Genomic DNA, 141,036 nt, shown 5'->3' on the forward strand with positions numbered 1-141,036 from the left:
ATTATTACAAACAAGGATGCTGTCTCATGTAAACATCAAAGAACATAAATCAGGCATGACAATAAACCAATAGAGAATACCAAACAGAGAGGGGAACCAGGGCGTTGTGTCCCACTGGCAGGTTTCACACATCGTTCAAGAGGCAGAAAGTCATCTAGCCGAGTCCCCTGTCGGGCCGCTGGTGTGGCGCACACAAAGCCCTTGGGCCGGTCCTCCACAGACACAGTGTCCGTGTCCTTCAGGAAGACGACAGTCTCTTTCAAGGCGCAGTCGCACTGATAAGGGTTCCTCCCTGCAAGGAGAACCTGAAGCCGCCTGAAACCGACTCCTGGCTCAGTCTCAGTCAACAAGACGGTCAGCCGGTTACCATCCACCCTGTGGTGGGCTGTGGAACGCCTCCAGAGCATTATAACTGAGATCCAGTACTTCCAGTGATGTAGGGAAGGCCGAGCCGACCTTGGTGATAAATTGAGCGTCCCGAGGGCGCTCACCCCCTGGAGGCAGAGGGGATAGTGGAGCGTGGAGAAATGGTTCCCGCTGACATCGAGTTCGGTGAGGGCAGGGCTGAGACTCGGCAGCGTGCACAGTGCCTGCAGGGAGGTGAGGTGGTTGTCTCTCAGACTAAGAGACTTCAGGTCCTGCAATGAAATAGATGGAGAGGAACAGTGCGAGATGTTCTGCAGGCTGGTGTCAGAGAGGTGGTCCTCTGACAGATCCAGATGAGCCAGGTTCCCTACCATTCCAGCCCAGCGGCACTCAATCTCCGCCAGGCCAGAACGGGCGATAGCAAGAGTTTTCAGGGGCCCAAACAACCAGTGGTGGAGAGCCTGGATGGAGGGCTGGAGGAGAGAGGAGTCTGCTGTTACATCCTGAAGTTGAAGGACTTTGATCTTAGAGGCTCCAGCTGGAGAGAGGAGAGGGCCGAACACCGGACGCTGCAAAGACTGCACACCTTCTAGAGTTGATGAAGCGATGCTAACCTCATTTATGTTAGACAGTGGCAGAAGTAGGATCAGTGCAGAGATGAATGGAAAGGATATAGTGACGTTGTTGAAGATTAGTTTATGTATCTTGGGAAACTGTAAAGCAGCACCTGTAACCTCCATGAAGCCATCCAGCCTGCCGTCCCTCAGCTCCAGTTCCAGAGCCTGGAAACAAGTCACCAGATGTTTTGGGGTGTGGATGACCACAGCGCTGCATACACAATGGGTCCCATCCTCGCCAATGCTACAAAAGTGAAGATATGTCCCAAAAGCAGGAGTAGACCCACTGTCTTATTCGCCGTCATGGTAGAGGACAGTCAGGAACACCTGATAATGCGTAGATCCAGAGATAAGAGAATGTTAGATATATATTAGGCTGATTACATAAAACCAGCTCACATTTAGGCAATGGTGAAAGAAGAGGTCTGGCATTTTTGCAAATTTGTAGAAACATATTGCTCCCTATATTTCCCTGAAGTATAATGAACAAAGAATTGAGAACTTGACTTTGTTTCTATGAATTTTGAATATTGTTTCCAGTGTATTCCAAATTCCACAATTCCCAAATTGTGTTTAAATCCACTCCATACATCTACTATTCAACATTGCTCTATATTCTTAAAATGCAAAAAAAAAAAAGCTAAATTATCCCATCTGAGAACTGCTGGGTTCATTAAAGTTCCATGATCTCCAAAGTCTAGACTTTTATCAGTACCAAAAAGACATGGTTTTAACATTTTCATTTCAATGTCAAAAAAATCATCAATGATGTGAGATTCAGATTCTTCAAATCAGGCACTTACCCTCAAGTCATTTTAGCTGTAGAAGACTGGCTGCTGCTAGTGCCAATGTCCCGTTAACAAGTGGAGGTGATGACAAGCTTCACTGACTTTATTTTCACCTTACGTCTGTTTTTCTGCTGTTGGTTAGTGTTCACTTCTCTTTCCCCCTCACATCTCCACAAAAGTCAAAACATGGACAAACATCACCCTCTAAAACCCCCGGCCTCCAGGGATTTGAGTTAACGCTGGCAGCCACACATCCTCCAGCTGGAGACACTCTCACACCAGCAGCTCCTCAGGCTGGGCCAAGGACAGTGGAAATACCACTGAAGGAGTCAGCCGGGGAGAAAGCAACACGGTTTTCCGTTGGACTCTGCCTATAATTTGATTGCTATTTTAGTTTTTAAAGATGTCACCTCATTTGAAGTTTTGGGTTGAGTGCCAGCTTGGTAGTTTTGCATCTCTTGTGTCTTGTGTCTCTCCTTAAAGACAATCTTAGAACAAGGATTAACTTTGGGAAACTGGGACAGATAAAGGTCTAACAGTGGGTTGTCATGAAATCATATCTGCCTGAGAATGCCTCGTTAAAATTATACTTCAGAATTGCTGTATTCTCCCAGACACAGACACAAAAGGCAGAATGTATTTATTAAAGTGATATTTATTAAAGTGATAGCTTCTACCTTCTATAGATTATTGTGCTGCTGGACATATAGTGAAAGAATGAATTAATCAGTGTAATGTTTTATTCTGTAAATTCATTACAATTCAATGTCACCAACCAACTTTAAACTAGAAAAAACAAAAAGAAAAGTGAAACCTCCCAATTAGGAATAAGTGAGCAATGTCACCATATCTAATCAGATGTAGGTTTATTTAGATTTCAGTGTTAGCTTTTACAACGAATTGATCTTGTTTAACATTCTCCAATTGTATGTCTATTTCAAGTCACAGGTATAACAATATAGTCTTTGTCAGGGAAACAGCATACTTTACTCATCCTTCTCGACCAACACCTCTACGCAGAAATCACTTCGTCACACAGTCACACTCTTAAAGTATGCTTCAGAGACACGATTACACAGGTTTCACACTCATAATATCAGAATATCTAGACAGAGATTTTAAATGTCAATGAGAACACCCCCAAAATAAGTCTATTAATGAAGAAAAATGTAATAAAAATAGCAACATGTAACAGGCCTCTTAATATGATTTCATAAGGCTATGCGTAAAATGAGAATAGCAAAAATGTTACATTTGACAGATTACATGATAGAATGATTGATGAATCACAAACAGCATTACTGCGTGGAGGACTGCATGAAGACATCCTGCTCTTAAAATGTATAGCTGACTTCTGATGCGTCTGGAAAGATCAGCTGATGAAGAGAGACACTGCTTTGGTTCAGTTCTCTTTCTTGTCTGGAAAAAGAAAACGCAAAGAATCAATGATGTGTATCCACCAACAAATACAAGCTCTGTTGATCTTTAAAAGCTGATCTGAGACGCTCACCCTCCTCGGTGCTGAAAGACTTCAGCTGCATCATCCTGGGTGCGGCCATCATGCGGCGAGGGGCTAAGAAAGAAAACGGACAGAAAATGAGGAAAAGCCGTCAACTGTTCTCGGCACACGCAAAGACACAGGTGCAGTTTTCATTCGGCGGGAGCGTGTCCTCTACCTCTCTGGCATTCGGGCCTGCCGCGGATTTGAGTGCCCTCGATGGGGTTGCCGTTCTCGTCCACGCACCAGCAGTAGCCGGTGCTGTGCCAGCACTGCATGGGCTTGTAGCGGCCCTGCTCATCACACTGCGGCGTGTAGTAACCGGGCCTCACGCCTGCAGGAGCCGCCTCCGTCTGGCACTTGGTCAGGATGACAGTGGCTGATGAGGGATGGAGAGAGCAGAGGACGTTAGGACATTAAAGGCCCGTTTCGACGATGTTAATTACCGCTAAGCGTAGCGCAGGACTAACATGATTTTTTTCTACTGAGATAAGAAGGAACTGAAGAACTGAGGTAGAAGGATCGAAAGAAGGAACTGAAACTAGTCTGACTCTATGTTTGTGAATATGGCAGGAGATGTGGTGAGGTGAAGAGAAAGGCTAAACTGTGACCTAAAAATCCAAATGATATTCTCCTGTGGCTACTGCCAAGCTCCATACTCCATACTCTCTCCTTAGCTCTTATTTTATTTCTTTTCCAGCACTTCTCTCTTACATGAATATTGTCACGGTACTGTGGCCGTGACCCTGGCACTCCTTCCTGTAGGCTGCTGGAAATCTGATGGTAATCTAGGGAAATTAATCTTATTCTACTGTTGCACTCATTGTAAATTGCTCTGGATAAGAATGTCAGCTAACAAATGACTAAAATGTTAATGTAATGCTGGGGGGAAAGGTAGATTGGCTGCAGTAACCTGTCTCAGGTGTGGGGGGTGCAGGCGGCTTCTCCTGGGCCATCTGGAAGATCAGCCAGTGACGCATCCAGGACTCAAAGCCCTGAGGAATACACAGTATTTAGATACAGAAGCTATACAACTGACAAGATGGTTTCTGTGTGCGTGTGTGTGTGTGTGTCTTCACCTTCCACTCACTGTCCTCCATCTGTTTCTGCAGGCTCTGCAGGTTGGCCAGGAAGGTCTCGTTGAACTGGGGCAGCTGGGAATTCTGGGCAAAACATAACCGTAGCTTAATGACGACAACTCACATCCACAGAGCTGATAGTGATGCTTATGGATGGCAATGTGGTGAGACACAGGATACTGAGTGCAACATACCTGCAGGAGGTCCTTCACCAGTTTCTCCACATTCACAATAGCAGTGTCCTGCAGCTTCTGGTGGGACGGGAGAGAGGAGTCAAACATTCCGAATAATAAACACTGATCGGTATTCAGTGTTTTCTCATGTTTGTTTTCATTCACATTTTAATGAATTCTCACGTCCGAGGAGGTGTCATATATTATGAATAATCCAAGACGACATTTCGAGTCTCTTTTTTTTTTTTTAATGTGAGCTTGTTGTTGAGCTTGCACCTAGACACAGTTTAATGCCAGCTGTCATGGAGGCAGAAGGAGACCTACTGTCAGAGGCTGCTTCTTGGCCGTCTTTGGGTCTTCATCGGAGGTGAAGTCCATCAGCAGGGGCAGGCTGTTCATGGGCATGTGCATCTGCATTGGAGCCGCTGCAGGGGACAAGGGGAAACTGATGAACCAGTCTGGGGATTTTACACCAGAGTACAAGATGGTGGTAGCTGCTCTAAGAACGGCAACCCTGTTTATTATCATAAACTGAAACTCAAACTAAGATGAAAACTAAGTGTTAAAAAACATTGTTGCAAGCTGAAATAAAATAAAAACTTTGTGGAAAAAAAACTTAAAATAGAAGTAAAATGATCTTCTCTACTTGTAAAACAAAGATAACTGTTTTTACTGAACACTAATTGAAAAATTCATGTTAATAAATTTGGAAAATAATTCATGATTTATTGTTTAGTACCAAAAACACTAAAACTAGAACTGAAACTGAGAAAAAACCCCACCTAAAACTACTGAACCCACACTAAAAACTATCTAAACTGAAATTGAAATAAAAGCTGAGGACTACAGAAATATAAAAACTAAATAAAAATATAAAAAATATATATATATAAAAATCCAAAACTATAACACTGCCGGCAACATATCATTAAACCAAGCTCACGACAAGATGTTTTCATACCAACTCACCAGCCACATCTTAAATAGCCCTGATGAATAGACTGCTAGATATTATATTAAACTAAATCTAAATGAGACTGTTTCAATGCTTATGATGATTAGAATATAAACGTAGCGCACAGCTGATTTCTTATACTTTTCTTTCCTTCTCATTTTTCCCCTCTGTAGTCTGTACAGTGTTACACCTTCTGGTGCTTTCTCTTTTCACATCCTTCCTCAAAGCGAACTCTCACTTCCCTCTCCGCCTCCCAAGTCCTACAGCCTCCTCTTCCTCCTGTCTGATGAAGATCACTATTGGCAGACGACGCATTTCTGAAGATGCACGCCTTCTCACACCTCTATATAAAGTCAGATAAACTAGACTATCATTCCCACCGGCACTGCCCAGCCTCCCAAAAGACCATTTGATCATTATGAGTTTATTTCCTCCCCCCCCTCACCCTGGGCTCTGCGGGTCAGCTGCTTGCGCATGTTCTCCGAGTTCCTCTGCAGCGAGTGGATCTCCTGCTTCTGGTTGAAGACCAGGTAGGCGGTGAAGACCTGGCTGGCCAGCAGCAGACAGGCCAGGGTCGTCAGCCCCGCCACCTTGAACGCACGGCTGTTGGAGGCCCTAGTCGGACGAAATATGCATGTGACTTGAAGAGGATGAAACAGTGGGGGAGAGGGGGGCAACCATGAGGCACAAGCAAGTTCACAGAAAGTCTTAGTGGGAAGTAGTGTACTAACTTTTACAGTATCTAGGTTTGGGGGAGTCCCTGTTTGTGGCATTTCCAAAGCATGTGTGGGTGTTTTGATTTGCCTTTTGGACAGTCCAGAACACAAAGAAATGCCCCTTATGTAAACCTAGAACTATGGGATTATCCAAAATATGCATTTAAAAAAAAAGCAAAACAATACTGCAACTCTGTGTTTAAGTAGGTCGAAAATAATCCAAAATATCCCAAATAACTTAATTAAACCCTAATATGTAAATACAGCCCAATGTTTTTGTCTGCTGCCCATTATGAGCCAATAGCATGAGAGCATCACGAGTTACTAGGCAGACGCCTTCTGCTAATGCAAGGGGAAGTGTCAGGATTTCTGAGTACTAGTTATTAAACATGTATAAACATCTTTTAAACGGTATAAATTATTTAAATAAGTATAAAAAGGCGCAATGCAATAACGACATTCAGTTATTAATGAACTGTTCCGCCTCATACAAACTTTACTCTCTATGTTGTCTATAGGTGCTATCTAAATGAGTCATAGGTTTAAAAAAAAAAAGGAAAAAAAAGTTTCACCTGTAGTGTTGCATGTCAGTTACCTTAAATAAACAGTTTTAAGGAGACTTTTTTTTTTTTTTTTTAACATTTACAGTTCTATATTTAAATTAAATTTCAGAATTTTGTTAAGCCATATATGCAATGGGCCGTGATTTACTAGCAAAGATTAAACGAAGGAATGACTGTTGCATTTAGTCTCATGTGTGGCAGCAGGCTGCTCGAGTCTCACCCTCGGGGTCTTCCAGGGAGAACCAGGGCCTCCTCACTGCCCGCCAGGCTGCCCGTGGCCAGAGGAGCATCTTCTGGAGAGCGGTCCATTACTCTTGCAAGTTCCTCTCACCTTCTTCAACACAGATAACTGGACAGTGTCCGCACCGAGAAGCCGATAAATAGCCTGTAAATAAGGAAGGACTGTGGACACAGACAGGTTCCTGGGAAATATGAAGTGAAAGGTGCTGAGCAGTGGAAAGCCCCAGATTTTAAGGTGCTGTGGGCTGGGTCACTTTCTAGCAGCTCTGCGCTGCTATTGGTCAACCGGCGCCAGCATCACTTGTTGATAGAGGCAGACAACTGTGAAATGATAAAATGAGATTTATGCATCTTCAAATGTCTTTAAACTGCTTGGAAATGTAAGCCTTAATAATGAAAATAAGAAATACTTTTACTACTTTTTGTAATACATTTAGTACTACTACTGCTGCTACTGATAAAATGCACTTTTCTCACAGTTACTCCAAGTTACATAGTGCTGTAAAATAAAAGGCTGTTATAACTATGAGAAAACATGCTGCTGCTCCTTCAAATCTCAGTTCATAATGGGATTCAGAAACATTTAGAAATTATATTGGACTGGGCAAAAATGAACTACTAGAGTGGAGAAGGAGCTTAAACTCTAAACTTTAATTTAACATGTAGTCCAGAATACAAAGGATGATTAAAAAAATAACAATCCTTTGAGACAAGATCTTTCTTAAGGCTGCCTGCTGCTCAGCTTTACTAGAACTGCAGAGAATTCCTTTCCTCTGCTGTGAATGTTGGGTATTTTCCCCACAAGGAAGTGAGGATTCCAAAACCAGAAAAACAGGAGCGACAACTAGATGTTCCTTTAGTTCAAAGTTAGGTGCAACGCGACAAGCATCAATAAATTGCCAAAAGAAACTAGGCAATATTCTATTTACTGGCTTATATGCTGCATAAGGGTTTGTAAGAGGTTCAGGCTGTATTATATTTCATATCGAACGAGTACTGCATTACAAAATGAAACCAAAAGACAAATTAAAACTCTCATCCAGCCTTCAGCCAATTTCTAGCCAGATGGCAGAAAGCAGCCACCTATTTGAGTTCTCAGCCCTTTAGAAATCCCCTCTGTGTGCTTTTGGACTAAAACTGGCTTACCTGCATCTCCCTTTGAAGTGAGTGTGACCCTGAATAACAAAATAGACTCTGGGTGACTGAGAAAAGAAAGCCAAAAAAAAAAGATCCAACTACTGAAAAATACAGTGGTGTTTTATTTGCAAATTAAAAAGCACCGACAATATTAGTTACACTGTAAAAATTATTGACAACAATTACAAATCTTTATCATACAGTCCAGGAGATTAGTACCATCGTTGCTGTTATGTGTTATCACTTAATACTTTATATGGAGAGATCCAGTACCTCTGTACAATAGTTGGCAGTGAGAGGATGTGAGAGGGAACAATCTTATCGACATACCTCCATACAATGAAATAATCCGAACGGCAACAACGCACTCCCCCCCCCTCCCCCTTCGCACAGCACGGACACTTCACACTGTGAGAAGGGGCTGATGGAGAGTGTAAACCCAAACACATTCATAATAATTTAGGTCTACCAAGGGTTGCGTATTATGTACATTACAAAGTCAGGAAACAAAAGGACCAACATGTGCATCGTTATTACGTCAGAACATTGTACAAAACTATTGCAATAAGAGCAGCTTTTGTTATCTATGCTTGACATCTAGTTGCAGTGGTAATACCTTGACCGGCAACCAAACGCCCGTATGGTCTACAAGTCATACTGTTGGTCTGCCTGGCATCTTTACACGTTTTTCCCAGAGACAACATTTTTTCCCCCCAAAACTTAAAAGATCATCTGCTAAATGAAATGAAACAGAGGACAAAATCTACAGGTTTGACATAAAAACCCAATGTTGATACTGCGGTACTAGATGGATGATCTTGCTCTGTACACTCTACTTGAACCTCTTGAACCAGAGTGCTTATTTAACATAGCTAGCTTATGGTCATCTTCACAGATTGTAGTAGGATGCATTTCGTGAGTGTGCTTTCCGATAACCGGTATGCTGTGAACTGGTGTTCACTCGCGTGCCTTAAATAATTGTGCTTTCGACATTTATCCGACCGTTCCTGCTTTAGCCAGTTCCATGGTCCTGGAAATGACTAAAGGGAAGAATAAAACAACAGTTTAACAAACCAGCCTACTGTACATCTGGCCTCTATGACGAAACTGAAACTAACATGTTTTGTTTTGTGGTACATTCTACAATAATGCGTTACCAACAGCATCATAGAAAAAGTTAAAACAAATAAAATCTGAGTAAAAAAAAAAAAAAAACTATCTTTAAAAAAAAAAGAAAAAAAAAAAAGAAAAGAACCCTCAAATGTCCATGTAATAATATTTTGATGAAGATTCTGTCCTGGCACTTGTAAATGCGATAACTAGATTCTACCAAGGCCTATCAAATAAGGCTACAACATGTAGCCTGAGTCAATACTCCAGATGTCCCATTCTGCTCCCACACAAATCCTTTAATTACCAAAGGCATCTGCAACTAATGCCTTTCTGTCAATCAAGCTCTCATCTATCTCCATACATTTTACACTGCCTGTTCTAATGTGCTCCATACAACACAACTCATGGCTGGAGACACAGATGGTTGTGTGTTCAAGTGTATTCCGCTCCTTTCCTCGGAGCTGGCACTGTGACGACCGGTCAAGGTTCAGACTTCTTTCCTTCCTTAGATTTCAAGCTGAAGCTTTGAGTTCATGTGAGGAAGAGGCGGCCTGATTAAGGAGAGCAGGGATATGATTACTGAACACTTAACCTCCGCCCTGTGTGTCACTGTGCCTTCCCCTCTGCTTGAAAACACGGTGGAGGCCGTCATGTGGCTTCCACGTTTCTGTTTATTCCTTTGTGAGGATGGAGGCATCTCGAAGGACAAGGGAGAGCGGGGAGTGCACTTAGAAGCTGAAAGCAACTATGCTCCCTTCCCCCACCAGTTATTATGCTCTCTTCTCCCTTACCACCCACTTGTGCCCCATCCATCTTGTGAAGATCACAACAAGTTTTGAGTTCTGGGTGGGCAACCCATGTTCAAATCTCCATTTTGATAGATTTCAGTCTCTTTCAAAACCGCTTGGGATCTTCGACTTCTTGGGCTGCTCCCGTCATACACGGCCAAATTCCCCCGGGGGGGGGGGGGGCTGAGCTGTGGTTCAGTCTGTGGAGCTGTGGTCTCCCGCTGGGTGCTGCTACCTGGTGTGGACCAACTCCTCTCGGAGCCAGCTGGGCAGCGGCTGGCCCATCCTGTACAGCAGCTTGGACAGCTCAATGTTGTGATCCCGATAGTACTCCCTGAGGAACGTCTGGGACTGATGGAGGGAGAGAAGAGGTACGATGAAATCACATTTGAAAACCTTGCAAAAATAAAGAAAATGCTACAACGCATAGGTGAATTAGTAACAGATGGTACAGTGTATATGTTAAAGTGATAAGCTTACGACTCTTCGTACCTCAGGGTCCATGTCAGGGTATCTGCGCCCTTTACTCTTCCCCAAACACTTGGTCTTCCCGCCCTCCAGCAGCTGACACCAGAAGCCTTTCTTAGGGTCGAACCTGTACATAAGAGTAAGATTATAGAACTCAGTATTCAAATTTACTGTTCCCACTTAACGCCTCCCTACAGCTACCCCACAAACAATTCTAAATTTGTCAAGCAAGCAAACAAATGACTGCTTTATATGACAAAGTAGGAGCAGCACTTGATTCCTGCTATAGATGCATAATACACAGCTTTCACATCTCTGCCTCGTTTTACCTGCTACACACCTGAAAAAACTCAATTTATTTGGAATTGTCTGGTGCAGAACATCAAACATCTCTTTTTAAGATCGACTGTTTTCAGAGAAGCTTAGAAATTTGAGGCTGTTGGATGAGTAACCAGAGCAAACTGTGTACTGATGCATCCTGAGAAATCTGAAGTTATATATTAATGTGCAAATTAATCTGTAAACTTGGCAGCTGAAAGGGGGGATTATGTTGTGATGATGTGAGGTGAAAGCGGACACTCACGCCAGGATCTTGTGGTAGTTGACAGCGTTGGCCAGGCCCAGGAATTTCTGGATTTTATCCATGACTGAGGCTGGCTCAGTCTTCAGCATCTGGCCGTCCAAGACCAGCAACTGGGGAAGAGGCACAGACAGGCTCGTATATCAGAACAGGACGGTGCTGTCGTGTCGTCCCGTATGTGCTCATAAACTGAAAATACACCCGCACACACGCACCCACGGTACCTGGCTGGAGTGGTAGTGGTTGAGCCAGCGCTCCAGGTGGATGGCGTACCAGCCCGGCACCAGACAGCGGTTCTGCAGGACCCGTAGTTTGACCGGAGAGTCGTGGCCTGCTGTGATGACATCATGGAAGGAGTATTTCAACGCCACCGGGTCATCATGGGCTCTTTGGTGCTGTGGGCAGACAGAGAGGTGCAGCGTGAGACTGGTTTATCTGTGCATTTACTGTATGTATCATTACACCTCTGCATTGTATACAATATCTATCTATAGTGAAGAAGAATCTAAAATAAGCTAATTATAGTACAATGACTTTGCAAAGGTTTCCAGACAAAGATAAACAGAACAGTGAAGAATAGTGTAAGATCTTAGACTTTGATATTTAACATACACTATGATTATGAGTTATTTATTGATTGAGGGTTGCTTGACAGACCTGGTACCAAGAGTACGCTCTGTCAGCTGGGTTGATCAGGATGGTGATGATCTTGGCTTTGGGCAGGAGAGCTGCGGCCCTCTGAGCAGCCACCTCAGAGTCAAAGTAGTTGGCACTCTTCTCAAAGTAGTAGTCTGAACTGGTGTTGGAGGGCAGGGGGAAGTAGTCCATGTACCTGGCAGAGAACAAATACAAAACACATACAAAGTGTTATAAGCAGTTGAAGCTGATGTGGTCCAGTTGCAATAAATTCCCTGTAAGCCGGGTGTTTCTTACCAGTCGATGCCTCTGTGGTAGTTGTGCCCATTGAAGAACTGGATCTCTTCAAAGGTCTCCTTGCTGGGGTAGTTACTGGTCAGGTCGGGGTGCATGCCAAGAAACAGGTAGAGTGCTGTCGTCCCTGGGAGATCAGACATTGGTGTAGATAAGAGGGAGAGGGCAAAGAGAGAGAAAGAAGCAAGAGGTATAAAAGAGTGCATATCATTAGTAAATACTGTAAGGTTTTACACAGATGCAAAAGCATTAACAAAACCCAGCTGACTCTAGTATCAAGCCAAATCCCTCCTGGTCAGGTTCATTGGTCAACTGATGGCTATCTGATTGTTCATCTCATATTCCTGTTGTTCTGATCAGTAATCAAAACATGAAATTCATACCAGTTAGAACATGACACTTCTGCTTCCCACCAAGCTAGAAGCGTCTGATTTAATTTACAACTATGTCCTGTAGAGGGTGTTGAAGTACTGCGTCTCACCCGTCTTCTGAGGCCCGATGACAAGCAGCTTGGGGAAGCGGTCACATGTTTTCTCTTTGGACCAGATGTCCTTGTGCCTTTTGTCCTCACAAGGATCCTGTAGCCGCAAAAAGACAAACAATCATTTGCTTTATTTCTGCATTCCTAAAAAAAAATAAATAAATAGATAAAAGCTAAACCAAACAGGTTTGAATCTGGGGCTGGAAATACTGCATGAAATTGCTAACAATCGCAATGCTATTACGTAGAAGAGTCAAATTTAAAAAGGGCAAGAGGAAGCAGGTTAACCGTTGTTTTCACTCCCATGTTCTACAGTTAACAAAGGGGATGCATTTAATAAATGATGTTAATAAGGGTAATGACGTCCCCTCTTCATCTACCCTCAAACCGCCAATTACCAGTCAAACACACGCTGTCCAAGTTTGTGCATAAGGACTGCTAAGGATTCAAGCAATGGCTAGGCTAATATATCATATTTCAAGGTATACTGATATGACATTATGCAAGAGTATGTTTCTTATAATACCATTATTAATGATATTTTATTTCATTGCTATTATTATCAAGCGTCTATGATGGAAATTAGATGTGAATAGGCTATACCATTTTGAATGAGGGCTGCATGATTAAAATGTTGCTAGAAAAAAAAACATCAATATGATGTCTAACAATGCCAAATCTGGCTATACTGCTAAAAGTAATAAAAAAAACCTGATATGATATTTTGACCATATGACCCTAACTCAAGTATCTCCTTCCACTCACCTGCCAGAGGGGATCTCTCTCGGAGGGGAAGAGGCTGAAGTATTTCTGGGCCAGCTGGATAGGAGGCAGGGTCTGCAGCTTCAGGTTGGTCCATGTCTGGACGAACTTCACCAGACTCTTAAAGGTGTACAGCCCCAGGCGATCATTCCCATAGTTGGACAAGTGGGTCATGAAGATGCTAATCTGTGGATGGGGAGGTAGAGGGAGAGTAGGAAAGAAAAAGATAGGTAAAATGAATGTGGTTTGAATTTCAATTTACGCCGGCGCTTAAGTAAGTTTGTAAGTATACAAGACGTAGGCTGTGCTGCGTTCATGCGTTTGACTCACAGGGTTTAGAAGAACAGTGAGGAACAGTTCTCCTCCATTGATGAGCTTGTCCAACTCGTTAGGACTCACTGGGTAGTCTTTGTAGAAGATAGTGTGTGTGAACAGACCACATGTCTGCCTGGGCAGCACCTGCAATACAAACACATAAAAGTTACCAAACCAAAAACACAAAAGGCAGGCACTCAAACAAACGCACACACGTCAGAGCTCCGCTGAGTGCAGAGCTGTCAATACTCCAGGCGATTGCCCCAGACATTGTTTGCTTTCAATAACATTCATATTATGCAGCTCATCTAGCCAAAGCAAACCTCTTATCCACTCTGAGTCTATATGGAAATTCATGGAAATGCGTTTACAGTTTGGAGTGTCTGGGGAACTGAATATCAATCATCAGTAAGCAGTGGAGACTGTCCATTCAGAGTGCTCTATCTCAAGGACGAGAATAGAGCGCTGAGACCACATAGCCCGAGTGAATGCCGACACTACAAAGGAACCGGACTGAGGCCGCACTGTTTCCCATCAGCACTGAAGGTCATTTTTTTCAATTCTTTGAACTTCTTGACTGTAATCTATTCAGCTTTAATTTTGCCCTGGTATGCTGAAGCTTTATATTTACTAGTACCGGCAAGCGGCGTCAAGCAGAATAAGGCAGTTTTGGGGTGTTGACATTTCAGTGATTGGTTGTGTGCAAACATTTGCTGTGCCGCTTCCAGAGGTGTCAGTCACCGTCGTGGTGCTGAAGCCGACTGAAAGAGGCGTCTAACGGCAAGAACAGTTGACTTGACTACGTTATCATCTCCCACTCTGTAGAAGAAACCCAACTGGCCGATAGGATTAATGAGACGATTGCCTTCCTCGACGCCGGTGTTGCCGCGGCGATATAAATACAACCGAGACGCTGTTCAACATCTCAGGGGAAAAGACATGAGAGGAGAAGAGGCGGAGGGAACGTGATGGGCAGAGGCAGCGTGGTGAGAAAACGCTGGGCATTAAGAGAGGACGTGGAGAGATTAAACACAAAAGAACGGCAGGGAAGTGGAGATGGAGAGATGGTAAATGAACGATGACTAGCGCAGCTGCAGATAGAAGAGAACACTCACAGAGATTCATAGCTGGAGAATAAACAAACTACAAAGGGCAACGGACACTGAAAAGCCGAGTGGAGGGAAAGAGATGGGACCAGAGGCAAAGAGATAATGAGGCCTTATGTGTGCGGGTTAGTGTGTGTGATCTTACGCTGATGCCGCTGTGGATGAAGCCTCGTCGGAAGCGGGCGGGCTTCAGGTGGGGGTATTCCTCTGTGCTGGTCACCTTGATGCCCCACACCTTCTTCCACGCGTCGTACAGCTGCATGTGGACAGGGTAGACCCCCGAGTGGTGGGGCGCCACCGCGTAGCCCATGTTAGTGGGGATGCCATGCTCCTGGAGGGTGGGAAGAGTGAGAGGGAGGGGTTGGGAGACGGGAAGATTCATCAAGACATCAAATCCACAAAAATAAGCATTAACACCATGCCTATGACCGCCTGCTATTTGAACAAGGAAGGGGGAATAAGTTGCAATACTAGCATTAGATCACAATGCAAGCCCAAAGCTGAGATCTGCCCTTTGCCCCTGTGACTCACCATGGCAAATTTCTTGTTGAGCAGCATCTGCTCAGCCAGCACGGACTGGTTGTGGAATAGATGGGGCTGCATGTGGCTCCACATGTGAGGGAACCACCAGAACTCCTTCACGTAGGACAGCAGCAGGTCATCTCCCAGGTCCTCCTCATCAGAGCCTGGACGCAAGAGATGGAGAGAGAGAGGTTGGAGGAAGGACGAGGGAAGTAAACAGAAACATCGGGGGTGATTGGTAGGAGGAGGAGGGGGTAAAGAAAGGATGGGGACCAACCGAGGAGGGGAGGCAGAGAGAGTTTCAGCAGTGGCAAAGGTGGAATGGGGTCAGTGAAGGGAGTGGGAAGAAATGAGGAGTGGCAGAAAAACGGTCAGCGGAAGAAGAAAGGTCAAATACGAGAGTGAGGCATGAGGGAAAAGAGCAGTGGAAGAAATGAGATTGAGGCACGAGGGAGAAGAAGAGGAACAGACCAGGAGAGGAGTTTGTTCACATTCTCTCCAGAGGCCACAACATCTTACCAGCATGAAAGAATTTCCCTGAGAAGCCCAGGTTGAAGGTGAAGTTGGGCACATGGGTTCGCAGCTCCCTCTGGGTCTCCAGCAGGGCCTGCAACATCGGGGTGGAGGGAAGGGCAACGAGTCAATACATGATGCACTCATATTGGTGTATTAACATCTCAGTACACATATACACACACACGACACACAGAGAATTTTATTCGGCAAGTTTCTTTTAGTACACATCCAGCATCCACCCCCAGTTGCCTCACTCCTCTCCTTCATTCTGTTTGATATTTTCCTCTCCTCTGATTTGGGTGTTTGTTTCATTTGATCTCCACACTGGATGAGAATCCAAGCGCACACACACACACACACACACACACACACTCTCTCTCTCTCTCTCTCTCTCACTCTCTCAGATTTCTCCGTCTCTTGTCAGGGTGTGATTCATTCCTAATGTGCTGCCAGTGAGAAAGCCTTGATGCCTCTTCCCCAAGTTTTTCTCCACCCCGCCCGCCTGCACATGTGAGGGGGTCTGTTCCACTCTGAGGGGACGCCAGCAAGGAGCTCTCCGATATTCTTTGTGTGTCTCTGGGCCCCTGAAATATTCATGGCTGTGGAGCTTCTGTGACAGTGTGAGCGCTGGGGCCTGTCAGCTTTGAGCGGCCTACTGGGACGAACACATTCAGAAGCGGAATTGGAGGGAGAGGAAGGGGTTTCTATGTGACTAGCAGAGGACAGCGCAGCAGTGTGTGTGTGGGGGGCAACTTCTGGATTCCTGCACAGGAATGCATTTTGAAGCCTAGCAGTGGTTGAGGAATACACAGGAGGGCTTGGTTTCTATTCGAATAAATAATTTTCTTTCACATACACACACACACACACGCACACACACACACACACAAGTATGCAGATCCAGGCTTGGATACAAACTGACCTTTACGTCCGGCACCTTCATGCGGGTGCCCTCTTTGCCCACGAAGATGTCATCTATATCCACCAGGACGTGGCGCTCCAGGGACAACGAGAGCCTCTTCCCCGTCAGAAAGGCCACGGCGTCCACAAACACCAGCTTGTGCAGCCAGAAGACCAGGTTGTTGCCAAACAGGACCCTCTGGATGCCGTCATGGAGCCCCAGGTCCTGCACCACCGACGGGAGCAGGGCGGCGTTCTGCCCCATCGACGCCACGCTCTCGGCGGACTGCGTCTTGGCCAGCAGCACGGGCTCGTACGTGGAGTGGTTGGACTGGAAGACGGTCCAGTCGTCCCCGGGGAGCGGGCCTGGCAAGGGCTGCCCCGAGCGAGTGATGAAAAGGAGGGGGGACTTGGGGTTGACAGAGCAGTCCTTCAGACCCAAGTTGGAGTGGAGGAAGAGGGGGAAGCCTTTCAGCTGCGCACTTAGCAGGCTGTTCTCATTGGCCTGATTGACAGAGAGAGAGAGACAGAGGGAGAAAATAAAAATCACAAGGTAGATTCATTGAACATCGGACTGATGAAGACAGAAGTGTATTGGATATAATTCCCCAATTTCTCCGATCATGTGTGAAATAAGGAATGTCAGGCCTACTCAAACGTGAAGGCATGAGGCAGCTTCTACCTGCTATGCTCAATCTACTATGCTTCGGAGTTTTCAGTCAAAATGAATAACCTCCCGCTGTGTCCTCTACGGAGATTCAAAGACTGAGGATTCAGTGATTATTCATATCTGAATTTCCCCTCCCAAAATTGTCGCTCTCCAATTCTCTCACATCTCTACTGCCACGGATACACAAGTCCTCCCTTCCCTTGCACTTCTGCGGAAGCCTTCCTCAATATTTCACCACCACGGCTGTGTGGGTGTATGAGAAAAAACAGCATTATTAAGTTCTCACACTCGCGCTCTGTGGTGTCCGCACGATGGCTTCTGATTTAAAATCTTTGTCCACTGTGATTTGCAAACACATTGGTGCAGATAGCAGACGACTGCTGTGTGTCCGTGTCATTGAGATGCACTCCCTCTCTCCTCTCCCTCGTCCCCCGAAAGACAGTAAATCCCACCCGGTCGTCCTAACCTTCACCTACACCGCTGCTACACACCTCCATGCCTCCACATCTCTTTCTATATTCTTTCCGTGGCTCGGAGATGGTGATTAAAACCATAAGACCTGAAAACTGGCCTTCGGCAAACAGGCTCAGCTAGGGATTACTGGGAGAGAGGGAGAGAAAGAGAGAGAGAGAGAGAGAGGGAAAGAGTCTGAGGAAGAGCTAATACCAAAGAAAAAGAGAAAGAGAAAAGGAGAGACTGGGGCAAAAAGGGGAAGAGGCCAGATTGCAAAAGAAAGAAAAATAAGAGAGAGAGAGACAGAACATGAGGGAAAGAGTGCAGTGGGACCGAGTGATATTGAACCAGGCAGGTCTTTCCAACCCTGTGAATCCTATCTCCTTAGAGACGATGGAGCCAGATGGACAGGGCAGAAGGTGTGAGTGAGAGGAATGAGAGGAGGGGGGATGGAGGGAGGGAGGGAGGGAGGGAGAGTGTTGTGTTGTCCTAACCTTGAAGAAGCCGATGATGCCTACTCCGTATTCCACACAATATTTGTCCAGCAGCTCTCGGTTCCACGCGTCCAAATTGACGTACTTCAGAATGTTCTCGTAAATCACCAGCGTGAAACGTCCTCTCTCTTTGTCCGTTAATGTGGGCATGTCCCCTTTGCCGGGAGAGATCTCAGTCCGGTACCGGAACCGACCGGATTCCAAGATGGCCACGATCTCCTGGCCCAGCTGAGAATACTGGCTCTCCACGAACACCAGAACCACGGGGTCTGTCCTGGCCCCTCCCGGATCCACCCCGGGCCCGCCCGACACGCTCCGCAAAGGGAGCAGCCGGGACGGAGTCACCCGGGGGTCATCGGAGTCGGCGGACGCGCCCTCGGCCCCGGAGATGCCCCCTCCCGAGGGCTCCAGCTCCCGCTTGGCGCCATAGAGGAAGTAGGCGGAGACGAAGACGCTGACGGCGCAGAAGAGGAAGAGCAGGAGGAGGGAGGTCTGCAGGGGGAGGAGACGGACCAGCCGACGGACGCGTGTCACGCATCCCAGCATCGTCTCACGCCGCACCGCCCCACCGGCCCAGCAACACGCCCTGGGAACAGTCTCTCTTGGTTTTGGGTAGAAAAAGGCGAGCAGGAGTAATTCACAACAAAGTCAGTCTTGTTATTGAGCTAAACGCACAGCGGGTCAAGGTAGCAGCAGCAGCAGCAGCTACTGGAGAAAGAAATGAGACGGTCTCACGTTGGCTCTCCCTCATATTGTAGCACTGCTTATGTCACCATGGCAGAGAAGTAGGGGGCCTTGGACCACTGGTACACACTTAATGCCTCAGAGGGAGGGGTGGCGGGCCAAGTCACTGGTGGAGAAAGGTGTTGGACGACCCCATCACCTGGCCATCATGTGAACCTGCCAACCACGTCCCAGCTAGGTTCTGCTCCACTCTCTTGATTGGAGGATGATCTCTAGGGGAAAGTGAGGTCACACAGGTCATCTCAGCAGCACCATTCCCCCCGGACAGAATCTGCTGACCTGGAAAGACAGTAGGAAAAACAAAAAAACACATGAAAAATGAATGAATAAAATGTAAACAAAGAGAGAAAAACAGTATCCACTCCTATAGAACAAGCCACAATGACACATGTTTTTATTGTGTGGGGTTTAGTGGTGTGTGGGAGATGTGTGTGTATTACTGGTGCCAACACTTCAAAAGTTCATTCGAAAGTAGTCCTTGCATTCACCTACACACACTGTCAGAGCTGCCAATTCCTCCCCACACACACACACACACACACACACACACACCTAACCCCCATGTACACAAACACACACACTCACGCAGCCGCCACGCAATCAATAGGCAGAATGTGAGTGACAACAAAGCCCCGAGGCGAGCCAATTCCCCGATTCAGTCCAGTAGGACGGCACGACTGCATGTAAAGTGAAGCCATCACCCGCGGGGACACTCGCCTTCTATTTCCCTCAAATCCTCAGAGTATCAAGACCAAAATTGAGTACAGGAGAAAGAAGAAAAACAAGCTGACAGAGAGGAAGTGATCCAAGAGCAGAGGAGTGGATGATGGCAACAGACAGACCCGGCAACAATAGGATCCTTACACTGGGACCTATCACACTGAATGCACATTTCCATACGTCCGGCAGACGCAAACCAATTGTAGTATAGCAAACCCTTAGTCAATCTCCAATTGGCTCTTAGCAGACCTTCTGACAAAGACACCACAGTTGGCAAAGGTGCTGAATATCTGATTACATCAAGTGGGAAAAGTACAAGACGTGGTATGAGAATGGTGCGAGCTAGTCACTCAGAAAAACATCATTTCTCCATTTAGAGCCTTGGCAGAGAAATCAGGCAGAGCAGCACTACCTTTGCATGGAAATGCTCTGTCCATTATGAGGGAGAGCAGTTGAGGTGCAGGTTTATAAAACCCTAGATACCACATTAGAGAAGAGTCACAGCCCTCTTAACCCAAAGACATTCAATAATGACCGCTAGATCCATCAAGACTCATCAAATACACATAAAATGGATTTGATAATGCTGAAGGGTTTATTAGTAAGACCATAAAACAAGGTTTAATTAAAGTGGTGAATAAAAGAGTTAAAAAATACAACAGTGACCACACTAAGCTTGATATTGTGCATCCCATGGGCGGCTATCAGCCATCTGACACATATTACATTTAATGAGTTATTGATTTTTGACAGCCAAGGCCTGATAGGAGAAAAGCCTCACATCATTCCATGCATTATTTCTAACAGTATTCCATAGAGAAAATCCTCATATCATTTAATATATCATTTGATATACGCACAGCATTACATGGTGGAAAAACCCTGGTCGTATAGTTTCCTTTTAACGTAATCAAGGTCAACATTCTAGTGGAGCAGCTCTCTCTCTAGCCTTCCAGCTCGGGTTAAAAACGATGCCCAAATCTTCCTGTGAGCGCAGCAGAAGAAATCACACTTCTGTTTCTCTGAGCCGCGTCCAAGTTTCCTCTTCACAGGGAGGCAGATTCTAATGTAAAGAGCGGGCGTGAAAAAGCAGTGGGCGTTCAGAGAATGTATCGCAGCGGAACAGACAAAAACCCACAGCCCTGGCCGCTTGAAGATCCCCCATACCTTGTTTGTTCACTTCTGAAGGAGCCAGGGTCCGTGCCACGGCATATCAAAGCGCGATTAGCCACAGGAAGAGACAACGCAATGTGCTGCTGATGAGAGTGAAACGGAGCAGAGGGGAGGGGATGACTTTCTCAGAGAGGCAACTTTTAACACGACACAGAAGCCTCTCAGGCGTCGGGTTTGTGTCGCTGCTTCGGGGGAATGACCCGAGGGACCTGCAGCGATGAGGTTTCTCAACGCCAAATCCTCTCTCAAAGAAGAAAAGTTATTTCAAAGTAATTTTCTGTTGATGATTAATCAGAATAAAGACCTGTGTTATCTTCAGCCAAGGTCTGCGGGGAGACAAAGGCTCTGCCATGGCTCTAATGACACTGATGACAGGGCTTGGGAGCAGATTAAACGGTGAGGCAACACAAACAGAGTTGGGGCACGCGCAATCTCAGGTCTTGCCCAACTCTCAGCAGCGATGACCGCCCCCCAATGTTGACCTTCAGACTGTGTTACAAAGAGCTACAATCAAGCTACAATCAAAGGAGGGAGCAGAGAGGGAAAAGTAAAGGGAAAGGGGGAGAAAAGGAGCGATACACAAAAGTGCAGCCCACAAAGAAGAGCTCAAGGCCTTGAGTTTGAGGCTACAGTAGTGAGATCAGGCAAGCCAGATAGAGAGTACATTACATTAGACTATAATGGAGATGAGAGTATGTACTACAGAATTGTATTAGCGCTGAATAGAACAATGGCTAATGGATCTCAAATCTCTGCACGCTGTTCTCGCCAAACATGCCCTCTACTTCCCCCCCCCCCCCCCCCCGTGCATACCTTCGAGGAAGCCAAGATACAACTGCCAAAGCCCCCTTCCCCCTTTCTCCAAAATAATAAAATAAATGCAAAAGTGCGGAGCAGGAAGAAGAAAGGGGACATGAATATTTCATGTTTAGAGGAAGCTGATGGGAGGTATAGCCAGCAGACATATCAGTAAGGTAAAGAGCAGCCAAAAGGTGCACACCAGAGTCTTGCAGTCTGCCAAAGAGAGTCAGTGTCTTTACTCATGCATAAGGGAGAGGCAGATGGAGACTAATGCGTATTTGATAGCCAACCTTTTCATTCTCAGTGATGGAAAGAGCTCAGACTGAATATGAGCTCTGTAATTGCACACGTGGACTGGAAAGCCTTCCTAAACGGAGGACAAACGAGAAGAAGAAAAGAAGCAGCAAAGGGAGAAAAGAGTATGAGCGGGAAAGGGAGAAGAAAGAAGAGGAAAGAACAAGATCAAGTACCAAAGCATGTGAGTAAAATAGGAAGAAAAAAAAAAGACACAGATTGGTGGGAGAAATGAGCAAGAAAATCACCCCTAAGGCGACAATCAATCTCAAGTCTTTGAAAACATCAATTAACATATTTCCCTCATTATTTAATAGCAGCTGAATGATGGTGACAGAATGAAGTGGCGGTATAAACAATGGCAGGTGACGGCGGAGAGGACAGAGTAATGTTTTTCCTCAGGGTGGGTGGTCACTCAAACCTGCTCCCTCTACATCATGGGAAGCAGGCCAGAACCACACGGCTAGATTAATGAGCGAAGATGAGGAAGGGAGAGGGAGAGAGAGAGAGAGAGAGAGAGAGAGAGAGCGGGAGAGCGCGCGCGCGCGAGAGAGAGAGAGAGAAGCCTGGACCTCAGCTGTAAAAACTCTCTGGATAAACAACGCTAAGGTTGGCCATATGCAGCCTCACACGTCCTGTCCCCTCTTTTCTCTCACTGCCTCCCTCCCTCCCTCCATCCCTCTCGCCGTCTCCCTCCGACAAAGCTGTTGGATTTCTCTCTGTGTTTAAAGTGTGAATAAGACTAAGTGTTCCAGGGATTTGTGAGGGGAGTCACTACATTAACACTAACAACCAGGGCCGGACTAGCCAGAGGTGATCCCTTCTGCAAATAAACTTTTAAGGAGGTGGGCCTCCCAACCCTGCAGGACCCAACAGAGCCCCTTCTCCCCAGCTACCCCTCTCCCCCGATCCATCCCCTCGGCGCTGACTGACAGACATAAATGATGACCCTCTGTGTTCAATCTCCAAGTGCCTTGGCAACCACACATTCTCCATGGAAACGCCAATGTTACGTTGTGTTCAGAGGCCACTGCCTGGAAACTGTGGAGTAGGAAGGGTATGGAGGGTGGCGGTCAATAGGACAGGCCTCAAAAGGCTACTGTTGTCGTTACTGTTAGCCCTTTGTCTTACAGTGCATTGATGTGCATGTACCAAAGTGACTGGATCACAGGAGAGAGTGTCTGACCCGAGACGCTCATTAGAAGATCCACAAACCAAACTCTCTCAATACAAACCGCATCCGTTCTGCTTGTATTTATTCCTGACAACAACAGTTATTGTGCCTAATTTGTGTCAACTTGCAGGCCTCAACGAGAGTGGACAAAATGATTTTGGTGTGTCCGTCTGAATTGTCCAGGGCAGGGGTCAAGGTGAGATGGGTCAGGTCACGGCCAATGTAATCCCTAATCTGTAATCCTGTTAATCTCAACACTGCAAACAGTACCAAATGTGCTTATGCCAGCTCTGTGACTATGCGGGGTGCCTTGAAGGGATTAACGAGACGAGAGACAATAGAGATGAGGATGAAGGCCAAACGTTATGTTGGAGAAAAGGTGAAAATATTACAAACGTGTCATTACTCCTAGTTTGTTTGGAGATGGATTCTTAACCCACTGATGTGTTACTCCCTTGGATTCCTTCACCTAAATACAGAACAAACTCTGCAGTTTGAGAGCTGTTGTGACCACTGAAGACTACACAACCATTGTGTTATAATTCCCTATCATGCAATGAGCAGCGAGGAGCAAAGCTAAAGCAAATTTCTCCATTTGCATTCATCCTCCTACCCCTTTTTTTTCTTGCTGGAGATTAAACTTCAAAAGAAATATGAAAATTCCAGCTTTTTGAAGCACATCTAAAGAGGAACAAACAAGCGCATGAGAGGAGCAAGGACTCGCCTTCTTAGACAGGTTACGTTTAAAAGCCACAGACGCAGGTTTTTCCTTAAGCCTGCCTTGGCATTCATCAATATAGAATCAATCAATCTGAAATTCAAATTCCATTTCATGCATCCATTGTGGCTGGTACGATTAAAGGCTTAGGCCGTGAAATAGCGCGGAACGCGGCGCCGCTTCCTCTCTCCAGCTTCCTCCTCTCACCCTACAGCCAATCTGAATGCACAGGCAGGCAGCTTCATTTTAGCCGCACCGCAAACATTTACGCCGACACTTCCTCTCTCTCAGTCTCATCAATTCATTTCATGCCTCTGTGTGAAGGACAGACGACTCGGGGAGGAAATGTAGTTTTGCCTTCTAATTCTCCAGAAAGTGACTTTCAGACCATTTCCCCCCGCCAAACCATGCGGCTGAATTATCACATCATTTTTCAGCACCTCAATTTACTGTCCCCAAGACTGAGGCAATTTCACAGAGGAAAAATGCCTTCCCTCAATTCGCCCATGCCCCTCCAATTACATCTCAGGGCCGCACTTGAAGACCCTGATCCCCGCGCTGTCGTAATTGAAATGATTGCAATGTTATTCGTTGACGCGGTAATGGGACAGAGAGACAAAGACTCATCTTCAAGTCCAGAGAAGAGAGTGCAATCTTTTCCTAAGAGCAATTATGAACAGAATGGGAAGACAGCAATGTGTTCAATGAAAATTACTGAGAGAGAATTGGTCCATTTCTGTACCTGCATATTCAGTGCTAGATAGAGCTAGATTCCACCCTCAGACTTCCATTAGAAGGATCATGTCAGATCCCATCAACACAGATATCATCCTCCATGAGGATAAACTGAACAGGCACAGGCATAATGGCATGATTACACATTCATATTATGTGGGGGCGATTAGGACCAAGATGGATAAAAACACGGAGGATAGAGGATAAAATATACATGGCTCTCGCCGCCTTTCTTTCTCTCAGATAGGCTCCCACACCTCCAGTCTTCTTCAGATCTGGGATCTCCAGCAGGAACTGTGGGGACAGCGGGATCTGAGAGCGGCAGAAGTGTGAAATGGATTACCTCACAGTAGGAGAAGCAGCGCGGATGAGCCGCGCGCGCCATGGGAAAACCGCGGCAGGATGGAGGCGAGGTACGGAGAGTCATTAGGGAACGGTGGAGCCGAGATGTGAAATGGAGACTTTCCTCAGTGGGATTACCCCCCTGGGCAGCAGAGAGGAGAGAGAGGAACCAGCACCTTCATCAATGGCCTGCATCACCAACGCACGGCACTTAAAAGCACCACACACACACACACACACACACACACACTGTCGCACATATACACACCACACATCTCCTTCTGGTGATAACCACCAGCAGCTTGCTACTACAGTATGTCTATTTATAGACACTTAGTGCTCCATTTACAGACATGGGGACACAGGTTCTGTGCAATAAAGGACCAGTAGATGAGTAAATGGAATAGATTATTTGTATACTACCGAGCTACATTAGCAGTAGGGGGAGTCAAGGGCTGAACTGGCCGGAGTGGCACAGAGAAAAGATAAATGGTGGATTACGGAAAATACTGGAGCACATGTGTTGCTAAAGCTGCAGCCCCATTAGAAGGGACAGCCAAGCCATTATCACTCACAAATGACAACAGATCCAGCGCGGAGCGAAGGTGTCATGTCTAGATTAATTGCAATCTGATGAATCTGATTACATGGCAGATAGATTAATCAGATACACAACAATCAGAGAATGGACTGATTAAGCCAATGAGAAGGGGAAATAAATGACCCCTCTTTGGAGGCTTTCCATATGGTTCTCTCTCTGTTTAATCTTTGAGTGACAGCACAGACTATTAGCCAGCAGCCACAGGAGGGCGGGTCCTATGGTGTGTGCTGTGAAAAATACATAATATTCTTTTTTTGCGGATGGTTCGACGTCATGCATATGGATGCCCTGCAGTGCTGGAATAACGCCATTGACATGTTTATGTGTGGAAATTAAAGGAAGGACCTCGGGCAATGAATAACACCCCTCCCGCACTTCCACCATCACACACACACACACACACACACACGCCCCCACTGCCGAAATTACGTACATGCAGACACACTTCCGAGAAAGGGTAGTTGACTCTATTGGATTTCTGAGGGAAGAAATAGGCTTGTAGTCCCTCGGACAGCCAATGGAAGGCAAAGGGAGGTGGTGGCAGAGGGGGGGGGGGGGGGCGGCGGAGGGATGGTGGTCATTTATCATTTTTGTCAGTCCTGGTAGAAAAGGGGGATAAGGGGGGGCTTTCATATAAATTGAGTGTAGGTGGAATCAATGTGGTGCTGTTGGTGAGGGCAGGGAGGGGAGAGAGACCCAGATCAATGCTGGTGGGAGTGACTGTTTGTTCCCATTGTTTATCTACTGTCATCTCAGGACGCCACTGAAGGACAAGGGAGCATGGCGGGCAGCACAATGTCTCCACTGGGACAGAGCATTCGTAATGGGTCTCTCCTTATACAGACAATAGGCATCACTCAGAAGTGAAAGTCATACCGCATTATGGGTAAGAGTCATATGTGTGTGTGTGTGGGGGGTGGGGGGTGGAAGGGGCAACCGGAGATAACAGTCGTTTTCAGTTGTGGTTTCACGCTGCAGGGTCGGCCGATCAAATGAACTGCCTGTTCAACTGAGAAAACTTATCTGGAGCTCCACAGAACCTCTGACCAAAGCACGGCAGTTTTATTACGGCCTTTATGCCTGCAGCAGAACAGCAATAACAGATTTGCTGACCTGAACTGAACCAAAGATACTATCAAAAACGACAACAATGTTCTTGATGACCTCAAATGAATAAAAAAAATGGCTGTAATAATCATAATGAAATCCCCAGGCAAGCTGTAACACGGGCTGCGGCACTCACATAAACAATATGGCTGTCCAATCTACTCAATCAATCTGGGACAGGCGGAGGGAGAACAGCAGACCAGATGATGTATCTCAGACTGCAATAGGCAGAAGTACAATACCTGCTCATGAAATGATGATGAGCTGGATTTAAGAGGCCGCCCAGTGAAGTTCAGGTACCAGAGTATTATCACCCCCTCGGGAGCCTCGCCTCTCCCCTCCTCTTTCCCTTTCTCCCTCTCTCTTCCATCTCCCCTTCTTTCATGTCCAGATAAGAAACGGCCCGCACTGATCCGACTGTGATTCGCGCAGCAGAAATGCGTTCCCATGGGAATATCACGGCAAGGCAGAATAGCTGACACAAGAGGAGATGAGATTCTGTTGTGCTGCCCATATTTTTGCCTGCGAGATCAAACAGATAGGATTTTTCCTCCTGCATGAAAACGCATTCAAAATCATCAGCCTGCTTTCAAAGCATAATCAACAACAACAGATAAATGGATGGATGGAAGTGGTAATTTGTCTAGAGGGCCGTATATGTTTTGCATAAACAAACAGAGCACACTTGACACGCGCCCTCATCATGTTAATTTTATTCACTAAACTCCTGAAAATCCCAACTGTGTGAAAAATACTCCATCCTCGTGATTGGCCTATTACAATGACACTAATTACACTCCCAAATCTAGCTCTAGTCATGAATCCTATTATAGATCCTACGGTTTTTGAAGTCCCAGTCCCAGTGCCTTCCCTCCCGTACACCTAGCCTCGGTCGCGGTCTAAAAATCAGCCGGCCTAATTTCTCTCCACCACAACACACAGCCCCGCTCCCAGGCTGCTCTGCGCTCCCCGCTTTTCCGATGTGGCGGGCCAACTGCATTGCGATCTGTGCTCCCATGTGCTACAGCGTCCTCCTCTGTCTCGCGGCCGGCCTCGGCTCCAACTCCATCCCCGGCCAAAGCCTTGTTCCTTGATCTCCCCAGCCCCCAGGATTGCCAACCCCCGCCCCCCCCCCTCTCCCCTCCAGTCTCCCCGTGTTCCCCGACTCAAACACAGCTCCGCCACGGCTCACCGTTATCCCTTCCTCGGCTCTAGTGTAAACCCTGCCACCGTCCCGGACTCTTCCAATCGCAAAACCCTCTGGCTCCGGCGCTCTGCCTGTTCCCCGGCCAACTTCCTTTCCCTTCCCCTCCGCTCATCCTGGACCAGCAGGTGAGGCATGCGTGGGTGTCACGGAGTTGACAGGTCTATCTGGGCTCTGTCTACTACGCTGGCTCTCCCCATTTCCCCCCTTCACTGCTCTCGCTACAGCTGCTGTGTATCCTACCGTGACACCACACACACACACACACACACACACACACACACAGGGAGATTGGTTTACAGAAGGGGGCTGCTGGAGCCAGGGCACAGGGACAAGCCTCCACAGTGATGCATGCATGGTGTAACTGGAACACAACATTTTTGAAATTTGAACAACTTTTAAAATTATTTTTTCAGAGAGAGAGAGAGAGAGAGAGAGGCAGAGAGAGAGAGAGAGAGAGAGAGAGAGAGAGAGAGAGAGAGAGAGAGAGAGAGAGAGAGAGAGAGAGAGAGAGAGAGAGAGAGAGAGAGAGAGATGTGCATGTGTTTTTATGTGGGAAGGCAGCTATGCTTTTTCCCTGTCAGTTCAAGGAAAGCCTGTCACAGTTATGGATTAAATGCCACTGTGCAGCACCGTATACACACACACACACAGCTTGACAGTTTAATGGTGCGTATATGTGTCTGCGTGTACATGTGTGTCCATGTGTGCACGTTTATGTGTGACTGAGCGTACGCGCGTGGATGGTAGGCTATGGGTAGAAAACCCCAATGCAAAAAGCAGACTGTCAGGCAGTGTGCTAGCCATGTAAAATGTAGAATGTGTCTTCCTGCTACCCATCCATAACGTGCCAGCAGCTGCCAAAGTCAGCGCGGTTCAGGCACACACCGTCACCATAAACCCTATGTAACACATTTCTCATTTGATACGCCTCTCAGCCATTTTCTCTCTTGGGCATGCACACATGAATGTACACACTCACACACACACACACACACACACACACAGCCGCCACTCCATTCACGCACACGACACACAGATACACACTCCCACACACAGATTGGCGCCGTGTTTTTCCTCCCGCTGGCTGGAACAGGTGTGGTGACGGAAGGGGGTGGGGGTGGGGGGGGGCGGTTAGGAAGTAGAAAGCTGATCTAGCAATGAAGGCCCGCTCCCTCACCCTGGCCAATACAATCCCCCAACCCCCCCTCACCCAGCCATCTCCGTCTCCTGAAGGGGAAACTTCCAATCAGTCCACAAGATCAATACACCCTAGCCTCAGGATATGAGGCTCTAAAGCTAACTAGTAGCACTTAAGGAGAGAGGAGTCTGTATTGATTACAAAGGGTTAATGAGACCCGGTGTGCTGGCTACGCTTTTGTGAGATTGGAAGCGTGTGACTCAACCGGCTAATTGATACAAATTGATAACACACATGTACGGCTTGGCCGACTTTCACGATTTAATATGATAACTAATTCTACAGTCCGTGGCAACACAAATATATACACAAATGAAAAAAAAGTAGGCTGGATGCAGAAATGATAATAGCTCCTGGGCCATCAGAGGAAAGTGTGCTGCGCCGTGCCACAATAAATCAGTGCAGAGTGAACTAGATGACCAGAAAGAAAACAAACTGGTAAATCTTTTATCTGCACCGCAAGTGAAAAATACTGGGGTGTAGTAGGGGAAGGTTCAGAATGCCATGACACATCTTTGCTCCGAAATCAATTATTCAGCATCGCCTTTTCCAAGCTTTCAATAATACATCAACACTAGGATAACAAAGGCTAGGGACGCACATTGGGTTCCTGCTTACAAAGGCCATAACAATGAAACCGGATGGGGGAACTTTAGCCTTTAGGTAGAAGTTGGAGGAAGAAGGAAGCGGAGAGGCCTCCAGGCTAGTTTCCCCTGCTGTCGAGCTGTCATTTATGATGTGTCCGCTTCACTCGCCGTGTGATCAGAGATCAAAGGGTTAACTGAAACTCTGGCCTATGGCCCTGTGGTTACATTATTCAACAGCTTGTTACAACAGCCCCGCTCCCTGATCTCACATACAGGGAGACTCCGGGGAGGGGGACACCAGGGAGGAACAGCCGGATTAAAGAGAAAGGGATGAGAGAGAGAGAAAGAAAGATAGAAGGGAAGGAGGGGTGAACCTGAGGGACGTGAGAGTAAGGTGAGGCGTGGAGAAAAAAAAAAAAGAAAAAAAAGAGGGACTGAATGGGATGAAAAGGGGCATTGAGAAAAGGGAGGGATGAGAAAGTGGTGAAAGACGGTGAGAGAGAGCACAGGTGGAAGGGATGAAGGAGACAGACAGAAGAGGAGAGCTGTCCAAATAACACATGCCTGTTGCTAGGGGAAACTGGTCAGAATCAGGGAGTGCGGACGTTTAACCTCTGACCAGCCCATCTAATGTGTTAGTTCAGGGGAAAAACCACCTTCTACATTTTGTCTGAGGGAAACGGAGGTTTGCAAGGGAGACCTTGGCAGAGTCTACAAAGTCGTTTTATTCACAGTACGGTGGAGGAAAACGCCAGAGTCCATTTACTAATATCTAAAATGTGTTTTGAGAAAGAGGTGAGGGAAGGTGTTTTGCGAGCGGTCTCACAAAAACCTTTCTAAGTCTTGACCTTACCTTCTCTAGGCTAGATGGCTGCATACTGTCTGGTAAAGTCTTCAAACAGGTAACACAACAGTGTTCATCGAGTCTCTGAATAGCTTTTTTTCCCCCTTACTGCCTCTGGAATAGCACACACAAACCGAAAAAAACAAAAACAAAACAACATCCATCAGATGAGAGCTGAACTGACAGAGACCATGTTTTGGGAGCGCCCTGTTTATAGTCCTAGACTCGCGCCGCTGCTCAGTGAGCTGGCTCCTTTGTTCATTAATTGATTGGCCTCCCCTGCCGGGCCTCAGTAACTAGGTTACACAGATCCATGAAAAGAAGAGGACTCGCCCCCCCCGGCGAAAAGCGGAGGATAGATAGACGACTCCGGGGCAGGAATCCGGGTGTTAATATAACTAATGGAGTGAGGACGACAGTAACTTTATTGAAATCACCCTCATCTAATTAGAGCGAGCAGCTGATGAGAGTAAAGAGGGATAGGAAGGAAGGTTGGATGCCATTATGCAAGGGTGATGTCACCGTTGTATCAACTGGATGGGTGAGGCTGTGGAGAGGTGAAGTGATGGCTGTGTGTGTGTGTGTGAATGAGACAGAGACATGGAGAGAGAGACAGAGAGAGAGAGAGAGAGACAGAAAGAGAGAGACAGAGACAGCTTGATGTTCATTATCTAACTGTCACAGACAAAGCTCTCTCACAGTCACACTGACAGGGAAACTTGCGCCGTATTGTCACTTTGCTCAATGTCACCTCTTCCCCTTCCCTCTACAAGGGAAGAGAGAGGCTTCGCTAATAAAATGGCACCGGGGTAGGGGGAAGTGCAGGGGAGGTGTTGTGAGATCATCATGACATCATGCCCAGGGCAATGAGAAATCCACTCTGATTATAGCGCTACGCCTTTCGCTGATTACATTCAGTAGTGGTACCATGCCACTTGATGAGACCAAGAGGATGTAACCTCTCTGACACCAGAAAATGGTAGGAAGCTAGAAACATGATGTACTGACTTCATTGAGACGTGAGGGCAATAAAGGCAACTGCTTTACTTATTACCAGAAGTTTAACCTTTCCATCTTTACTCTCTGCACCAGGGTCAGACATTAACGGGGGCTCAGGGGGGGGAAAAATGCACTTTAACGTTTATAAAATGCTTGTGAAATAAAAAATGAGGGGTCAAAAAAATTCCCCCGATGATTGCGAGTACTCATTTTTGCATTTCACCCTGTTCATTTTATTTTGTTGAGTCGTCATACATTCGTGCATGAATGCGACTACTGTCCCCCGTGAGCAATTTGTGGGTGCCTATGACCGGGCGCTTCTTTCCAGTGCGTGTGGGCGAAAAAACATTGTTTTGATCAGTTTTTCATCAGAAAACAAGCAAGAACGCAGCCTGAAGTAGTTGAAAATGTTGGCACCAAAACAGCCAGCAGTAGAAGAAAACGCTGATCCCACAAAATCTACTGTAGCAACAAAAAAACATAAAACAACCAATATTGTAAAAAAAAAAACCGTAACAATCGAGGGGTAGAAGATGGACTGTTTGGGGACAGAGAGTTGGGGAAAGTGGCACCATCCTCTTCTATAAGGCCTGCCATGAATGCGAAAGAAGCTAAAACAAATAATAGTGGCACTGATTGAGTGCTTATTTGCCCATATTCAATGATTAATTCATAGTTACATAAAATTGTCCCCGAAAATGACAAAAATGCCCCTAAAAATCAGGATTAACAGGGCAAATAAGGCCTTTTGAAAGAAAAAAAAAAGTGAATTTCTTCCCCTGCTCTGCACCCCCCTGGTTACAGAGAGACAGAGACATGCTGTGCCTTCTCCTGCTTGACTAGCTGTGTCTGCCCAGAGCAGAACAGCTGAACCAACGGAGGGTCTGCATCTGCCCCGCATACCACAGAGGACACAAGTTTCCACCATATACCCCTAAGGTGACAGGACCTAGCTCTCCCCCCCCTAACCGAGACGGACGCGGGGAGACGGGGCGGTGGGCAATGTGGCGACAATTGACACCGGCAGCCTGCAGGATGTGGGGATTGTGTGAGCTAATAGCTGTCAATACAGGGAATGAGCGGTGTGTGCGTGTGTCATTGACAATAGGTCAGAATTCAAAACAAAATCAAACGAGGCCTCAGGCGGTTTTTAAAAAAGCCTATCGGGGTATGACTCGGCAGATTTTTTCGCTGGCATAGTACTTCCCAACCCAAGTGGGGTGTGACAGCTCAAAAAGTAATCTTAATATATTATAATTTGATCTCCACACCTCCGAGCACCGGAGTCATAAAACATTATGAGCTGCAGCGAGGCTTGAGGCCCGGCCCGGCGCTGCGCAGCAGTTGACCACTCCTCCCAACAGATGACTTCCAGGTCACACAAGGACAGCGTGGCGGAGCCGAGGGTTAATGTTACTGTCAGCGGCGGCCGGAGGGGGAGAGACGAGGACCCAGAAATGAAGAGAAAGAGAGAAGGATAGGAGGAGAGAAAGAAAAAGAAGAGAGAGAGATCCAAGGCATTTCACTTGTACTCCACAGGACTCCAAATTACCTACTCTGCAAATTGCAAGGCAAGAGCAGTCCACCTCCTCCTGACAGCCCTCTAATGGTGTTGTCTTTGAAACCTTTATCACTAATTCATTACCTCTGATTTTCCAGCAGTAAGGGTTGAAGCTTTGTCTTCTGTCTAATTGAGAGCCGGTGGCTTCGGGCCCTAATCAATCAAACTTACTAACAGCTTTGGTCGGGAGAGGATGAAGTCAAAAACAGCATTATTATAGCAATAGGCCATTTACTGTGTGTGCACCTTTCAAATTGATTTGACTCCAAACTCTCTAAGATAGTGATTTTGTGAGGTGGGTAAAATGTCAGGCTGCAATGAATGTTGAGATTTCCCCAAGTTGTCCATCGTTAGAAAATGTCTGCTGCCGTTAACCTGCACAACATTCAAAGAATACATATCCTCAAAAGCCCTCTTTGCATCTCACTTCACCCTCACCGCTCTCCTCACATATGGAGGCGCACACAAGTCTAATTAGCAGAGCCATATCCCTTGATGACTCCGCTATTTCCTGTCACACTGGGAAGATTAACCACCACAACACTAATATCAGCCTCCCCATCAACACAATTAGGTGAAGAGTGAAATGTGTGGCGTGTCGTCACATCTCCTCGGCTTCATTAGGGCACACAGGAGACGACTCGACGACAGACAGGCCGTCGCGGCTGCAGTTCGGGGAGGCACAGAGCAGGTGTTCTCAGCGACAAGGCTGTTGCCATGGGATGTGGTAAGAACTGGTGTCCTAGATACTACAATATGGCCAGGTTTATTGTTAGAGATAGAGGTTATAAAAAGAGCTCAAAGGCCATTTCAAATTAATGATAGCCTATTGTAGTCTTCACTGCCTGCGTATCTGTTAATGAGCCCAAGCTGTGAGTGTCAGGGTGCTCATTTACTCACAGCTCCTCCTGGGCTTAAAACAGGGTTGACACTCGGGGTGGGACGATATGCTTATTCTCACAATACGATTCGATACGCGATATGGGGTTCACAAATCAATACAACCACGATACAATGTAATAAATAAAAGTTCAATGGCAACAAATTATGCAGAATTATGTTTATTTCTGCGCCACAGATCTTTCTAGCGATGGCATTGGCTTGCTAGAATGTAAACAATTTAAAAATGTCATTACAAAGAGCAAATTTGGATGGAGAGTTTGTGAAATTGTTATAGGCAAGCCGTCTCATTTGTGATTACTACAGCAGAATAAAATGGAGCTAATATCACAATTAATTTTTTCGCCCCACGATACGTATCGTCAGATTTTTGTATCACGATATATTGAATTTTGATATATCATATAGAACATAACATAAAGCAAAGTGGCCAAATTATGAAGGAAAATACCATAATCCCTTTTTTAGCAATGAAATCTGAGTTCAATTTGGATGATAAGTCTTTTCTCTCCTACTTACAGTTAAAATCTGTTATTACAAAAATCATTTCAAGGGGTATGCAATTAGGCTGCCATGAACACCTGGATAGCAGCCTAAAAGAGCTTACTTAGGGGAGGGGAATAGTATCTGGAATATACTGTATAAACTTCTACTCTTATCCTCTCCCAATTGCAACATACAGACACAGAAACGATGAGAGCAAAACTTAGGTATTTCACTTACACCAACAGAGGGGGTAGAATTTGGAAACAATCAATATCACTGTCCAAATGTGTAAGATTTAGAGTAATTCAAATGAAAATATTGCATAGAACATACATTAGCCCCTCTAGACTTAAAAAATGGATCAAACCCGTTCAGATTTATGTTGGCATGGTTGTGGGGAGGTAGGCACCCTCATGCATATATTATGGCATTGTCCAGCTGTTAAGGGCCTTTGGGATGCAGTAAGAAATATTCTTTCAACTATCTTGAACACAGATATAACTCTATGTCCGGCTACATGCTTGTTGGGTACTCAGCCCAGTGGCATTCATTGTAAATCTGTGCAAAAAATTATAGCACTGGCTGCCCTTACAACGAAACGCACAATTCTTATGAATTGGAAATTCAGGAAATGGAAAAGGAAATTGTTTTAATATGAATAAGTGGTTGGAGGATTTTCTGAACCTTTTAAGCATGGAAAAGGCGGCATCCTCTCTCCTATCTTTGGATCGGGGAGAGAATGGCTTATGGAACATAAGATCATTTCTGGACTCACAACATTTTGCACTTCTCCCTTTGTAACCCAACATGACTTTTGTGGTTGCTTTTTGTCCTGCTTTTGCAATAATGTAATGGGCGGGGGAATGGAAGAAAGTGGAAGGAAAAAAGAAGGGGAAAAAAAGGGAAAGAAGGGGAAACCTATATTCATGGGGTGGAGTAATATAGGTTCTGCTTTTTGGATCATGTGCATGCAGGTGTGACTATGTGCATACTATGTGTGCGGATAGTTACACTTGCATTAGAAGTAGAAGTTTTGCACTGTAAACCCCCCCCCCCGTCCCCCCCTCAGTTTAATGTATTGTCTTGTCTCTAGTTGATAATGTAGTGTCATGTTGTCTTTATTGTGTCTGTTTTGTTGTGCAGAAATAAATAAAAAATTTAAATATGAATTTTGATATATCGTCCCATCCCAAGTTGACACTGGGCATTCCCGGTGCTAAGAACATAAGCCACTTTACATTTTACACCCCCTGAATCTTTTGGAGAGGCTACTGAGGGGTTTCCATTTACTACTTTTTTTAAGGCTTGAATGCTGCTAGTTGTGTGGGTTTCATCTGAACATGGAGGGCTGAACAAAACGAATTGCACACAGCAACCTTTAAGAGCCACCTGAACCCATTCAAAAGCCTCATGACAGGATATGACACGATTGAAAGTTCAGTCAGAGGCCTTATGCATGTAATAACCTAGATAGCACACAAATTATTTAGCATGACCTTTTTTGGGTATTTGAATATTTCACATTAGGATTAGATCGATATTGGCCTTTCAATAAAAAGTTATCGGCCAGTCAATGTTGCCCACCACTGATACGATGGAGGTGAGGACATGATTTTACCCAACCAGCTTTAGTGGTGACAGTCTGTAAAACCTTCGGGGAAGCCTGCCTCACCCTGCCTTACGGAGCTGCCAACCCACCGAAAAAGATTTTCATTAGTTTGGGTTTCAGTGGACAGTTTTAAGGTGAATATCAACTCCAGGAATGCCAAGTCGGTTGCAGCTTGTGTCCTTGAGGAGAAAGTTCTTCCTGAGTTGTCTTGCGGAGAACGATCTTCTCAAGGAAGTGAGCACAGAGAAGCGTCCCTACAGTCTGAGATGGACTGTGTGCTTGACGTCCTCCGTGCAATCAATTAAGACACACAGCTGTCCATTTTCCCATCTGTTTCAAAATGCTCTGTACTGTAGACTACAGCGCTGCCTGGACGTGATGCGTTGTTCTCACAATGAATCTTAGGGTTTCCCCATTCGTTCTCGTCGGCCAAGTCATTCAGTACATCCTTGGCTGGCAAGTAAACTCCTGGGACCTTTAGCCATCCTTGAAATTCTTTTGTTTTGGAATCATGCTTTGGCTATTAGATATTATGTCCTACGTGCTATAGAACAACACACAAGAACACAAACTGAGAAAGACCCATAGTGTCCCCTGATCTAAATGCTGTTTCAGAGGCTTTTCCAACCTGCCAAGAAAAACATTTGGGGATAAACACTGAATCCTTTTAATTTTCTGGAATTTGTTGGCATCAAAATGACGTACACCTAATACTGCCGCAAAAAAACAACTGCTATCAGGAGCTTCAATCCAACAAGAGGTGCTTAGGTGCCTAATGTCCCACCACAGTCACCATGATATATTCAACATAACCAGTTATGCTAATGTGACCATTAATTAGGCTAATGAATGTGTTAATTTGAAAATATTTCTATGTCAACATACTTGTCTTCACATAACATATGGATGGTATGAGTATGTACTCTCTCTATGCACTAAGGGGTTACAGTAGTTTCAGTTGTTCCTCATTAACATACAAATTTATGCATCGAGGTGCGCCAAAATCTAATCAGATCATCTACTCTATAGGAGGAACCTGTGGTGTGAAACTGTGGTGCGGTGTAGTTTCGATCATGTACTGTTCTTGAGTTGTGTTCACAAGAATGTGTCTACACAGACACAGACAGACAGACAGAGAGACAGACAGACGCCACCAGATGCGGGACATAAAAATATCGGTATCGGCCTTCAAGACTCCATATTCGTCTATCCTTATTTCACATTTTCATGTTGGCCTTCAGACCGCCTAAAGGTTTATAGGCAGGGAAAACTGTATTCACTGCATGAAGAAAATACACACGGACAGGAAGACAGAGATATCCTTATGATCGGAAATGCTGTCAACTGACATTAGAACACAGAGCGCATATTTACAGTTTTGTGGAAACATCTGTGGGCTCATAGAGGACTGTCAGGCAGGGAAGGTAAACAACGTGCTTACTACCCTCTCACACCCCCATGCTAACCAAGCCTGTCAATCACATGAATCAGGCTGGTGGCTGGGATTCAGAATGGGATGAAAGAAGGCTGTGCAACGGATGGCACAACAGCCCAGAAGGCAGCTGCACCACATGAGCACAAAATATGGCTCTTTATGGCAAAAGATAGAGAGGAGAGAGTCTACGTCTTAAAAAGAAAAACAAACAAATAAAAATGCTTGGCTAATTGAGATGATTTTCTAAAAGAGCTGCAGTGGATCATTTGGTGATAGTTTGAGCAGCCAGTTCAAAAATATGCAACAGAACAAAAAGATGACGGAAAAAAAATCTGCCTCTGAACTGAGGCATACAGAACAGAGCCGAGAAGAAAGGCGCAAAGGGGAAAACAAGGGAGCTAGAACAGAAGAAATCTAACAAAAGACAACAGAACATAGTCAGAACAGAGTGGAGCTGAGCACAACACACCAGAACAGGCTGTAATTGTGTTGTGCGGGACTGACCCCAGCGCATCCCAGCAGGCATTGCATGATGAATGGGCCTGGCGATGACTACAACCCACATCCCTCCTCCTCCTTCTCACATGCTCTTTTCTCTCCCTCTCTTCTCCGCCACCACTATTAGCCCTCCCTCTGTCCCTCCCTTCTCTCCCCTCCGTTGCCACTCTCCCTCCTTTCCCCAAACCGCACTCTATTCAGCTGCTGCCATCCCACAAGATTAATTTGCATTCAGTGCACTTAGGCCTCGTATTGTGCTCTGACACAATGACATATTACAGTGCACAGCACACCTATTAAACATATAGTCTAGCTAGAGGGACGATGCTTTTTTTGCAAGATGGTTATGATAGAATACAAATGTGAAGAGCGAGACACGCTCAACAAGGGGAGGCATTAGGGTACAACTTGATCGGTAAGAGTGCAGAAAGGCTCTGACACATGAGTCACAGAAGAGTCATTATAGGAACAGTTAGATAACCTCGATTAATGATTCACTAGACCCAAACTAATAAACTGGGTCAGATTGTGGTAGCAGCAGTAGCAAGAGCAGAGAGACCTTCAGATTAGGCGGTGGGAGTATAGGAGCAGCGGCAGTAAGAGAGAGAGAGGGAGAGGTGGTGGGGAGAGAGCAAGAAAACCAGGGAGAACAGGACAAAATGAAAGAGCGAGAAAAAAGTGAGAGAGGTGTTGGTGTTGTTCCAGTATAGACCCTGAGGAAAGAGACAGTAATGCATGAGAAATGGGCTCTTTCCTCCAGCCTTCCTTACTCCCATTCTCCTTCTCCTGTTCCATCGTGTCCACGTCCAAGGGGAGCAAAGAGGGAGACCAAATTTAATTTGCCACACCGTCTCTTGCCATCACCCCCAGCGCCTGGGGGCAAATGAAATGGATTCTGGAATTTAAAAAGATGACTTAAATAAAGAAATAAAACAGGGCACACGGGAGAGGGTGTCGGAGACAATAGCACAGAGGGTGGCAGAGAAATGAGAGCAGGGTTTGTGGGGCTCGGGGGGGTGAGAGAGAGACGGAGAGGAAGATGGGAGAGCTTTATGTAGGCCAGATATCAACTGTATGGTTATAATATACCAGGTCTGAACCCTGGCCATCTGGAGAGGCCACAGGGTTAGACAAACAATCAGAGATCAGCGTGGCGATAGCGGCTACTGCTGACGGTACGACATCCCAACATGGAGGTGCCTGGGAGGTTAATGACCCATTACCTCACCCTGCTGCACTCCCTAGGGAGGTACCGTTCTTAGCATGGGGCCGTGGGGTGTGTATGTGTGTGTGCGTGTCTTTCTCAGAGCCCAAAGCACACCTTGGGGCTGTTACTCAACACCGGAGTGACATCACCACGGAGACGAAGCCGGTGTGGGGGAGACGGGTGGGAGACTTGGAGACGAGGGCGTGGAGGATGGAGACTGTGGAGAGTCTGTGGACTACATGGGAGTCACATTACTCCCCTCCAGCTCTTCTCTTCCTGTCACATAAGCACTTTGAGGACTCAACAGCAAAGCCGGAGCCTTGACAACTTCAAACGGCTGCTTTGCTGGGGGAGATCAGAGACAAAGAGGGGATGGAGGGGAAAATAAAGAAAGCGAGAGGAATGAATCTAAAAAAGCACCAGGCTTGCTCGATGTGTAGCTCTGACATTGTGTTGCGGGATGTCTTGAATTTCATTATCAGAATCTTGCCTCAAGTTCCTCCACACTGCTCAGTCCCACAGTAGAAGAAAAAAAAACCACGGGCCTCCACCCGGTCCATTGAGAGCCAATGAGCTCTGGTCCAGCTGCAGGAGAGACTTGGGGGCCATTAAGAAGAGAAAACAAACATAGACCTCTGGCCAGGCACACACAGCCCAGCCCAGACACCTGTGTCCCATTCACCAAACATATCCGGCCACTTAACACTTCATTGAGGGGGTAGGGTGTTGTTTGTGTTTGCAGGCTTGCACACCCCACTATGTTTCCTTTAGTTTAGCCCCTACACCCAAGCAGCCTCGGAGCCCCTCTCTAAAGAGCAAATGCTCGCGGCTCTAGCCCAACCCGCCGGGTGCAGCCAGCCGTGGCACCACCTGACCGTCACAACTGACCCCATTCTAAGCTGAACCCCCTGAATAAAAGTCCCTAAAACCTCTCAAAACAAAGCTCATTCATCCTGCTGTCATCTGCCGTCTCCAGCCTTCCTCCCGTCTAGGTGCCCCAGCTGCGTCTGCCCTGACCTCCGGGTTGCCAACACCTGTCCTGCACAGACAGGGACAAGCACACACACACACACACACCTCTCTACTACACAGGATGGTTGAGAGACACAGACAGCAGGCTGGGCAGACGTGGCACTGCCTCGGATCAGTGGAGGGGCACACTTGGAGCTGCCAGCAGCAAAGCTCGGGTCGGCACCATTACAATTCTTTCCACCTCAGCAATTCAAAATGGAGAAGAGGTATGCATGGGCCGTGGTCAATTTGCTATGGTAGATTCTCAATGCCTCGATGCAATTTACTGAATTGAAATGGAGTTGACCCCCAACCCTGGCAATGTGTTCATAGTTTCCACCCAAAGATTAAGTTAGATAGCGGGGCTGAGCTGTTTAGATACAGCGGGGGCCGTTTGCATGCCGCAATGCCTTGTTTGCAGCGAGGCCAAATGCACTCACAGATGGGAGCCGACTGGACACCAGATGACTTGCTACGGTGTGGTGGGGCGGCCTGCTTTGGGGCTGAGAGACAGGGGAGAGAGGGGAAAGAGAAGAGAACAGGGCCATCGGGCACCAGATGCCCTGTTCCAGTTTACTCGGTCCTGCTGTCCTGGTGGGACGCCACGACGCTCCGGCCTGGCCTGGCCTCGAACATCAGGAGGGTGAACAGAGAGATTCTGCCACAGATGCTCCTGTTTTTGTGTTATGCTGTGGCCCTGGGTAACAACTCTCTCTATCATCATAGACTAAAACAGGAAAGCTGAAACCTCCAAGTGACCTTGCGTAGGTGTATATTCCTCAGTTAGCTCAACAGATCTATGACAGGGCTGTAAACACATACTCTAGTTGGTAAACACTGAACACTGTCTTCCTGACTGCATCAGGGCACAGCTGCGATCTGTTTAACCTTCAGGAAGAACAGCAATGAATGGAAAGTCAGACAAAAAAGCTCAGCTACAATTATTTCTGCTACAATGGAGATTTTTAGAGGTGCTTCTTATCTTTGACTATCTATTAATATTGGTCAATGCTGATACGATATTAATAGTCTACAGTATGCCTGTTTTAAAATCTTTTACACAAATATATTGTTGTGCATACCTTAGGAAGATGTTTCTAGGCCAGATATGCCGTTTCCACATGAAAATGACTGAATTGCATTTTTGTTAACAATCATTGTTTTCTCACATTTCAAAATACATCATTTTGAATAAAACACTAAAATAAAACTGAAATCCTCAACACCGCCCCCGAATAAATACTTACACTGATATGTGCAAAACTGTAAACCGCTATTCTGCACTCTGCATGTTTTTCCCCAAGCGAAGCAGCAGATTCAATTTATAGGAAAATTTTAATTTACGGTTTGACTCTTGGTGAACAACATGCTCATATTTTCATTTTGACAAACTATGCATCTGGAACTGGGGTATCTGAATTGTCCAATAACATCAAGTCTGATCACCTCATTTCTCAGTACATGGCTTCTGACACCCTACTTACTACAACATGGAAGGAGGATATGCACGTTCCATGACAGGGAAAACACGGTAAACCGAGGCTTCTCGAGAGCCAGTTACTTGTAGGTGTGCATGACTGTGGGCTGCACATGGAGGCCAGTCCTAGGTGAGAGTATGTGTGTGGTATCAGTGTTGCAGCCAGGGCCAGCCAAGGCTACCAGACAACTGAGTAAACAGACAGCCCCCCTCTCCACCTGTCTGCCCTCCATGCTCACATCGGGGAGAGCTTTCAGCGCCGGTAGTCCTTACGATACGAGGCTAACACCTACCGACCCCAAATCCACTCGTGTGATTCATAACAGTTACACAAATTGACACATAACATTCACACATACACGGTCATCAACCTTCACCGTGGGTTTCCTGTTTGGATAAATAGAGGGTAATAGTACGAAGTCCTGACCCCGGTACAGTATAGTGTGTCAGGATTGTAGGTTCCCAAATGCCTTGTACATCTCAATGCAACACAAAGGCAGAGCAGCACACACACACACACATCTCAGAGTCAGAAAGTGAAGCCTCCCGAATGGCTAAATGGATGAAGGAGAAAAAAAAAAAAATCTAATCATATCTGGTGACTGATAGCACTTATGATGAGGACAGGGTTAGAATATCCAGCAGTGGAGTGGTGCGTTCCCATTACTGCATCTCCCCTTCTCTGAAAATGGCTTCATTAACAGGCCAGCACCGAGAGCTCCCATGCCGAGCGTATGAACGCGCCGTGCCCCGAGGGTCCACCGGAATGGCTGAGGTGAAGTCCATTAACACCCGGCAGCTTGTTTTTTGACCACTAAATAAAACAGGGTATTTCTCTACATCCACAGTATAAACAGCCCTCAGCTGAGGAGCTAAGGAGCACAAAATGGGGTTTAAACACACAAAAAAAAAAAAGATTAAGCCCATAAACTATACTGTTCATACTGTACAGATGCATCATTTCAGGTCATGATCTAGACCCATGTGAATTCACAACACTCCTTATGAAAAGCAATTTCACACGGTTCTCGGAAACACATGGGCTTAGAAGACAGCGGCGTGCCATAACATGCCTAGAAAGTAGGGAAGCAGGCTCTGATGACGTTTTGGTGATTCATCAAAGAGTCATCCGAGTGGCAATTTATATTCAACGTTAACTGCCACTATGGGCCTAAAATAGAGCATAACAGAAGTATAATATACCCAGGACAATTGAAGCTTACTCGACTGTTGCTCTCATTATAAGTTGTTCTGGATTAGAGTGTCAGATAAATGCCTAAAATGTAAATGTTGGTGTCTAAACAGAGAGGGGGGGTAAGCAGGAGAGCTATAAAAGCCAGGCGGTCTCTTGCTGTGGATAAAACCATATCTCATATAACCTGTACTGCTCATCTGGCATACTTCCCAATCCCTCAGGCAACCAGAGCTGGCTACCTCTGAGCCTATGACATTGCTCTCACTTTCCCAGCACTTATGCTCCAATCATGTGTCATCTGATGAAACGCTACACCCTAGTCACCATTATTCGTCTGGATACAGGAGCCTCTGGAATGTATCGGATTCCTGCCTCAGGGGGTAAGCACCTTGGAAACATAGTCCTACCTCCACCGCCGCGCCTCTCCCTCCCCCTCCCGCTTTTCCTCCCTGCTCTCTCCGGCTAACTTTCCGTTGAGCAAAATTCCACGAGAGGCCTACTTGAATCACATCGCTTGATCGCCCCTGTGACATGTGCTCGCATTTTTGATGTCCGTCTGACAATAGAAGGACATGCAAGGGACGGTTTAGAGTTTCGAGGCTGTTCTCCGACTTCACGCAGCCTCTTTCATGCCAACACCGAACAAGGTTGAAAAAGTACTCCGGCACAACTTCGCCCGCTGACAAGGTGCGTGGATCGGGCAGGTAACACTGGGAAAGAGGAAATTCCAGCAACACTTGCAGTACCGAGCACAAAGATGTATTATATTGGCTTTACTAATAAATCTTTGTTCTCAGTACTGCAACACCAAACAAGGTCCAAGCCCGAGGGAAAACACCACAATGAACCATCCCCTTTCCCCTTTCCGCTGATGAGGGGACACACTATCTAGCCGTGCTTGAGCATAAGCACTGGAGCACAACCCGAAATTCAAATTACAACCACTGTGGTGCTCTAAAAGATAATTTACTTGTCCATTTTGTCCTCTCCAGTGCAACAATGGTACAACTCCTCTCAGCTCATCTCCCTTCTCCAGAGAGCAACAGTTATGCCGAGCAGTGTCCAGGCCCACAGTATTGAGTGTCTCTGAGTCACTGGCCTGCGTAATTCAGTCTAGGGAATTATGACAGTGGAAAATCATTTCCCTGGGCTGGGGATAGGAGGCCATGGCTAATCGTTCAGTAATCTGATCTGCCTGCATACTGTAGCATTCAGCCGCGCCGCTAGCTCAGCCAGCCAGTCACACATGTGGACACCCCCAGTGACTGCCAACTATCTGATGGAGGCTAGCACTATTCAAAACAACTCTCCAGGTTTTCCCGAGGATTACAGATGCTATCGGATCATTTGCTAATACTCAGTTGTGCTGTGCTGTTTGAAAATGTATTTACTCTGCTCCCACTCTCGCAGTCCAATATCACTCACGATATCACGGCCTAAGCCAAAAATGCTACAGCTACATTCCAGGCAGAACGAGGCACTTACAACAGAAACGACTTCCTCTCAAATACCGACTTTACAGGCTAAAATAGTACAATCTGCCTCTTGCATTCTGGCATATTAAACCGAAAGCTAGGCTTAATGAAGAACATTTGAGTTTGTTTGTCCAATAGCGGGCTATTTTGGACACAGTTTCCATTATAGATTCCAGTATCTAGTGTAGCCAGTGGTGTTGTAGTAGTGTATGAATAAGAACCATAGGGAGCAGTATTGTCGCACAAAGCCGTGCTTATACCCAGCAGAGAGGGTTGGGGGGCTGGTGTTTTGGAAAGATGCCTGGCTTCAGCCCCACTCTAAAGAGAGGTCTGCCCCCCACACACTGAGTGTGGCTCCAAGGGGCACTGACATGGAAAAATACAAGAGCTGGCATGTTGTTGGGCACTGCAGTTCCCATCAGCCTACAGTTACCTTGCATAACATTACATGCGAAGGGATACCTACTGCTGCACGATCAGATTCTCATCAAAATGCCTTGTAATGTATGTAGGGATGGTGTAATGGTAGCAATAAAAAAACAAAACAACTCAAGTTATAATGACTGACAGCAAACAACAATACCTTACTGTTCGCCATACAGACCTAAATCTAAAATGATGAATCGTCTGTGATCATGTCTCCTACTGATAAACGGCCAAACACTGATCGGTGACACAAGCTGTCATACACTGTCAGGCCTATATTATCAACCTCAAAGTATATGTCGCGGCAATGTAACCTAGTCACGGCATTCCAGAGGCATATCTAAGTGAAGAGATGCTGATATATGATCAAATGGCGGCGGCGGCAGTGGCAGCCTTCATCAACTCAAAGCACTAGATCACAGCATGTTTGGCAGCCAGTGGGAGCAGTCAGATGGAGGGTTAGAACAACCAGACAAACAGTTGGCACAGACAAATACAACGCAAGGGAAGATTCAACTCTCCACAAATTTGATAGAGAAAAACAACAGCAATCACACTCTTCTTTATATCTAATCTGCAAATGGAATAAGCCCTGCTTTTTTTCCCCAAATGCACAGGACAACATGTGATGAACAACACATGGCTTGGGGACAACAAAAATGTGAAGCAATGGTCAAATAACTTTCTCATGATACATAAACAAGGAGCACAGCGCTCTTTAGTTACAAGAATGTTTTCTGCAGCTGAGGCTAAAATGCAGGGAAAGTCCTTACCACTTTGCCAAACACGATCTGAGTGTGAGTCATTCTCTTTTACTAATCTCTTACTCACGTATGTGCACGCATGCACGCGCACACACCCCGAGGCAATAGATTTCGGGCAGGTCTGGACTGCCCCTTTTCCTACCGAGGGGAGTCAAATGTTTATAGTATTTAATAGATGCAGCTATCTTGGTGGAGAAGGACATTTGCTCCATATTACACCACAAACAGCAACAGACAGACTGATACAGTGAAGACATGGACCACATTAAAAAGGCACTGCATCATTGGTGCATTATGCAACAGCCACCAAGACACGCATGAACAACAAATTAAAACAATTAAAGCTGAATGCATGCATTGTGATGTCTTTTGAAGTCTGTGCACCCAAACTGCCCTACTTTCTCAAAACCTAATTTGGGGAATGGTACGTCACAGTCAGCGTTACAAATCTTTTTCAACAATGGAGTTTTTATGGTTGAGAGCAGCTGGTTTTAAAATATTACTGAGGAGGACTATTATACAATTTGTACTTTGTAATAACTAGTCTACAGCTGATTTCTACAGGTAGACACATAATGGCTTGATGTGTCACTATCAAAACACAGTCAGTGCCCGTCTATTGTGCTAATAATTAACCCAAGTTCCCCCAAATCATTTGGACTCATTGAGTACAACAATCGTTGAATTCCCCTAGTGATCATTTTCCACCACTGTCATGTGAGACGTTATTAGATTAGGCTACAGACAGTCGTATTGGCCTTTAATGATAGTTTGCACACAGAATCTCTCGGCCTTTTCCTGTCCTTCATTGTAAGGGACAGATAACTTCACGAATGGTAACTTCGACCATAACGGTTGTTGGTAAATTGCTACAATGTTGCCAAATTGTTAAAGCTAACTTGGCACGAGCATTCGATGAAGCCCTATACATCGCAGCTGTTACAAAGTTACAAAAACAAGTTACTTGGCTCTCGCTCGTACTGGGCTGCATTACGGGATTTGGCTAGATAAAGGAATTCCGACATTAAATCACAGACCAGCACGGACGGACACAACGTTATCCAGAGCCACAACTTCGACAGGAGCCGCTTCAACAATAGCCTTGCCTGCTGCCACGGGCGAGCAGAAAGCTGCACGGAGACTCAACTATATCCCGGGGCTTGTGTTTCCAGCCAGGGGAGAGTCAGGCCGAAAACTGGCCGCATTCTCCGTCTGCGCCAGACAGCGTTCACTAGCCCGGCCTGGGAGACCGAGCGGTGCTCTCGGTCGTCTAGATAGCAACGTGCGCTAAACACCACGATGTTACTTGCATCGATGCACTCACCTTTTCCGAGTCTAGGTGAAATTGGGACAACGGAGGCCGGCTGAAATGAAAGCGGGATTCAAGCACGCTGGGCGCATGTCGTCGTCTTGCTTTTCCATCGGCCCCGATGTGGAAGCGGCACAGCGGACTCGTCTGGGAGAAATCTGAGAATGCCCCTCTCTTTCTGCAGCTCTGTGCTCCGGCAGTAGCCCATAACTGTCGATAGGAGGCACCAGCGCAGCGTTTTTTGTCTCTGATAATATGCGCATAAATTAATGCTAAAACAACAACTCAAAAATCACTCGAACATTCCTATGATATTCCTATAGGGATTTATCTGTATATGTGCTCTTCAATAGGCCTACTGAGTTTAGAACTGGTCTTCAGTATTTTGTGGTATTTTTAATCTCCTATACAACTATACAATTACAATAATATTTCTATAAGGACTTAGTTTTGCTGTGATATTTGTAAACCATTGCTCTGAAATGTATTACAGGATTACTGTAGTTCTTTTGTAATTAGGGACAAGAGCTCAGGTACAGATAATAGACATGATTATCTACTAAGACAAGATTTGGTGTTTATTTGTGTAATAAGCTTTGCATCAGGAGAGATGAGTAGGCTACCAAACAATAGTGGGCCTTCAAGTTCAAATTACATTCCCTAATGAAGAATCACTTAAATATTCTTATAATATTTCTATAGGGACTTTGGTAGCCTACTTAATAGTGAGTTATAGTTTTTATCGCCTATATTATCACTATAATCCTATAATATTTCTCTAGGGACATATAGTTTTGCTCTGATATTTGTATAGCAGGCCTATTCATCTACTATACAATTATTACTATAATACTATACTTTTACTCCAGTTTTTTTCGTTAGGGTTTGGGGAGGCATAAAATAGAATGTTTCCAATATTTATGGTGCTAATCATTGCTGTAAAGAATGAAAGACAAACACCATCAACCTGGAACCACAAAGAATCTGATAGCATATATTCCAAAAACATTGAGTGGGCAGCAACTTCTGGACTTTACCAATCACAGTTTCAGGGTGGAATGGGTTGAATGCTACAAAGAAATATGAATAAAACACTTACATGATAATAAATACATGCTGAGTTTTTAAGAGGCATCACTGTCCCACTGTCTCTCACAGTCCATCACTAGGAACAGATGTCACCAACTCACCACTGTTAGAATAAAAAACTTCCGAAATAGGCTCAAAAATGTGGAGCAGCTGTCAGGAGAGGGGAAGTGCACCTACACCTCCTCTGACCTTGTGACACATGAGGTTGGTGATTTTGATTATGGAAGGGCTAAACCCAAGACAAAGCCGCCCTTCAAAACAGCTTTGGCTGTCTCATCCAGATCACATGACAGGGGAGACAGGGTCACACGACTCATTAAAGACAGAGGAGTCAACGCCCAGAGAGTTTACTTTGGTGTCCCACTGAACACAAAGCAGACAGACAGTCTGTGTGTCCTGTGTGGGGGGATAAGGGGTGGAGGCCTATAGAGTCTTCAACTAACCTTTCTCTTCTCATTGCACTATAGCCACAGCAGCAAAATGATCAATAAGCAATGTCACCTGATGAGCACAGTCCAAAATATAATTACCTTGAAGTAATCTTAATTAGACTCTTGACTCAATCGTAGTCCCCTCCAGAATGACAACACAAACATATTTAGGTCTTCCTGTTTGACCTCCTCAATGGCAGGTACACTATAATAAAAATGACAGCTCTTTAGGTTTGTATCTAACCCCTATTGACTCATACAGTCTCTTCCCAGACCTTAAATAAACATTAGGGGCTTACACCTCCATTAGTGCTGATTCGTAATCTCAAACATCCGTCACCCCACTAATTGGAGTTTTTCACAACAAAGACATCCTGACCTGAACGGGAACAGGTGGATAGCTAAACTCTAAATGGACTAGGCCCACAGAATTGGCTTACATGAGCTCTCTCTCTCTCTCACACACACACGCACACACATCTCTCTCTCTCTCTCTCTCTCACACACACACACACACAAATCTCTCTCTCTCCCTCCCTCTCACACACACAAACACACACACGCACACGCAGACAGGACAAACACCATTTATTTTCTCCCTTTCCCTCTATTTGCTCTGATGCTTCTTTCTTTTCCAAGGTATATTACACAAACATAGCCAGGCAAAGCAATAAATAACACTATGCTGCAGTTGATACAGTCACTTCATAATACAGCATAGGCTATTTGTCAGCCAGTACGTTATTTTACCTGTAATTTTCATAATTAGGCCAAGTGTTTTACAAAATTGATAATTTCTTGAAATAGGGCGACACCCCAAGGTGAAACGTGGCTGGTTCGCGCGTTGCATTGTGGGTTGACAACTCTTGGTTGACGCTGTTGTTTGGCCCGCACTCTGCAAAATGGCGACGTCCCTAGGAGCTAACACCTACAATAGACAGAACTGGGAAGACGCGGTACGTTTTAATGAACATCAAAGTTATTACATATGGCAGTGAGGGACGACTAAAACCTGGCGATTTTCAATTACACGCCACAAAATCGATATTGTTAGAAAATATGGTTCAGCAAGCAACTGATCGATTTGCTTTGTACCTAGCTAACGTGACGTTAGCTAGCGGAAGCGTGGTTGCTACCTTTACAATGTCTATGTAAATTACCGTTAACTAGCTATAAACAGTAACTTATCTAACATTCAAGCTTCTTTTGGTCTCAATGGAACTGGGGAAGAATATATTTGCTTAGGTTTCCAACAAACTATCCTAGCTAACCCAACCATTTATTGTTTGACCTAAGCTAACGTTAGCACTAGCTAACTAACGTTATTTAAACTAGATTAACATTAATTAACAGCTTGTGATTTGTGAAAGCTGCCAGTTACTCACATCATTGTCTTGCGACAAGTTGGTAGTATTAGCTTGTACGACGTTTACTATCGAAAAATTCATATAAAAGGTAACTAAGTTTTGGTTAGCATGCATAGCAAATGAATAAGCCCGCTTGCCAGATAGGTCACACCTTAAATATAGCTTTTAATTTCTTCTGTTGAAGTGCCTGCGGGTCATTCTCTGCGTTGTAAACAGCTCCCAGCTCTGCACACAGTCAATTGTTTATTACCTCAGCTGTGGTTGCTGCAAACACTTCAAAGCTCAGGGGACTGACAAACTAGGCTAATCCAATGATGCATAATTTTAGCTAAAGTTAAGGCATCTGGTATGTTTGCCATGTGGTTTTTATTCTCCATAAAATACCTGAGCAGCACTTTGGAGGGCTATGGCTCCACTAGTCTACCATAAAAGGCCATGAATCAAGTTATTCTCTTGAGCCATGAGACAAGAGGGTCTTTGGTCAATGTTGGTTTTATAGAGACACTTGAGTGTAAACTTTGCAACCCTAGACAGGCTATGCAGTCTAAGTTTGTGCCGTAAGAGCTGCTTATATTTAGTTTGCTGTGATGGTGATGAGGTAGGTGGAATGGAAGAAGGCAAGGTCTCTTTCAGCAACTAACACTTGGACTGAAACTGCATCTTCCAACAGATGGCAAAGTTGGAGCTAGTAAGCCTCATAACACTCCCTGTATTCACACTTGTAATTTGGCCAGGGTGCCAACAATAAAATGTGAAACAGAGAATGTAGGCTAGGAGCATGGCTTCAGAGAAGTCACAGCACAGGATGAGGAATTGATATGGTGTTTGTTTTTTTAACAAAATTAGCCTTTTCCCTTTCCTCTCAGGACTTCCCAATTCTGTGTCAGACATGTTTGGGAGAAAACCCTTACATCCGTATGGTGAGTGAGCATTAACTTCACTTAAATTCATATCTAAATTCAACACAAATTATCCTTTTGGTAAGACACAAGTGGATGTGTGGGTTTAAATTTGTTCATGCTTTCTGTCACAGACCAAGGAGAAGTACGGGAAAGAATGCAAGGTATGTTTTGCTCTAATACTTAATGCACCACATATCATAACTTAGCTTGAACACACTAAGGCATGTTACAGAAGTAAGGATATTGATCTGTAATTCTGTGGTTCTTGTCTCATTAGATCTGTGCCCGACCCTTCACCGTGTTCCGCTGGTGTCCAGGGACACGCATGCGTTTCAAGAAGACAGAAGTCTGTCAGACCTGCAGTAAGATGAAGAATGTCTGTCAGACATGCCTGCTTGACCTGGAGTATGGTGAGTCTTTCTGACCGTTGCATCACTCTCTCTTCTCCATCTGTCTCTACATGTTTTCTGGCCTACTGTAACAGATAGATTAGTTGAACCCCTTGTCACCCTTGTGTTTGACAGGTTTGCCTATCCAGGTCCGAGACACCGGACTGGCTATCAAAGATGATGTTCCGAAGTCAGATGTAAACAAAGAGTACTACACACAGAACATGGAGAGAGAGGTATGTTTGCAGGTTCTGTTAACACATAACTGCTGCTTTTTTTTGTTTTTCATACAACCACAACAGAGAAGACTAATTGATATTCCTAGCTCTCATCGATCCCTCATGCCAACTTGCACCCCTGTGTCCTCAGATAGCCAATTCTGATGGGACACGGCCGGTGGGCCTGCTGGGTAAGGCCCCTAGCTCTAGTGACATGTTGCTGAAACTGGCCCGAACCACGCCATACTACAAGAGGAACCGGCCACACATCTGCTCCTTCTGGGTGAAGGGAGAGTGTAAGAGAGGCGAGGAGTGCCCCTACAGGTGAGTGGCACGTCACATAAGAGCCGACAGTTGCAGTGTCTCAGGGGTCAAACTTGGTGGTGCTGTGGTGCCAGTAATGTACATACAGTTTGTACCTAGTGGCTGTTGGATATTGATCTTTTTTGTTTTCATTTGTCTGTCTTTTACATTTCCCTCCCCAGTAACCACTACCATAGACAGAACTAAAACCTGTTCGATTTTACAGTAAATTCCCCTGATGTGTTACAATTTTTATATTGTGAATATAATTTTCTCATTCTGGTTCTCTTTTTCACACAGGCACGAGAAGCCCACAGATCCAGATGACCCCCTAGCTGACCAGAACATAAAGGACCGTTACTACGGTATCAACGACCCAGTAGCTGACAAGCTGCTGAAGCGGGCCTCAACCATGCCCCGTCTGGACCCACCAGATGACAAGTCCATCACCACCCTCTACATAGGGGGTCTGGGCGATACCGTCACAGATGCAGATCTCAAGTAGGGATTTCTATTTTATCATGAGGAGTTCTTTTACAACTTGCTTTGGCCATTTAGATTAGCTTTTACTCTATTTTGTAACAATCATAGTTTTTCATTCTCATAAAAGGAATATTGTTCAAGGTGTTGGGACTTGGATTCTAAAGTTTTGGGGCCCTTGGTATGTATCTGTATTGTTGCAGGAATCATTTCTACCAGTTTGGAGAGATTCGCACCATTACCATAGTGCAGAGGCAGCAGTGTGCCTTCATCCAGTTTGCCACACGACCGGCAGCAGAAATGGCTGCTGAGAAGTCCTTCAACAAGCTCATCATCAACGGACGGAGGCTCACCGTCAAGTGGGGCAGGTGAGTGACTGATCTAGACGGTTAAGGCCGAGCATCAGGGTGTCGGCTTCCGATGTGAGTTTTGAAAGCCTTTTACTCCCTGCTGTATCCTCAGTGCCATGTGTCTAATTTATTGATGTCATTAATTTGTGACTCTAATATGCTGTATCTGTCTAGGTCTCAGGCAGCCAGAGGGAAGGAGGCCATCAAGGATGGGGTCAGTGAGATGGGCACCAGACTTGACCCTGTGCCTGGACTGCCTGGAGGTGAGTCTGCCAACCCAGGTGGAGTTAGGACTGTGTGTATGTTGGAGTTAGCCATGTGACATTTAATCTCTTGTTGAAGTAGTACTTGATGTCGACATGCTATCTTTCTCTGTCAATATCATTATATTGACTATCATTAAATTTTGGGACTGACAGTGCTATGGAGAACCAAAGATGGACAGATTTTAACCCCATTGGTAGAATGTTTCAAAAGCTTTTTTTTAAAGAGAAATAGCCAATTGATTGACCATTGTAAGATTGGAAAGAAATTAAATTAGAATAATTCTTGGAATTTTTACCTTGTACACCTTAATACATAAAGTCTAACTCTGTTTCCATTTGTGCTATAGCTCTACCTCCACCACCAGCTCTAGATGAAGAGGCTCCTACAAACTACTTCAACCTGGACCCTAGTACTTCTCCTGCTGTCATGAACATTGCTCTGCCCCCACCCCCTGGCATCAACCCACCCCCTCCAGGTAGAATCTTAACCTTGGTTTCATAGATGCAGCTTTCTTATGAAATGTTTGAATTACTGACTGATTAAATGTAATTTCTGTTGACATTTCTGTTGACGTACAGTTTTAATGCTGGAAAGTACATTGTGGAATCTAAAAATCATGATATGCTATTATGCAGTTGTGCAGCCCTACTGTGAAAAAGTAATGTTTATCATGTAGTTAGGCGTATATGTAATTTAAACAGTGAGAATAAGAAGCAACTAGATGCTACAATAATCTCTCCCTGTTCTTCTGCTCCTTCAGGCTTTGGCCCTCCGATGTTCCACCCCATGGGTCCCATGGCCCCTCCTATGCCTCCTCCCATGAGCATGAGACCTCCTGGTCACATCCACTACCCCTCCCAGGACCCACAGCGCATGGGTGCCCACGCTGCACACGGCTCACGCCACGGCGATTAGCAGCTAGAGTGAAATTATACTGTGATTAGGCGTCATTCCTGTGCTTTGCTTCCCCATGTCAAACCTAGTGAGGAGGTTTCACTTAAGTTACTGTGGGTGGGACTGAAATCTACAGATTACTTCTGGTAGAAATACACTGCATAGAAAAGACAGCTATCTTTGACAAGATCATGTCTGATTTGTTATGCTACATGCAGTGCTCTGAATGGACTGAACAAGCACCAGCTGTGTGTCTGGAAAGGCCACTACCAGGATCTTACAAGACGACTTCCTAACTACTCAGTTCACTCACTCAAGTACTAGAACAGCTTCTTGGCAGTGGAACTTAAAATGGTAAACAACTTAAATATCAAACATTAGCATACTGCCCAGTGTGACCAGGTATTTACCTTGGATCCCTATGGTTTTAAAGGGATCCTGTGGTTGGTGCCATTGTATATTCTGTATGGCAGTGTATACTCAAGATAAAACTTGTACTTGTCACATCATGCAAAGAATCCAATGGAGATGATCTCTGAGGAGCATTTTTTTAGACATGTTAATTTTCAGTTACATTGACTTTTTTTAATTTGATATAATCTTAATATTCCACAACATGATGACTTAGTTTATTGTAAGGTTTTCTTTAAATGTTGTATTAATTTGTGTCATTAAAACAATGCCATCTTGTCATTCATCATCTCTGAGTGCATATTATTCATAAATATTCATGTTTACTATTGTGTAAGAACACAGTCTAGTTAGGGAGAGCCACAGTGTGAGGATGGCTAAGACAGATGAAGGGAGAAAAAAGGGGGGGTGTTGCGGCAGTGAGAGAGTGATGATAAGGCAGCGGGAGAAGGAGGGATAAGACTGATCATCTGTCCTAAGAAGCGGCCTGGGGTGGCCTTGTCCCGGACACAGCATTGGTAATTAACTGTTGATTGATTCAGATGTCCTCAGTTGGGCTCCGCTGGGTTTCCAGTAGCAAACCATTATATCGTGGACAAGTCTTTTTTTTCCCTACAGCGCCTGTTGACTAACAGAGGCAGCGTCTTTGGAGGAGGGGAGGAGCAAGCATAGGTCAGTGCCTCAGTCTTTAGCCTGTGGCCTTCCAAAGATCACAGGAGGTTGAGGGTCATAGGTCAGCTGTAGGCCTTCTTCACAGTTCATTAGATTCAGGGCAGTAGCCAACACCCCATCCCTTGGGTGCTCTGTTGAAGTTGGGCCGTCGAGACATGCGGTCCAGGTTGATGCTGGGCAGATTCTGGGGTTCCACTGCCTCAAAGCTGATCACCTGGGTCACCCTCTTGCTGGCCATGGGACCCCCAAATGGCATGGCAGATCTGAGAGAGAAAGAGAAGAGACCTTATTTTTACTCAGTTTTACTTAGATCTGACTGTTGGGGTATAGCTGAAGTGGGGAGGGATATGCCTTGTGTTTAAAGTTGCTTGTGGAACATTACCCTGCGTATCATATATCTCACACTCCCTCCTAAAAAGGGGGAAGCTTTTAGATGATACACGATATCCAATGCAATGCAAAGTCTAGTAATCACTCTAACTTATCTCACGCTCCTGTTAATAGCAGAAACCCACCGGGGATTCAGGATGACTCAAACTGGGTGTGGGCTAAGAGGTTAGAGCGCGTGGTGAGCGCAACCTCGTCTATTTGGCATGTGTGGTCTGGTCTGCCTGACCATCAGTTGAGCTCAGACTTAATTAAGGCTTCATAATTTCATAATGATAATCTTCAGCGGGTAAATTGATCCATCCATGGGGGGTACAGTTACTGACTAGCTGGTACAGACAGAGTGATTGACAGTGACCTAATTAAGTTATGTCCGAGTCTCTCTTTCACAGACACACACGCTCTCTCTGTTTCTCCGCCTGCCCAAGTTTAACCTTTGTTCTGCACAGCGCCTCATTGGTATGATGCAATCCCTTGTGTGCCATGGGAAAAGTGATTCCCCTTCGTGCGCAATCTGTCTTGTGGGGGCTGAAAGGCACGCAGACCCCCAGTAGATCATCTTTCTAGAGCTGGGGTTAAAATAGCCATCGTACAGCCATAGTCCAAGGAGGTGCAAGCCAGAGACGGGATTAATTTTCAAACGCCGTGGAAACATGGATTGGAGCCGAGGGAACTTAATTTAAGAGATGATTGTGATAGATGACATGGTTTGGTCATCTGAGGGTCTATTTGAAGATGGATGGTCTCACAGCCTGTGCTTATAAGTGATCAGGCTGTGATAACTGGTGGAGAGATCAGTTCTCTTTAACCATCGATGGACCGTTGGCATCTGTAGACTGTTATATTCCCTAGGCTTCTTGTGGTAGTTTCTGTGATCCTGCAGCCTCATCTGAACTATTTGGATGAACTGAGTAGTGAAGGAAGAAGCAGATCCGCAAAGGCAGATTTGAAGACCGGGTTTTACCTGTTGAAGCACCTGTAGTTGGCAGGCTGTAGTCTTTCTGGGGGCTGGGGCAGCTGGGCGCTGAGGGAGGTGAAGAGCTCTTCATTGTCTGCCAGAGCTTCCCTCCAGGGGGAACAGTAGGATTTGGGGATCACTGTTGCATTGAACCTCTCATGAGGAATCTGCTTCAGAGGGCCAGAATACCCTGGCAGAAAAAAAGTCACGTTTTAAATTCAATTTAAGGATTACATGGTCTTCTACGGGTTGAGAAAATTTCACAACCCTTGGGTTTTTGAAACCCTTTAAAAACCCCATTGGATAACCTCAAAAATGTTATACCATCAAGCTAAAAACAAGGCAATGCCTTTCATAACCAAGCCTAACAAAGCACACACAGGACTAATATGCAAATACTTGTTTTCATGTCACTCTTGGAAGCAATAGCAGCTACAGTAATTAGATCTCAGTGTGAATCCAATATAATAAACATAGCTTAGCTCACTGTCAATCAGACTCAACATAGTCTACTGTCAGGACAGGCAGGTAACAGCATTCAACAAAGGTAGATAATTGCTTTCTACATACTTCCAGACAAGTTACACAATTTTAGAAAATCCTCCTGGGACTGCTAATCATAAAGTCAGTTTATTTGACAGTACATGAGGTCAATACCAGCAGATGAAAATGAGATGCAATGCCCAAGCATTGCTCAAGCATTGGCCTTGTCCAGGCATTGGCATTGCCCAAGCAGTGGTTTTGCGGTGAACTATTGCGGTGCTTTGTGGCAGCCTGTGACAATCCTTCCCTCACTGAATTATCATTTACCTGGAGCGAGGACGTCGGGACTGCCCTTCTTTGCTACAGTCTTCTGTAGGTTGATGACCAGGCTATGCTTACCCGGGAAAGAGAAAGCCTGATTCTCCTTTCCTCTCTGTGGCTGTGGGATGGTCTGAGGGGGAGGGATGGCCTCTGGATGCACCTGGGGAAGGGACAGAGTTAGACTCTGAATTTGCTCGGCAATAAGCACAACAGTTTATTAACAGCTCTTCTTGTGGGTTTCATTGTGTGGTAATGGATAGTGCTGTCTGGTGACACTTGGTCAGTGTTTATCTGTGGTTCGTTCATCAAGGTGGGAAGTATTTGCAACTCTGCGATGCAACAACACATTTTGCAGATACAATTACTAAGATGTTCCACTTTCTACTGCTTGTTGTACTCCAAAGAAACAGCACAGCAGAATTTTTTTTTATTATTATTGTTATTAAACCTTTATTTAGACAGGTAATCTCATTGAGACACGGGGTCTCATTCACAAGAGAGACCTGGAAAATGAGAAGTGACACTCCAGATTTCATTGGGCCATCAATCACAGCCCTCTCATAAATCCAGCACCCTAACAAGCCGTTAATATGCATTGCCTACATATCAGGGAGACAGATTAATGATTTTCAGGGTGTAGGCTGCAGCTAGTTCAGTGGATGTGCAGAGTCGGTATGTGCTGTGTGTGCTTGCCTGTCTGTCTGTTCCTTACGTTGTTGTTGTTGTAAGTGCTGTTGGCGGCGTTCTCCAGGGTGAACCTCTCCACCCTCCTCTGCCTCTCCTGGAACATGCGAGAGCCCCGGTTAGATGGAAGGTTAAGCTCCTCCATCATCACGTCCTTTGGAACGCTGATCTTCTTCCCCAGGTTGAAACCCTCTGGCACATAAATGGAGGTACCTTGATAAGCCATTACACTGAACATCCCTTCTCAAAATGGTAATGTCAAAGTAGAGAAATCTATTTGCCTCTGAGTTTACATGACTACTACACTGATATGGACTGACAGTTTGTTGATGGAGTTAAGATTCTCTTGCTGTGTGGCCTCAGGTGACTCTATGCACTATGCACAGAGAGAATGATATATCGTGACATTCAGTTATAGATAGAAAGACAATGACAGCAACAAGCTTCAAATGTTTGGAAACATATGGAAGCTAACAGACTATTAAAGACCTGTTTTGGCAGCGTATCACATCTCTCTAATCTGTTTTTATGTATTCAGAGATGATCAAGATTTCTTGTTACTGTCAACTGGGGACAACTGATATAATAAAACCCACCCTTAAGCATCATCACTTAGCTGGAATCCGCACAGCCTTGAGTCAGGGTCTCTGTGTCTCTGCTTGTGTTGTGGCCTGAAATAGCCTCGGAGATGATGTAGAGAGGTGTGTAATGTTTGTTGTGGTCCAGGGTTGCATGGGTAACTGGCCGTATAAATAGGATCTTTGGATGAAAGAGCTCATGTAAGAACGGATGGTCTTCTTTCTCGCAGATGATAAGGGTTAGGAGAAGTCCGGGCATATGCCGGCCTTTAGGAGCTGCCTTTGATGGGCCTGTGTAAAATTCACTGGTGGGGGTCACATTTTGCTGAGTTAAGGGGACCTTGTTTCAAAGCCTAGCTGGCAGACAGCAGTGGAAAACAAACAGAGCAACTGGGGTTGTCCCTAGTGGAATGTTTGGAGAAATTCAACAACATTGGCACTCTGGGGATTTGGGTGTACTACACTCCCATGTGTCCTCAGGCAGCGGTCTAGCACACTTTGATGTTTGGCTCAATTACATCTGACAGCCCCGGCTGGGATGACAAGCTATGCCAGTTTGAATATCAGTGTAAATACACACACATGGGGGGACCAAGTCGTTGACGTAATATCGTATATTAGTTTACTTCCAAACATTTTGTACCCCGTTCTGTGCCCCTAATGTGGGACCAAAAAAATCAATGCAGTTTATCCGATCCAAATGGAGTCGACTTACCTCCCCTGACCTCCTTGCACAGAGCCTTAGCTTGCAGCATCCTCTGCTTGGCCAGGTCATCCACCCCTGACTGCATCATCATCATCATCTTCCTCTGATGGACACAGTTGTTTTTTATATTAATTATTATGGAGATTAGTTAAAATTAGATTAGATTATTGTACAACACTACTGCCACCTAATACAGGATTTATTTCAGCAAATCAGTTTCAGGTTTACACATGTTTTAACAAAGAATATGACCTATCGACGGAAATAAGCTGTACAAAAAAAAACTTCTGTCAACTACTGTCAGCTTCCCAATGCATTTTAAACTTTTATATTTAGCTATCACATACTGCCAATCCTGGTATTAAGAGCTCTGTCATTTTCACTGAGTGTGACAAAATGACACCAGTCCAACCCTGTGTTTTGGCTCTATGGGACAAATCAAACCTTTTGTTTATATTTTGATTAAGTCTCTCACATTAAAATGCTTTGTTGGCATCATTTTCATTCATAACTAGAAAACCAAAAGTGCCACGCCACAGCAAAACCAGAATTAACTATTAAACCTAATAACTATCCATATAAGGCCCACTGCCTTCCACTCCAACACAGTCTAATTTTACCATAGCAAGTACCACAGATTGCACCTAAATAGCCCATGCTTCCCCACACCTCGCTCCTTACCTGTCTCCCCTGGCTGTCTAGATGACGGGTGGCGGAGCTGGTATGAAGGGCTGTGTGGTTTATCCTGTACTGGAGCTGAGATGCTTCCCTGGTGTGACTCTGACGCTCCTCAGCAGAGAGGGAACAGTCTGTATAATACTCATCCCAGGATGCCTTGGGTGCTTACCTCACTGGATTATTTTAGCAGGGGTAAGAGGGTGAGGATGGACGGAGGGAGTGTCTGGGGGGGTATAAAATGGGATTAAGGGGGAAGGGGCAAGTATAAAGATTTACATCCCTGCCCTCCAGGGTCCGTGATAATAAAAATCTGATCCCTGCTCTGTATGTGTGTGTGTGTGTGTGCGTGTGTGTGTGTGTGTGTGTGTGTGTGTGCGCATAATAACAGCTGCTGACTCTGTCCAGACAGTGACACCGAGCCCTCAGAGAGGCCAAACATCCAGCCTCTGCACTGCACTCACTCACACACACACTAACACACATCTATATAGACATACACATGCACACACAGTGGCAGGGTTCCCGCTTGTGTTTCTCACTTACAGACAGTGGCTGTCAAAGTGATGAGGTCACTGCGATCAAGAGGTCCTGGTTCCGCTTCCAGTCGAGGGTCAAAGGTCAAAGTCCATGGCAGATTGCTATGCCATTTTTGACTGTGTGAGATCTGCCTTGATACCCATTCTGTTAGACTGCTGCGTGTTACTTTCAGCTATTCAGTAGTCCAGAAACACTGTACTGAATAACAATGCATTCCTAAGTTTTGTCATTGTGTTGTCAGTCATCAGCCTCCTCACCAACCGCTGAGAAACTTCAGATGTGAATTCTACATAAACCCACAACTGGTTGTGTTACACCAGGGGTGATTGCCCTTTACTTTCGTATTGGTTGCCCTTTTTGAACCGAAGTTAGACTTGATCCAGAATTTTTTTTTTCCACAAATTGATTCATTGAGCTCAGCAGGAGCCTAGAGGAAAAAGACATTTTCTTTATCCCTGTTGAGATTGGATATCGATTTCTCAACTGCACTGCTCCAAAACACCACACTCTGCTGGTGGGAAGCCTCCCGGCCTCCGGCAGAAAATATGGAGCCGTCCTGACTCACAGAAAAGCATCTGCAGAGACACAATGGAAGTTCAATAGTTGCTGCACAGTACGTATATATTTAAGTGTGCTTGGGTTTAGAAAAAAGAAAGTGAAGTGCAAGTGAAAGTCTATTGCATTATGAACAGAAGCCAGAGTAAGTTAGTCGTTTCTTTTTAATAGAGTCGACTCCCTTCTAGCTCTTGTGTGGCTCTATAAGAATATACAGCACATTCTAACACTGAGAACCGGCAGTGAATATTAATAGAACTGCAATGGATCTGTGTAGCGTCCAATTAATCTTTCCAAACCCATAGCTTTGAACAATTCAGTATAAACAAAGGAGTTATAATGACCAGTATCTATCTGCTATGTGAAAACTACAACTTGGTGACTTTAACATCCATTGCCTTGAACCAGACAATAAAGCCCCTGGCTGGAGTCATCTGTGTTTGAGAGGTGGCCTCCGCAGTGTGTTCATGTCACATGGAGAGAGGTGCAGGACCACCAGGCAGTGACAGCTGACAGTGGGACAATAGAGGCCCGTTCAGACTCAAGGGTTTGTGGAATGAGTGCACCTTTAAAACTGATTGCCCTGTCAGCCTGCAGATGAAGCCTTGTTTGGCTGGCTAGTTAGAGGGAACAACACTCCACAGGTAGCGTACAGGGCAGGGGGAAAGTAAAAGCAACACTACGCTATGCAGAACATTATTGTAGCTTCACGCGGAGAGCTAAATGAAAATCAGCTTGCAGCACTGACATCATTCTGAACGCTTCTGGTTTCTGTGGTTTATCTACTTGCAGCTACCTTTGGGAGGACTTGTTGGAAGTGAATCAGTTGGGGGAATTGTCTCGACAGTGCTCAGTCTGAGCCTCCAACCAGAGAGACATTATGTACGGGCTGCTGTGTGAGAGCCTTCACGACTTCATCAAGGAGTCCTACGGAGATGACGTGTGGAAGCTAGTCAGAGAGAGAGCCGATGTCAGACTGCACTCTTTTGTCACCCATCAGGTATAGTGTCACTGCTCCTGTAGTAAACAGGGGGCATATTTTCACTATACACCAATATGTGTCTTACTGCAATGTTAGTATACACTTTGAGAATATGTATGCATGGAATAGTAAAAACATAATTTGTGAGGGTCTATGGGTGTGTATGCATGGAGGGAGGGGAGGGTTGGGCATGTCAACCTGTCTGTCAGCCTATTTATCTGTCAGTCTGCCTGCTTGTGTCTGAAGCTCCATGGTTCCAAAGGGGAAAATGTGTGTGTGCATATGCGTGTGTGTGTGTGTGTGTGTGTGTGTGTGCAGGTGTACAGTGAGAGTGTGATTCCCCGCATTGCAAAGGCAGCCAGTGGAGTGACAGGTACGCCCTACAATGAGCTGATGAACTCCTGGGGTGTCTATTTCCTGGGCTTCGTGGGGAAGTATGGCTATGACAGGATCCTCAAGGTGAGAAAAGCACCCAGACTCCAAACTGTCAAAACTGCACTGTGGTAGATATGTGAGAAAATTATTAAATACACAGTGACCTCGGTGTCCTCCGTGCTGCGAGTTTGCTAGTAAAATGTGATTTCTTTTTACATGTAATTGCATTTGCTTTTCCTATTGTTGTTTGTTGACATTTGCAAACACAATCCATTGATCCGGTCTAAAGCGATTACTGTGAGCGTTATTGTTCTGAATAGTGGGCTTTGCTCTTTACGTCTCTGTGCTCCTCAGACAAAGACTGCTGAAATATTTAACTCAAGTAGAAGTGCTGCGGTTACATTTTATTATAGTCAGTCTAGAAAATAAGAGCAACTCACAAAAAAGTACACATGCACTTAGTAACCTTCAAGCAAAAACATCATTATGATTTTATGCATCTTCCAAAATTGGCCCTCTAAAAATCAATGGACTACCTGTTTGGAATGGTCCATGCAAACATTGTAGTGTTGTACATTATCAACATTACAATGTCTTTCTAGCTCATAAAACTATAGTATCTGTTATGGAAGATAATGTCAAGAACAACTGTTTTACTGCACTTAATACTAACTTTAAAGAATATTAAAGTAGCACTATTTTAAAGAGCTACTCAAGCAAAGTAACTAGAGTCATAACCTGTTATGTTCCACCTCTGCCTCCAGGTGTTGGGTCGTCATGTGCGTGACTTTGTCAACGGGCTAGACAACCTGCATGAGTACCTTCGCTTCAGCTACCCCAAGGTCCAGCCCCCAACCTTCTTCTGCCAGGAGGAGTCGGCCACTGGAGTCACCCTCCACTACAGGTCTGGAAGAGGGGAGGGTGGAGGGAGGGGGGGGGGGCTGCTTATAATATCAGACTAACAGAAAAGTAGAAGAATAGCTGCGGCATTTATCACCTTGGAGACGTTACTAGATGTGCTCCTCTGTGCCCTGCAGGAGTAAACGTAAGGGATACCTGCACTATGCCATGGGTCAGCTGAGGCAGATGGGGAAGCAGTTCTACGACACAGACATCCATGTAGAGGTGCTGTCTGAGCAGCTGGTGGGAGACTACTCCCATGTCACCATGCGGTACGGTGGCAGCGACACACACACACACACACACACACACACACACACACACACACACACACACCTACACACACACACACACACACACACACACACAGGCATGATGAGATTTCATATTAATAAAATAAAATGAGAGGAAAATGTTGTTTCCTCTCACTTGCCATGACAATTTAATTGCCTCCAGAAGATAATAACATGCTTTTAAATTTTATCTACACAGGCTGAACTTTGACAACTCAGCCTACCGCTACATCATGAAGGAGGATGAGGAAGAGCAGGAGATCCTGCCCATCACCTCAGACTTCTTCTTTGAGGTCTTCCCCTTCAACGTTGTCTTCAGACAGGTAATGGTTGTGCATGACATTCCCAAACTCACCAAAGGCAGTTAATGAATAAAGTCTTTTTTTTTTTTTTTTTTTACAGAGTGATTCTTTGTTTGATTCTCTAGGACATGGTGGTGCACAACGTAGGTTCAGGCCTGGCTACAGTCTTCCCTGACCTGGATGGGAAGAAGATCAATGATGCCTTCCTATTGGCTCGCCCCCTAGTGGAGTTCACCTGGAACATGGTGAGACTTTTCCTTTAAATGTCTCTATTCCGTATATAGGAATAATATTACTGGATATTACCAGCCTTCCTGAAACTACATCTCATTCTACATAAAGAACAATGATATCTTAATAGACCAGCAGCACCGATGGGTGCTGAGAATAGCCCCAGCTCATGTTCTAGTGCATACAGTGTGTGACCGTGTGAATCCGTACGCAGATTATCTCCCACCCCAACAACCTGTTTGAGATCATGTCCAAGGAGCCTGTGAAGAGAGAGAGGAACCTCCACAACCGAGTCCAGAGTAAGAGTGGGAGCCATTTAAACACTCACAGGGGTGTGTGTCTGGTGGACCAGGAGTCACTGGGTTGGGTCAAATCCATTTTACTCCAGTCAGTTCCAAAACACACATCCAATTTCAGTTTCATTAAAAAGAAAAAAAAAAAAAAAAGGTTCCTCAACTTGTATGAAAAATTGAGCATCAACATCTAACTTTGAGAATATTAGCTGAATTTGAAAAATTTCGTTTTGGATTTCTTGTAGTTATTCGACTTGAATCGACTGATTTCTCGACTCAACTTGAATTGACTGAACTGAATGGAAGTGATCCCAGCCCTGGTAGTCATGGGGGGGATTAATATGAATGTTAGTGGTTCTGATATTTGACCCTCTTTACCACAGATTCTGACTACGAGAATGCCAACCGCTCTGCTGACGTAGATGTGGAACTCATGGCTTTCCAGTCCATCATTGGAGACGATTACAAAGGTAATTGAAAAACACATAGACCTATACCAAGACCTGAGTACAGAGACACTGAACTAGTCAGACTAACACTGACAACATGAAAACTACTAAAGATACATTAAAAACTACTAAAGAAACTCATTTATGTAATCTGTTGAACTACTAAACACATTAAGATGACATTGGAAACACAGGGGAAATAATCATCTACTGTACAATGTTAAAATCCTACCTATTTTAGGTACAATAACAGTAGATATAGATAGATTGATATAGATAGGTAGATATAAATGCTTTATATGTTTTTTCTTGGTATTTGATGGCTGCGCCCCTCTTTCAGATGGTAATAGTGCTAATGCTATGGAGAGCTGGGGCGATGGCAGCCGCTGTCTGAAACTAAAGGGACAGATGAGATACATGCCGGAGTGGGAGTCCATCATCTTCCTGGGAACCCCTGTGTAAGGCCCACACACACACACATGAACACACACATTTTATTAAAACCGAATACTGCAGTTTAAAAGTAAAACATTCTGAAAAGCAGCCAGAGCTAAACTGAAATACAAGGCTGGAAATAGAAGTCTGGGCAGTGAATCAAATCAGGGGCCCATTCTAACGGCACTTACCATGCATGAAATGAGCTGCTAATTAGCTTGTAATCAGACAGTGCAGCTCTTGTAAGCCTAATGGGAGCCTATTTGCAACTGAGAGTGTTTTCCGCAGAGTACATTACAAAAACATCTCCCTCCTCTTCCAAAACATTTTGTTTCGCAAATAAATGCCCTTATGTCTGTATTGACGCAACTGCTGAAATGTTAAATGTTGTATCTCACTACTTGCATCGTTCATATACTGTGGTAAAATCAAAGAATAGTTTATTCCTTAATTACTGTCTTCTGTCTTTTCATGTGTCTGTCTTGTCAAAGTTTGAATGCTTTCTCTCTCCTCTGTCTCTGTGTGTGTGTGTGTGTGTGCAGGATGGAGAGTCTGAGTGCCATGTTTAAGACAGGCTTGTACATCAATGACCTGAGTATGCACGACTCCAGCAGAGACCTGGTGCTGGCAGGCACGCAGCAGTCAGAGGAGCTGAAGAGAGCTCTCATACAGGTACGCATGTGTGCAGCTGCATGTCATCTGCATGTAGATCAGCTCGCTTGTCACTCTGCATTACGCAAAGTTCCCCCAGAAGCACATAACACCTACAGCTTGTGGACTTTAGGTGAAGGAAATTCTAGACACACAAACCACCTCTTCTTCTATCTATTATTGTGAGTGCAGGAGCAGAAGAAGTCCAGTAAGCTGGAGGAGAGCATGAAGATGTTGGACTATGAGATGAAGAAGACTGATGACCTTCTGTACAGGATGATTCCCAAGCCGGTGGCCAAGAGGCTGCGCAAAGGAGAGCCTGCTGTGAATACCTGCGAGGTCAGGACTGGAGACTGGAGTATGAGAGAGTGTGTGTGGCCCTTTATGTCACTGTACAAGAATCAAAAGTAGAGCAACAACCCGTGCACCGTCTATCTCGGGCAAAAAGGCCTCAATGAATCCTTCTGTGTGCTGAAATAGATGCAAAATCCATCTCTTAATGAGACACACTGTAGGCGCCAAAAACAAACAAAAAACTCATTTGCTGCTTTTTAACTCACATTTGTGTACCCAAGCATTTTTTTTTGCATCTATCTCAGCATTATAGCTTTTTTGCCCAATTTGGATGTTGTGCAGGTTGCTCTACTTTTGATTCTTGCATGTTGAATTCCTCAACCCCCGCACCCAAGGAAACCCTCTGAATTCTTACTACTACTATAGGTGCAGTATCAAAGTCTTTTTGCTCCTGCCCTATATGACGGAGTCTAGTGATAGTGACATCCTGATGGTGAATAACAGTATAGACACTACAGTGCAAACCTGTCTCCCTTCATCATCTCTCTTATCACTTGTCTCCCTGCCCCCCCTATCCAGGTCTTCCCCGATGTGACCATTCTCTTCAGCGACGTGGTGGGATTCACCCGCATTTGCAGCCACATCACTCCCATGCAGGTGGTGTCCATGCTCAACACCATGTACACTCTCTTTGACACGCTCAGCGAGAAGCACCGCGTCTTCAAGGTTTGTGTGGACGCTGTTCCCTCTGCGTAAAATCCATTTTCCATAAGTGCTGCAGAGTTAAGTGCTGCGGTCCCTGTCCCTTTCCAGGTTGAGACCATTGGAGATGCCTACATGGTGGTGGCCGGGGCTCCGGAGAAGACCAAGTACCACGCCCATAACATCTGTGACATGGCGCTGGACATGGTCCGCTCCATAGACCACCTCAAAGACCCCTCCAACGGCAACAACATACAGATTCGTGTTGGTGAGTAGGGAGCATGTAGGCCTGTGTTATATACATGATGTGGGTGTTTGACTGAACGGACCGACCTTTGGCCTGGCTGCAGGGATCCACTCTGGGATGGTGGTCGCAGGTGTGGTGGGTCATAAGATGCCGCGGTACGGTCTCCACGGTGACACGGTCCACACTGCATCTGCCATGGAGAGCAACGGCAAGGTACGGAGAGAGAGAATGATGACAACTAAGAGTGAGAAAGAAAACAGGACCGACGAGCGAAGGAGAAGCTAAATCAACATGACTGAAGTGATTGAAGTGATGCATCAGTTTTCTGACTGTGATTTTGCTGTGATCGATCACTCTCTGTCCCAATCAGGAGATGCACATCCAGCTCAGCAGCGCCACCTATGAGCACCTGAAAGGAAGTCACTTTATTTTCGAAAGGAGGGGCACCATCACCATCAAGGTCAGGGGTCAACAAATAGCTGTCACATCATTAGCACAGTTGCTATAGCAACGACTGATTAATCATCATTTGCGGGTCTGGAACAGATGTTAGCGGCACACCATGCATGACCTACCTGAGACCCAATGCTACGGCTGTAATTGATGGTGTTATTTTCAGTTAGAGTAACATTTGTGTTTGCCAATTGAAACATTCTTTCAGCAATCAGATGTTATTTGTTCTCCCCAGATAAAAATTGGAATAACAAAAAAATAACACAGAGAAAGCCAACTTTTTGATATAAACATTTCTGAATCTTTAAAAGACTGCAACCGTGTTTTGGCTCTGGGGAGCCAGCACACTTAGTATTCAGGGCTGGTAATTGCATTTTGTCGGTTGATTTGCCAGTCTACATTATGAATGGGTCTGACTTTGAGTCTGTAGATTCAATGATAGTGCCCGCGTCTCCTAAAGGTCTCTGAGGCAGCTGATTACAGGTGCTAATCTTAAGAGAGCAGGAGTGACTCACCTTTTCATCAAGGGGTTTTTGATTGTCGAAGCCCTGCCAGCTGCCATTTTACTCTCCTCCATACTAGAAATTGTGCCTGTGAGCATGTGTTCGGGTATATGCGAGTGTGCATATGTGAATGTGTTATGTATATTTATCAGGGCTATCATATTTCAAAATCCCTCTTTTGATTTTCTCTGTGCATTCCACTCTCCTTTTTTCTCACTGCAATTCTCCACCTCCGTCTGTTAGGGGAATGTGGAGATTGAGACGTACTGGCTGAAGGGGAAGAGGGACAAGGATGGGAATGCTCAGGCAGCGTGTCCCCAGTTTGAGACCCAGACCATCAGCAAGACCATCAGCAAGGCCACCATCTTGGTCCCCGAGACCACAGGGGATGAGGAGGGACTGGTAAGGCTGCAGCCAAGACCTCTTTGGGTACTTCAAAACTGCTTCAAACACCATCAACCTGTGCAATGTCAAGTATTAGTGAAGTAGTGAACAGGTATCAGGTGATGCCAATCAATCATGTGATTAATGAGATAATCCCTGAGAAGAAACTCAACCATTAAAATAATCATTTTAGTGCATATATGTGCTTTCCTGGCTCCCCCACATTCTCCATCTCTACCCATCATCCTCTCTGATTTCCCTCACGCTGCCTCTGTCCTGCCCCCAGGCTTTCCCACTGGTAGCAGGGGGGGACGAGGACGACGTCAAGTCTATTCGCTCCCATCGTATCAAGATGGAGATCTCAGGCCATTCTCTGGAGGAGTCGATGGAGGAGTGCCGGGTGGAGGAGATGTCTGTTCACAAGGTGAGAGGGAGGGAGCCTCTGCAGAGATGTAAGGTTGACAAAACTAGTGGCAAAATTGGCTGATTATGCTCCCTTAAAGTTCAAACACCTCATCTAATTACACAGATTTAATTACACCCCCCATTTCTTGTCTTCATCCCATCACTATCCCTTTTCTAGTTCCCTCTTTGCTTCCCTTCCTGTGTTATTTTTAGCCGCCAGTGTTGTGCGCCTGCCATTTTTTATTAATGTGGATGCTTCATTAAAAAACACGACAAGTAAAATGAGCTGCTCCTTCCCCAGTCCCACTACAAGGATGCTCTGCAGGACAGCCTGCAGGACCCCCACCTGGAGCTGGACTCTCCGGAGTTTGACGGCAGGGACTCCATCATGGAGTCGCCCGACGGCTCCAGTGACTCCCACTGTTCTGAGAAGAGCGCCATGTGCTCCTTGTCATGAACCATTAGACGGTAGTGACGCCCAACCCAGACACTATCTGACGCTACAGCCAAATGATTCATATCACTGTTTCTAAAGCTCTTCTCCTATAACTCACTCAAAGCACTGAACGCTTGGCCAAATACTAGGAACTTTTGTTGTTATTGTGCCTTTTGGTTATCTCAGCATGACTTTTGATGCTAGAGGTGATCAGGCTGTAATGCCATGATAATGCCTAATCATGCGTTATTTGTGACTGGACTAGCCTGACATGCTTGAAGGTTCACTTAAGTCTGAGAGTCTAAAAATCAACACCATCCAATGACTATATAAATCCACACCCAACAGAGTTAATGTAGCACTTTTTATGCCATATCAGCTCTGAGTGAACAAACAGCTTTCCAATCAACTCAAAATAATTGTCACTGAAAAGTCAACAGCAGAAAATGTGCTGTATTAACCCAATCTTGTACCAACTGTGTGATACCTTTTAGTACCAAAAAGTGTCCACTGCCATGCGGTTTAGCTGGACACAAGCTCACCACCTCCATTACTAAAGCGTCTCAAAACAACGGCCTCTCTAGATTGTAATTACCTGCACTGTTTATTCCGCTGCACCTTGTAGATTTGAAATCTTGCTTTGCCTTGTGGGGAAATCACTGTAAATCCCTCCTCTCTCCCTCTTCCTCTCAAATCCTCTCCCTCTCCCACCTCTCTCCCTCTCCCACCTCTCTCCCTCTCCCACCTCTCTCCCTCTTCCTGCGTGGCTGACTCCATTGTTCTACATCAGTCTTGTCAAATACCCAGCCACTGCACAATGTAAGCGCTTGTCAGCTCAGTGAGGAAATAAAGCAAGATGACAGCTGAGCCAGAGTGGACCAGTTTGTTATTGTTTCTCTTGTCACTCAGGAAAGCGTTGACATTTACAGACACATATACATTTACACATATTTCTTTCATGGACCACATTTGTATCATTATTTGACCATGGATAAGGATTTGCATGTTTTAATTGGGTGTGTCTGTGTGCATGTGGCATGCATACATGTGTGTCTGTGTGTTTGGAACTTTCTTAACTAAACTCAAATAAACTCATCAACAAACCTTTTAAACAAACCTTTTATTTCCATGTATTTTAGTTTCAAAATACATGGAAAATGTATTTCTGTTGATTGTCTACTGTTCTAAAATGATGTCCCTGCTAATCCATTAATGCATTAATGCTAATGCATTAATCAATCTGAGAATAAAACAAATGTCTCAAATCTCATGTTTTGGTTTTAGGAGACTGGGATTACCCTTTGCATTTGGCTACAGCTGCACAGATCTAAATTTTATCCATAGTCCAGTGCACCAATGATGGTGTATTCATAACACAGATACAGTGACAGGACACCTTACAGTCAAATATCAGTTATTCTGGTCCAATGTCCCAGTCAGACCACGTTCCCCACTGACTGGCCATCAGAAGAACTGCACCTAAAGGTGGCATCCTCGCGTTCCAGGCTGCACCCATGGGCCATGCGTGAGTCTTTTGGGGACGGATCGATGGAGCAACGGAAACAGAAGGCGTAGAAGAAGGCCACGAGCAGCAGGAAGCAGACCACGCAGAAGATGATGACGATCAGCACCGTGTGCACTTGCATATGCTCCTCTTCCCATGGGAGGAGGGTGGTGGTGGTCAGGAGGCCCGAGGTCGCCCTAGGGGTGACACTGGGGTCGGGAGTCACTGCGGGTGACTGTGGGTTCATGGAGGCCAGGGAGGGGACGTCCGGCATGACGGCAGGATTTATGCCCTCTTCCAGTGACTTGTTGGGTTCTTTGTCAGCTCAGTTGCAGCCTTAAGGGAGGAAGACATCATTTGTAATTTGGAACAGTTAATTAATTAATTAAGTGAATTAATAGGATATTAGAGTAATATTAACATATATAATATTATTAATTCAAGTGGAGTTAAAAGCAAGATATTAAGATATACAAATCAGCCTGCTGATAACAACAGGTGAAAAACGACAGTGTCAAACATAGTGACTTGTACCATGCTGTTATTATAACAATGATAATCATAATATTATAATAAGTTATTATAATAAGCCGGTGGGCAGTGCTAAGCCTCGGTTACGAAGAAGTCCTGCCATTGTTCAGTTTGCTACATCACCTCCATCTCTTTAAACGCAGCAGCAGCTTAACTTCCCTCCGAGCAGACGACCAAACACAGACATTTTCTTTGTTCTTACCAGCAATGTCTTTGTGCAAAGGTGTCCAGCCTCTTTGTGCCGGACTCAGGGTTTCTTTTGATGAGCAGAGCAGAGCAGAGGGAAATAAAAGAAGTAGAGGACAAGAGAGGGAGGGCTGGACTAAAGGAGAGAGGTGGCTGGAGGACCAAGAATAACAGGCAGGGTTGCCATGGTAACCCTTACTGAGGGGCCACGAGCATGAGAGTGACATCATTTCACACAGGAGGGAAGGAAAACCTTTGAGGCTCACACACCAGCAAATAATCAGCAACACCTTGAGATTTGGTATTTTCCCATTTGGAGATTTGAATGAGTTTATAATACAAGCACTGCTGATGCTATCTGTGCTTCCATGTAGCCCATATGAGAGAGAGTGGGGATGATTTGCTGATTATAGCAGGACGTGCTTCTGAAGCTAAAGGGGACTGTGCAGGAATGAAAAAAATATGTGCCGGATCAATCCCGAGCTTCGGAAAAGCAAACAGAGCAGCTGAAATCAGTGTGTGTCAAATCACTCATTGGTAAAGAGAAGAGCCTCCTTGTCAGCGATGAGATTAAGGCTGTCAGGCTCTCTAACACTGCCACCTGTTGGTAAAACAAGGAGCAGTTAACACCACTTTGGAAAATGTAAACTCGTCTCGCTCATGTCTGGACTCCTTCAAACAGCTATAATGATCCTTGGGTACAGTTTGTAATTGGGCTCACACCCCCTGCTGTGCTCCCTCAACAGGAGCTAGAGCCTGGGTAAAGGAAAATGTTTTAGGATTCTCTCCATATTTTAGTTGCTATGGAAATTATTCAGTTTTTCCACAGATATTTCAATTCAATCGCTATAGTAACACTTTGCATGCAAACCAGAAAGCTGTTTTGTTTTTTTTTACCCCCCAACCACTTATAAACAGCAGATGACAACAAAACACAAAAGTATTCATTAGCAGAATTTCATGTAGAGGAGGACACAGACAATAGCCTGCCAGTGGCTGTGATTTTAGAGTGCTTTCAGATGGTTAATTACAGCTCCAGACAATATAAACAAAAGATCCATTAAATCCAACTGCAGCTGAGCAGAGCCAAAATGGCTGAGTGGAGGGACTACATCAAGGTCGCTCTCAGGGACAACTATGTGGAGGATGCAGCCATTGTTCTCTGTAACAACAGGGCTGTCCAGGCCCGCGAGCCTGGGGACGGGGCGTGGAGGGGAGGGGGGGGGGGGGGGATTGTTTCTGGCAGCTATCGCCCCAGGAGAGCTGGAACATTTAGTGGGTGAGGAGGACCGAGGAAGTCTCCTGAAAAAGAGAATCATGGCTGGACATTCACTTTGTGGAGAATGAATGCTGCCCAGACCAACAAGGTGCTGGTATCTCTGCTGGGAGAACAAGGCGGGGCAGTACACTACCAGTCAAAAGTTTGGACACACCTGATTGAATGTGCTATGTTTTTCATTCTCTTAAAGCCATTTTGATCTAAAGGCTTATGCTTAAATGCTTGAAATTTGTTTCTTGGACAAATATAAATAGTGAAGTTGATGCCTATGTATGAATTTCTTTCCTTTGTCTTTCCATCAAGGCAAAGGGCAGCTACTTTAAAGAATCTAAAATATAAGATAGTTTTGATTTGTTTAACACTTTTTTGGTCACTGCATAATTCCATTTGTGTTATTTCATAGTTTTGATGCCTTTACTATTATTCTAAAATGTGGAAAATAGTAAAAATAAAGAAAAATTCCTGTGTCCAAACTTGACTGGCAGTGGTTGACAAAGGGATCCTGACGAGCTCCATCAAAGGTACATATTGTTGCAAGAGAGAGACATTGCATTTATATCATTCCCAGTATTCACACATGAAGTAAACATTTGGAGAAAAAGTCTCCCACCACAAATTAGTCAGCCTCTCGGCATGTAATTTCCTGCTCCGTTTATTCTGCTGTGCCTTGTAGATTTGATATCTTGTTCAGCCCTGTGAGCGCATCATTGTAAATTCCCCCCTCTGCCGCTCCTTCTTCCTTTCAATTAGTCTCTCACTCTCCCACTGTACAATGTAAGCACTTGTCAGTTCAGTGTGAAAATAAAGCAAGATGACAGCAGAGCAGGAGCGGATCAGTTTGTTATTGTTTCTCTTGTCACTCAGCAAAGCGTTGACATTTACAGTCACATTTACATGTACGCACGTTTGTTTTTTGCATATTTTTTCATTGGCCATTTTTGTTTTACCATTATTAGACCATTAATATGCATGTATTTATCATCTCTGTGTGTGTGTGTGTGTGTGTGTGTGTGTGTGTGTGTGTGTGTGTTTGGAGCTTTCTTAACTAACACAAACCACCCAGGCTTTCCCTCAACCTCCAGCAGAATTTGGTCACTGAAACTATTGATGGTTTCATCAGGTTTGAAAACAAGAAGGCAACATAGCAGAAATGGCTAATGATTTTAATGTCAAAAATCTCAAAACACATAAAACACAACACACACATACTTTACACTCGCACTGGACTGGTGTCTATATCACTGCCTAACCCCAACAGCTCCACATGGCTACACACTCAGCTCGGTTCTCTCGTTGTGTGAGATAAGAAAGAAAGCAAACAGATTCTCCAGAAGATGAGCTTTGGGACAAGGAGAAAAAATTACATCCATTTTGATCAATAAGTGCCTCGTTCACTTACGGTAGCTACAGAATTTCATTAATTTGGCTATATTTGCAAATGTCCATAAAAATAAAACAAACTGCGAAAACAAAGATCAACAACAACAGATCATTGGAGTCTGCGAGGGGAGTGGGATCTTCTTTCATTGAAGCTTCATAGTTGTTTTGACGAGGTGAAACGTTTCCTCAATTCCTCACAGAAACATTAAAAAGCATCGCAAGGAAAATGACGGTCACACAGATTCTCTGTTTCACTCCGGTCGATGTCGTCACGGATGCTGGTTCATTTCTTCTTATTTACAATGTTGTTGCAAATCCAGTTCATGCCGTCCTGTTGGGCAGGTGAAAATAAAACTGTCAAAATCAGATAGATCAGGCATTTTGGAGATGGGAAATAGTTCAAAACATCAAACAGAACAAGTCAAAGCAATAAAAACATAAGATTGATGTTAAGTACCATACAGCTTAGTTACTATATTGCTGTTGAGAGGCTGGGTGCATTTCTAATACAGTGAATTGGTGTTGTATCTGAGGAGATATGAATGAATGTAATTTGGGACCGGGTCGGACCTGAACTCCCTCCCCGGACACAGCGGAGCACGCCTGGATCTGCCACTCGCGGTCGCGGTACGTATGCAGGTTCAGTCCCTCAGCTATCTCACTGGCCGGTGATGCTGTGGCCAGATCCTGCTTATTGGCAAAGATGAGCACCGGAACACCCTTAAGGTTCTCCTCATCAATCAGCTCGGACAGCTCCTGCACATGCACGCACACACACACACACACACACACACATACACACACATACACAGACACACACAATTTGGTTTAGTTATTCATTTTCAGTTTTCTAAAGGGGAAAAAAAGCAATCTGAACATGACATTCACATATTAATTCTGTTAAGGGTGAATTTTCACTTTAAGGTAGTGTAATTGTGATTATTGTCAGCGCCCATTTGCATGCAGGGATTCAAACTGTACATCAATCTTACCAGTCCCGTCTCCTCAAACCGCTTCTTGTCTGCACTGTCTATAACATAGATCTGAAAGAGCAAACACATAAGAATGGAATCATACTCTTATTTATTGATTTATTATTTATTGAAATAGGGGGAATTCACTGAAGGAAGTGTTTTGTTCCATCAACATGCATCAGTATTTACTGTATTGTGTGTGTGTGTGTGTGTACATTTCTAAAGGTGTCAGTGACTCTTGGGCTTAAGATTCAGCTGCTGATACACAGCAGTGGAACTCAGTGGGAATTAAAAATAGAAATTCAGTTTGCACATTTGTTGAAAATTCCACAACACTGATGTTTCAATAACAAGTGCCTTCATCAAGATACAATTCATCTGCACATGAAATGATGTGGTGTCCTGATGCATGACCTTGTATTGCACTGTATCAAATGAGTGAGTGTGTTATCTTGTCAGCTCATGTTTGTGTGGTATATGCTGTGATAATTTGTTATGTGTTTGGCTGTGCTTTTATGTTATGTGTTTTCATTGCTTATCTCAAGTGTTTTATTGTCTATTTTCAATGAGAACCCTCTCTGCGAACCATATTTCCCTCAGGAGACAATTAAATTTGAATTGAATTGAAAGGGATACACGTTTTCTCACTCACCAATAGGTCTGTGTTTTCCAGGTACTTTTTCCAGAAGGGCCTGATCTTCCTCTGTCCTCCGATGTCCCATACATTTAGTTTCATGCCGTGAGAGGCCACGCTCTTTATGTTAAAGCCCTAAGTTAGATACAAAGCTGGGGTTACTGCATATCAGTGCTGTTATCACACCTTTTCAAGAAAACAATGCCAAAATTAGATCTTGACTTTGAACAAAATGTGGGCCACAGAAACACCGAGATGTGCTGTGATGGTTAAATACAGCTCAATGTTTGACAACTCTATATTCTGCCCTGCTTTTCTGTCAGCAGGATGTACTTTAGGTGTTTATAAGGAACAGGACTATCCTGGTCAATTGGTCAATGTGTTAAGCCTCAACCTTTTTTCATAACGCAGCCCTTTCTGGTTCAGCCGGGTGAGGTTGTGTAACAACATTATCCTGGAGGCCAGCTGAGGAGCAAATCTGAGGATAAGGCTGGAAGGATCAACCGCGGTGTATGTGTTTATGTGTCAAGTCTGATTTAGCTTTGCTGTGACTATTGCCTTCTTTCACTGCGCTGCATCCTCTCTCCCTGGCGTCTGATGAGCCGTCACACTTGCCCAGGACCTGGCAGTATGTCTGCTGTATGTCAAGGGTATTAGATAATCATATTAGAGGTTAGATAATCTCATCGGAAGGAGGATGATAAAAAAGCGGCCTCACCGCACCGTTAGGGTCTTCTCTGAGAAAATGTGTTGTGAGAGCGTGCGAGTCTGAGCTATGGTTTATCTCCTCCTAATAAAAGGTTATTCAACATTTAACAGGATGATCTAACATCCTCACATCAGTATCTTTCTTACTGCTGAGACTTAAAGCAGGTGTTCTGCAGGGGCAATCATTTCATTTGACTACACGCCAGGAAAGGAAAGGTCATCTGAATCTCATTTCTTTGAACAGGAGCGTGCAAAGTCCACCTGGTCTCACAAGCTTAGATAAAATCCCTCTGCCTTTTATAATGACTGTCTTATGGCACAGTATATAGCAAATACGCATACAATGTAGCATTTGAAGAGTTTCACTCCAATAACAGAAATCCACAATTTGAAAATGTGGCACCTATTCTAACAAAATGATTGATAGCAGAAAATTAAAGCAAATTGTGTCAGTCTTTAAAGGACAGGTGGTAACTTGAGTTGTTAATTGACAGTAACACCTCCAGACTGCATCCTGTATATTTTAGAGATACTTCATATGAACATCAGGTAATGATACAAGAGCATTTTGGAATAGAACTCCAATAGAACTTCATGGTGGGATAAATTAAGTAAAATGAAGGACACAAAAGAGACATGCATGCTTTAGACATTACTTTCCTCGAGGTTATGGTGTGTAGTTTTGCGTGTGTGTGTGTGTGTGTGTGAGAGAGGGAGAGGTTGGGTGTGTTGTACCTGCGTAGGTGTGATGGTGTTGACGTCCTCGGAGGCGAGGCTCTTCAGCAGGGTGGTTTTGCCGGCGTTGTCCAGGCCCAGGAGCACTATCCTCAGCTCCTGCTCCGTGGATCCCTTCAGTTTCTGAATGACTGAGAGTAAGCCCTGCATGGGGGGGGGGGGGGGGACGACAACTTGATACAGTGCCATCCAGACCATAAACCCACATTCCCAGCATGCTTCCTCATCTGTGGTTGGCTAATATACAGGATGCCTACCCTTTCTTTTATGTATAGAAAAGCTAATTTAATATGCTGGCAGTGGTGCCATTAGAAACATGAGTGGTCAAAGGTAAGAAATTACAGTTTTATAGTATTTCTGTTTAGAGTTTTGGCAATACAATAAAAAAGCATGTAGGTTGTTACAAAAAGACTATAATGGTGATCAGCATCAAATCAAACTACGGGCTCAGCTTATTTTGATGTCATGTTCTTGGAAAACCAGAGACAATATATTATTTCGCAATAAATAACAAGCCCCTATTTTCCTTTTCATGTTACTATGGCATGTTACTATGTTATAACCTGGCAGATCCAAAATCAGACAGTGTACAAACAAACTCTCCAGCCATTGAAAACGTTATTGAGAATCACACTGACCTCCTTCTGATTTGAGGTCAACTTTGTCACTGTTAAGAACACACACTTTTGCGCCATCTTGCTCCACCCACCCATCACCCTCCAGCCCTCCTTCCTCTCTCCAACACCCCCCCCTCCCGCCTTCTATCTGTAACAACTAATCTGTTGCTTCATTTAGAAAAGCACTACAGTTTATTAGAACCCCATTCATATAATGGCGTGCTGATTAATGTGATTAGTGTGAAGCAAGGTTGCACAAACGCACACAGTACAAGTCAGACACGCTGATGACAAAAGGACCACCGCTACTTAACATATACAAATATTAGATTCTAGGTAACAGATGCTACGCTGTTTGTCTGATTACAGCTTCCCTTTAGATGTATAGGTGCACATATAGTAAAAATGTCATTGCTTTGTTCAACACAAGCCAAGGAATTTAGATAATCCAACCATCACAGCTGAGAGGTGCCTCTAGATACAGCAACATCGTTAAACACTTGATGGTATACAGGTTTGGCGTAATAGCAACCTATGAGCAACTCTCTGGATCAAACAAATAGGTTCACATTTGGTTCCATAAGGCCTCTACTCCTGATCAGGTCACCTACCTTTTGAGCTTCTCCCATGGTGGCGTGTGTCCTGTGGCTTGGCTGGAGGGGCTGCAGCTACATTCTCCAGTGAAGCTCGCAGGTACGTTATCCGGTTATCCAGGGGACAGAGAGGTACCAGGGGTGCCTGCTTCTCTTCCTCTTCCTCTCCAATAAACTTGTAGGTGGGTAAGTGTGTATGTGTGTATGGGATAGTAATGTCTACCTGGGCGTCAATTGCCGCTCACCACCGTGGAGTTAGCAAGTAGGAAGAGGGGGAGGGTGGATGGGCCCGGGATTAGGAGGCCAGAATTAGCCCTGGTCATCCATGCAAAGGCCACCCCACCCCACCCCCCCCGCCCCTCCCCCTGCCCATCCCTCCAACTCCACTTTGCAGTGGAGCTTTACCTGGATTATCCCTTAGCCACCTGCTATGGAGGAAACCAAAGAAACAGCCCTTCCTGACACAGTCACACACACAAATCATGAGGGGAAAAAAAAACACAGTTCAGACATTTTAACATATGGTGGAGGGGCATGGATGCTGTTACTGCAGAAAAACAGAGACATTCAGGGCCACCCTATGTATAGAGAACATCTTAACGCATAAACTTCAAAGGATTATATCACATTGTTGAAGCAGGGAACTCATTTCTGTGTTCATAAGTCAACTCTCAAATCCCACATCCCTCCCTCTGTCGGCTGGAGGGGAGTGGATGGCATATCATCCCATATATCCGTTACATGCTAGCTACTGTAAAGCTGCTCTGTGGGAGTGGTGCGTGTCTGTGTGTTCCTGTGAGCGGAGCATTCAGCGGGATTAGTTTTAGCATGCCTGTGCTACGCCTGGATTAAAACATTTCTAGGCTCTTTTCCTCAACTGGACAGGCTTTCTGGGCAGTGGGTGTGGCTAACGTGGTTGCTAAGTTACACAATGGAACCACCCTGGTCTGGAAATGGCCTCTTATAAAACCACACACACACTTTACCTCAAATACATAGTTAAAACAGTTTTTATTTCTATATCAAATACACTAATTGGCATTATACTAGCCAACAGCAATTGTATACTAGCATTTATTACTATTCATATATATATTCATATAGAAGAGTTGTTAGTTAGCATCGCTGGGTCTCATCTGATGTGGATCCCTCTGCTGTTGCTGTGCCCTCTGCTCCTTCCTCCTCTGATGTTCAGCTGCAGAGAGAGAGAGAGAGAGAGAGAGAGAGAGCAAAATGTCACACTTGATGATGTACATAAAGGTCCAATCCGTAATTCAAATATCACCACAGCACACTCGGTGCTGTTAATGTATGCATTCATTGAAAAATGTATTGCTTTCTTTAAAAGGGATACTGTAAGCCTACAGTATATCTTATGTTGCTATTACAACAGTAAAGAAGTATGTAAGGAAAAAAAACCTGCAGCGAGGGAAAGTGCATTATGTGAATTTTCTGTGGATGTGGCCGTTGATAAGAGTTATTCAGCCCAAACTGAGCTCTCACCATTCTCTTTTTTCAGCTTGCACTTCATGGCCACAGCCAGGACCAGGACCAGCACCACAGCTGAAACACCACAGATCACCAGCACCACCACGATGCTGTCTGAATGACAGAACAGACACACAGACGGAGACAGACAGACAGTTGCAGAGGCAGAGAGACAGACAGACAGACAGACATGCACCAGAGACACAGATTGCTATTGAGGGTTATTGAGGTATTGTAGCATTTTATTATTAATAGCTAGAACGTCATGAAATCTTTCTGCTCATTCATTCTAATTCAGAAACTGTAAAATGCACTTTCCTCATGCCTGTAGCTTCTAATAAGATTAAAAGCCAATCTAAATGACAAAGACAACAGGTATCTGAAACTCTATAGAATAAGCAGAGAAATGTCTGGCTACCGTTTACAGTGACCTCGTGTGGCGAAGACGTGCAATTGCCACACGGGCTCCTGACACTGCAGCGATAGTGGCCCGCGTGATGTGTTAACACTTTGAGCGTCAGCTTGCTGGTATTCTGGCCTTCCAGGGTCTCCCCGTCCTTCTGCCACTCAAACTCCACAACCAATGGGAGCAGGTTATGGAAACATTCTATGGTGACGACATCGCCCTCCTGCAAGCTTTCTGAAGTGCTGCCGTTGAGAGACACCTGCAACTCTGATGGGTCGAGCAAATGTTTTAGGGATGGACGGATACTCCAACAGCATCAAGAAATCACATAAGTGTGTCGCTTCATGTAGTTAATTGCACTGCCATTGATATTCATACAGTTGCAGCTTTCCTGTTTTGCACTTTTCTGGAATATCTGCACATATTAATACAGTATAGTTAATGTGGAGAGGAAGGAATACAATCATAGTCAGCATTTAAGTAGGATATACATAAATCATTCATTTTGAGGGGAGAATTCAGAGGAAACTGGGTACTGACCATTGATGCACTTAGAATTATTCTTTGAGCAGAGCTGACAAAAATCTGTGGGGAGACAGAGAGACGGGAAGAAGAATACTCAGAGCTGTTTTCTTGTGTATCGTACCAAGCAATACACTAAGTGGCAGAGAATGTTCTGGCACATTAGCTGGGTACATTGTATTGAGTGATGAAGTCTATATATAGCCTTATAGAGAATAAACAGTGAGGGGTACCGGCTGATCTGTCCCCTGCCAGAGTTTCTCCTGTGACGTTACACCTCAGACACTCGGCAAAAACACAGGCAGAGCAAACCCCAGCTACCATGAAAGAGGAGAGAGTGAGTGGCAGACGTGTGGAGATGAACAAGCATAAATATTCAGAGAAAGAGAAAACAGGTCCGTAAAATTCAAAGGAGTGGTTGCTTACTTATGAGGAGATTACCAAGCAAAGGATATAGGAACATCTCCCTCACAGCCATACTCTGTTAGACCAAAGGCTCATATCATTATGTTATATTCAGAATTCCTCAGACAAGAAGTGCCATACAGAAGTATATCCACATCTTCTTGACACATAAGTGACAAGGTGCCGAAGCATTGTAGACACAGAATAAGACAAAACATTCTTTACTAGTCGATAAACATAAAAATCCCTTTAAGAAACTGCAACATAGATAATTTAAACAGATGATGAGTAGCAATTTTGATGACACTGACACATTATAATACTGTGGTTGTCATTATACTGAGAATTATAGTGAGAAATCCTATTTTAATGGTTAATTTCTTACCTGCTGTGGTGGCAGAGTGTCCTCGCACACTGAGGTCAGTGGATGACGAGCGAGTGCGGCTCTCTGCTTTGCCTAACCTACAGAATGGTCTTTGTGCTGGAGAAGGCACACTGAAACTGATCATAAACACTGATATCAATGCAAATTCATTCATTCCTGGAACTCCGTGCAAACAATGTGGCTGTTTGTATGTTTTCAAGGGTTTGTGATGGTGATGGTGATGATGATGATGATGATGATGATGATGATGATGATGGTGATGATTATACTGGCTGCTGTTCATGTTGGTGTTGATGATGATGATGATGATGATGATATTCAGATTGAAATGATGGGAGGGTTACACTGGTTACACAGTCACATGCATGACAGGGGGAGAACAAGAGAGGGAGAGAGAGAGAGAGAGAGAGAGAGTGTGTGTGTGTGTGTTATGGAGACAGCCTGCTATCAACAAAACAAACTTGTGTACCCATGCAAACTATCCACTGGCTTCCCACACACCATCCAATATCAAACATACTAAGAACATTGCTGAGGATTTTAGCCACATTGGCAATGAATCTATGTTTACAGCTTACAGAGGTATAGGCTATTTACCCTTTAAGACTTAGAGTGCAGGCCCTTTACTAGTTTATTTGCAAAATGGCCAGTAGAGAGTGCTGCTGGTTATTCAAATATAATTCTCTCTTTACCTTCTTCAACTCAATATGCTTTATTGGCATGAAAGTTAAATGAACAGTATCTACATACAGCCGAATAAAAATACAAAGACATATCTAGTGGATAACAATCAACATCTGTTCCACTTGCATGACTGTCACGTGTACCTTGTTAATTGAGAATCTGGATTGCAGTGTATTCAGCTGTGCTCTCTCTCTCTGTAAGAACTAGTACTAGGCTACTAACACTTTATTTCAGAGACATGTAGGCTAGGCCTTATTTTTCAACAACCCAGGTTAAAATGTAATTTCAGGGTTGTTGTTTTTTGCCATTTTGACATGCAGCAGGCAAGTGGCCTATGGTATTTGTGTAGAGGTTTTGATAGCCACTGTGCAAAATGCAATTTGTTCAATCACCAGCAAAAGTAAACAAGCTGACACGCAACGAATTTGTATAGATATGACAACGGTTCACAGTTCAGTTGTGTTTGAAAGCCAAATATAAAGTAAACGCCATATTGAGACTCGACAGCCATGACAACAGTGCGCGAGACAAATCAAGCCATTAAGATTCACCTGGTCCAAATGGTCGTCAGCTTCTGCGCATGTCAGGACTGAGTGATTTCAACTGACTGCAATCATGAAAGATCAAAGACCAGTGTTAATTTAGTCGAACCTCTTTTGCCTCTAGCAAAGCGCATTCCCCACGGTGTGTTTTGTCAAGTGTCTTGTCTTGACTCGCAGAGCATCCGACCGCTCAGCTCAGCTCAGTCCAGTTTCCCTGAAGATGGTAGCCTTACTCAGCGGACTTCATCACACTTTCTACCGTTTGGCCAAAGTTGCAGCACAAAAGCACTACAGAAAATATGACAAACGGTGCGCCAGTAACACTGGTATCATGACTGACGATAAGGTATGACTAGCATTTCATGCACAAACTTATTTGGAGCGTCTGTGTCCTTAGCCGTGTTGGAGATGCTACTTTGAAAGTAGGCTATAGTTTTAGCTACAGGTTACCAGTCGCTTTCAGTAGACACTGGAAGAGGTTGAACTTCACCAAGAGAAATATAGCCTACTTTCTTAGAAAAAGTAGTTCAAACTACTGTGTAAAGAAAAAGTGGCCAAGAGACTGCAGTCTGGACCTAAACGCAACCAAACAACTAAATCTGGGTTATACACAAAAAAGTGGAAGGGATGTTAACTTTATGTTGTAGGCCTATGTACTTTAAAGTAAAGAAACACAAGAGTCTTTGTAACATCTGATATGTCATAACATGACATGACACAAAACATGACACAAAAAAAGGATGAAAAATGCAGTATACTTATTTTCTTTTACAGCCAGAAATGGTTTGGTAGCTGTAGTATTTAACTGCAAAATGTCCAAAAAGTAATAAGCTACAATCCAAATCTGAATTTAGTTGAACTACTTAAAAACTAGGAATGCAACTACTCCCACACTGGTTCTTCAGTGGCTTGTATTAGCAGGCCTGAATTGATGCCTGATTGCCTGCAGTAGGTTAATTTCCAATACCTGTGAAAATATTAGATTTTTTAATGATTAGTGGAACACAACTGTGTTTGTTTACCCCTAATGAAAAAATGACTCATATCCTCTTTCCATTGGAGCGTGTCTGTGGTATTCAATAGTGACCTTATGGTGACCTTTTCGCACATTGTGGTATTTTATTTTAATAACGGAAACACCTAACAATATATGAATGTCAAGTACCAAACTAGAAGGCACTCAGAGAGCACAGACCTCTGCCAACACTGAATTCTCCAACTTACTGTTACAACCAAAGACATGATTCTTACCACTTAGATTGGTTGCTTGACCCTGCAAACATACCCTTAGGATTTGGAATCAAGTCTCTTATCTCCATTAAATTCATAGTTATGGCTAAAAATAGATAATCGTCTAATGGAGGAAAACTTAGGTCCGGATCCCCACCATAATCTAACAACCCAACAGTAAACATATCTTCCCCCACGAATGATAAAGTCTCTGTCTGGGGCCAATCCGTAAAACAAACATGTCACCTTCACCTTGTTTGAGCTGTGACTGGACCAGTCTGTACTTCTGAATGCTGGCATGCAGCGGAAGAGATGCATCATTTCCCCAAGTTTTGTCCAAATTGGATCAGTGGTGTCTGAGATATTGCGCGTGACACATGGATGAGTGAACAAATGATGTTGTCATCTTGGAATATATGAACATCATGAGGGAACAGTGGATTTTACTACTCTTATGTAAAACTTTTTAAATAAAAGGAACTTCACAATGCTGAAGAAAGAGGTGCAGACTCTTAAACGTACTCAAGTAAAACACAGCATTACTTTGACAGTACAGTAGCTGCAGAAGTGGAATCTAGTTACACTGTGGCTTTGCTGGTATTACAGTTGCAGCGCTTTATAACAGCTGTTAGTTGCATCAAGTTAACACGTTGCACTACAGCAGTACAGTGATGTTAGATCAAAAGCACCAAGTAAGTGTGTGTGTCTTGTCTGTGTGCCCACATCAGAGGGTTTCTCAAGAGGCACTCTGAGAACAGTTTGATCGTGGTAACCATACTTCCTCTTTTGTGGCTCGTTGCCATGGCGAGACTTCCCTTCCAGGCAGGAAGTGACAGGAAGTCCCAAGTGATGAGGTCCTGAGTGTGTGTGTGTGTGTGTGTGTGTGTGAGTGAGAGAGTGTGCATCAGCTTTGGGTGGAGCACTCACAACACTGTGACCCCCTGACTGAGTGCACATCGCGAAGGACTCCAGCTTTTAGTCTGGTGCGTGAGCCACCATGGCGAAGAACTCTAATTCTCTAGGGATTTCTGTTGGCCACATGGTGAGTTGGCAGCAACCTTATTAGGCTTGGCTTGATTCTGCAGTTGTCTTTTGGATCCAACAAGTTGTTCAGGGATGTATGTAAAGCACTGTAACGATGCTACTGCTGGTGAATATATGTGTAATGGCAGGTTTCACTAGCCGTTACATAATGGGATTCCTAGACTGTGCATTTTCTTTTCTATGAAGGACGATAAGGTGGAGAGTTGTGGCTGTTGAATGTCTCTAAGTTGTGTGTCCTTGTAATGATTTACTAAGCAGTGATTTCTTTTGAAACATTGGAATTGTTTTTTGGCGTACATCCTGATACTAATATGGCCACAGTTGACATCCAGGTCGATAACTTTTGTGCCCTTCTCTCTCTCTCTATCTCTCTCTCTGTCTCTTGGGAGTGCATTATAGCACTTTCTTGCACTGGGTTGTATTTTCTGTCTCCACTCCTCCAGATGAAATCCTCGGCACTGCCAGAACTAATCAGGCTGTGCGGCTACAGTTGGTCGCTACTGAAACAGACTGGCCCTGCTTGAGTCAGAAGCGGAAACTGAGCCATGCCTGTTTGCCAATCTGTTGTGTGTAGGCTGAGCTGGCCTCGGTCTACTGTCTGTGAGACCGTAACGTTTCCTATATTGGTTTGGTTCTGCTGAAGGTGTGAATGCCGATCTAAAGATGTACTTCGTAGATGCTGAAAGGCCCCCGGTTGTTTCTGTGGTTTTTAAAAAAGCAAATAGGCTTAGCCACCCGCTTTTCTGTGCTGCATTAGACTCTTTGCTGCCATTTGTTTGCTTCCATATCTTGTCTGTACTTCTTAAAAGGATTTTCAGAAAATCTTAACACATGCTCCCCTTGGATATTGGTCTCTGTTGCAGTGTGAAGGCAAGATGGGCGAGCAACTTCTAAATAAGGGATAGATGAATCATTTGCGTTTTTGCCATAGACACTAGAAAGCCATGGACAAAGTGACTGTAGTGTCACCCACTGACTTTCTACTGGCCTGACTGGAGCCCAGGAGGTGGGTTACTAGGTGCTGACACATTGTGTTTTAGGAGTCAGAGTTTGCACAGGGTGGAGAGGTGGAGTTAAGGGTGAAGCCAGCCCATATTACCTTATATGGTCATGAAGCCCATGTGCAGCCCAGAGCCGTTGTCTTTGCCAAGAACAGAATTATGCTGACATGTGTCTTCCTTATGGCACAATTGTTTAATAAATCACCATAAGGAGGGACATTAGAGGAAATTAAATCAGCTGTTGTAACTGTTGACTGCATGTTTCTACATAGAAGATGGGCTTTGGTCCCACTGACTGAGTTGTTCTGCAGCCAGCCAGTAGAGGGTAATAGAGGGACCGTCTCTCCCAGGACTTCTGCATTGGCCTCTAAAGCCAAGGCCAGGTTTAGCCCCTTGGTTTTAGCCTGGATTTTTATTGTCACATCAGAGGATGCTGGGAAAAGGGTCCCGCCTGCACACCATACGTACAGGTCTGCCCGTATGCCTCAGCAGCAGCTGGTTCTTGGGAGACCTTGACTGTGAGTCACTTTTGACTCACAGTCAAGGTCTAAGAGGCCTAAGAGACCCGTGGAGGACAAGTTGTTTTTCTCTTCTTATCAATCAATCTCCGGTTTCATCTTTTGTTCAAGAGTGTGGTTATTATATTTCTCTCCCCCCCCCAAGCTTTAAAAGGCTCCTTTGGCCTTGAAAAAGATTACAGTGTATTTCACTGTCACTGAAAACACAGTTTAGAGCCTTGGACATGATAAACCCAGCTTGTGTGCACACAATCTGCAAAGTTTAGTGACAGTCTTCATTTGTCTCTGAGGAAGCTCCTGAAATGGAACAGAAAGGAGTTTGACAAGATGTGAATTAGGTTTTGTGTGAGCTGTGAAAAGTGAATGAGAGCGTCGTCATCAGTGGCACAACCACTTCCTGTGAAAGCCTCGCCTGATTGCACCACCGTTACACAGAGAGGTGGCGGAAAAAAACAAAAACACGCAGCTGGTCTTCACATTTCACTTCCTAAATGTGTGCCTGTGTGCTTTTGAATGCATGTATGTAGCTTCCATAACTGGGGTGGCAACACATTACTTATTACTTACTTATTCTAAAGGTTTTACTGTAATTTTTGATGTTGTGGAACAGCTCCGTATTTTCATTAAGTTAGGAGCTAAGTTTTAGTTCTCTGGTTCCTCGCTTTGGAAGAGAGTTATTGATCACAAATATTGATTGTACTTTCCTAGACAATAGTAATGATGTGAATTCCATTTCACCTTTGTATGAATATGATTTTTCTGATAATCCTAACCCTAACAACAGAAGATAGATTTGAAGTTGGTCTTAAATTTGGGGTTGCATTTCTCTTAAAACTATGAATTATGTATGGCTTTTACCAATACAGATACTATTGCCATAGGTTACTAGACTATGACAACCCCGGTGATGTGTATTCCATCTTATTAGCTGTCTTTCCAAGTTTTAGTTTGTTTTAGTATTGTTGTAAAATACCTTCTCTCTCTCTCTGCAGAGCCAGGCAGTGTCAGATGGAGGTAAGCGTGAAGAGCCCGTGTTCTGCTGCCAATCCTGTACACCTCATATTTCTAAGCACTGAACATGTCTGTACATGACAGAACAAAGCATCAGATTCAGTTTCCTTCTTGGTCATACTTACTTTGTGCGCTGCTAAATGTGTGTGTTTCAGAGTTGAACATGACCGCGCGGGGCTGCGGAGGCAGCAGCTCCAGCCTGCCAGGGACTCAGGGCGGAGCGGCCGGCCAGGCGAACAGCGTGCTGAGCTGGGCCGTCTCCTTTGAAAAGCTGCTGGAGGATCCCGCCGGAGTCTGCTTCTTCACGGTGAGGCGTACACGCACACGCACACGCACACGCACGCACACACACACACACACACACACACACACACACACGCATACACACAGAGTACAACTTGGCCTGCGTCATGTTGTCGTCATTATACACCAACTTCATAGATAGTTCAAGTGTTGATTTTTATCAAAGTTTACTCATTTCCTCTCACTATAGGTGCGTCAAACCTCTTCATGAAGTGTGTGTGCTGTTTGTCTTTCTCCACAGGCCTTTTTGAGGTCTGAGGTCAGTGCAGAGAACATTTTATTCTGGCAGGCGTGTGAAAAGTTCCGGAAGATTCCAGCCACCCATTTAGCAGAGGTATGCCGGCATTCCTCCCCTCTCTATTTAGTGTATCTGACAGGGGTGTGACGGATATCTGTCATTGTGCTGTTGGCTGTGCATTTCTTGACATAAGCTCCCTCCGCGGTCTCTTATAGATCTGTAAAACCTCCACTAAGCACTAAGTAACAGGATGGTAATGGAGGCAGACAGGAAGTTGAACATTCACACTGAGAGCAATTTGGTTGATGTGTCGCTCTGTTCTGACCCACTGTGGGCGAAGCGAGAGGCTCCAATTGTATCTGTGTACTGGTCTGCCGTTACAAAGCTTTGAACAGTCAAATCATGTATTTTTCAGTTAAAATAACACAATTAACAAGCGCTAATTAGGTAGCGTTAATCGAAAATAAACAGAAAAACTCTTAACATACTTCAGAACTCACCATCAACCACAATAATGGATGCAACCATTGTCCAAGCATCGTTTTTGTGAGTGAGATATTTGTCGTGTCTTTCTCATAGTCTTTCAAATAAAAGTTGTAGAGAACTGGGATGCTTTGATTGGCTGTAATCAACTTCTCATCCATTTTGCATAAGCTATTGATAAGACATGAAATGAAACACTGATAGGGAAACAAGGAAGCGTGGGAATCTGATTGGCTGTTGACGATTGGCTGTTGATGGCCATGAAAAGTTCAGGCATGGCCAACTTTTCTTGATGGGTACTGAAATCTATCTAGCATCAGATAAATATTCAGATAAAACTCAATGGGCAGCTGCTTGCAATATGTTATAGTGGTTGTATCTGTCCTTGTAAAAAGGAAAACAAAACAAGGAAAAACACGCCTCATCTTTTTCCCATTGAGTTTAGGAAGAAACACAGATTATTATTGCTCATGCATATGGGAAGTGTAGACCAGGTCCCAGTCTGCAGTAGGTCTCAGTGTGACGGTGCTGTTTGTGTTTGTAGCTGAAGGAAGCGGCTCGCTCCATCTACCAGACCTACCTGGCTGACAGCGCTTCCTACTCAGTCAACATTGATGACACAGCCAAGACAGAGGAGAAAGACCTGGAACATCCCACAGCTGATATGTTCAACAAGGCCCAGGCTCAGGTCTGCTTGTAGTCCACGCACACACACACACACACACACACACACACACAAACACACTTCTGTCAACACCCTCTAATACATTCGATGTTGTTGTTGCTGTAACTGACTGTGTGTCTCGCTGTCCTGCTCCGTGTCAGATATTTAAGCTGATGAAGATGGACAGCTACAGGCGCTTTGTGCGCTCCCCTCTCTACCAGAGCTGCACCTTGGCCAGCGTAGAGGGCAAGCATCTGCCCCGGCTCTTTTCTGAGCCGGCCCGCATGGGGTCCTGGGAGGACATGGGCAACAGAAGCCCCTCCCTTGGTGACAGCAAGAAGGTAGAGCAAGAGGGAGGAAATGGACAGAGGGACGGGAAAGAAAGATGATGGGAGGAAGAGATAGATAGAAGAATGAACTGATAAAATGCCCTGATTTTCTCTTTTGTGTTAATTATATTGTAATGGCTTGTGATAACTTTCTCAAACAGAACAGGAAGCCAGACTCTAACAGCAGTCCAGGCGGGAAGAGTGCGGCAGAGAAACAGCGACAGAAAAGAGGATCCTGGGGAGGTAGTGCCTGTCGAATGATGGCAGCTCTGTTTAACTTGTCCTGTGCTTCTGAATCAGTTATGCTTCAAGGTAAATCCTTTGACTTTATTGAAAAATTCCTCCCTTGCTCTTCTTCCCATCTGTAGCAGTAGATATGTCCACCACCCATGCCATAGTGGTCCGGAAAGAGTCCCAGATGTCAGTCAAGTCCACCAGCAGTGTGGAGCTCGGCTCCCTCTACAGGCAGACAGAGGTCAGTGCACCTGTCAACGGGCTGTGTAGCTGGAGCCGGCTCCCCGTAATTGAATGATGATTTAATGAGTCTTAATTAGGAGGCGGGTGTGATAATGACACCCCTTCAACATGTAGTCTACAATGTGACAAGTCGTATGGCTTAGAGGAAAATCTACTGTAAATTGAATTACTCTGAAAATTTAGAGTATTATTTCTCCCCTCGCTCCATCTCTGATTCAGAATGGCTCCAGTCCTCGCTCCCCAGAGCAGGGTGGGGGAGCTGGGAGTCGCTTGGAGGGGGGCTACTGCTGCGTCTACCTCCCCGACGGCAGCGCCTCGCTGGCCCCGACGCGGCCCGGCCTGCTTGTCAGAGACATGCTGGCCGGCCTGTGTGAGAAGAGAGGTTTCCCGCTAAAAGATGTCGTCATCTACCTTTACGGCAAAGACAAGGTGAGCGCTCAGCCCCGGTCCTTGAAAACCTGAATGGAAAAAGAGCTTTGAATCAAGAATTTGTTTTTAAAATGCCCACTGTGCCACACTGTATTGTAATAATATGACAAAGATGACTCTCCTCTCTATATTTTTAAACCTTTTTTCCTCAAAGTTAATGCTTACATCTTTGAAAATTGTCTCTCATTGTATGATAAACTGTGCTCTCCCCCACAGCAACCCTTATCGCTGGACCAGGACTGCTCCGTGCTGAGAGACCAGCAGGTCTCCTTAGAGCTTAGGGTGACGTTTGCGTGAGTCAACTGTGGCACTTCCTCCAGTCCTTCCTCTCTGTCTTTCTCACCCAAGCAGCGTTTCACACACACACCCCCTTACTACAGCATGCCACTTCTCACCATCCTAGAGGGAACTCCTCGTGTTAACCCCAGACTGGGAGATGGGCTTTCTAATCATCATTTCAGTCGTCATTGTCATTTGCAATGAATGAATTAGCAATTTGAATCAGTTAGGTAGAAGGTCAATTTTGGATTGTCTGCTAAGAATTGATTCTCTGGGTGACAGATTCCTCTGTGGCTTTAGGCTTCAGCTGTCTGGACCTTAATTATGCGCTACTGCTGAGTCCACTGCATGTGATAGGGTTGTGACTTGCAACTGTGTGATGGAGTGTATTGAAGTGTCTGTGTGTGTTTCAGGCTGGAGGTCGTCTTCACTGGTAAGACAGGGGGGATCGTGGTGAAGTCCAGCAAGACGCTGCAGGACGCCCTCTCTGCGGTGCTGCAGAAACACCAACTCAGACCACAGGACGTCCTGGTCACCATGGTGAGCACTGTCCGATCCTGTGTGTGTGTGTGTGTGTGTGTGTGTGTGTGTGTGTGTGTGTGTGAGTGTGTGAGTGTGTGTGAGAATGAGACCATATGTAACTGATTTTGTGTCTGTGTGTGTGTCAGTATCTCTCTGGTTGCAATCCTTCACGCCTCACTTTCTGTGATTTCAGGTTGGGAGTGACGAGTCCCTGAACATGAGCACCAATGTGTTCAGACTGGCCAATAAGATGCTGAGGCTTGACAAGATCAAAGGTGAATATACTTGACCCTTGAAAGCTTGACGTTTACTTTTGTGTGAGCAAGAGGAATCAAATTTATAATATAATGTTGTGGTACAGTACAACAATGTTGAATGTTGCTGCATTGCACCTTTTTTTGGGTGGTAGATGACCTAGTGTCAAGTAATGAAAACAACATTTCTCCTTGGGTGATGAATACAGTATATCAAATCAATCAAATCAAATAAAGGCACATACTAGCCTTCTATCATCTGCTACATGTCTGTGATGCATTGTGTGTCTTCATCCGAATGCTGCCTGCACCCTGCCGCTCTCCTCCTGGGTTTGAGGTTTCTCTCCATGGGTCCCAGGGAATGTTTCTGCATTTTTTGGCTCTCACTTGCACTTTGACGGCAGCGAGGAGAGAGTCTTCCTTTTCACCGTCCACTTTAATGCCCTCGTTTTCTATGTCATTGTCTGCTTATTCCACTTTCCCTACCCCAGCTCCTTTGTCTCTCGCTCGCTCGCTCTCCTCCTCCCTTTCTGTGGGGTCTTGATGTCCGAGTCCATTTGGCTTGTTGAGTGCTGTGTCACTTTGAGTTCACTCACCTCTTCTCCCTACTGCTGCGAGACCAGAACCAACTTCACTTTGGATCAGCGCTCCCACGCCTCAGCTCCACTTACTCCGTTTAGAAAGAGCGGATAGATTGGATTAGAGTGGCCGTATCCCAAGAGGACCAGTTTAATTCTTGTCAAGGATATTTTATCTGGCTGACTTCGGTGTTTAGCACAATGGAGCACTTACATTCTGTAACATCATCAGCCGACCTCCACCCTCTGTGTTAACAGAAAAAGTTTCTGTCTGTGGCACATAGTAATTACTCATCTTTCCAGAATGGACGTGTTGTTCCCCGCAGTAGAAACTGATTTATATCTTTGTGTGGTGTGAGTAGGAAGAGACCAGAACAGCAGTTCCAGACCCAGTGGCCATTCTCCAGCCACACAGGTGAGGCATTGCTCACAGACTGCTTAACACACCTTATTGTAGGACCTTGCAATGAGTTGAGACATAAAGAAACAAAAATCTAAACGTATTTTTCCCCCAATGTGTGTTGAGATATGATTGATTGGCTGATTTATTGGAGGAAAATAAATCAATATACAGTATCTCAGCTAATAACATAAAATGAAAACCAGTTTTTAAGGTGTTCTCTATTCAGTGGGATAAATGTTCATACAGCTGTTTACCTAACTGCTTCTTCAGCACTTGAGAAAATGTTAAAAGAAAAATCGCAAGAGGATGAGCTGTTATTGGTTATGATTTTCTCAATATGAATATAATGAAGGTTATTCTTTGATGTGTAACTTCAGTGGGCTGTTGAAGGTCAATGATTAGGCACAGCACTTGTTTCAAAAGCTGCTTACAACATTTTTCCCTCTAATGAAAAGTTGGAGCCTCGTGTGATTTGTAAATTTTGCAGCCAATACTGTGATTGAGATTTTAAGAAACTGCATATCGATAAGGCTGTACTTCGTGTGATTTGTCGTCTGCCTCGGTCCCAGGGGCGAGCGGCAGGTCCAGGTGGTGTGGAGGCCCGGTCGTCGCCCCAGGCAGAGAGAGCCAGGACTCAGCCCAAGCCCAGTAAGAACCACGACATGGATGGTAGGACTCCCCCAGCAGTATCCAGCCAGGATAGGGGGACTACTTAGGGTGGATCGACACCACAAGACTCTTTGCAGATGTCTTGAACCAGTTGCCATCCTATCCAAAATTCCTAGATCTGTTTTTCAACCCTTTCTTTCAAGGCTTTTTAGAATTACTTGAATATAAATGTATAGTCTTTACCCAGGACGAAAAATCAATTGCCCTAGATGACTAAACATAACCTCAGCCATTTAAATGCCCTAGGTAACTAAAAAATACACAGCAGAATGTATTTGAAACAATGCAAAAATGAACATGATCCTTTCTGTGTGTGTCAGGGCTGCTGGACATGTTGAGCAGGGCTCAGGGCAACAGGGTTGATGACCAGCGAGGTCTTCTGACCAAAGAGCAGCTAGAGGTTCCCCAGTTCCTGCAGCTGCCCTCAGACCAGCAGCAGGACGCAGCGGGAGGAGGGCCCGTTCCCACCGGCTCAGAAGCATCATCTACTTCAAGTTCAGTTGAAGGAGCAAAGAAATCCAATGACTCTGCTGGCTCTGAACCTAAAGACTTAAAGGAAACAACAGTTTGAATACCTGTGTGTGTGTGTGTGTGTGTGTGTGTGTGTGTGTGTGTTGGGTGGGGGGGGGGGGGGGGGGGGGGGGGTCGGTGGACCAGAACTAATTGTTAGGCGAAAAGAAAACTGGTCAAGCACTTTTTATGATTGACTATGAATAAGCTCTGAAACAGCGGTATGCTGCCATCTCTTGTACTAATAATGGGCCTCATCAGGCAATATGGTGAAAGAAATAAAATCATGGCAAGAATTTAAAGTGTCATTTCAAAACACTACACATCCATTATGGAAAAAAATGTTACTTGATGTGTATTGTTCAACGTTTCAAAAATCCATGTGATTCCATTAGCATCAATGTAGCTATTTTATAAAAAGATTGCAAAATAGTTACCAATAGTTATCAATAATATTCACTTTCACTTTCAAAGAAAATTTTTTTTTTGGACTGTAGAAGATGTCAACTTGTTGCCTTTTTTTTTATGGTGGATATTAAATTGGAATGAAACTTGTTTTTTAATCTATGCAAAGTAAATTAAACAGTACCTAACCTTTTTCAGAAAGCATTTGGCCTGTATAATTTAAATTTTAGCTCAACATTTCACCCTAAAGCCGACTTGTTGCTCTATTTTTTCCATGATGCCATACATTATGAATTGCAGTTCAAATTGCTTTTGTTTCTAATGTCACATTCCAGCCGTTTCTCCTCTGAACTCTGAGCAAAAGCATGTTTTTGTACAGGAACTAGTGACTATCCAAAAAGTGTCTTTGAAGTGTATTGCACTATTGATTTTTTCTATGTTTCATTTGAGAATATTGAATATTTTTACTGTAACTGTTTTAGATATTTTAGAATAGTAATTTGCATTTTGTGTGCTTACTCACTGTTTTGTCCATATGTGTGTTCATGGTACTTCTCTAGCACATTTTGTTTGCTGTGTCGGCACTTTGACGAGCCCTTAGTGACTGGTCGAGTCCTCTTCTCCTGTCACCTCAGACTAAATCTCAGGGTCCAGATCTACAGTATTAGCGATATGAAATTACTAGTATTATAGAGAGTGAATCGGGTTCTGTGTTCATTAAAATATCCCACATGGTGTATGCGCAGAATTAAATAGTGTTTTTATGATGAAATGTAATCCCTTGTCTCAGAAGTTTGTTTGTGGAAATGGAAGTCAGATTCCAGGTGTTTTCCCTGGGTCAAGAAATGTTTACATGGTTCACTAAGGTCAGTTTCTGGCTTGACTAATGGTTGAAGTTAATTATCCTCAATCTGTTTTTATGTTTGATGTGGGAAGACCTTCAACCAGCCTGAGGATTGGATGTATGACTCATGCAAGTCCAGTCCGGATCTGTGTGTGTGTGTTTGACTAACTCTGATTATCTTATTGACTATCTGTGATTATATTATCTTCTCCTGTATTTCTGGTGTGGCCTTTAAGAGAAACCTGTCTCTGAGATGATGTCACATAATGATGTCATTTTTGCACAGTGACGGGGATCGGGGGCAGTGCTGCGATTGGCTCTCTATCAACGCTTGCCAGCCAATGACGTGCGACGTCTGTCTAGAGACTTGTTGCTGGAAGGTGTTTTCCAATTGAGGTGCAGCCTGAGAGGAATAATATGGGATATATTTGGCTATTGTATGGGTTACAAAACAAATTAGATGAGTCATAGATGGATTCATCCACTCATGTTGATGACAGCAGCAGCATACATTATTATCTCAGAGGGGCTGACAATATGAGGTTTGGTAAGCAGCCTAAAGCTATCTCCTCTGCCCACCTTGTCTATATAATATTACAGATATAATTATTATTGCATTGTGTTCACTAAACCTGTGGCAATGCATAGACCTGTATTAGGAAGTATACAATTCCTGTTTATTATCACACCCCCAGCCTCAGACTCTCTCAAGCTGGACACATTAGCATACACAGCTATGATTGGTTGGACTTGGCACACCTGGTGTGTGTGTGTGTGTGTGTGTGTGTGTGTGCGCGCGCGTCCAGCAGTGCATGACTGGTGCGTCGGCGGAGCTCTGAATGGGCAGAGAGGGGTGTGCTCTGAGACACTATAGCGGCACCACAGCAGTGAAATGAGGAGTGCCATCTACCCTCCTGCACGTCTTCACTGAGAGAAGGAAAGGAGGGAGAAGGAGAAAAGGAGGTGAGTGTCTGAATTTCCCCCAGGCATTGTACTAATCTCATTTTTTTTTGGGAGGGGGGGGGAGGTGATCGCTGTGCTTGTACAGTCATTAGATGTGTCTGCCTGCCCTTTCTCTCTGTCACTCTCATTATTCTCTCTCTCTCTCTCTCTCTCTGCCTTACTGTCTCTTTCTCACTTTGTGCATGCCTGTGTCTTGATTAAATGTCTCGTGCTGTCTTCCTCAGAAAGGAGCTAAACCTCTTTATCTCTTCGCTCACATAAAAAAAACCTCACATTTTCAAAGAGTCAGGTGTCAGAGAAGTGCCAAGGTAAGGTTATAGTGTCTCCTATTCTCTGCTTTGTTATTGGAAAGGCATATTTACTGCTTTGAACTATGTTTGAGCTCAGTTGCATGCTGTATCTACCGTACGTCGGGATAGATTACTTTGAATAGGTGGAAGTCTTTATTTTCTGAACTCAATCCTTTGCTAATGGGTGCTGAGAAAGGAACTCTCTGTGCCAGTGAGTGTTCTGCAGAGGAATACCTAAGTGGTGTAAAACTAAACCCATCCAGTAGATCAATGCTGGCATATTACTTTGTATTGTGGCTCACTATCCATTGAGAGATTCTGCCTGGCTGCTGAAGGACAAAGAGTGTGTGTTCTGTGTGGTAAAAAATGAATAGGGGCTTCACTCGCTCTGACTCAGTATCAGGTGAGACGCACAACGGCCGAGCTGTGATTCAGTAGCAGGCAGGCAGGGAGCAGCTGTGTCGACCGCTGACGACACTGAGACTGTGTGTGTGTGTGTGTGTGTGTGTGTGGGAGGGGTGGGGTGGGGGTGAGGGGGCTTCCACCTGAGTGTGGCAGCACAGACAGCCCATCATCATCATCATCATCAATTACAGGACATGATGTCCTTGCTACTGTACGCGAGCGGTCTTGATGTGTTCCTCTCCTGTCTTCCTGTGCAATTACTGCCTACATGCTCACCTTGGTGCGCTAACCTCCTCCTCCTCCTCTGTGTGTGTGTGTGTGTGCACGTTCCTGCTATAGCGGTTTCTATAATTACAAATGTTCCTGTGAGCCTGTGTCGCCTCTGCCTCTGATCAGCATGTTCGGCAGCGCAGATGTGGCCAGGCGACACCCCGCCCTCGGACCAGGGTTTGAGTTCCCCCTCTGAGCTGATTTGTGCTGGTTAGTTGACTGTAAAGAGTGGAAACCATCACACACACACACACACACAACTGTGGATCATTCAACCCACGGCCTGAAGGGATATTTTCTCTCATCCTCATCGTTGCTAAATGTCTGTAAGGGGCCGGCGTGGGCAGAGACAATCAGAAGTGATTATGTGTCTCCAACAGGTAGTCATTTGACAGATGGATGGACCAGTCTGCTCTTGAAATGCTCGAAGGCAGCTGGGAGTGATTATGTACATGCAACTTGACTCTCTTTTTCTCTTTTATATCTTTTCCCTTTTTCTGAAGCACACACACACACACACACACACACACACAGAAATTAAGCTCAAGAAGCTCTTGTCATGCTCTGCTGCTCAGTCAGGAAGTTAATTACAGTGATGACCCTACACTGAAGGATTTGAGCTATAGGCTAAACTCACTCTTCAGTGTTGTGGATTCAAATCTCCATAGCTCCATGCGCTTCTTATGCAAGGCAGAGGTTCACATTAGCGTTTTACTCAGGATTGTAAAGGCTAATTACTCCATTACTACTTTATTAAAAGCATTTTTTTCCCCCTCAGATTCATCCTCCTCATCCTCAGGTCTCTCAGTCAAGTGATGGCAGGATGAAACAGGGATGGAAGAGGAGAGACTGTGAGCCAAAATATTCTATTTGCCCATCCTTGCAGAAAGAGGTCTTGAGTGGCTCTTAAGGCAATATTCACTTTGCATCGCTATTGTGTGTGTGTGTGCCTGTGTGCGTGTGCCTATGCCCACGTAATAATCTCATTTAATGTATGAGCCCGTTTCGTGTGTTTGTATGCAGACCACAAAGAGGCGGCAGGCATCGTCGTATTCGGACGTGTCACCTTGGCTGTCGTCGTTCTCGCTCATGTGGATTAATCGATGGGGAAGTGTTTCTCCGAGTCACGGGGCTTTTCCACCCCGGGTACAAAGGAGATGCACTCCCGCCTGCCTCAATCTAGCCTGTACAGTCTTCCATCCCTGTGCCTCTGTCTCCTCTAAAATGGATGGAGTCCTCGTCTACCCGAAGACTGACAGAGAGAGGCGGAGGAGAGCAGGGGGAGAGGCAGGGTGAGGCAAGCAGTCAAATCACTCTCATTTAGGTCATATCCCTCAGCATCCCTCAGACTCGCTGAATGCCTGTCCTCCCATCAAGGCTGAGATTATCCTGCCCAGGAACACAGCCTCTCAAAGAGATATAATGCACGATAGTTTAGAGTAAGTGCAGGGAGGACAACAGTAAACCCATGGCTCACCCAGCCGGGCCTCCCGATCATGTATGAGCTTAACAGGCGAACCACCGGGTCGGTCACTCAGCTATAGATCATTCAACTGCATTAGCACGTATTGGCTAGTACTGCAGCCAGAGATGAGGGTTTGAATATCACATTGATTCTAGTCCTGCTCGCTTTACTAATGGAGTTCCCAGCAGCATGTGATGTGGCGCTGTCGTGACTGCTGACGTCAGCCGCCACAGTTGGTGAGTGAACTTCTGTCGATCGGCTCCCATTCATTGTTAATGAGCCCCGGGCTGATGCTTCCTGTAGAGCAGCAGACTGAAGCGGAGATCAGGGTGGGAGTCGGTCCACTTTCAGTTCAGTCAAATCGGGAAGTGAGTTTGAATTTCTGTTTTTCATTTTATTTTGTTAGATTCCTACGCTCTATAAATTCTAAAGGGAAATTATTGAGAATGAGAGATTTATAATCATGTGAATTGCATTAATAACTACCACTACTTAAAAGGGGCGGGTTGTTACTTTAAAAATGTATTCTATTACATGTGCTAGTTACCTCATCAAAATTGTAATCGGTAAGATAAACCAAGTGATTACCCAAACTCAGTAATGAATTCTGATTACTTTCAGTTGCTTTGCCATATTTAAGGTATAAAGGCACCGATACAGATAAGAAAAAATGAAAAATTACAAAGTTCAGGAAATGTATCTAAGGTTTTTGTACAAACATACATTTTCTTCTGTGCCATATTTGAAATGGCTTTCTGAGTTTCTCACTTTCACTTTAAACGTATTCCCAGAAGTAAACTTAATTTAGTATCTGTAATCAGAATTCCTTATTGTTTTAGGTGACATAACAGAATACAGTTAAATTTTTTTGTGTTTAAAATACATAGCACACATTATAACAAGTATTCCATAACTCCCCAACCCTGCTACTTATACTAGCTTAATTGAACTTTATTTATACCTGTTTAAAGGAAGGATCCACATCAGACTGAGAAGAGCCTGGGATAGTGCATGTTTAAAATAAGAGCAAGTCTTTAAGAAGTGTACTGGGAATAACACAACAACAATAATAGAGGCATGGTGATCATCAACATCTCCATCAGTGTTATCATCATCTTTATGTTTATCATGCTTATTTTGACTAACAATATAATCATCGTCAGCATCACCACCACTGCTGCCACCACCATGTATAATATCAGCTTTGCACTGTTCCAGTGTTGCATACAGTAGACTTTGATTGATAAGATTCTCATGGGTAAGAGAGCACAATCTCTAACAACTGACACTGAAACTGTGTGTGTGCGCGCCTGTGTGTGTGTGTGTGTGTGTGTGTGTGTAGATGTGTGTCGGCGTCGGGACCAGAGAGTGACAGCTTGTTTTTGTCCCAGTCGGATCCCTCTGGCTTTGAGTGTAACTGGGAGCAGAGCGGCCCGTTCTAGAGAGGCCGGTGCTTTGTGAGCAGCAACATTATAGAACCACATCTTCAAAACTCTGTCCTGTGTGTATTGCGTCCTCCTTGCAGATCCTGCTGCCTCCAGTCACCAGAATATATTGTCTTCTCTTCCCTCAACATCCCAGCTGTGTGTCCAGGGAGTCCACTAAACCACCAGGTTGCTAGGAAGTGTTTTGATCTGATCCAACTCGTCAGACAGAATCAGAAATCTGCAGCCAGTGTTGAGGTCCAGAATCACAGAAGTATAAGATTTCATCTCCTGCATGTTGACCCAGACTGTGAAGGTCTGGCTTCCCAAGTGTTTCAGTGTTTCCTGAGACCAGCTGTGGATCTGGCAGTGTGTGCCGGCCGTTATTCATTGTGGCCTTTTTAGCTCTGCAGGAATGAGATGTCGTCAATCCTCAGCTCCTCCAGTAAGGCTCAGATTGTGCGTGATGAGAGTGTTGATCTCCTTCCACTTCATCCCTTGTTCTTCCTCATTATTTGACTCCCCTAACCCTCCTAGCCTTCTCTTCCTCTTGTAGAAGCTTGTCTGTTGGGAATGCCATTTATTCTGCTGTTTGATCACTGTTTTATTTAATTTAACAACCTTCAGTTTCCAATATAAAGATGTCAGTGCATTCTGGGAGTGTATCAGTGGGTCTGAATTCATGGCTTTCTCAATCCTGACACATGACACACACAGGATCCTTATCTTCCCAACAGGGAAAGCTTGAGCAGACTGCGGAGCATCTCTGCTTTCTGACCTCTCTCCTGTTACTACAAAGCGGACATTGTTTTGTTTGCGCCATGGTCGGGATGACAGGACAACGGGATCTTTTAAGATGTGTAAGGACACAGCATAGGAGACATCCTCTTCCAGCAGAGACGAAGACGTTCTCTCTCCTAATTATATTCTGGTCCCTGAACTGTTCCCTGCTTTGAATTACAGTTTTAATGAAACTCACTTAAGAGTTCATCCAGTCAGCTGCAGCTTGAAGTCCCAGGATTCCCTCCTGTAGTTCAGTAACAGCAGTCTGCTCTCCCTTGGTGTAAGTGTGGTGTTTAGTCTCAAGGCCCTCAGACAGATGAAGGGCAGCGTCTGTTTCTGTGATAATTCCCGCCAGCAACGATAGAAAACAACTTTGTAACCAAGTTAACTTGCAGTTGGCTGAGTCAGGTAAGAGTGGGCTCAGATGGGCTGCACTGATTTACAGTATGCGCCCTCATTTCTTTCTCTTTACAAATCTTAAATTGGAAAACAACAATGTGAGCTGTTTGTGCACCGTGAAGAGCAGATTCATCACAGTGTGATATTGAGGACAAAACCGCCAGGGAATATTCCCTCAGGAAACTCACCTAGCAAGACATTCAGATCAGTAAAGTGGAAGCAACAGCGGGTCCCTGAGTCAGAGTCGCCATCTAGTGAAATAAGGCCATAACTGCAGGTTTCTCAGCATGCCAGTGTTCACTCATTGGCTGGTATTCATTAGGCCTCTCAGAGTAGCAGCGCTCATCAGGGATCAGTTTTGCCTATCATTCATACTGGAAAAACAAAGAGGGCCTAGCTGATGACTTTATATCAGTATTCCCACTCTGAGAGGCAATATAAGTATTGGCAAAAAATCATTCATCATTCAATGCATTCAACAACCATGCGGCTGTAAAGTTTTCCTTATCCTCTCTCCCAGATATCCAGTGACGCAGCCTGACTTTTCCAAAGGACATCATCCATCTCAGACCTGCGTCAGCACCGACTTCCTCCAGAGAAAACGCTCGACTCAGCCATGGAGCAGAAGATGAATGAGGTATGTAGAAGAGCGATATGCAAAACCTTTGCATTCAGTCATTCTGGTCCCGTCTAATGTGATATCTATCTCTCTCTCTCTCTCTCTCTTTCTCTCTCTCTCTCTCTCTAGTGCCCCACTACCACCTCTCCTCAGAAGCACATGAAGAACAGGTCCAAATCCACAGAGGAGATCCAACAGACAAAGAGGGTGAGCAGCAGTCTTGGACTCGAGGGATTTCATATCTCCTGTTTCATCCCTCACTCCCTCCCTCTGTCACTCATCACATATCCAGTCTAATCTGCCTGTCCTACCTTTCTCCTTACAGGCTTTTTCCTCACAGAAATCACTCCCAGGTAGACCGGAGCTGGACAAGGTGAAGGTGAGCTGTGTGTGTGTTCTTGTATGTCTGTACTTATGAGGACCACATGTTCTCAGAAGGTTAGAAGGAGGAGGAAAATCCTCAAAAATGAGGACATTTTACTGGACTTCACCTCTTTTAGGGGCTATTTAAGGGTTAGGATTTGGGTTTCAAGGTTAACAATTAGGATTAGGTATTGGTTAGGTTAAGGTTAAGATGGTTAGAGATGGTTAGGATTAGGGAATAAATGTAATCAATGGAAGGTCCTCACAAGTATAGTAATATAAACCTGTGTGTGTGTTTATGTACGTACATGTGTGTGCTTTCATGGATTTTCTATACAATAGAAATACAAATAGTAGAGTGCTGTAATGTATTTATGCAAATCATACTCTCCCCATTTAGAATCCTCTGGATCAGTAATGGAAATAAATAAATATGTATTTCCTACATGGTAATGTCCACATGCAGGCTGAATCAGCAAGTTTTTCTCTTCTGCCTGTGTTGCAGGAGGGTCCCGATGGCTTGGAGACGCCATCGTCCTCCATCGAGGAGCTGAAGTGACGGTGGGACGGGACGAGCCGTCCGCATCCAACCACCTGATCGTCATTATACCAACATGCATAAAAAAATGTACATACCTACACAGGGACACACACATAACACATAGTACTAAACTAGATTAGAAAACACACAAGCAATGAATTTGTGGTCTGTGGAAAGAAACTGGATAAACGCTGACAAATTGAACATGGGCCGACACACGCACAGACACACACACACACACACACACACACACCCACGCACACACACACACACACACACACACACACACACACACACACAGTGAGACAATCACACGTGAACAAAGAGACACCCATGATGATGCTGTTCCATTGTACTGTGAGCATTGTATACATACCAAACTGAATGTGCAATGACAATAAAGTGATGCTGTTGAGTCTATCCATCTTTCTCTCCTCTCTTATTCACACCCACATACCTGACTAATGATGTAGCCTTGACATATCTATAATACACAACTTCATCTGGGATCTATTGAATATGTTGATTTAACGGGAGAAAGGGAATAAAAGCTTAAAGATCCAGTGCAATGATTTCAACTCAGTCAGGGAAAGTTTGATGTTGATGAACACAATGAGCATCTTTTTTTTTTTTTTTTTCAATTTCTGATGGTGAGATGGTTCAAAGCTTGTAGGACTGAGTGAGAACCAAACCTTCCTCTGCAGCCAATATTTCTATCTTTGGGGAACAAATATCCAGTGTTGGAACTTCGGCACCCAGCAACACTGGAGGCACAGAGATTTTGGCTAGTTTGGCAAGTAGCTGGCTGGCTATTGTCTGACAGACTATGGGACAGCTCATTAGCTATGCATACTATTGACCAATCAGAGCATTCAGTAAAACCTGAGTGTAGCTGACATCATTTACACCAGGAAGTAGACTGGAATTCAGAATTTGTTTGATTCTGTTGCAACCAGAGGGAAAGTTTTTCAAAGGGCTGTTAGTCAAATTTCTACATTGCTCACAGTTATAATAATTTGGGTAACTTTACATGAACTGGTCCTTTGTTAGATTATGCCATGAAATTGAAATGCAATTCACATTGCACTGGACCTTTAAGGTGAGGAGAAGTGCGTCTTATCAAACTACCTACTTATATCCTCTATGATGTTTGTGAGTGTGTCTGTGTGTATATGACAAACAGTATTCAACCATATGTCAAGGGGACCAAGGCGAAAACTTACATCTGCCATATGCCTTGGGGACAATTAACTGAAATGTTTCTACTGTGATCCAGCATGTGGCATGTACTGAGACTATTACCTGACTGGAAGGATTACTGCATGCCTCAATATGGCATTCCTCTGTGTAAGATTAACGCGGGATAACACCGCCTACTGACGGGCAGATGAGGACTAATGCCTTGCACTTACACAACATTAACTGGCAGGTATTTTGACCGGCAGAGAGGTGCATGATAACCAGGTAGCCCCTGTTCCGTTTATCTGAGCCGTGGCAGCAGCCTCCCTCTGACTGGCACATCTGGAGAGAGGATTAGCAGTATGGAGGGCTTTACGTGTGTGTTCATCTCACTGAATCTCTCCCTCTGCCTAATGCTATACCAAATCTCAAGGATTTCTCTCAGCTCTGGCACACAGTATAGCCTCTGCTGCTCTCCCGGTCCAGCTGACTGCACAATAACACAGCTGACGTTATCTCTCCGACTCCCAGTTCTCATAACGTTCTCTCCTCTTTGGAAAGTAACAACCGAGTCCAAGGGGGTTCATTATTATGTGCTGCTCCTGTTTGTTCCTGGATATCAGTCTGAGGTCAGCAGGTTTAGCGGCTTTGGGTGGGAGCATTGCTGATGTGACAGAAGTGTAGCTGGAGTAATTATTAACAGCAACTATTTTTCTCAGACTATCACGGCCTTCACCCATGGAGAGGACATTAGTTGTGGGTGGGTGGGTGTGTCCAGAGGTGTGTATGTGTGTATGTAGATGTGTATGCTCACGTGTATGATAAGAGGATCTTCATTTCCAATCACAACACGTTTGATCTTGAGGCATCACTATGTACCTGAACATTCTGCACAAGCTAACTAGATTAGACATATTTGAAATGCTTCCACTGACTTCTTATCTCATGGGAAAAATGATAATGTAATTCCCGGCCTTCAACTGTTGCCAGACCTTGTGCTGAAAACAGCTGCATGGGAGCGGTGATACGGTTCTTCCATCGTTTTACCACTAGATGTCAGATTTCTCCTGCACTCGTGAACCTGAAGCCGAACGTGAACCTGAACCTGAAGGATCATTAATCAAATGAAACACAATCCTCTTCGTCTTGGAATCTAATCTGGCCACAAATCAGGTGAAAAATGGTTGGTTGAACAAACATCTTTCATCACCTCATACACCCAAGTGCAGTCCTGACTTCCCCATGTGTGTGCATCATGAAGTTAGCGCTCAGGCTTTGTGTTATTGATTAACAGTGAGGTACCTGATGATGGAGCAAGTTAATCAACAAGAGATGAGGTGTCCTCCCAGACACCTCCAAACCTGGTAGCTGATAAATAGTCAAGATGCTTTACTCTTCCTCTTGAAATGTATCCATCCAGGAGGCCATGCACAACATCTGAGACAGTTCAAACAAGGTAAGATTTAATAAACTATACTGAATATACCAGGAATCAAATATTTAAGATAAACAACTTCTTCATATGAACGCCATGTGTTGGAAGCCTGCATCATCAATATTAAAGTTTTCTGTTATTATTTGACATGAATAATTTAGTTTAGATTGAATGCTGGCCTTTTATCCAGGGCCCTGGGACGCAGAGCTCATGCATCCTTTAGAATATGCTGGCATGTCAACTATCAGTCATCGACAACAGGCACTAAATGTTTCATTAATGCTTGATATTTTTTTTGTACTTCAAGTAAACCTCAATTATTAACATTTTGGTGAAAGATAAACGGCATAAAAAATATAAATGCGGGTCATGCAGATAGACTTACGGGCAAATAATGAGACAGACAGAGAGACAGTTAGATGGAATTACTGAGAGACACAAGCAGACTGGCAAGCAGTTGAGCACGTGACAGGTAGATAAGCAGACACACACACACACAGATTGAATTTAGAGTTTGTTCAGCTGCAGTCTGTGGAACTTTTGTAAGTGTTTCACATATGCATGCCATGCACAAACACACACACACACACACACACACACACACACACACACACACACACACATACGGTGCGGATCACAACCTGCAGGAGGATGCCACAGAGAATCGGAATGATGCAGTGACTGTAATTACTGTAATTTAGGATACTATAATTGCTGAACTCACTTCCATCCTCTGCTTTTAAGAGACACATTAGTACTCCCTCCTCTACTGGAGTCCCCAAAAATATGGCAAAGTGGCTGACTTGAAAAGGGAAAAACGGTCTCTTTAAACGGAGAGCATCAAAACCTTTGAAGTGAGTTGCTTTTCTATAGCTGGTGGAGAGTCCCTTTAAGAGCTGACTTGCAGCTGCAGGAAATGGAGGACAAGACAAGTTACATGGATACTGATGTTTCCTTATTAATTCTGACAAGGCGTTCATTTGTTGGAGGAGCGAGTAGACGCAGCCTCCCTGTGTAGGCTATGTGATTTAAGCAGTAAACCTATTGACCCTCAAATCAAGGACAGCTGCCAATTACACACAATGCGGGCTGCCTTTGTTCTCTGCTAATTGCTTGTCTGTTGATCTCAGTAGCGTGGTGAAAGACTTTGCAGACAGGCTTAAAGACATCTTGGTCTCCCTCGGCTGTTTTTTACAACTGCAGGTGGCTAGTAAACATATTCACTCTCACACTCATTCTCTCTCTGATGGTGTCACCCTGTGATTTTAATTAACTCCATCTCTCTGCACTGCAGTCAAACCACCATGTCCTCTCGATCAATCACTATAGTGTCCTCTGGAGGGAGCCCACTGGTCGACTACAATGGTAACTGGTTATTCTCAACAGCCATCATTCTATAAAGGAAAAACCCAAACCTTAATGTTAATGAATGCTTTGAAATGGCTTCAAAACTGATCTTCGCCACCTGTACTAAGGCAGCAGTGTTGCTCTGTGTTGTCAGGGGCGAGGATACACTCCTCCCAGCCCAAGCTCCTGCTGGAGGAAGACAGGGAGTCAGGCATCGGCTCCACCCTGGACCTCATCAGCAGCTTTGAGAGCTACAACCACCACACCAATCGCCCGTCCAACAAACCCTCAGTCCCAAAGGACGCAGGTACAGGAACGATATGACACAGAGAGAATCACACATTAGTTTCCTGGGGCTGGGAGTGGAGTCTCATCTCTGGGGAAAAAAACCCCAAATAAAAACACCAGAGGCAGTACAGCATGCTCATTAGATAAGAGCATGCAGCCAGTGGAATCACAGAGTCTGGACAACAAAGACAAAGTCACGCTGTCACTCTGCATGACTTTTTGCTGCATATGGGGAATGCATGTCAGATATCTTTGCTCTCTACATGTGTTTGCCTGTTGAGGCTATCTCTCTCACCCAGAACACAGAAATGAGAAAGAAAACGTGATGAAGTGTCCGGACAGATACCACGTTGGTGTGTTATTTGGGTATCGTGATGCTGTTTTTGAACTGGGTCAGCGTTGGCTTCTATCCCACATGCAGGGCGCATTGTGAGGATAACTTGACACGTCTCTTTGGTTGTTGTTGCTACCCTGTGTCCTTGTCTGGTTGTTTTGAACAGATAGCACCCCGCAGTCCGCAGTGGGAAATCCACACAAGATCAAGGAGCTCTTTCTCAATCTCTCCAAGATCCCTCTCCTCTTCGTCCTCCTCTTCCTTTTTGTATGCTCCCTGGACACTCTGAGTTCTGCCTTCCAGTTAGCAGGGGGTAAGTACTCTAACCTTCACTGCCCCCTCCGAGGGTTAATAATGACTCAGCCAGTTAATGTATGACTAATAAATGAGTCACTATACAGAATAGTTCACACTGTCCCACTGTGGCCATGCTGTATAATTTAACTGCAAAGCTACGTCTGTTGACCTTTTTGGATTTGGGCAGACTAGCATTTTAAATCTTGTGTAACACTGAACTTGGTAGTTAACCAGCTCTGTCTTGTCTGAGATATGTGATGTGTCTATGTGTGTGTGTGTGTGTGTGTGTGTGTGTAGGTAAGGTAGCAGGGGATATCTTCCAGGACAATGCGGTGCTGTCTAACCCTGTGGCTGGGCTGGTGGTGGGGATCTTGGTTACTGTGCTGGTGCAGAGCTCCTCCACTTCCACCTCCATCATCGTCAGCCTGGTGGCCTCCGGATGTGAGTAGGTGCACAAGTGTGTGTGTAGATGTGCGAGCGCCTCATAGCACGACAGCAGCACCCGTCTTTTAAATTTCATGTAACACTCTGAAAGGACAAGATATCCAGCCTGGCCTGATTTGGTCTGAGATGGACGTGTGTGTGTGTGTGTGTGTGTGTCTCCCTGTCTGTATATGCTCATGTGTCTCTGTCAGTATGTTCTCAGGCTATTATTTTGCTTCCAAATATAGAACAGTAGAGGAAGAGGGGAAGAGATTAGGAGAGACAGTAAGAGACAGTCAGAAAAGGAGAACAAATAAGTGCAGAATCTCTACAGTCCCATGGTGCATCTGTGACCATGACATATAGACCTCACTAATTAGCAGTTTAGCGGAATATGATCTCAGCTCTCTGGCTCCTGAGCTGATTAGTTGCCTTATCCTCTATGGATAACATAGTAACATTATGCTGCTTGGCTTTCTAGTTAACACAACTGAACTGAAGCAAAATAGCTTATAACATATTACATAAAAGCAAAAGAGTGTGTGTTCTGGTATGATAAAAAAAAAATTAAAAAAAATCTAGCTCTATATATCACCATACATTGCCATGTTGCAGCCTTTCAGGGTAAACTAGCAGAAGAAAACAGAAGTACACTCTCCCATCACGTATTATCATCTAAATTCATTTGCATGTGAGAAAAGGATTATGGCGGTTGTGTGAAAAATCTCACCTTAGATGTGAAGATTTTTAATTCTCTCAATAATACAATGTTTACATCCTTGTATTAATTAGATACCACTCAATAACAATGACAGACATGATTTGTAGAGAGTGATTTTTACCACAGCAGGATGAAGTTTGATAGTACGCAGGTATAGAGGAGTGAAGCGTCTCATTCTGATATACTGACTTGAAATTGTCTTTTCAAGACAGTAGTGCTGTGGTGACCAGTTGTAAAAACCATCTGACAATTAAGGTAATCCAGCAGAGTGGACTGGAATTAAAGGGATAATCAAATCAAACCATTCCACACCTTTTAATCTCCCACCATCTCAGTCAGTCTAGGGTTTATCATGCTTTGTAAAGCCATGAAATAGTAAGGCTATGACCTGTCTGCCTGTAATGGGCTCAGTCTCCCAGGTCTCTCCTCTTTGGTCTACGTGATTAAAGCGGTAGTGACTGATATCAGTATGCCAGAGCTGCCTCGCTCCTTCCGATGGCTTTCTGAAAGAGAATTAGAAGGGGGATTAAAGGTAATTATCAAAGAGAAAAACAGAATGAGACACAGAGGCATGGACAGTCTGTTTATGTGTGTGTGTGTGTGCATGCATGCGTCCTCTAGGTCATCATCATTACAGGCACCCCCAACAATAAAACCCCCGCTCCGGAGTTAAAAGGCTAAGCTGCCTCCACTCACCTGCAAATTACTATCATCTCTCATCTCCATTAAAACTTGTGATGCGTTCTGAGATGTGAAGGGTCATGTTTAGTAATTACATGCGTCACACATTACCATTCTCCATGCAGATGGACCTTTGCCACGTCTCAGAATTGATTAAACCCACTTACAATGCTTTGCAACCATGTCTGCACACGTGTGTATTCATGTGCATGACTAGCCTGCCTTAGTTTTCCACTACTTCATCTTCAAACACACGCTAACACACTCTCCTTTTATTGCTGTCCATGTTCTGTCTAGCACTGTTTTGTTGTTGTTTACATGTTTATGCCATGATGTGATAGCTGAAACATTGATATGACACTTTCATGAGATGACTCAAAAGTAAAATGTAATGTGTGTGTGTGTTCCCATCTCACAGTGCTGGAAGTGAGGTCGGCCGTTCCTATCATCATGGGGTCCAATATTGGAACTTCAGTCACGAATACCATTGTAGCCATGATGCAAGCGGCAGAGAGGAGCGAGTTTAAACGGTATGTGTGGGTGGCAAGAGAGAGGATGAGTGGAGGGTGAGCAGAGCTGGGGGGGGGGGGGGGGGGAAGAAGAAGAAGAAATTGAAATGGAAAAGTGAAGAGGATAAGTGCAGAGATGGAAGGGTAAAAGTGCAAGAAGTGCAGAGGAGAAGGCAGAGGATGGCGGAGAGAAAGCATGGGATGATTTGCAGCTGCTCACTGCCTCTCTTTGCTTCAGCCTCCATTTGATAGTGCAATTTGTACCATACTGACAATGATGGCACCATTCCGCATTGATCCCACACCAGTAACCCTTTGGCATGATCCAGCATTGAACAGATGGCATGTTACTTCATCTCTGTCCGTTAAAATAGACATCGTTTTCTTGCCCGTATACACACACAGACTCGCACATGCTCATTACATCACACAGATGCAAAAAATAAAAAAAAGTTGAGCCATGAAAAGCAGATTAGCAAGCAATCATTTTGAGTAGTTGATAATGCTGGTGGTTGACCTTAATTAACACAGGAAATCCCTGTAACCCATTGCAGGGCGTTTGCCGGGGCGACGATCCACGACTGCTTCAACTGGCTGTCGGTCCTGGTTCTGCTGCCTCTGGAGGTGGCGAGCGGCCTCATGACCCGGCTGGCCCACCTGCTGGTCACCAGCTTCAGCCTCCAGAGCGGCGAGGATGCACCCGAGCTGCTCAAAGTCATCACCGAACCGCTCACCAAGCTCATCATACAGGTAGAACCATCAACCAGTCACCATTATTATTATTATTATTATTATCATTAGGGTTCAAACTACAGAGCAGCTCCCCTAAGTGTCTCTACTGAAGGACAGTCCCTCCCTAACCACAATGCAACCCTGCTGCCCGTTAACTCCACTGACCACGGAAGACATAACATATTTCTCTCCTCTCTCCCTCAGCTAGACAAGCATGTGATCACAGGAATCGCCATGGGAGATGAGAGCATGAGGAACAGGAGCCTGGTGAAGGAATGGTGCCAGACTGACCTTGTTACGGTAATGACTCGTCTCCACCACTGTCTCCTTCACATTCAGACACATTGTGTCACACGCTGGCGCCAAATAGAGCCTGTCATAGCTGCTCGCCGAGGCAAACAGTTTTGTTGTGCTGCCTTCTTTTCATCACTCTTCCCTGTCTCTCTCTCTTTCTTTCTGTCTTCCTTTCTTTTTTGCATTGTTGCTCTCTCTCTCTCTCTCTCTCTCTCTCTCTCTCTCTCTCTAGTCCACTGTGAATGTGAGCACTAGTGGTTCTGTCAACTGTAGCTCCAGTCGTCCCTGTTGGCAGGTTGGTGGTGTGACCTGGACCGAAGAGAATTTGACTACAGAAGTCAACATTCAGAAATGTGAGTTCAAACTCAAACACGTCAGAGTTAAACACTCACTCATGAGAATTATACAAAGACAATTGCACAAAATTGTCATTTTGGGAGTATTGGTCCTGTTAACAATGTGTAATAAAACTGGCCCTCTGATTGGTGGCGGTCTTGTCTCTCTCCAGGCAGACACCTGTTTGTGTCTTCCCAGCTGTCAGACCTTGCTGTGGGTCTTATTCTCCTGGCAGGCTCCCTGGTCGTCCTCTGCACCTGTCTGCTGCTCCTAGTCAAGCTGCTCAACTCACTTCTCAAAGGCCAAGTGGCGAAGGTCATCCAGACGGTCATCAACACAGGTGGGCAAGATATTGGCATGCAATAGCTGAGTGCACCGGATATGAAGATGGGCAGTCTGCAAGTGAGCAGACGAGCCAACATAACCTGAAAGAGAGGCTGTGAATTGCATGAAAGAGGCTGTGTATCAGATATTACAGTTGTGCAATTGTAAAAATATGTGTAATTTCTTTACCACAATAGACTTGCCATATCCGTTTGGCTGGCTCGCAGGATACCTGGCCATGATTGTGGGTGCGGGGATGACGTTTGTTGTCCAGAGTAGCTCTGTCTTCACTTCAGCTCTGACCCCCCTGATAGGTGAGTGACATCTGCCTTGATGCCTGTGCAACATAAGTGAGCCTCAAAGCCTGTTTCTGCAGGTGGAGATGTACAATATTATCCAGTAGATTGTCAGGATAAGATAAGATAAGATTATTATATGATTACCAACCCTCAAGTACATTCACACATCAATATATACATCAACACTTCATGCCTCTTTCTTGGAAACCGTGTAACTTGCCTTTGAAATTACTTTAAAGTTATAATATAATTTTTTTGAAAAATGGACTATGTGGTGAAAACAAGGAGTATGGAGCAAAGTCACACATAAAGCCACATTAAGACATGGGAAAGCACTTCACTGACATACAACTGTGATCAAATTTATCCACCTCAAAGCTGTCCAATGAAAGAAGTCAAGTCACTGTACTTTGCTTGCTAGACGCCTGTCTGAGAAAGCATTCAGTCGTTCCATCTACTCTACTCTTCCATCGACAATAACTGCTCTAACACCGCGGTCCTCAGACATAATCAGATGTCCAGTCAGATGTGGAGAGTCCTGCTGAACCTGACCGTATCAGACCTGGTGTGTCTTGTCACCCTGCCTCTCTGGATCTACACTCAGTTCTTCATCTGGAACTTTGGCCTGAAATCTTGCAAAAATCCATAGCAACCTGATCTACTGTATAGTGTCACCTCTACTTTTCTGATTGTGACCCCATTAAACATTCAGCAGGAGCTCTAGTCTCAGTATTTAGCCTGCTAGACTAGGCCAGGTAGGGAAGAGGGGGCTCGGAAACTTGAAAACTTGCTGCATTGCTTTGTTCGACTCTGCTAGGATTTGTAATACCTTCCTCACTCATGTCCACCACCCACCTCTGCCTCCACAGGAAGCTGAACCAGTCCACTTTTTTGAAACCACCCCCGGACCACCAGACTAACTGACTAATATCATTTTAACCTTCCACACCTTCTGCACCCCTGTTCATGTCTTAAACACGCTGGAAGTCATGGCCATGTTGTTCAAGAATAACTGTTTCTAAAAGATAAGTGAGCAAACATCCCTGGCATTGCTCCACAGTTCCTTCAATCCACTGCTACACACTCGCCTCCAGAAACACTTCCAGACAACATGGACAGGCAAACAGACTGATGGGTTACTATTGGTTCATTTGACCAATGTTAACTCTATATCACTACATATAAAAAGCAACTGGCATCATCTATATCAGATTTTGAATACTGAAAATGTTGACGATAGATTCATAATGTATTTCTATTCAGTCATCCATACATTTTCTGCCAAATGACTTTCCCTAGGGATTCAGAAACAATATAAAACAATACTTGCGTAACAAATGTCAGCGTGACACATTTGATGTGCTTTGTATTGAATTCAACGAACAGAAGAGATGGTAGATGATGGGCTTCCATGCAACACATAATATCCACATTGTAACCATTCAAATTCACAAATAATCGATGGTGAAGCATTTAACACAAAGACTAGTTGGATCGCTCATATTCAAAGCCAATAACTGTAGTTTACTGGTCAGATACTTGCTGCTCACTATGAGACAACTGCTTATTTCAGCAGCTTATCTTTAAACGAAAGTGTGGATCGCTCAACTCCTTTATCAGCTGCTGCTTCTTACCTCTTACCTCTTGCTGTTTTTCGCTCCTGGAAGAGTCTGACCTTCACTGTTTCTTTCTTCATCTTGAAATGATAGCAATCCTCTGGTGTACAATTGTGAGAGTCCTGCTCCAGCTGGACCCCAATCATAGTGATTGGTTGGGGAGGGGTGTGGCGGTGTGGGGTGGGGGGTGGGCGGGGGGTTAGTCCTGATGACTATCCTTGCAGATTTTTCCTCACTGATTTCTTTCTCACTTCATGTTCTTTGTGACAGTCTCGCCATATACTGGAAGAGGACTTTAAAATCAGGGCTCAATGGAGGCTGGTCCATAGCTACACACCAATTTCCCTAAATGAAGACAAAAATGCTATTTGTAATGATGAGACATAGACAGGATTGGAAAAGTTGGAGACAGCAATTTTACATTTTGAATGGAAAGCCTGGGAAACCTCAACAAAGGAAAGCTGTTTATATAAGTATGAACTCAGGTAAAGCCAAATGTTTTCATCCTAACTGGACAAAGTGAGAATCCAAACAAGAATCTCTCATCAGCCATGCAAACTCTCACTGAGCTACAGTATATTCAGCAATAGTCAATTTAAAGTGCAAACTAATCACCAGAAACCAGAACTTTGACTTCTATTGCATTCAGATCATGTTCCAGTCACACAAACCGTTATTCTCTCAAGCGACCAACAACATGAGCTTTTCCTCAGTTGAAGATGGAACAATTCAATTCCTCCATCTTCAATTTCACAAACATCGCCCCCAGTCCTCATCGTCTGAGCTTGCTTGGGCTGCTGAAGGTGTTGAAGTCAGAGCGGCCTGTTTTCTCTATTTGGTGGAAAAATGCTGTTATGGTGGTCTTGGGACAATCCCGGCATCTGTCAGGTCTGAAGAGGAGACGGATGTGGTGTGTCTTCTCATCCGGCCCCTCTGCTTGTGGCCTCTGCTTCACTTGTGCAGGCAGGGAGATTGTCTTTTGTAATGTCTACGTAACTGACTGCAACTCTGCTGGCTATCCAATTTTATCTTCGGGCGGGCCAGCGCTACCTGAAGATGGCTATCTTCTGGGGTGGAACAGCAACAATACAGCAGCTGCCCCGCCTCGGTGGCTCAACAGATAGTTTTTAAATCTGTTCCCTTATCAAACGTTCAGCCATGTTGCTTGTTTAGATTCTACTTCTGGCATGTATAATTTTGTTTGAGTACTAGTTTGGCAGAAATCATGACAGTAATGATGTTATACCAGTGAGAAATACAAGTGGCAGTGATCAGTGGAGCTGCAGTTTGTGTTTTTGACCCTGTGATTGACAGAACCATCTATGTTTAGTGTATCATTTCTGCCAAGTTAACAGGTTCTGATTTTATATTCAATTTTACCACAGATTACCTCCTTCTCTCTTTTAGTCTCAGGCTGTCAATGCTTGTAATAAAATATTAATAAATAGAGTTAGATAATATAAAAAGACTATATCACTTTAAAATTTTAATAAAAACATATCAATTATAAATAATCAGTGAAGCCACTGCAAATCTAGATCTTGTGAGTACCATTATTTGAATCAAACGATTCGCAAAAGCAAACTGGCCTATGATGAGTCTAGTGAGTGGACAGAGAGAACTACAGAAAACCTCAACACATATGTTTTCATTGTCAGTCATGTCATTGTCAGAATTGCCAGTTGTAAACTGTGCTGTTGTTTCCAAGGTCAGGGATTGCTGCACCATCTTATAAGTTACAACACTGCAGCATCTACCTAGAAATTTACTGGTATGGAAATGAGCAGTTATCTGTATCTTGAGCAAAAGTTTACTGCTCGGCTGTTGTCATGAATTTTTACAATTCATAAAAACACTCCTGTTCCTGTCGTAACTGGAAAACACCTCAAATTTCCCAGCTGACTAATAGATCACTTGCCAGCTAGAAGCAGCCAGAAAAGGCCGTAGACCGTCTGATTTCCAGTGATCTAGTGGTGTGAAGTTCCTCAGTACATGTTGCATGACAGGCACTGTATGCCACTGGCGTAATGAAGCATGTAAAATCAGTGATGAGTCATCGGCATCGGCCGGCTACACAGAGATGAATGTGAGATGGGGACAGGAGTAGTTGATCCCCTTGAAGAAAGGTAGAAGGCAAGAGATCACAGAGATTCTGAATTAGGTATTTCTGTTTCTAGTTATTATTGATTTTAAATTAAGTTTGTTCTCATTCAACCCCAGCTGTTCATTAGACATGCAGAGTATCATATACTGTGTACAAACAGGAAAATAGCACATAGAGAGGAACCTTTTTACCATAATGTTTAGCTGGGGGCTTTTCTGTACATTCTTTTCTTTGCGACTCTGTTTGGAAAGGAAATTTATCTGCCACAAAACCAGTTCCATCACTTCTAACTAGGCAGATAAGCAGCATTGCCCTACTTTGGTTGTCAGATGCAATCAAGCATCCCGTCACTTGACAGCGTCAGCTTATCTGGCAAAGGAACATTTTAGCTTCTCTGCCTCCAGCTTCGGTAATTCAGATAGTTTTCAAACACTGGCCTCGGGTAACTTCAAGGCCAGTATTGTCCAGCCTGTTGTTCACCAAAGAGCTTCCTTCAGTGATATCAGGATGACTGCTGATCAGTATTGTCAGCAGTCTTTGTGCTCTAGGCTCGTCAGTATACTGGGATTCTGGAAATGGCAGCCATCTAATGCAAAAATCCACCTGTTACAGTTTTCATTACATTACATTTGCCTGGATCAGCTTCGCCAGCTCTTTGTCTCGCAAAACACATTCTACCATGACTGTGGACAAACAAATTTTATATATTATATTTATCTGAGATGGAGGTTTACTTTAGGGCTTTTCCAGGAGCCATCAGGCTAAGACAGGGAACGTGACGTGCAGAAATATCTGCAAATACAAACAGTATGCAAGAGCCTTTTTCAGAGCCATCGCAGACTGGTTATCATGACTCTCAGCAAAGTTCTCCTGAGCAGGTTCACTTTTTATACGGGTGAAGTTGTTGTCTGCTGTCTTGCTGTGCTTTTATATTGCCTTCTTATCCTTGTAACCACAGGGGATTTAGACTCTATCAGCACCTCAGCAACAGAATCCCAATCAGAAACCTCCTCTTTTTTACAGGAAGCATTGGCTCCTTTCTATTTTACGAATGTATTGGTATCTCTTCTGAGAAAGGGACCCAGTATACCACTGCTGACGCTTACAGACTGTACCAAAACATTGTCTTTGTCATAACTTCTCTTGAGTGCCGACTGTTGTGCTGCACTTGAGCAAATTGAACTGCGAAGGTAAGAGCCACAGTAATAATCTTCGGTCTTATTGTCTAACCAGTCCTCAGAGAGTAGTAGATCCTCCGAGATTATATTGCCAGGAAGACAGATAACAAAAATTACATTTCTCTGTTACCCATTTTAAAATCTTTATTTGGTGCCTTGTTTCCTCTGACGTGACCATGTTATTGTTGTCAACCTCAGGTATTGGTGTGATCAGTCTAGAGCGGGCCTATCCTCTAACCCTGGGGTCCAACATTGGCACCACTGCCACGGCCATGCTGGCAGCGCTGGCCAGCCCCGGGGACAAGCTGCCCGCTGCCATACAGGTAGACTGCTGCTATATCACATGCAATACACATTTTATGCCAGTGGGAAACTGGGAAACTGGAGGATATTGTTTGGAAGCTGGATAGAAAAGTGTTGTTTAGGAACTCTCTTCTCTAGCACATGTCAATTTGAAAATTAGTTAATATCATGCCATTGGCTTATGTTTATGTTATGAATGTACAGATAACAGAAAAGGTCATATATACTCTATGACAATGTAATATTGAAGAAATTACAACACACTAGGGCTGAATGATATTGACCAAAAATCAAATTGCGATTATTTGACAGATAGAATATTGCAATTGCGATTTAAACTGCGATTCATATCACCACGAGTTTCAAGTTTTTCTTGTCATTTTTTTTTTACTTTAACTTTAGAATTGTTTAAAGAAAAGTGATTTTGTTAAAAAAAAACAGATTTACTGAGTTTGAGTATGATGAAAGGTTTTCACCAATACTGTCTGTACTTGATTCATGGACCAAAGATTACCTGCAGCTCTAAAACACCTTTAGAAATCCATTTTGGACGCTCCTCTCTCTTATGCAATTAATTGCAGCCTCTGTGATTTCCAAATTGCAGAAGTTCATATTGTGATTTCGTTTTGTTTTTTTCGATCAATTGTTCAGCTCCACAACACACAATGGCAAAGTGTTGAATGACGTGCCTCCACACTTGCACATCTCCCTGTCTTCTCTCTGTGCTCAGATCGCCCTGTGCCACCTCTTCTTCAATGTGTTTGGCATTCTGCTGTGGTATCCTCTGCCCGCCATGCGCCTGCCGATAAGGATGGCTCGTGTTCTGGGTGAGCGCACTGCCAAGTACCGCTGGTTTGCCGTCTTATACCTCCTCCTGTGCTTCCTGCTGCTGCCCTCGCTGGTGCTGGGCCTCTCGCTGGCCGGCTGGCGGGTCATGGTCGGCTTTGGCGCTCCCTTCCTGGGTGTGACCGTCTTCATCGCCCTGGTGAATGTGATGCAGGCCCACAGTCCCCGGCGCCTGCCCACCACGCTCCAGAGCTGGGACTTCCTGCCCCCGTGGATGCGCTCGCTCAAACCGCTCGACCGCCTAATCACCAAGGCAACGGTTTGCTGCGGTCCCGGGCGTGCAGAGGGACAAGGAAGAGGAGGGGGAGGAGGAGGAGAAGAAGAAGGACACATAGCGACCATCTCCACGGAGACGACCTCTGCCGACCCCAAGATGGCCTCCGCCCAGAGGAAAGTGGAGTTGGCGTATGACAACCCAGCGCTGGCCTACCTGGATGAGAGCAGACCGGCTGTACCTGTGTTTAAACTAAAAGGGTTAGAGAGGTGCAACAGCACTCCGCTCTAATGGGACTGATGACAGAGGGCTGCTTTTATATTGCACATTGTCAACATTGTGGGGGGCTGTAGGATTGAAAAAAGCCATTTTGCAACACCTTGCCAAATGAACCCATCTCTGATTATTGTGGAGCTGGTAAAAACAAATAATTATTGGCTTAATTGTCCACTCTGAACTGCTGATCCCCTGTCCTCTGCGGTAGATGATTGATTAGTAATGATTCTCGAATGGCCAAAGTCCAGACATTTTGTGTCTTGTTAGTGCCTGGTAAGAGAGGAATTGTTTTAAACCAGCGCTGTTATTAGCCTCAAGGCTAATGTTTGAATACCCCTATTATCAAGTGGGTAAATGTTTCATCATTATGTTAAAATACCATGTATTCACTTGTTATATAAGTCCAAGTGGGCGGTTGAATACACACAAAGACACTACAAAGGAATCAAGGAATGATCACATTAGCTACTTAATGTTATCTACAAAAAAGTGTATGAATGTGTGTTATAGCTTTAGTGTGTGTGTGTGTGTGTGTGTGTGTGTGTGTGTGTGTGTGTTTGTACATGTGGGTGAGAATGCACATTCAGAAGGTGTTGTTGGATGTGTGAATACGTGCTGCCTTTTCTTCTGCACTGTAACAATTGATCACGAGTTTAAAAAACCAGTTGGTTCTCTGAAGTTAGTTGTTTAAATGAACGAATAAAGTTGCTCGCTTTAAGATACACTTATAAGGCGACAGACAAAGGGGAGAGACTCTCAGTGGCATTTTTTTGCGAACAGGATGAAATGTAGACTACAGATAAAATACCCGCTGCAGCCTGGTGTTCAGAACTGTCAAAACAGAGAAACTTCAGTCAGTCTGGTGTGTTCTGCATGAAAGGATATAAATACACTCTTCGTTATAAAGACAAAATCCTCTTTGTTGGATTTCAATTGCAGGTGTGGATACGAGATGCCATACTGTGCTTTGTTGAGTAAAGACAGATTCTAAAAATACATTGTCTAAAATAACTTTTTAAAAAAAGAAACTTTAGACCTCAGTAGTCTGCGAACTTACGGCGCAGACACTTTTTGTTTCAACAAAAGCAGCTCTCTCTCGTCATACCCCTTTGATCCCGCCGTGCGCTTTAAAGTCGTGCCGCCGCAAATGAGATAACTGCCAGCACACAGCGGTCCGGACGGAGTTTGCATCATCCTGCTGAGTGTGATGTGAACCTCTCAGGCCTCGGAAAACACTCTGAGAATAAAGAGAGGGGAGCCGGTAACAAGGATCTACCATGACATTCACCCCCACGTACACACACACACACACACACACACACACACACACACATACACAACCCATCCTACTCTGTTCTGTGAGTCCAAGGCCCTCTGCTGTGGTCAATACTGTCCGGTCACACACATACACACACACGCACCTACTCACACACTGAGACACACATACAAACGTACACATCAAAAACAACTTCAAAAACATGTTCAATGCGTAATCACCTATCTAGCATCTGTAACTTGGTCACAGGGTATTATATTTCTATGAAATCGGCTACAGTTCCCTTTTTTTTTTATAACGTGATTACTTTGATCCCATTACATGCAATCTGTTATTTCCTAACCCACACTCTCACACACACACACACACACACACACACACACACACACACACAGCATCTCTTTCATCATTCAAAGAATAAAAAGTAATTGCTTTGTGGCATTCAAGCACAACTCGCCTTGTTTCCATGCAGTGCCACAGTCATGCCACATTCTTCAATAGTTAATTTCATGAAACCCTTTCAACCCTCAAACCCTCCGGTTTTGCTTCCATGGCGTTCTGCTTCACCACCCAGATGCTTATGCAGCAATAATCTACCGACAAGACACTTCTTGCTGTGTTGGATGTTGTCAGAGTGGCTCTCACAGGTACTTCAGTGTGCTTAATCAAAAGCACCATCCAGAGACGGCGTTATTGCTGAAACAACAGAAGAGTTTTGTTGCAGAATGCTGTAGGCTGTTCTCTGTGTCTGAAACGCCGCTTCTGTATTACTGCTGACCTAAATCCAAACAGACTCCACTAAATGTATTAGGGGATCCACACAATGCAAAGCCCCCAGACACCCTTGGGTGGCCTCTAACCCCTTTTTATTCTATTTGAAATAACACACATAAATAATAAAAGATTCCCAAATTGAAACTGTGGAGGAACCTTTGTTGGTTCATTGAAAAACGCTCCTTAGGGAACCTGACTGACCCTGGTAATAAAAAATAGGATATCATCATTTAATTTTATTCAGTCTTTACTTTATTGTACTACTTCCAGCAATAATTAGCAGCTTTAAAAGCACTTAATGATTTAGAATAATGCCGAGCTCATTTATAAACCCTCCACACAGGATAATATCCAGATGCAGGCAAGGCAAATAAACCCATTTTTGTTTGTTTACCTAAATATGAGCGACTTCGACATACAAAGATGACAGGAGAAAAATGTGTGTAATAATAAAAATGGCGTGCTTCACATTTCCCAAGATGTTTGTATAAAGCAATAATTTACTGATAGTTTTTCATACGGTAGCCATGATCCATGTAGGCGTCAAATGTAATTCAATGAATTTAATCAAACCTGCTACTCAGAAACAACATCATTACTGAATCAACAGAAAGAGGTTGGCCAAAATGTTGTAGCTTAATGTCCTAGCAGGATAAAGGTCTATCAAATAAGAATTTGATCTATTATTATGTCCAAAAAAAAAAAAGTCTATCATTAATTTCAATTCAAGGTCAGGATGAGGCTTGTTTATCCACTGTTTCTAAACAGAACAACATTGCATTCACCATAGCAATTAAATTGAAGTCAACATTTATTATTCAACCCTTGTGTACATGAACTCACCCCAGTGTGTTGAGAAATCTGTTCCTTCCAGGATGGCTGGTGGCTGTTCAGGCAGGATGGGTGGAGCTGCTGGGACAGCAGGTTCACCCCGAACCTGCAGGAGCCGCCGCACTCATTTATATTTCAGTTTACTCTTTCACATCTTTGCCACCGGCCAAAGTTTACTTTCTCAGTCTACGTTTATGTCTTTGCCACGAGTCCATTTGGCCACTGATACAAATTAATATCTATGTAATGCACAGTGTATTTGATGTGCCTGCGTTGGCTCATGAATGTCTAAGGTATGGCCGTGCATAATGGAATCGTGCGGACGCATTTAAGTGAGAACCTTTGCTTTCGATGCAGTAACCTCATACAATCACAGATCTGCATGCTAGCACATACCAACACGGGATCAGACCTCGATATCTGTGGACAAAACTAATCAAAAGTTATTAAGGTATGGTGCAGTGTAATGTCTAAAACCCCTCTGTGCTTTCAGGGGGGGAATTAGGAGAGGTGTGTTATCTACAGCTGTGAAGGAACCTTGTTAACCAGAATTAGAGGGGAAAGGTGGAGGTGGTGCCAATTTAGGACTCAAGCATCTCTCAGTACAGCAGGGGCATGACTCATTGTTGCCGATATATCGATTAGGGATAATGTTAAACATTAGAAGAAATGTATTTCAGATTTAAAACAAAACAAGGGGCTTATTATCATTGAAACTTCTCTTGCTTATACCATGCCATTCAAGGTTATCAGTTACTAAGATAAAGCATTCCATAACTGCACCACTACAGTAAGAATGCACATCAGTTTGACCCACATGTTTTGAAAGCTGACTTGTAACAACAATCCAAAGTGTTCTTGTAAAAGTACTTATCACCCCAAATGAATAGTCTATCTCAGAATGCAAGCAAATGCTTTTCAGAAAATTGGTCCAAATCAACCTCAGAAGATACTTTTCAGACAGAAGTTTTTTCTCAGCACTTTTCTCTTTATCTGCTGTGCTCACATAATTACCGTCTTCAGCAGTGCAAACACACTCATTCTATTGAATGCAACTAAATAGAAGAGAGAGAGAGAGAGAGAGAGAGAGAGAGAGAGAGAGAGAGAGAATACGACTAACAAAACAAAGATGGAGTAAAAAAAAAAGCTGAATTCCAAATTGATCATGATTTCCAAGAGTTGCAGTATTTAGAACACACATAGATTCCAAACCCTACACACCAATGCGCACACACACACACACACACACACACACACACACACACACACACACACACACACACACACACCTGTGTAATGGTGTGACAGCACATAGCACTGATCTAGTGAAAGAGAGTGAGTTTTTTTTCTATCCAGGAGGGTAAAAATTGTGCAGAATATATAATTCCATCAGAGTATAACAAGTCTTCAAACTTTTGGGCAAAACAAGCTCTCTTCTCTTCTCTTCTCTTCTCTTCTCTTCTCTTCTCTTCTCTTCTCTTCTCTTCTCTTCCTGGCGGGCAAGGTGGGTGGTTGATTTGAATCACACACGTGTTTATGCTCTCTTTGTAGTTGTTATTGTGTACAGGCAGGGATGAGAAGCTTGCTTTACACTGTGTTAGATATTATTGACTACCTGCTTCAAATTGTAACCAGTAAATAAACTTTGTAATGCAATCATACTTTCAATTACTCTGCATCAGTAGAATCCATAGAATCAGTAAAATAAACAGTTTATTCCAGTTTAAACAGTGGCTTGAATAGCTTCATTCTCATTACCTTGAACTATTTTTGACCATTTCAAAATGTGCAACATTATGCCTATAATCTCTCAAATACTTCAAATACTTCTTAAACAGGTTTGTCACAGAGGAGGAACGACAGAATTACAGATACAACAAGGGATGAAAACAAGAAATAGTGTGTGTGTGTGTGTGTGTGTGTGTGTGTGCAGTGGGAATAGCACTAAGCTCTAGGCCATATGCAATTTGCGCTGGGTTGGGAAATAATAATTCAAGCTGTGGTTCATGTGGATAAATCTTGCATAATGTGTTGATATGCTCCTTTAATTCCAATATTTATTTGGTCAGAGTCTCCATGACAGCACACGCCAACATTTTGCAAATATTGCTACGCTGTTACCCAGCAGCATGGACTGAGGAGAGCGGCACTTTTCATGTTAACACTGTCAACAACCATAATGAGAGGGAGAAGGAGACTTTTTGTGTGTGGGATATGGGAAAACTATATCAAAATAACAGAATGTGTAAAAATCAGAATAAGACAATAATAAATAAATAAACCAGCAGTTAGATGCTGGTTAGAAATAGAACTTTTAGTGAATCAAGACACTGAAAGTCCATGTCAGATTGTCTTTTCCTTTTAAAAAAATGATGTTATGATATGGTCTGATGAGTCGTCTTTCACCCCTTTTCCTACATTCAGATGTGTTTACATTTTAAGTCAAATGATGCCTTCAACCCACAATGTCTGGCAAACTATTGAACATGGTGGTGGATCTGGTATGAGCCGCCATCTTGTGTCATTTGGTTCGATGTTTGCTCTGCATGGTCATATAACAGCCAAGAAACATGAAGCCATTTTACAGGATCAGGTTCACCTTATGGTACAAACACTGTTCTCTCATGATCTTCCCATATTCAAATATGATGAAGCCCTCATATACTCTGCTAAACAAATTCAAGAGTTGTTTTATTAACACCAGGATGAAGTGAAACTCCTTCCATGGTCTCCACAATCACCAGACCATCATTAAACTTTTACAGGAGGTTCTGGAGAGCAGACTGAAGTAGATTTCCACTTCATCCATCCTTCCTTCATCCATCAAACAACTGGAGGCTGAAAGATGTCCAACATCCCAATACACACAGTTCAGGACTTGAATGACAGCATTCCTAAGAGGATTGAAGCTGTTCTTAGGGCAAAGGGTGGTCCTGCCCCTTATTAGGTACTTGATATTCATATGGTGTTACATTTTTTCCATTACTTTGTCTGTGAATTTTCAAGTTTTTTGGAATGTTGTACTCCTTCTTTAAGCATACGAAGGAAACAAAATTGTTATCCTTAAAAAAGTCCTTTACACATTTTAGTATTTTCCTAAACCGTATTTGGAATGTTGAATCTGTGAGTTTATAATATCAGCGGCCCGGTAGTAGTGCAGATAGTTCGGTACAGACTTAGTCCTCCCTCCTCTTTCTGCCTCTCCAGATATGCCTTTCTAATAGGAGCAGTTTTGATCCAATTAAAGTTGGGAGTACGTTTGTTTTGTTCTCTCAGAAATGACTCTGGGATAAGAAACAGGCATTGTCTGCAACAGGAACAAGGATCTTGGCAGAGCTGTCATCTTCACAGAGCCCATGCTGCCAGCAAGTGATAACAGCAGCGTCCTGCTTCGCTTTCTCAAGTGCCACCATAACATCAAGTAGTTCTTTATATCTCTGAGTTCACTGAATGTAATATGACCTAATTAGTTATTCAAGTTACTACAATTCCAATACTGTTACATGAACCGTGTGAACTGAGCTTGTTTTCCTCTTGTACCTTCACTGATATCGTGACCAGGAGTCATGGCTGAGTTCATTTCTTTTTTTGGATAGCTCACTAACCACATGCACATGCACGCAATCAAGCACACACACACACACACACACACACACGCACGCATGCACAGACCAAATGATCCATCAAATTACCGAAAGGGAAGCGGGACAGTGTGTTTGTTTATCCTCAGGATCTGAAATAGAAATAAATGGCCACTCTATCACGATCGTCTTCCCTGGCTAACACACTCAACCATCCATTAATTCTGCTAAACACACACACACACACACACACACACACACCCACACACACACACACACACACACACACACACACACACACACACATACAAGTACACAAATAAACACAGACACAGCCTTCCTCAAAGTAATAATAATCACATTTCTGGGTGGAAAAAAATCATTAGTGCTGCATGTGTAATTCCAAAAAAGTCTTAAGACTTTTGAGCAAAACAACCTCTTCCTGGCGGGCAAAGTGGGTGGTTGATTTGAATTATACTGTACAAGTGTTTGTGATCTCTGTGTAATTGTAAAGTAACAATCTCAAGCTAATGCTGAGAGCCACTGAGAGCCATGTGCACACAGACACACAGGCTGAGTTACTGGATGGAGAGTGGTGGTGTGATTATACCAGGCAGATCATTTTTACTCAGTTTGGAGGACTCCATTTTTACAAACTCCAAAACAAATAAAATAGTCCTTCACATAATGTTTGACTGTTATTACAGAAGCTTTTTCTGGTGCTATGTTGAACCTTTTTTAGCTTTGGTAATTGTCTTGTTTGAATATTGTTGATGCCTGTTTTGTTTCTTTTACTTGTATTATCTCTTTTAGTGTGCGATATCAGAGTTTGGGATTGTTATTAATTTATGTGCGTATGATATGTAAATTGCATTTTAATTAAACAATTCTGAGTTGGACTGTAGACTTTTGCAAAAAAGAAAAAGTGATACATTAGACTTCATTAGTGTGCTCCATTTTTACTACATTTGGAGAATTCTAGTTATACTCCATTTGAATTGCCATGTCCTACTAAAAAGTAATGGAATTATTATTGAAAATGTAAGTGCTCTCTGGCCTTCATTTTCTTGGGTTTCTATTTGCCTAAGTGTTGGTTTTTCCTGCAGCCTGTGAAGTGCTGTTATATCATCCCGCTTTATCTATCGGCGGCTCCGCGAGGAGAGTGCTCTCCATTCAGACGGCTCAGAGGTTAGGCTGCATCTTCAGGAGTCAAGTGGCTTCATCCGCTTGTCTAGTTCACTTCATCTAGACTCAATGAAATGTCTGGTGAGGCTTCCAAAAGGTTACAGAGGCAAAATGTAAGTGGAGACACTTCACCGTCGTTTCGTTTCCTCCGCCGTGAGCGCCGAGCCTCTTCCACAGGCACATCCCTCCGTGAGACAGGTGGGAGATAACATGATGAAATACAGAAACGCATACACCGTTTTATTTCTATTTACTTTTTCTTTTTAGTATAGTTTACTTACTGTCAATAGTGTGTACCTTAATATAAAAAAAATGTCACGTATTCACAATTAAAACTCATGTCCACTAAGGCCAGATTGTGATGCCACCTCCATTAAAGCTACTAATGGAGACGCGGCCACTTCTGCCTTTGTGTTCAAGGCTGTCTATGATTTCCATGCAGATATATACAAACAGACAGATGGAGAGAGATGTGAGTTTCCTTCAGTCCAGCCATGCTCTGCTGCTTTTTTGGGGTCTCTCTCTCTCTGTCTCTATCTCTCTCCCTGTTGTTGGCTGACAGTTTGTTGGCGGCTCTGGTTAGACAGGGAATTTAATTAATTTCTCCGAAAAAGAGCGGCCCAGATGTCACAGGAGGAAGGTTTCCACTGGGACCCATTCATGGCGCGATATGCCTAGACTGAAATTATTTATCTTGTGATGCAAATATCCTTTTTTATACTCAACCTGGTAGATTACGTCTCACGCCAGAGGATTTCAATTCATTTTCAAAACACTTTCAAATGCTTGGTATGACAACTAGGACATTGCACTTTTGAATATTAATTTTGATGCATCATTTTGAGCAATGCACTATAAAACTGTGTGTGTGTGTGTGTGTGTGTGTGTGTACACAATTAATCAATGACCCCTGATTTATCAATAATTCTGTATATGCCACACAATGAACGATGACAAAATACTGGGCCAAAAGATGTGTGCTTCTTTCAAATCATAAAACATATACAGTACATCAAATATACGTATTTCTAACACCTTTAATTGAAAGCAACAAGTTCACGCCGGATCTCTGGGGATTGTCAAAAGGTATTCTGGGAAACGTAGGAAATCACTTACTGACGTAAAAATAGATGACGCAGGTTGGAGGAAAGTGGGACCACCAAAAAAAGCAAATTACAACACTCTTGTAGTACTCTTGTCTTTGCTAAGCCCTTTGAGACATGCTTTTGTGATAAAGGGCTATATAAATAAACCTGACTTGACTTTAAGTACAAGGGTGTCATGGGTGTTTAATGAGGGCAGATAAAGACAATCATTAAAATCCCCCAACCCCAATCATCACGCACCCTACTTCCATTTCCTCTTCCCCTCCCACTCGTTTCCCAGGAAGCTGTTAGTGCTGATTTGGGGGTTTGGCAGTCAGTCGGAATATGTCAAACTCCACAACACACACTGGCTCAGTGCAGCCTCATTGGTAACTTACTACGTCATGGTGAACAATTGGGATTGTTTTCACATACGTACTCATGATGCGGTTCCATGAATCTCCTCTCCTCTCCTCCTCTGCTCTCCTCTCCTCTCCTCTCCTCTTCTCACCTTTCCTCTCCTCTCCCATCCTTCCTCCCTCCCTATCTGGGTAGAAGTGGGTGCACAATAAGCAGAATGAATCCATTTTAATTGACAGGTTCCTGTTGCACTGTGGCCCGGCGATGTGGAATGGGTAATGCATGAGGGACCTACCTGGTCTGGTTTCCAATGAGGAATAACACTGTCAGGCACTAATGGTGTGTGTGTGTGTGTGTGTGTGTGTGTGTGTGTGTGTGTGTGTGTGTGTGTGTGTGTGTATGCATATGCTCACCTAACTTGGCTTCAAATGAGCACTGGCAGAGTCAATGTCCATCAGATGACAGCTTGCATGTCAGAAGCTGTTTATGAACTCATTTGGCTTTGATTGTGCGCTTCAGCGGGCAAGAGCCATGAACCACATCACATACAGAAACACGGCCCTCGTCTCTGGAAATGCTCAGTTTCAAAATCACACTCTTAATCACTGGGAAACAGCACAGGTAACAGATAAGTACAGAATCAAAGAGCAAATGAATCAGTGAAGAAACCCCCTGGAAAGGCATGGAGATATTAGAATAAACCCATAGAGGAAATAGGAGAGGAGGAGAATGGATACATTAAAACAGTTTTAAGGATTATGGTTCGATCATTAAAACTATAATATGTCACTATAAACCAGCACAGTGCATAGTACTCACCTATTTCAGGTTCACCACTCACCTTGCGTCATGTACACCTATTTGTGTACTTGGTGTAAGGTAAGTCTTGCCTTTAGGTGGCCATTTTCCCTCATAATGATAAAGGAAAAATCTGGATTGTTGGTCCAGATTAATGTAAAAAAAAAAAAAAAAATGGATTATATGTGGAAGGATTAGATCTCTCCAACACATTGAGCTACTGGTTGTGCCTTAGAGCAAAGGCAGGGATGAAGAGGAGGATTTGCATAAACCAAAAGCATAAAAGATTCATGAGATAAAGGCAGACTGACAGACAGGAATCAGACAGAGGTATAGAAGCAGTCTGACAAACAGAGCGGGTCTGATGTGGCCTTGTGTCGCGGTTCGTGGCCGTTGGAGCCGGTGTTTGTTTGTGGGTTTGGAGATGAGTGGGCTCCGGGTTATGTGAGTCACCGCAGAGGGAAGCGGTGCCGGCGATGGGGGCTCCGCTTCACGCCTCTTTGCCTACCTGCGTCCCGTGATGACACTTCAGCGCCTCAGAGCGATGGTGCCGGCGTGTCGTCGAAGCTGCTGAAATCACCGGTCGGCTCTGCCAGCTGACATTACAGCAACACCAAATAGAGATTGGGATTCTCGCACGCCACAAACAGCGGTTTGGTTGGAAAACAAATCAAGCTGCACTCTGTGGATGAGGTTTGTAGGATTTAGGTTGCTCTGGACTTACTATTAGAGCTATTGGGCCACTGATGGAGACATGAGATAATGCCAAAATGTGGTGTAGAGACCTAATTCATTATCAATTCATCAGACCCAGAAATGCACTGCTGGGAAAAGGGAGAGAGAAAGAGAGAGAGAGAGAGAGAGAGAGAGAGAAAGAGAAAGAGAAAGAGAGGTTGATTGTAGGGAGATTTTAATGATACGAAATTTGGAAATCTTTTCAACCAAAATGAGTTTTCCTATTGAGGTGAAAACATTAATTGCAGCACCATTACCTTTACAATAGGGATTTTTCCTTTCCTTCATCAAGTCAATGGATGCTTTCATAGGATAACTCATCTCTTCTATCTCTGGAGATGCATTCAGGGACGAACAGAAATCCTTTAATAGGGAAAGGAAATTACTGCTTGTTATTTCTCCAAAGTTCTGAGTTTTTATCACTACAATTTCTCAAACAATGGGGGGTAGAGAGAGCGCATGTCTCATTTCGAATGAGTGAGTGAGATGCATTTATTGCGCTGTAGCTGTTATGCTCCTTCACCCAGGACCTCTTCACATGTCCCATCAAGCAGTAGCTCTGTTTTATGAAATCAACTCTAAAGGGCACTTGGTTCCTCCCATCTTACGCATAAGAGTGAGAAAATTACAGTTTCTTTGAATCAACTTTGGTTCATCCCAGCACATTATTCACATGGCCTTCATGAGCCAGGGATCATATAAGAGAGGAAATAGATTCCAACCCCCCGTTGCAATTGGCAGCACAATGTTTCAGGGTCATTTAATAGATTTCTCCCAACAGGGCTCCCAGTGGGAAAAGCATGTAACACGCTGTTCACTGTCAGAATGTTACACAGTCATGTTTGTGTAAACTTTTCATATGTCGGAGGCAGACGAGGCCGCGATGACAAGGAACTGCGATGTGCTGTAAAGAGCGAAACACATATTAACAGATGAGGGTAATGTAAAGACTTTCCAAGAAATCCAAGGAGGGAGCAGTATTTGTGTTGTTGCTTTGTGGGAGTTTGCTGAGTGCCGCTAAACTGACCTGAACCTCCTCAGTCATGTCCTCAGCAGCTCTATCTGTGATAAATGCATCTGAAACCCCTCCGAGAGGAAGCCGAAAGGATTTAGGGAGCGGAGAAATTAAGGATTCATCCCTTTGGTATAAGTTTCATCAGAGCTGACGTTAGTATTCTTTCAGAAGAATGAGAAGAATAGAGAATTGTAGAGTTGTTTTGTGCTAATCTGGTTTGTGTGTGTGTGTGTGTGTGTGGGGGGGGGGGGGGGGGGGGGGGGTTGGTGTGGGAGGCAAGTCAATCTGTTTTACTCCCATTTAGATGGAGATTGTGCTGTGGGGGTTAAATTTGGAGATCGGCCTAGGTAGAATTGAAAAAAAAAAAAAAAAGATTGGCAGGATTAAATGTTGTGAAAGCTGTGAAATTAACACTAAGCCATGGAATAAGATTTCTCCATAGACAAAACTGGGTACAGCCAATGACTGTACTAACTAATGTGTGATCAGGAAAGTTGGGCCTTATCATGCGCCCTATATATCATCATCATCATCTTCATTACCATCAACATCATTCTCTATCATCATTAGCATATGTTGCCAATCCTCTGTGTAAAGTTACTTTGAGCTGTACATGGTAAAAGCGGCTACAGCAACACCTAACAAGCATATCCAAAATAACAATTGACACCTTAATGCAGAGCTGTGTTTACAATTTCACTTCAGCGGAGCTATAAGAGGAAACAATTCCATCCAGCCAGTGATGGTAATTTCTGTCTCTACAACAAAACAATGAAATTAGGTGGGATGAGGTGAGCGCTGCGGGGGCTGGCAGGGTTTTGGCATCGTAATATTCCGGGTACAGAGTTCGCTGCTCAGATAGCCTGCGGTCCTGCAGCGACTGTCTGTCTAATAAAACACTCTCTCTTCATAGAGGCCCATTCAGATGGCACATTTATGTGTTTTAATTAAAGTCCAGACTAGCAAATCACCAAGGAGTAAGGCACTAACAACTCATATCTATAGAGATTCATGGTACAGCAGCAGAAGTCCTCCATCTTGCTCTGTCCAAATGAGTTTGCAGCACATACTGACGTCAGTTCCACAGCAAAACTCATTTCGGAGGATGAAAGCGTGTCAGGGAGGCAATATGGCAGCTGCATTATGTTGTAACCTCAGATTGCTGTTGCCATGGCTTCATCTTGGTGAATGAATATTGATAGGCTTGGTGGAGACAATTGGAAACTGATCTACAACCGAAACAAAATGTGGTTATATTGATGTGTCTGTCTGACTTGCTCTCGGATGTTGTGCTACAGTTTATTTAGTTACTGTTTTTTGTTTAAGTGTTACTTTCACATTATATATTCTGAATCATTTCTCAACAGTCAAAAGTTCTTATTTGTTTCAATGTGAAATATTGTGATAGTGAAATAACTAATAACCGGTGCCTCGTCAATCCCAGCAATTTTGCCAGTGGGCGACTGGTGTGTGCGCCTGTTACAACGATTATCATAGAGGAACAGTGTGTTTACTGTACAGCAATATGGAAGGGTATTATCCCTAGACAACACATCTATTTAGAGGAATAGTGTGTTTACTGTACAGCAATATGGCAAGCTATTATCCCTAGAAAGCACATCCATTTTCACAGTGACTGAACACCGTCAACGTTACTATTTGACAATGTCACGTTTATGTTAGAACTGACTCCCATGATGACTTATTTATGCACAGTCGCCTTCTTTATTCAACCTTCAATGCGTACCGGTTGCATAAGAGATGAGGTTTGTGAAAGGTGTAAATGACACCAGACATCAAAATGCAGTCTGCAGCTTCATGCTGCCAACAGAGGAAATTAAATTATTGTTCTATTCTTTTCAGTGTCAAACTGGTGTCATCAGGGACCCGAGGAAATGATATCCCATTAGGAGAAGAACAGCAGAGGCTTAACACCCGACTCCTGATCTGTCAGTCAGTAAGACTCAGGTACACACACACACACACACACACACACCTACTCATACCTCTCTTTTCTTGCCTACCTCCTCCTCTCTGTCAGTCGGCTCTCCCAGGAGCAGCAGTGTTTCACCATGTCTGCCGCTGCTGGACAGGCAGCGTCTTCCCTTGGCTTCACCCTGATGTGATCATTTTGACCTTCTCTGCTTCATGGGATCGACAAACATCTGGGACAGGGACAAAGCTTTGGGAGCCAGGCCTCCTCCCTGAGGGACTGTGACTGTATTGCACCTTTCTCTCACACACGCAACACACACACACACACACACACACACACACACACACACACACACACAAGCGGAAAATGAAAACAGAACAGGGACATTTTTGTAAGGAGCGGAAACGTAACCGAATTAAAGTGATTTGTAATGCAACCATCATTCTCAAAGCCAAGGAACAGATATATAATGATTTGTTGTGTCTGTGTTTGAATAGCAAGCCCGATAAACAAAGTTTCTTTCTGTCTCTTTGGTTCTCCTCCAATGTTGACTCTCTCCTGCTGTCTTGCCAGTCGCTCTGCTTGCTGTGCGAGGCAGCCGGGGGGGGGGGGGGGGGCGCCTGGTGACGTAGCACCATGGTGGCAGCTCGTACGCTACTCTAACACAACTTGTTCTTCCATTCATTCCATGTGTGTAAGAGTTCATTGTCTTTCACAAATCAGGGTTCATCATTAGTCATTGTTTTTGTGCTGGTTAGGGGTTCAAGCCCATATGGCTGAAACCCTATTGTTTTTGTGCTGGTTTATTATTCACTATTGTTCTTCCACGTTGCCGCAAATTCCCGTGAGTTGGTACATCGCAGAGACATGAAATTTGGCCCAATGACAGATATTGGTAACCATTACTAGGTCTAGATAGTTCAGAGTCTGATTGCAAAATATGCCAATGTTTCATGAAAATAGATTTGATATAATGTGAGTGAGGAGAATAAGCCGTAGTACATGTAACAGAAAAACTCTTTTCTTTTTTCTGACTCTTTTTTAAAAGGTCGGGACGGGGTTTGTTAAGTGCTGTACTGTATGCATCTTCGATCCAGTCAGTGGGGTAACCCCGTGCGACAAATTTAGATTTCATATCTGCGGCCTTCTCTATATAGTCCTGTGTAGTATGGCAGAGTCTTCTCAATCTATAGAACTGGCTTTTAGGTAAACCTCTTTTAAGTGGAGTGGGGTGTGCGCTCGTTGCCAATAACAAAGTGTTTCTATCTGTTTCCTTCCGATACAGAGTGGTGGACAGACATCCATTATTCACCATCACCCACATATCCAAGAAGTGAACTTTGTCAATGCTAAACTCACATGTGAAACGCAAGTTAGTCTTAAAACTGTTTAATAAGTACACAAAGTTGTTCAAATCATCTGAAGTCCCTTGGAAAACACAAAAAATGTCATCAATAAATCTATAGTATTTCAATAATCTGGGTAAATATACATTTCTACTGTGGTTGAACACAAAATTCCTCTAAAAAAAACTCATAAATAAATTTGCATAGTTAGGGGTGCAAATGGAGCCCATACTAGCTCCGGAGGTCTGCAAGTAAAAATCATTGTTAAAGCAGAAATAATTATATTTCATTACAAAAGAAGCCAGATCAATTATGAAGTGGTTAGGAGGGGTGGCTGTATGATCACGACTTTCTAAGAAAAAGTGTAGAGCCTCTAAACCTTCATCATGGGGGATATTAGTATAGAGGCTTGTTATGTCTAATGTCATGAGGAGGACATCTTCAGGAAGGTCGGTCACACAAGAGATTTTATTAATGAAATCTGTTTAATCTTTAATATATGCTGGCAATGTCTGTACAAAAGGCTTAATGTAAAAATCAACAAATTCTGATAGAGGAGCTAGTAAGGAGTTGGGGCCACCAGGGGGATTTGTCAATGACTTGTGTATTTTGGGGAGTGTATAAAAAACGTGTCTAATAGGATGTTGGCAATACAAAAAATCAAATTCAGATTTGGAGATCCAACCTCTTTCCCTAGCCCCTTTCAGGAAGGTATGGATCTCCTGCTGAAACCGAATGGTGGGGTCAGAGGAAAGTTTTTTGTAGAAGTCTTCATTAGTCAACTGAGACAAAATCTCCATCTTATACTTTTCAGCATTCTGTATAACAATCAGTCCCTCCAGGAACTTGCGATTTTGCGATCGCAATAATTAACACAAATTCAAGAAATCTCCGCAATATTTGCGAGAGCTTGCAGTTTTGCAAAATTGCCGCAACTTTTCCGCATGAAATGGCCAAATCAACAGACCGCTTGTGATTTGGACCAATTGTCGCATTCGGTGTCGTGGTAACTTACGTCATCGCAGCGCGCATTCAGGTGGAAGATGAACAAAGCTCACCTGCCAACAAAAATTACTGCCATAGACCGTGCAAAACAAAACAAAAGCAGCAAGAATCGAGGTGAGTGCAAAATTCAAGCTCTTGGAAGAGTTAATAGCTTAAACGGAGAGTGGGAGAGAATAGGGGGAGGCTGTGTGTGTGTGTGTGTGTGTGTGTGTGTGCGTGTGTGTGTGAGTGAGTAAGAGAGAGAGAGAGAGAGAGAGAGAGAGAGAGAAAAATGTTGAGAGAGAGAGAGAGAGAGAAAAATGTTTTTCCTTTGCTTGCAATTTTTCCCAATTCCCACAATTTTACCGCAAAAAGAGCACATAAAACCTCGCAAATTAAATCGCAATTTTTGAGAAAAGCCGCAGCAAAATCAAGCATTTTTGGCCACATTAATCACAAAAAACTCCGCGAAATCCTGGTGGGACTGAACAATAGCACCACCTTTGTCAGCAGGTTTTATGACGATGTCCTTGTCGTTTATCAGTTCACCTAAGGCTGTATTTTCACCTTTAGAAAGATTCTGTGAGGTCCGAAAGGGCTTTTCATACATCCCAGAAACATGAAATTTGGCCCAATGACAGATATTGGTGGCTAGTTTCTACTCAAGAAATATTTACCCAATCGGCCTGATGGGGGCGCTATAATTAAAGGTTAAAATTTAAAACTTTGAAAGGCTGTAACTCCTACACCATTAGTCCGATTTAAACGAAACTTTGTACACACATCCATCTATCCTTACTCTACAAATTTGCCTCAAGAACCCTCAAGGTCCACCTGGAAATTTTGAAAGTTTTGAAAAACACATTTTTAACATCTCCTCCTACACCGTTTGACCGATCACCACCAAAATCGGTCAGTAGCATCTATGGACCAAGCTCTACAAGTTGTCTTTTCGGATTTTTGATATCGACTTTAGTTTTGAAAATATTTATTTTTAAAGTTGTGAGAGGGCGTGGCCTGTCAGATAAATTGTTATAACTTCATGACCGATTGTCCAATCATCATGAAACTTGGTGAACATGTTCAGATATCATCAAGAACCATGTTTGCAAAGCTATTTTAAGATTGAACAGTAGGGGTCCGCTACAAATGCCAAAAAACTGTATCTCCTGATCCTGATGACGAAATTGCGTGAAATTTGGTATGTATGTTCAGGGAGGCGGTACTAGTCAAAATCAGAAGTTTTGTCATCATTGGTGAAAGTGGGCGGGGCCTATGGTGTAATAACCATGTAACACCCAGTAAATCAAAGTCCATTTGCATAATCGGTCCAAAACTTCTCAGCCTCGTCTGGAATGGCATTTCGAACATGTGTACCGAATTTTGTGCAATTGGACCAAAAGGGGGCGCCGCAAACGCCAAAAATGGGCGTGGCCTAACACAAAAATGGACGTAACGCCACACCTGTTTGTTCAATGATTGCGAAACTTGGCAGATATATCAAGGGATATATTTGGACGATGCCCTCAGAACCACTGACACTTTATTCGCGACGTCAGTACCGTTCAGAAAAGGCTTGAACCCCTTTCATGGCCGCTTTCGGCTATATTTTTTGTGCTGGGCTATAATTGTTCATCGACGTTGGCGCAAATTCCCGTAAGTTGGTACATCGCAGAGACATCAAATTTGGCCCAATGACAGATATTGGGGTTTCATTCAGAAAGGGGTTTCATTCCATCAATGTACAGATAATCTGTGATGCACATTTGGCCCTGTTAAACGTTGTTGCCCGGTGGCCTGGAGGAACGCACGACTCCTTCATTGTGCAGAACAGCTCTGTGGGTGTTCGTCTCCAGGGAGGAGCTGTTGAAGATGGATGGCTTATTGGTGAGTGTTGCAACATGTTTAAAATGTTATTGCTGGGGTAAGTACAGACAGTTATTAAAACATATCTCATCTGTAGGTGATCAGGGTTATCCACTGAAGCCATGGCTCATGACTCCCTTAGCCAACCCGAGGACCCAACAGGAGCAGAATTATAACTGGGCCCATGCGCGCTCTAGATCCACCGTTGAGCACGCAATAGGCCTGCTGAAAAGTCGATGGCTATGCCTATCTAGCACGGGGGGAACACTGCAATATTGGCCTGAAAAAGTCTGCCACATCGTCATGGCTTGCTGTGTGCTCCACAACCTGGCCATCAGACAAGGCGTCCCGCTGCAGGAACCCCCAAGACCAGACGACCCCATGCCTGACGCAGAGCCCCTACCACCTCCTAATGCCGCTGCCATTCAGACAAGAGCTGGGATCATACAGAGATTTTAGGTAAGTCTGCCCATTAGCCGAGCTTAGAAAAATAAGAGAAAAGCATTTATTTTGCAGCATGGTGACAAAATGACTGAAATCACAATATTAGTTAGCAGTGTAAGGTTTATTAACCATTTGGGTTGCACAGGAAGCAATTTGTTTTAGTGATTCATTTATTTCCATTAATACATTGGAAATGTTTGTCAGTTGGTCCTTTATTTCAGTTATTGCTTTGGTCGTGTCCTCTTGATTTTGTAGAACCGCGTCAGTCAACACCCTCGGCTCCCGATGCACCGAAGAGGGTATGGACGGGCCCTGCTCCTCCTGAGTGACCATGGGACTGGGCAACGTTTCTGAGTTATTTAAGAAAATATATTTTCACATTAATGTCAAATTTGGTTTAATCTAAATAACAATTATTTCATGGTTAGTCTGTCACTTAAAATTATTTTCTCTTACACATCGAAATAAAGGTTTGCAAACACAGTGGTTTGTTTCTTTTACCGTCAATATGGATGTTCGATGGTCCAGCTTGTTCTGTAGGTACAGTGTCACTGTCTCCATGTTCAATGATGCCAGAGAGAGCTGTATCGGCAATGATGCTGGCAGCGCGTGTGTCCAAAGGTGAGAGTTCTGCTGTGCTCTGTCCTCCTCCAGTTGCACAAATGTCTTGCTTATGTGCAGTGACACGTTTTTATGCCTCCGCGCCGGCGACAGCCGTGGCCGGAGGCATAATGTTTTCAGGTTGTCCGTCCGTCCGTCTGTCCGTCCGTCCCATTCTCGTGAACGCGATATCTCAGGAACACCTTGAGGGAATTTCTTCAAATTTGGCACAAACGTCCACTTGGACTCAAGGATGAACTGATTAGAATTTGGTGGTCAAAGGTCAAAGGTCAAGGTCACTGTGACCTCACAAAAGACGTTTTTGGCCATAACTCAAGAATTCATACGCTAATTATGACAAAATTTCACACAAATGTCTAATAGGATAAAATGATGAAGTGATAACATTTTATATCCAAAAGTTCAAAGGTCAACTTCTGTGTGACATCATAATGTTTTGCTTACCACTGTAGCTGAGAAAATGATCTTGGGTCATTCTACAAAAACGGTGGAAGTGCTGTCACTTACTTTTGCAGACACCAAAATCCTTTAAGTTGACCTAATAATCACATTAATTATATATGTTCAATAAACAAAGACTGTCCTTGCAATGATGAAACAAAGTTTATTGGCGGAGGCCTTTGAAAATCCCCGGAGCTGGTTCCGCCGCCTCTGCTTCCTTTTACATAGTTTCATCCCGTTTCATCCCCCCCCCAAAAAAATGAGCGAAGCGTTAACAGTTATGAATTATGTTCATTATTTAGGCTATTTGTTTATTTATTTAGTTTAGCTCTCTTTATATTGAGTGCTGCAGCCAACACGCTTCAAAACGTGCAACTTTTACTTTGAAGGCGAGCTGTCTCTGTTTCCGACTCTCGACTTCCTTGTTCAATTTTCATTGTACAAGTTGGATAATGGAACAAGCTGGCGCTTGGCGCGCTGAATTGCATTACACGTCTTAGGACAATGAAATTAGGAAATACCCCGAAAAATGGGATTTTTCATTATACAACGTGAACAACTGCAAATGAATTATACTTCAGGCACGGACCCGAGCTTTACCCTGCGGAAGAACGACAGCCATGTTTGTGAAAAAGGCCTATAGGAACCCTTAAGCCATCATCTACAGATATTTGAATGAAATTAGGCTCATTGAAACCACAACTGTCTTTCAGTTATAAAGTGGCCCTTCAATGTGGTGACACAGTTTTATCTGTCTTTTCTCTTTTTTTTTTACATGACGTTATTGCACAAAATGAGATATTGTGACCTTTATGATAATCACAGCTTCATGTAACTTAACATTCAGACACACATATTATCACAACCCTTCTATTGATTGCTGACAATTTATTCAGAGTGGCAAGTGTTAAACATAATGTTTAATTATCTTTTACAGATAGAAGAAGAAAAATTACAAAAAGGCAGAAGCTGCCAAAAAGAGATATGCTGCCAAGAAGCAGGCTTCTGAGGTGGGTATCCTGCAGATTAAATATATCTGAAAATAGGGTTCATGTCATTACTGTGATATTATTATTATTATCATTATTATTCTCTGAATATGATCAACTCAATGTCATAGGTGGGAAGGAGAACCACAAGTAATCTGTAATGTGGAGCTGGTCTTTCAATGATGAGACTGACTTTATTTAGTATTAATTTCTTTAAATTTTTATTCACATGTGCACATGTGATTAATAACTGTTTATTACTGTACAATACTTAGAGCTAGGCTGCCTTGTCATAAGTTACACTCCAGCTACAGTGATTGCTATGGGCTGCTCCAGACAATAAATGGAACATTGACCTTGTGCATATATGAAATTCAGACAACATGAAGTAAAAAAAAAAACTCTTGTCTTGTTACTTCATGAGCCAGAATGTACTGTCCAGTCATGTAAAGACATTGTCAAAAAGTGCACTTTTTGGTATTTTTTTCCACGCCGAAGCTGAGGGCATCACAAAGCAAATTACAGTCAGTCAGTCAGTTTGATACCTGTTGCTTGAGGTGAGGTGCCCTCACAAAATTTGGCAAATATATTAAGGGATATATTTGGCTTGTCCTCAGAACAACTAACACTTTTTTTGCGACGTCAGTACCATTTCAGAAAAGGCTTGAACCCCTTTCATGGCCAAAATATATTTTTTACACTTATTCAGTCAAGCCAACTAACTGAAAGAACTTTTTCTACAAATAATAAGCAGTAAAGTGTAAAAAAACAAAAAACAAAAACCAGAGTGGAAATTAATGAGATTCGTGAGTCTCCATCCATCCTTCTTGCCAGTACATTAATCAGACCTGATTAGTTGTTGTCTTTGTAAACATACAGAGTCGATGCTGCTGGCTCTTATAGCCATCAACTGTTGTGCTGCAGTAACTGTTGTTGACTCTGAAATTGCCTAACAGACACTACATGACTGATTAATAATTTTCAACCTAAGAAAACTATTGCTTCCTCATTAAAGGAAACAGCCTTTTACTTAGCGTTTTGTAATTTGAAGTAGCCGCTGCCATGAAAACTCCTGACTGAGGTGGCATCTAATCTGATTGGACAAAAAAAGCAAGACAGAGAGGAGCAGTGGGCCAATGGCAGAGCAGAGAGGCAAAGACAACAGGTGACACCGAGTGACAATTCTTGGCCACTGGCCCAAGTCAATGTCTTACTGGCCCTGGTCCATTGGGCAATTTGTCTTGTCAAATGCTGCAAACGTTTTAACAATAATTAATGTAATCCTTAAAAATGTGCTGACCAAGAGGGGATGGAATTTAAAAGCTCCAAAGCAAGTCATTTGTTGCAAAGCAGCAACTTCCCACACAGGATGGATCTTTAAGTGTCAAGAACTTACATGGTAACATTTAGTTACTGTTGTTCAAGTGATTCTGAACTAGTGAATCCATTAATTTATTTATCATGCTCTAATTGGTTTGCAACATTAGCATCTGCATCATTACATTTGAACTAAAATGGAAAAAAAAGCAAACAACTTTGGTTAACCTCGGAGTGAACCAGTGTCATATTGATTTCTTTCCCTGACACACACACACACACACACACACACACACACACACACACACACACACACACACAACAGACAAACCCATTCATACTCTCACCACTGTGCATGCACACCAAACTCTGGACAGCAGCCCAGAGGTTGCAGCAGCATTAGCGCGGCCACATGGGAGTGCTGTCAGGATGAGGAGACCGGGGTCCTGAACTAAGCTCCACTCTGCTCCCTCCACTCTGCCCCGCCAGCTGCTTTGTGTCTCTGCTCACTTCCACTTCTGTCACAAATAAATACTGAAGAGAGCTGATGTATGTGCGGCAGTCCGGCTGTGAGATTGAGAGGATATGGAGAGAGAGTGTATCTGAATGGATGCTATGCAGTGTGTTTGTGTGTGTCTTAATGTGTTTGTGTACAGTATCAGTGTATGTCTGTGTACACACATGACTTGGCCTATGTCGCCACAGTATGCGCATACTGTGTGTTTATGGGTCTTACACAATGTGTACACACTGCAGCTTAATCCCTAATACCACTTTTCTCTGTGTAATCTGTTTGATATCTGCTCCATCTAGCAGTGTAATCTCTCTGCATCATGGTCATCTTCTGTCCGGGTCAGCCTGCGGTCACACAGCCTCTGCCATTTCTAACCCTTGTGCAGCCGCTGCAATCAGATTGTACATTTTCACATAACTCTCCTCTGAAGAACAATTACTGCCAGATGATGGCTGTACAGTAAATCCACAGTCCAGAGTCTGAGCTATGTATTTACTTAATCTGGTACTGCATAATCTGGCATGTCGGCGTGATTGAGATGTGTGTACAGTATGACTGATGACTGAACAGGCTAAAGTGCTTTCCATGACTGGCTATGGTAGAGAGATTCCAAGTGTTGAGCTATTGGTCTTGGTTGAAAGGGACGCAAGTAATTTGAAGTGTTCCTATTAAGTTACAAATACATAATGGCTACAATGCATTGAGTTTTCAACATATTGATTCCTATCTGAATTGCTTATAACTGACAAATGCTGTAGAGTGATTTCATGGGGCATATGGAGCAACTGATGCACAGGAAAGGAGTGGAGATGTTTGTAGAGTTAATGAAGAAACCTTGCAAACTTGCAAACAAAACTGTAGCCAGTTGGTCAGTTTACCCATTAAGTGATGAGAACACGGACACGAAACTCATCAAAGTGTCCCTAGTAGCTTGTTTGCTCCGGTGCTCCATGCTAACACTTTAGCATACACTATGTTGAGTGACAGTAGGCGACTAGCAATATCTCAAAAGTGAGAAAATGACAACATGTAGCAGCTCTAAAGCTAAATGGTAATCTTAGCAGCTGTAATCTTAAATTATATACTTGTGACTG

At 44.1% G+C, this 141,036-nt stretch overlaps 9 protein-coding genes and 1 long non-coding RNA gene across 12 annotated transcripts; 5 read left to right on the forward strand and 5 right to left on the reverse strand.

The window, feature by feature from the left end:
* Nucleotides 1-2,493: 2,493 nt before the first annotated feature.
* Nucleotides 2,494-7,210, reverse strand: cd74a (CD74 molecule, major histocompatibility complex, class II invariant chain a). Its single transcript, XM_071905873.2, has 9 exons — nucleotides 6,976-7,210; nucleotides 5,922-6,091; nucleotides 4,846-4,946; nucleotides 4,543-4,599; nucleotides 4,349-4,432; nucleotides 4,183-4,264; nucleotides 3,448-3,648; nucleotides 3,282-3,344; nucleotides 2,494-3,190 (listed from the first exon to the last, which is right to left on the reverse strand). The coding sequence occupies exons 1-9, from the start codon at nucleotides 7,062-7,064 to the stop codon at nucleotides 3,174-3,176; spliced, it is 864 nt and encodes a 287-aa protein (XP_071761974.1). The 5' UTR covers nucleotides 7,065-7,210; the 3' UTR covers nucleotides 2,494-3,173.
* A 1,028-nt stretch (nucleotides 7,211-8,238) lies between these two features.
* On the reverse strand, nucleotides 8,239-47,104 carry ndst1a (N-deacetylase/N-sulfotransferase (heparan glucosaminyl) 1a). The gene is made up of 15 exons (XM_071905872.2): nucleotides 46,843-47,104; nucleotides 18,231-19,253; nucleotides 16,636-17,118; nucleotides 15,717-15,804; nucleotides 15,207-15,361; nucleotides 14,821-15,006; nucleotides 13,585-13,713; nucleotides 13,258-13,440; nucleotides 12,493-12,589; nucleotides 12,015-12,138; nucleotides 11,739-11,913; nucleotides 11,306-11,476; nucleotides 11,085-11,194; nucleotides 10,526-10,628; nucleotides 8,239-10,384 (listed from the first exon to the last, which is right to left on the reverse strand). The coding sequence occupies exons 2-15, from the start codon at nucleotides 18,774-18,776 to the stop codon at nucleotides 10,265-10,267; spliced, it is 2,670 nt and encodes an 889-aa protein (XP_071761973.1). The 5' UTR covers nucleotides 18,777-19,253; nucleotides 46,843-47,104; the 3' UTR covers nucleotides 8,239-10,264.
* A 2,134-nt stretch (nucleotides 47,105-49,238) lies between these two features.
* On the forward strand, nucleotides 49,239-54,210 carry rbm22 (RNA binding motif protein 22). The gene is made up of 11 exons (XM_071905858.2): nucleotides 49,239-49,303; nucleotides 50,581-50,634; nucleotides 50,748-50,777; nucleotides 50,894-51,026; nucleotides 51,141-51,241; nucleotides 51,375-51,547; nucleotides 51,827-52,027; nucleotides 52,210-52,374; nucleotides 52,531-52,619; nucleotides 52,970-53,098; nucleotides 53,384-54,210. Exons 1-11 carry the CDS (start codon nucleotides 49,250-49,252, stop codon nucleotides 53,536-53,538), a joined length of 1,284 nt encoding a protein of 427 aa, XP_071761959.1. The 5' UTR covers nucleotides 49,239-49,249; the 3' UTR covers nucleotides 53,539-54,210.
* A 59-nt stretch (nucleotides 54,211-54,269) lies between these two features.
* On the reverse strand, nucleotides 54,270-59,531 carry LOC139916847 (myozenin-2). Of its 2 annotated transcripts, none has more exons than XM_071905861.2 (6): nucleotides 59,399-59,531; nucleotides 58,727-58,820; nucleotides 57,462-57,625; nucleotides 56,828-56,909; nucleotides 55,952-56,135; nucleotides 54,270-54,863 (listed from the first exon to the last, which is right to left on the reverse strand). In XM_071905861.2, exons 2-6 carry the CDS (start codon nucleotides 58,812-58,814, stop codon nucleotides 54,680-54,682), a joined length of 702 nt encoding a protein of 233 aa, XP_071761962.1. In that variant the 5' UTR covers nucleotides 58,815-58,820; nucleotides 59,399-59,531; the 3' UTR covers nucleotides 54,270-54,679. The 2 variants fall into 2 exon arrangements, with proteins under 2 accessions (XP_071761962.1, XP_071761961.1); XM_071905860.2 differs by having other exon boundaries at nucleotides 56,756-56,909.
* A 1,836-nt stretch (nucleotides 59,532-61,367) lies between these two features.
* Nucleotides 61,368-68,843, forward strand: LOC139916845 (soluble guanylate cyclase 88E-like). Its single transcript, XM_071905857.2, has 18 exons — nucleotides 61,368-61,487; nucleotides 61,788-61,928; nucleotides 62,609-62,748; nucleotides 62,882-63,016; nucleotides 63,237-63,360; nucleotides 63,465-63,584; nucleotides 63,785-63,869; nucleotides 64,247-64,333; nucleotides 64,653-64,770; nucleotides 65,290-65,419; nucleotides 65,591-65,737; nucleotides 66,272-66,418; nucleotides 66,506-66,662; nucleotides 66,745-66,854; nucleotides 67,012-67,101; nucleotides 67,841-67,999; nucleotides 68,268-68,405; nucleotides 68,688-68,843. The coding sequence occupies exons 1-18, from the start codon at nucleotides 61,368-61,370 to the stop codon at nucleotides 68,841-68,843; spliced, it is 2,304 nt and encodes a 767-aa protein (XP_071761958.1).
* A 4,636-nt stretch (nucleotides 68,844-73,479) lies between these two features.
* Nucleotides 73,480-78,283, reverse strand: LOC139916851 (ADP-ribosylation factor-like protein 3). The gene is made up of 6 exons (XM_071905864.2): nucleotides 77,982-78,283; nucleotides 76,754-76,897; nucleotides 75,329-75,445; nucleotides 74,695-74,745; nucleotides 74,273-74,458; nucleotides 73,480-74,033 (listed from the first exon to the last, which is right to left on the reverse strand). The coding sequence occupies exons 1-6, from the start codon at nucleotides 77,997-77,999 to the stop codon at nucleotides 73,986-73,988; spliced, it is 564 nt and encodes a 187-aa protein (XP_071761965.1). The 5' UTR covers nucleotides 78,000-78,283; the 3' UTR covers nucleotides 73,480-73,985.
* A 674-nt stretch (nucleotides 78,284-78,957) lies between these two features.
* Nucleotides 78,958-81,263, reverse strand: LOC139916860 (uncharacterized). Its single transcript, XM_071905875.2, has 7 exons — nucleotides 81,170-81,263; nucleotides 80,806-80,860; nucleotides 80,613-80,696; nucleotides 80,398-80,442; nucleotides 79,870-80,124; nucleotides 79,467-79,565; nucleotides 78,958-79,158 (listed from the first exon to the last, which is right to left on the reverse strand). The coding sequence occupies exons 2-7, from the start codon at nucleotides 80,855-80,857 to the stop codon at nucleotides 79,076-79,078; spliced, it is 618 nt and encodes a 205-aa protein (XP_071761976.2). The 5' UTR covers nucleotides 80,858-80,860; nucleotides 81,170-81,263; the 3' UTR covers nucleotides 78,958-79,075.
* Nucleotides 81,264-84,556: 3,293 nt separating this feature from the next.
* Nucleotides 84,557-93,434, forward strand: LOC139916850 (regulator of G-protein signaling 14). The gene is made up of 15 exons (XM_078289154.1): nucleotides 84,557-84,667; nucleotides 87,181-87,202; nucleotides 87,355-87,506; nucleotides 87,744-87,836; nucleotides 88,768-88,911; nucleotides 89,049-89,228; nucleotides 89,378-89,459; nucleotides 89,585-89,691; nucleotides 89,913-90,122; nucleotides 90,339-90,415; nucleotides 90,815-90,941; nucleotides 91,117-91,198; nucleotides 92,118-92,170; nucleotides 92,728-92,827; nucleotides 93,148-93,434. Exons 1-15 carry the CDS (start codon nucleotides 84,623-84,625, stop codon nucleotides 93,396-93,398), a joined length of 1,725 nt encoding a protein of 574 aa, XP_078145280.1. The 5' UTR covers nucleotides 84,557-84,622; the 3' UTR covers nucleotides 93,399-93,434.
* Nucleotides 93,435-95,426: 1,992 nt separating this feature from the next.
* On the forward strand, nucleotides 95,427-102,528 carry LOC139916861 (uncharacterized). Of its 2 annotated transcripts, none has more exons than XR_011784880.2 (5): nucleotides 95,427-95,549; nucleotides 101,106-101,222; nucleotides 101,334-101,411; nucleotides 101,530-101,583; nucleotides 102,073-102,528. It is a non-coding gene; the product is annotated as an uncharacterized LOC139916861 (long non-coding RNA). The 2 variants fall into 2 exon arrangements; XR_013507254.1 differs by lacking the exon at nucleotides 95,427-95,549 and adding an exon at nucleotides 95,807-95,857.
* A 3,498-nt stretch (nucleotides 102,529-106,026) lies between these two features.
* Nucleotides 106,027-117,859, forward strand: LOC139916844 (sodium-dependent phosphate transport protein 2A-like). The gene is made up of 12 exons (XM_071905856.2): nucleotides 106,027-106,087; nucleotides 106,224-106,376; nucleotides 106,858-107,004; nucleotides 107,286-107,429; nucleotides 109,232-109,343; nucleotides 109,877-110,072; nucleotides 110,259-110,354; nucleotides 110,581-110,701; nucleotides 110,857-111,024; nucleotides 111,206-111,322; nucleotides 116,404-116,528; nucleotides 117,239-117,859. The coding sequence occupies exons 1-12, from the start codon at nucleotides 106,027-106,029 to the stop codon at nucleotides 117,857-117,859; spliced, it is 2,061 nt and encodes a 686-aa protein (XP_071761957.1).
* The last annotated feature ends 23,177 nt before the right edge of the window (nucleotides 117,860-141,036 follow it).

The sequence above is a fragment of the Centroberyx gerrardi genome, chromosome 16 (assembly GCF_048128805.1).
Source record: "Centroberyx gerrardi isolate f3 chromosome 16, fCenGer3.hap1.cur.20231027, whole genome shotgun sequence".
Taxonomy (NCBI): domain Eukaryota; kingdom Metazoa; phylum Chordata; class Actinopteri; order Beryciformes; family Berycidae; genus Centroberyx; species Centroberyx gerrardi.

What these genes read in the sequence shown, in the direction of transcription:
- cd74a (XM_071905873.2), bottom strand. Translation starts at nt 7,064, where the DNA reads ATGGACCGCTCTCCAGAAGATGCTCCTCTGGCCACGGGCAGCCTGGCG. An exon ending in TGGTGAAGGACCTCCTGCAG is followed by an intron (nt 4,433 to 4,542) that starts GTATGTTGCACT and finishes TGTTTTGCCCAG; the next exon opens with AATTCCCAGCTGCCCCAGTT. An exon ending in ACCCCCCACACCTGAGACAG is followed by an intron (nt 3,649 to 4,182) that starts GTTACTGCAGCC and finishes ATCCCTCATCAG; the next exon opens with CCACTGTCATCCTGACCAAG.
- ndst1a (XM_071905872.2), bottom strand. Translation starts at nt 18,776, where the DNA reads ATGCTGGGATGCGTGACACGCGTCCGTCGGCTGGTCCGTCTCCTCCCC. An exon ending in TGAAGGTGCCGGACGTAAAG is followed by an intron (nt 15,805 to 16,635) that starts GTCAGTTTGTAT and finishes CCGATGTTGCAG; the next exon opens with GCCCTGCTGGAGACCCAGAG. An exon ending in TCACTGTTCTTCTAAACCCT is followed by an intron (nt 13,441 to 13,584) that starts GTGAGTCAAACG and finishes CCCCATCCACAG; the next exon opens with ATTAGCATCTTCATGACCCA.
- rbm22 (XM_071905858.2), top strand. Translation starts at nt 49,250, where the DNA reads ATGGCGACGTCCCTAGGAGCTAACACCTACAATAGACAGAACTGGGAA. An exon ending in GGCGAGGAGTGCCCCTACAG is followed by an intron (nt 51,548 to 51,826) that starts GTGAGTGGCACG and finishes TTTTTCACACAG; the next exon opens with GCACGAGAAGCCCACAGATC. An exon ending in GTCACAGATGCAGATCTCAA is followed by an intron (nt 52,028 to 52,209) that starts GTAGGGATTTCT and finishes GTATTGTTGCAG; the next exon opens with GAATCATTTCTACCAGTTTG.
- LOC139916847 (XM_071905860.2), bottom strand. Translation starts at nt 58,814, where the DNA reads ATGATGATGATGATGCAGTCAGGGGTGGATGACCTGGCCAAGCAGAGG. An exon ending in GCACTTACAACAACAACAAC is followed by an intron (nt 56,910 to 57,461) that starts GTAAGGAACAGA and finishes TCCCTTCCCCAG; the next exon opens with GTGCATCCAGAGGCCATCCC. An exon ending in TCCCGACGTCCTCGCTCCAG is followed by an intron (nt 56,136 to 56,755) that starts GTAAATGATAAT and finishes TTTTTCTGCCAG; the next exon opens with GGTATTCTGGCCCTCTGAAG.
- LOC139916845 (XM_071905857.2), top strand. Translation starts at nt 61,368, where the DNA reads ATGTACGGGCTGCTGTGTGAGAGCCTTCACGACTTCATCAAGGAGTCC. An exon ending in ATCTTCCTGGGAACCCCTGT is followed by an intron (nt 64,771 to 65,289) that starts GTAAGGCCCACA and finishes GTGTGTGTGCAG; the next exon opens with GATGGAGAGTCTGAGTGCCA. An exon ending in AGGAGATGTCTGTTCACAAG is followed by an intron (nt 68,406 to 68,687) that starts GTGAGAGGGAGG and finishes CTCCTTCCCCAG; the next exon opens with TCCCACTACAAGGATGCTCT.
- LOC139916851 (XM_071905864.2), bottom strand. An exon ending in ACACCATCACACCTACGCAG is followed by an intron (nt 75,446 to 76,753) that starts GTACAACACACC and finishes TATCTAACTTAG; the next exon opens with GGCTTTAACATAAAGAGCGT. An exon ending in GGTTTGAGGAGACGGGACTG is followed by an intron (nt 74,459 to 74,694) that starts GTAAGATTGATG and finishes GTGCATGTGCAG; the next exon opens with GAGCTGTCCGAGCTGATTGA.
- LOC139916860 (XM_071905875.2), bottom strand. Translation starts at nt 80,857, where the DNA reads ATGGCTGTGAGGGAGATGTTCCTATATCCTTTGCTTGGTAATCTCCTC. An exon ending in GGCAGGGGACAGATCAGCCG is followed by an intron (nt 80,443 to 80,612) that starts GTACCCCTCACT and finishes GTCTCCCCACAG; the next exon opens with ATTTTTGTCAGCTCTGCTCA. An exon ending in ACACGAGGTCACTGTAAACG is followed by an intron (nt 79,566 to 79,869) that starts GTAGCCAGACAT and finishes TCTGTCATTCAG; the next exon opens with ACAGCATCGTGGTGGTGCTG.
- LOC139916850 (XM_078289154.1), top strand. Translation starts at nt 84,623, where the DNA reads ATGGCGAAGAACTCTAATTCTCTAGGGATTTCTGTTGGCCACATG. An exon ending in CCCTCTACAGGCAGACAGAG is followed by an intron (nt 89,692 to 89,912) that starts GTCAGTGCACCT and finishes TCTCTGATTCAG; the next exon opens with AATGGCTCCAGTCCTCGCTC. An exon ending in AGGACGTCCTGGTCACCATG is followed by an intron (nt 90,942 to 91,116) that starts GTGAGCACTGTC and finishes CTGTGATTTCAG; the next exon opens with GTTGGGAGTGACGAGTCCCT.
- LOC139916844 (XM_071905856.2), top strand. Translation starts at nt 106,027, where the DNA reads ATGTCCTCTCGATCAATCACTATAGTGTCCTCTGGAGGGAGCCCACTG. An exon ending in CCCACTGGTCGACTACAATG is followed by an intron (nt 106,088 to 106,223) that starts GTAACTGGTTAT and finishes CTGTGTTGTCAG; the next exon opens with GGGCGAGGATACACTCCTCC. An exon ending in AGAAGTCAACATTCAGAAAT is followed by an intron (nt 110,702 to 110,856) that starts GTGAGTTCAAAC and finishes GTCTCTCTCCAG; the next exon opens with GCAGACACCTGTTTGTGTCT.